Source organism: Mytilus californianus, unplaced genomic scaffold, assembly GCF_021869535.1.
Source record: "Mytilus californianus isolate M0D057914Y unplaced genomic scaffold, xbMytCali1.0.p SCAF_7, whole genome shotgun sequence".
Lineage (NCBI taxonomy): Eukaryota > Metazoa > Mollusca > Bivalvia > Mytilida > Mytilidae > Mytilus > Mytilus californianus.
Genome location: NW_026262723.1, coordinates 14,164,528 through 14,274,649, shown reverse-complemented (window position 1 = coordinate 14,274,649; position 110,122 = coordinate 14,164,528). Strand labels below are relative to the sequence as shown.

General features: G+C 32.4%; 4 protein-coding genes across 4 annotated transcripts in view; 2 read left to right on the top strand and 2 right to left on the bottom strand.

Annotated features, from left to right (window-relative positions):
* The first annotated feature begins 26,016 nt into the window (after positions 1 to 26,016).
* Positions 26,017 to 61,831, top strand: LOC127707438 (alcohol dehydrogenase class-3 chain H-like). The gene is made up of 11 exons (XM_052211966.1): positions 26,017 to 26,147; positions 36,509 to 36,610; positions 37,122 to 37,263; positions 37,842 to 37,929; positions 42,327 to 42,459; positions 43,975 to 44,061; positions 47,149 to 47,278; positions 48,685 to 48,818; positions 49,666 to 49,801; positions 60,661 to 60,799; positions 61,659 to 61,831. Exons 1-11 carry the CDS (start codon positions 26,127 to 26,129, stop codon positions 61,684 to 61,686), a joined length of 1,140 nt encoding a protein of 379 aa, XP_052067926.1. The 5' UTR covers positions 26,017 to 26,126; the 3' UTR covers positions 61,687 to 61,831.
* A 9,570-nt stretch (positions 61,832 to 71,401) lies between these two features.
* On the bottom strand, positions 71,402 to 74,106 carry LOC127707439 (uncharacterized). Its single transcript, XM_052211967.1, has 3 exons — positions 73,927 to 74,106; positions 73,069 to 73,362; positions 71,402 to 72,402 (listed from the first exon to the last, which is right to left on the bottom strand). Exons 2-3 carry the CDS (start codon positions 73,265 to 73,267, stop codon positions 71,513 to 71,515), a joined length of 1,089 nt encoding a protein of 362 aa, XP_052067927.1. The 5' UTR covers positions 73,268 to 73,362; positions 73,927 to 74,106; the 3' UTR covers positions 71,402 to 71,512.
* A 6,779-nt stretch (positions 74,107 to 80,885) lies between these two features.
* LOC127707430 (zinc finger protein 420-like) lies at positions 80,886 to 100,502 on the top strand. The gene is made up of 2 exons (XM_052211946.1): positions 80,886 to 80,992; positions 93,477 to 100,502. Exon 2 carries the CDS (start codon positions 93,524 to 93,526, stop codon positions 96,788 to 96,790), a length of 3,267 nt encoding a protein of 1,088 aa, XP_052067906.1. The 5' UTR covers positions 80,886 to 80,992; positions 93,477 to 93,523; the 3' UTR covers positions 96,791 to 100,502.
* A 5,758-nt stretch (positions 100,503 to 106,260) lies between these two features.
* The window catches only part of LOC127707431 (zinc finger protein 567-like), an 8,885-nt gene continuing 5,023 nt past the window's right edge, over positions 106,261 to 110,122 (bottom strand). Inside the window, exon 4 of the mRNA XM_052211947.1 lies at positions 106,261 to 110,122. This exon is cut by the window's right edge and continues 204 nt beyond it. Coding sequence (XP_052067907.1) covers positions 107,166 to 110,122 — 2,957 coding nt within the window. The 3' untranslated portion in view covers positions 106,261 to 107,165.

The window sequence follows — 110,122 nt, the reverse complement described above, 5'->3', positions numbered from 1 at the left end:
TGCTCTGCATCCATTTGGGGTTGTTGTGCTGTGTTAATTTTTTTGTATTCTTGGCTTTCATTTTTGCTATGTGCTTTGTCTATATGCCATTTTGTTTTTCTTTGTTGACATATTTGTTTGTTTTTATAGTAATTAAGATTATAACACAATGCTGGCTGCTGTGACCCTATTTTTTACATTTTTACCTATTATGTTTGTTCGTTTTTTTCACACATTGTTGTCAATATAATGGAATTTTATGCTACCGATAAAACCAGGTTAAATCCACCATTTTCTACATAAGGAAATGCCTGTACCAATTCAGGAATATGAAAGTTGTTTTCCATTCGTTTGGTGTGATTGAGCTTTTGATTTTTCCATTTGTTGAGGGACTTTACGTTTTCCTAGGAGTTCGGCATTTTTTTTTTTTTTTTTTTTTTTAGTGCCTTATATTTAGTCGTTGATGTCCGTTGAGAGATCAAAAATGTAGTCAGAATGGGAAAAAAATAGGTTAATCCTGGATGTTCTTACAGACAGATACGTTTAAAAGTCAAAAGTTCTGTTTACTGGAAGTCGCCTCAAAAAAAAAATTTTAAAGTTTATAATCCAAATATCCGATGAATAACAGTAAATTTAAAATTCAAAGTTTGATAAGTCCAACGGGTATAAAATATTTTACACAAGCAGATTATTCACTGATGATTAATTCCACAAGAAATGCATGTATTCAACAGATGATATTTCCAAAGTTAATATAATAAAATGATAATATATAATCTACAATATATTGTAGAATAATGTGTAAAGCTTGAATAAAATCTGTTCTCTTCGTCCGTCTATATAGGTGACCTATTCCCGAATATGACTGTTTTACTGAGTGTAACTTCGCATTGCTATTAGACGTGTCTCGGTATTTGTACATCCAACATTCATATATTTAGTTCCATTTGTAATAGTGGTTGGATGTTGTTTTATGTCTTATCGTTTGTGGTTTTTATTCTGTTTTTTTTTTCTTTATGTACGTAAAAGTAAAGATATTAATCACCCATAAAATTGAGAATGGAAATGGGGAATGTGTCAAAGAGACAACAACCCGACCATAGAGCAGACAACAGCCGAAGGCCACCAATGGGTCTTCAATGCAGCGAGAAACTCCCGCACCCAGAGGCGTCCTTCAGCTGGCCCCTAAACAAATATGTATACTAGTTCAGTGATAATGGACGTCATACTAAACTCCAAATTATACACAAGAACCTAAAATTAAAATGATACAAGACTAACAAAGGCCAGAGGCTCCTGACTTGGGACAGGCGCAAAAATGCGGCGGGGATAAACATGTTTTTTGAGGCCTCAACCCTCTCCCTATACCTCTAGCCAATGTAGAAAAAACAACAGTACGCACAGTAAAACTCAGTTCAAGAGAAGTCCGAGTCCGATGTCAGAATAGGAAACAAAAGAAAATAAACAAAATGACAATAATACATAAATAACAACAGACTACTAGCAGTAACTGACATGCCAGCTCCAGACCTCAATTAAACTGATGGAAAGATTATGTCTTCATCATATGAATATCAGGCACAATCACTCCTGTTAGGGGTTTAGTATTATACCGTCATAAAATATATGAGAAAAACATAACCCGTGTCATGCCAACAACTGGTTTTAGAATAAATATGTTTAATTCCGATGCAAAGACCCTATAAGTGAATCAATATTAAAGCCAAAATATGCAATCCTTAATGACCTGACAACAGTATCGTAACTATATCCCTTCGGAATAAGTCTGTTTAAAGGTTTTGTTAGCTTCAGAGGTGAATACTGACATTTTTGTGCTTTGTAAAGAATATTACCATAAAAGATTGGATGTGAAATACCCGAACGTATAAGATGTCTGCATGTTGAGTTATATTTACGAATGATGTCCTTATACCGATGATAAAATTTAGTAAATGTTTTGACTAGTTTATGATATCGAAAACCCTGGTGTAATAATTTTTCAGTAATACATAAATTTCTTTCGCTAAAATCAGGTCCGCAATAAGTGGTGCACAGTTAGTCCCCATTGGAATTCCGGCAACTTGACGATATACGGAATCTCCATAGCGAACAAAAATGTTATCAAGTAAAAACTCAAGGGCAGATATAGTATCAAAGCATGTCCAATTGACATACTTAGTAGCTCTTTTGTTTGTTGCTACTGAAAAATGTTCATTTATATGATTTTTAGGTTAAAAGCAACTATGTGCACAGGATTTATTTGTTTTTTCTAAGTTTGATTTAGATGGAAAACCATTGTTATAAAATACAAATAATTACACCGTTACTAACACTATTCTATATTAATATTCTTGTAATGGTAAGAACATACATCAAATAACACCATTACAAACTTAATCCCAATTGCATATTGAATTTATAGAAATTTACCTGTGACGTCACTTTTTGTTGCGTTGATACATTCGTGTGACGTACAGTTCATTATTCTATTGTGCTGTATTTGTGTTCTGTCGTAAATTAAATTTAGGTGTTCGTTGTTATTCTGTGGTTTACATGTTGAAATGCACTATTATATTATATATTTATGTATTTCTCTGTACTGAATGTTCTTGCATTTATTTGTACTTTATTCCTGTCATGTAATGTTGTCATTTTAGCGGTATTTTTTAACATTGATATATAAATGGGAGGTTTGGCTAGCCATAAAACCAGGTTCAACCCGCCATTTTTTCTTAAAATGTCCTGTACCAAGTCAGGAATATGGCAATTGTTATCACATAGTCTGTCTCTATGTATGTTGGCGTTTGTTTCTGTAGCAGTTCAGTGTTCCTGTTGTTCCGTTTTGTTTCCTCTTATAGTTGATGTGCTTCCCTCAGTTTTGGTTTGTGACCCGAATTTGTTTCAGTTTAATCGATTTATGACTATTGAACAACGGTATACTACTATTGCCTTTATATATATACCGATAAAGAAACACACTCCAGAATTTGTTTTTTTTTTAGATTAATTTTGAAAGTATCATTATAATGAAACGAATGTGCAAATATCACTACGCCATATTAAAGAATGAAAATATTTAATTTAAACAAGGAGTTTTTATTTTCCAAGATGTATAAGACTAGAGAGTAATATGACATTTTAGTCTGCTACATTCAGCTTGAAATATATCGAAATAAAGCAGTCTCACAAGATTTTAAACTTGTGTATTCAAGGCTTCAGTTTGCATGTTTTCGCCTTAAGGAAAAACACATATTTAATTCATATTTTGTCAATGCCTATGATTTGTTGTTTCTAAAATTTGTCACAAAAATATTTTATTACCAAAATAGAAAAATTTCTAGATACAAAAAACTAATTTTTACTCAAACAACAGACCAATCTGAAATGTAGCGAAATTCAAAAATAAAAAAATATCAGCTGACCAGACTCAATTAATCGTGTTCATCCATGGTCTAAATGTTTTCCATAGAAGTTTATAACGTAAAAGGACAAACGAAAATATTTTGTAATTTCTACGAATTATTTTGCCTGCATGTTATCTCATGCGAGTGTCGCAAATTGAGAGAACACAATCATTTTCGTTAAACGAAAAACAGAGGTAGACATTAATATGCTTCATGCAATGGAGTAAGGAAGACATCTACTCAAGCCTGAATTTGATGTACAAAGGTTTGTTATATATTATAAAATAATTCAACTAGTTCAAAAGGTTAGATCCCAAACTACACATTTTAATTTAATTTTTTTATAAGGTGAACAAAAATATGCATTCCGCTTTGTTTTATTATTTATTTCCAACGTGAAGGTAATTCACGGTAAGTGTTGCTAATACAGATGTCAATATGTCAGATCTGTACTTTAAAAAAACAGATGTTTTTAAACAATAAGAGTGTTTGATTTAAAAGTAGAAATTCAAACGTTTTTATTTAAAAAAAATAGAAATAAAAGACTTAAACACAATAAGTGTATCATGTATGCAACATTCATATTTAACATGCGTGGTTGATGCTAAGCATTGATTTCTATATATAACGTCAGCTTTACCATGTTTAATAACTTTCTTGTCCAACGTACGGCACAATATCGAAAATGGCGGAAGGGTGTGATTCAAAGTTTGGAATATGGAAGTCTTATTTTATAGAACCTCAAATCATAGAATGTTATCATACTTTCTGCTCACCATGCCTTCAGAAACTGGATGTGAGAGATAGTAAGATAGTGTGTCCGTTATGTAAGACAAATGTCCCTTTACTGGATAATGGAGTAAGTGGTCTTAAACCTTATCCATTTAAATTAGAATATGCGACCGAAGAAAATGCAGTTATGGATTCATGCGAGTTATGTGATGAACAAAATACTGCAATGGCAAGATGTTTGGAATGCAAAATCAATTTATGCAATAATTGTCGAAATTACCATGGAAAATTTAAAGCATCAAAGAATCATACATTTGAACCCCTGCAAAAATTTAAATCAGAGGAAGTAGATCAGTCTGGTGCAAATGATAAAAACAAATGCAAAGACCATGGGAAGGAATTTACCTTGTTCTGTAAACCATGCAATTGTTTATTGTGCATAGAGTGTTCAGAAGAATACCATCGTCACCATCAGGTTGAAAAATTATCTTTGTTACTTCAAAATAAAAAGGAAAAGTTGTTAGTCAGAATCGCTAGCTTCAAAGCCAGAATTTCGTTTCTACAAAATACTGCTGAAATGGTAAAATTAAAGGAAAATAACTATGACAAGCACTGTCTCGTACTGAAACAAGATGTGAAAGAACGTGCCAAAAGTTTGAAAGATCGGTTTTGTAGTACTGTCGATGAACTTGAAAATAAAAACTTAGATACTATCGACGATATAAAGACGACAGATAGAAAAGAACTTGAAAAATTCCTGAGTGAAATCGAAACTGAAAAAATGTCCTTATCAGGACTTGTCATGATTACAGAAAATTTCGTTAATAAATCGCCAGATTTAAAGTTCTTTGAAGATTTTTCAGTCATCGGGAAACGTCTTGATAACTTCTTGGGTAAATCTGCAAATGTCTTTCCTTCTATTCACGATATGAATTTTGAATGGAATGATGTCACTAAAGATGTCATAGAAGACATATTTGGAAAGGTTACTGCTAGAGCAAAGGAGAATGAAACAAAGCCAACGTACCCACAGTTGTCGATACCTGATCTAGGTCTTATAACAGTGCATGAAGCAAATAAATTATTCGAATTCAAACTTGAGAACAATATCGAAGACATTGTTCCAGCTGAAAATGACAATGCCTGGATATTAACATCTGACACTATTTGTATTTTTAGTTGCAAAGGAATATTAGAGATAAATGATTATAAGCTTCCTACCTCAAGATTCTCAAAACGTATTGTAAGGAAATCTGCCAATGATATATGGCTTTGGTCTGGAGGTTCGATTTTTAAGAAAGAAGAAACAAATTATAAAAAATGCTACGAAGTTCCATTTAAAAATGACGAGTTTTGTTGTGTAGATCATAATGGCAACTTGCTTGTGTATAAGGGAAAAGGTGACAGATTTAATGAGTTATCAGACAAAGACGGCGTCATCAATAACGTTGAAATTAAAGTTTCTATCAAAAAACAGTTTGGAGATATATGGTTTGCCAGAGATGTAGCTATTAAACAATCAAACAATTCAAATTTCGTAATTTCTACAGAGATATCGTTCATTTTACTGACAAAAACTTTAACGTTCTCGATACTTTTAGGAAATCTGGTGCAGAATTTAAAGCTATCGCTACGGATAATTATGAAATGTTTTTCTAGCTGACAGCAAAAATGGAATTGTCTATATGTTATCCGATACCGGCGTTTTTCAACAAACTTTGTTGAGTCGAAATGAAGATGTTTGTAAAACTACCAATATGATAGTAGATGAATGTGGACATTTGTGGCTTGTTGGATCGTCCAGAACGATACAAGTATTTTCTTACCAGTAATAAATTTGTTTACGGTTTAGGACAACATTTACTGAATACAATATTTTGTTTATCATGTCAAAGTCATGTATTAAACATATAAATTTTGATATTGATGGCGGAAAGATAAACAGAGTTGTATTTTTAGATTCGAAGAAAGATTTTCAATTGGTAATTCATTTAATATTGTTTAGTAAACTTGAATGTTATAAAGTTTTAAATGATACACTAGATTTGTTTCATTCATACTTGCAAGATCAAGAATGTATGCATATTGATATTAATGCTTCGTCTTTTTACCTAGACGATAGATTGTGTGTAGATGATTCTACTTTGCATAGTTAATGTAATGATGTACAGAAATTAAATAAAGTTTCGAATAGAAAGTATCAAAAACTGGAGTGCCGAAAATTGTATTAAGTTCAAACCCATAAAATGCAATCAACGATATTGGATTTAGACTGAAAATTTCTTCTACTGGGGTTGATTTAGATGTTTACGATTTTAATTTGGCCTTTTTTACTTTTTTCGGTCGATCGAGCGTCACTTATGAGTCTTTTGTAGACAAAACGCGCGTCTGGGGTGCTTATGAAAATCCTGGTATCTATGCTGAGTATATTTTCATGTGAAATATTGACATGTTTACATATGATTTGGATTGAATAATGAATAAGATGTCTTATGTTATACCGAAAGTCTAAGAATTAACGTTCTGCAAAATATACGACAGGTTTTACCTATGCATAAACGTATAATTTATTTGAATGTCTATATTCTTCCATTGTTTGATTATTGTTGTTCTATACATATGGGATATTTTTAATGAAAGTGGAAAGGTTAAATTTCATAAATAATAAAAGAAATCTGCAAGAGTTATAGTAAAACCTGATACTATAATTGATCAGATATTAAAAAAAATCGATATCAGAAGGCTATTTTTGTTTATAAACCATTAAATGACACGGTTCCTTAAACTAAGATTTATGATCAGCTTTTACCCAAGCCAAAAATATTATTTTAAGAAAACTCTTATGTCCATGTTTATCTATGTCATTTGGTCTCTGGTGAATAGTTTCTCGTCGGCAATCATATAACATTTCTTTATTTTATCATGTAACCGGATCTCAAATATGGAACACTTAATTTACCTTCTGAGAATAAAACTGCAAGACTCTCTATCTTTAAAAGAAAATATTCGGGTTTTTTTTTCTTCTACTATATAATTGCATAGTATAGCATAGTACAATACCGACACGTCCAATAAAAATCAATTTATGCAATAATTGTCGAAATTACCATGGAAAATTTAAAGCATCAAAGAATCATACATGTCATACATTTGAACCCCTGCAAAAATTTAAATCAGAGGAAGTAGATCAGTCTGGTGCAAATGATAAAAACAAATGCAAAGACCATGGGAAGGAATTTACCTTGTTCTGTAAACCATGCAATTGTTTATTGTGCATAGAGTGTTCAGAAGAATACCATCGTCACCATCAGGTTGAAAAATTATCTTTGTTACTTCAAAATAAAAAGGAAAAGTTGTTAGTCAGAATCGCTAGCTTCAAAGCCAGAATTTCGTTTCTACAAAATACTGCTGAAATGGTAAAATTAAAGGAAAATAACTATGACAAGCACTGTCTCGTACTGAAACAAGATGTGAAAGAACGTGCCAAAAGTTTGAAAGATCGGTTTTGTAGTACTGTCGATGAACTTGAAAATAAAATCTTAGATACTATCGACGATATAAAGACGACAGATAGAAAAGAACTTGAAAAATTCCTGAGTGAAATCGAAACTGAAAAAATGTCCTTATCAGGACTTGTCATGATTACAGAAAATTTCGTTAATAAATTGCCAGATTTAAAGTTCTTTGAAGATTTTTCAGTCATCGGGAAACGTCTTGATAACTTCTTGGGTAAATCTGCAAATGTCTTTCCTTCTATTCACGATATGAATTTTGAAAGGAATGATGTCACTAAAGATGTCATAGAAGACATATTTGGAAAGGTTACTGCTAGAGCAAAGGAGAATGAAACAAAGCCAACGTACCCACAGTTGTCGATACCTGATCTAGGTCTTATAACAGTGCATGAAGCAAATAAATTATTCGAATTCAAACTTGAGAACAATATCGAAGACATTGTTCCAGCTGAAAATGACAATGCCTGGATATTAACATCTGACACTATTTGTATTTTTAGTTGCAAAGGAATATTAGAGATAAATGATTATAAGCTTCCTACCTCAAGATTCTCAAAACGTATTGTAAGGAAATCTGCCAATGATATATGGCTTTGGTCTGGAGGTTCGATTTTTAAGAAAGAAGAAACAAATTATAAAAAATGCTACGAAGTTCCATTTAAAAATGACGAGTTTTGTTGTGTAGATCGCAATGGCAACTTGCTTGTGTATAAGGGAAAAGGTGACAGATTTAATGAGTTATCAGACAAAGACGGCGTCATCAATAACGTTGAAATTAAAGTTTCTATCAAAAAACAGTTTGGAGATATATGGTTTGCCAGAGATGTAGCTATTAAACAATCAAACAATTCAAATTTCGTAATTTCTACAGAGATATCGTTCATTTTACTGACAAAAACTTTAAAGTTCTCGATACTTTTAGGAAATCTGGTGCAGAGTTTAAAGCTATCGCTACGGATAATTATGAAATGTTTTTCTAGCTGACAGCAAAAATGGAATTGTCTATATGTTATCCGATACCGGCGTTTTTCAACAAACTTTGTTGGGTCGAAATGAAGATGTTTGTAAAACTACCAATATGATAGTAGATGAATGTGGACATTTGTGGCTTGTTGGATCGTCCAGAACGATACAAGTATTTTCTTACCAGTAATAAATTTGTTTACGGTTTAGGACCACATTTACTGAATACAATATTTTGTTTATCATGTCAAAGTCATGTATTAAACATATAAATTTTGATATTGATGGCGGAAAGATAAACAGAGTTGTATTTTTAGATTCGAAGAAAGATTTTCAATTGGTAATTCATTTAATATTGTTTAGTAAACTTGAATGTTATAAAGTTTTAAATGATACACTAGATTTGTTTCATTCATACTTGCAAGATCAAGAATGTATGCATATTGATATTAATGCTTCGTCTTTTTACCTAGACGATAGATTGTGTGTAGATGATTCTACTTTGCATAGTTAATGTAATGATGTACATAAATTAAATAAAGTTTCGAATAGAAAGTATCAAAAACTGGAGTGCCGAAAATTGTATTAAGTTCAAACCCATAAAATGAAATCAACGATATTGGATTTAGACTGAAAATTTCTTCTACTGGGGTTGATTTAGATGTTTACGATTTTAATTTGGCCTTTTTTACTTTTTTTAGTCGATCGAGCGTCACTTATGAGTCTTTTGTAGACAAAACGCGCGTCTGGGGTGCTTATGAAAATCCTGGTATCTATGCTGAGTATATTTTCATGTGAAATATTGACATGTTTACATATGATTTGGATTGAATAATGAATAAGATGTCTTATGTTATACCGAAAGTCTAAGAATTAACGTTCTGCAAAATATACGACAGGTTTTACCTATGCATAAACGTATAATTTATTTGAATGTCTATATTCTTCCATTGTTTGATTATTGTTGTTCTATACATATGGGATATTTTTAATGAAAGTGGAAAGGTTAAATTTCATAAATAATAAAAGAAATCTGCAAGAGTTATAGTAAAACCTGATACTATAATTGATCAGATATTAAAAAAAATCGATATCAGCAGGCTATTTTTGTTTATAAACCATTAAATGACACGGTTCCTTAAACTAAGATTTATGATCAGCTTTTACCCAAGCCAAAAATATTATTTTAAGAAAACTCTTATGTCCATGTTTATCTATGTCATTTGGTCTCTGGTGAATAGTTTCTCGTCGGCAATCATATAACATTTCTTTATTTTATCATGTAACCGGATCTCAAATATGGAACACTTAATTTACCTTCTGAGAATAAAACTGCAAGACTCTCTATCTTTAAAAGAAAATATTCGGTTTTTTTTTTCTTCTACTATATAATTGCATAGTATAGCATAGTACAATACCGACACGTCCAATAAAAATCAATTTATGCAATAATTGTCGAAATTACCATGGAAAATTTAAAGCATCAAAGAATCATACATTTGAACCCCTGCAAAAATTTAAATCAGAGGAAGTAGATCAGTCTGGTGCAAATGATAAAAACAAATGCAAAGACCATGGGAAGGAATTTACCTTGTTCTGTAAACCATGCAATTGTTTATTGTGCATAGAGTGTTCAGAAGAATACCATCGTCACCATCAGGTTGAAAAATTATCTTTGTTACTTCAAAATAAAAAGGAAAAGTTGTTAGTCAGAATCGCTAGCTTCAAAGCCAGAATTTCGTTTCTACAAAATACTGCTGAAATGGTAAAATTAAAGGAAAATAACTATGACAAGCACTGTCTCGTACTGAAACAAGATGTGAAAGAACGTGCCAAAAGTTTGAAAGATCGGTTTTGTAGTACTGTCGATGAACTTGAAAATAAAAACTTAGATACTATCGACGATATAAAGACGACAGATAGAAAAGAACTTGAAAAATTCCTGAGTGAAATCGAAACTGAAAAAATGTCCTTATCAGGACTTGTCATGATTACAGAAAATTTCGTTAATAAATCGCCAGATTTAAAGTTCTTTGAAGATTTTTCAGTCATCGGGAAACGTCTTGATAACTTCTTGGGTAAATCTGCAAATGTCTTTCCTTCTATTCACGATATGAATTTTGAATGGAATGATGTCACTAAAGATGTCATAGAAGACATATTTGGAAAGGTTACTGCTAGAGCAAAGGAGAATGAAACAAAGCCAACGTACCCACAGTTGTCGATACCTGATCTAGGTCTTATAACAGTGCATGAAGCAAATAAATTATTCGAATTCAAACTTGAGAACAATATCGAAGACATTGTTCCAGCTGAAAATGACAATGCCTGGATATTAACATCTGACACTATTTGTATTTTTAGTTGCAAAGGAATATTAGAGATAAATGATTATAAGCTTCCTACCTCAAGATTCTCAAAACGTATTGTAAGGAAATCTGCCAATGATATATGGCTTTGGTCTGGAGGTTCGATTTTTAAGAAAGAAGAAACAAATTATAAAAAATGCTACGAAGTTCCATTTAAAAATGACGAGTTTTGTTGTGTAGATCATAATGGCAACTTGCTTGTGTATAAGGGAAAAGGTGACAGATTTAATGAGTTATCAGACAAAGACGGCGTCATCAATAACGTTGAAATTAAAGTTTCTATCAAAAAACAGTTTGGAGATATATGGTTTGCCAGAGATGTAGCTATTAAACAATCAAACAATTCAAATTTCGTAATTTCTACAGAGATATCGTTCATTTTACTGACAAAAACTTTAACGTTCTCGATACTTTTAGGAAATCTGGTGCAGAATTTAAAGCTATCGCTACGGATAATTATGAAATGTTTTTCTAGCTGACAGCAAAAATGGAATTGTCTATATGTTATCCGATACCGGCGTTTTTCAACAAACTTTGTTGAGTCGAAATGAAGATGTTTGTAAAACTACCAATATGATAGTAGATGAATGTGGACATTTGTGGCTTGTTGGATCGTCCAGAACGATACAAGTATTTTCTTACCAGTAATAAATTTGTTTACGGTTTAGGACAACATTTACTGAAAACAATATTTTGTTTATCATGTCAAAGTCATGTATTAAACATATAAATTTTGATATTGATGGCGGAAAGATAAACAGAGTTGTATTTTTAGATTCGAAGAAAGATTTTCAATTGGTAATTCATTTAATATTGTTTAGTAAACTTGAATGTTATAAAGTTTTAAATGATACACTAGATTTGTTTCATTCATACTTGCAAGATCAAGAATGTATGCATATTGATATTAATGCTTCGTCTTTTTACCTAGACGATAGATTGTGTGTAGATGATTCTACTTTGCATAGTTAATGTAATGATGTACAGAAATTAAATAAAGTTTCGAATAGAAAGTATCAAAAACTGGAGTGCCGAAAATTGTATTAAGTTCAAACCCATAAAATGCAATCAACGATATTGGATTTAGACTGAAAATTTCTTCTACTGGGGTTGATTTAGATGTTTACGATTTTAATTTGGCCTTTTTTACTTTTTTCGGTCGATCGAGCGTCACTTATGAGTCTTTTGTAGACAAAACGCGCGTCTGGGGTGCTTATGAAAATCCTGGTATCTATGCTGAGTATATTTTCATGTGAAATATTGACATGTTTACATATGATTTGGATTGAATAATGAATAAGATGTCTTATGTTATACCGAAAGTCTAAGAATTAACGTTCTGCAAAATATACGACAGGTTTTACCTATGCATAAACGTATAATTTATTTGAATGTCTATATTCTTCCATTGTTTGATTATTGTTGTTCTATACATATGGGATATTTTTAATGAAAGTGGAAAGGTTAAATTTCATAAATAATAAAAGAAATCTGCAAGAGTTATAGTAAAACCTGATACTATAATTGATCAGATATTAAAAAAAATCGATATCAGAAGGCTATTTTTGTTTATAAACCATTAAATGACACGGTTCCTTAAACTAAGATTTATGATCAGCTTTTACCCAAGCCAAAAATATTATTTTAAGAAAACTCTTATGTCCATGTTTATCTATGTCATTTGGTCTCTGGTGAATAGTTTCTCGTCGGCAATCATATAACATTTCTTTATTTTATCATGTAACCGGATCTCAAATATGGAACACTTAATTTACCTTCTGAGAATAAAACTGCAAGACTCTCTATCTTTAAAAGAAAATATTCGGGTTTTTTTTTCTTCTACTATATAATTGCATAGTATAGCATAGTACAATACCGACACGTCCAATAAAAATCAATTTATGCAATAATTGTCGAAATTACCATGGAAAATTTAAAGCATCAAAGAATCATACATGTCATACATTTGAACCCCTGCAAAAATTTAAATCAGAGGAAGTAGATCAGTCTGGTGCAAATGATAAAAACAAATGCAAAGACCATGGGAAGGAATTTACCTTGTTCTGTAAACCATGCAATTGTTTATTGTGCATAGAGTGTTCAGAAGAATACCATCGTCACCATCAGGTTGAAAAATTATCTTTGTTACTTCAAAATAAAAAGGAAAAGTTGTTAGTCAGAATCGCTAGCTTCAAAGCCAGAATTTCGTTTCTACAAAATACTGCTGAAATGGTAAAATTAAAGGAAAATAACTATGACAAGCACTGTCTCGTACTGAAACAAGATGTGAAAGAACGTGCCAAAAGTTTGAAAGATCGGTTTTGTAGTACTGTCGATGAACTTGAAAATAAAAACTTAGATACTATCGACGATATAAAGACGACAGATAGAAAAGAACTTGAAAAATTCCTGAGTGAAATCGAAACTGAAAAAATGTCCTTATCAGGACTTGTCATGATTACAGAAAATTTCGTTAATAAATTGCCAGATTTAAAGTTCTTTGAAGATTTTTCAGTCATCGGGAAACGTCTTGATAACTTCTTGGGTAAATCTGCAAATGTCTTTCCTTCTATTCACGATATGAATTTTGAAAGGAATGATGTCACTAAAGATGTCATAGAAGACATATTTGGAAAGGTTACTGCTAGAGCAAAGGAGAATGAAACAAAGCCAACGTACCCACAGTTGTCGATACCTGATCTAGGTCTTATAACAGTGCATGAAGCAAATAAATTATTCGAATTCAAACTTGAGAACAATATCGAAGACATTGTTCCAGCTGAAAATGACAATGCCTGGATATTAACATCTGACACTATTTGTATTTTTAGTTGCAAAGGAATATTAGAGATAAATGATTATAAGCTTCCTACCTCAAGATTCTCAAAACGTATTGTAAGGAAATCTGCCAATGATATATGGCTTTGGTCTGGAGGTTCGATTTTTAAGAAAGAAGAAACAAATTATAAAAAATGCTACGAAGTTCCATTTAAAAATGACGAGTTTTGTTGTGTAGATCGCAATGGCAACTTGCTTGTGTATAAGGGAAAAGGTGACAGATTTAATGAGTTATCAGACAAAGACGGCGTCATCAATAACGTTGAAATTAAAGTTTCTATCAAAAAACAGTTTGGAGATATATGGTTTGCCAGAGATGTAGCTATTAAACAATCAAACAATTCAAATTTCGTAATTTCTACAGAGATATCGTTCATTTTACTGACAAAAACTTTAAAGTTCTCGATACTTTTAGGAAATCTGGTGCAGAGTTTAAAGCTATCGCTACGGATAATTATGAAATGTTTTTCTAGCTGACAGCAAAAATGGAATTGTCTATATGTTATCCGATACCGGCGTTTTTCAACAAACTTTGTTGGGTCGAAATGAAGATGTTTGTAAAACTACCAATATGATAGTAGATGAATGTGGACATTTGTGGCTTGTTGGATCGTCCAGAACGATACAAGTATTTTCTTACCAGTAATAAATTTGTTTACGGTTTAGGACCACATTTACTGAATACAATATTTTGTTTATCATGTCAAAGTCATGTATTAAACATATAAATTTTGATATTGATGGCGGAAAGATAAACAGAGTTGTATTTTTAGATTCGTAGAAAGATTTTCAATTGGTAATTCATTTAATATTGTTTAGTAAACTTGAATGTTATAAAGTTTTAAATGATACACTAGATTTGTTTCATTCATACTTGCAAGATCAAGAATGTATGCATATTGATATTAATGCTTCGTCTTTTTACCTAGACGATAGATTGTGTGTAGATGATTCTACTTTGCATAGTTAATGTAATGATGTACATAAATTAAATAAAGTTTCGAATAGAAAGTATCAAAAACTGGAGTGCCGAAAATTGTATTAAGTTCAAACCCATAAAATGAAATCAACGATATTGGATTTAGACTGAAAATTTCTTCTACTGGGGTTGATTTAGATGTTTACGATTTTAATTTGGCCTTTTTTACTTTTTTTAGTCGATCGAGCGTCACTTATGAGTCTTTTGTAGACAAAACGCGCGTCTGGGGTGCTTATGAAAATCCTGGTATCTATGCTGAGTATATTTTCATGTGAAATATTGACATGTTTACATATGATTTGGATTGAATAATGAATAAGATGTCTTATGTTATACCGAAAGTCTAAGAATTAACGTTCTGCAAAATATACGACAGGTTTTACCTATGCATAAACGTATAATTTATTTGAATGTCTATATTCTTCCATTGTTTGATTATTGTTGTTCTATACATATGGGATATTTTTAATGAAAGTGGAAAGGTTAAATTTCATAAATAATAAAAGAAATCTGCAAGAGTTATAGTAAAACCTGATACTATAATTGATCAGATATTAAAAAAAATCGATATCAGCAGGCTATTTTTGTTTATAAACCATTAAATGACACGGTTCCTTAAACTAAGATTTATGATCAGCTTTTACCCAAGCCAAAAATATTATTTTAAGAAAACTCTTATGTCCATGTTTATCTATGTCATTTGGTCTCTGGTGAATAGTTTCTCGTCGGCAATCATATAACATTTCTTTATTTTATCATGTAACCGGATCTCAAATATGGAACACTTAATTTACCTTCTGAGAATAAAACTGCAAGACTCTCTATCTTTAAAAGAAAATATTCGGGTTTTTTTTTCTTCTACTATATAATTGCATAGTATAGCATAGTACAATACCGACACGTCCAATAAAAATCAATTTATGCAATAATTGTCGAAATTACCATGGAAAATTTAAAGCATCAAAGAATCATACATTTGAACCCCTGCAAAAATTTAAATCAGAGGAAGTAGATCAGTCTGGTGCAAATGATAAAAACAAATGCAAAGACCATGGGAAGGAATTTACCTTGTTCTGTAAACCATGCAATTGTTTATTGTGCATAGAGTGTTCAGAAGAATACCATCGTCACCATCAGGTTGAAAAATTATCTTTGTTACTTCAAAATAAAAAGGAAAAGTTGTTAGTCAGAATCGCTAGCTTCAAAGCCAGAATTTCGTTTCTACAAAATACTGCTGAAATGGTAAAATTAAAGGAAAATAACTATGACAAGCACTGTCTCGTACTGAAACAAGATGTGAAAGAACGTGCCAAAAGTTTGAAAGATCGGTTTTGTAGTACTGTAGATGAACTTGAAAATAAAAACTTAGATACTATCGACGATATAAAGACGACAGATAGAAAAGAACTTGAAAAATTCCTGAGTGAAATCGAAACTGAAAAAATGTCCTTATCAGGACTTGTCATGATTACAGAAAATTTCGTTAATAAATTGCCAGATTTAAAGTTCTTTGAAGATTTTTCAGTCATCGGGAAACGTCTTGATAACTTCTTGGGTAAATCTGCAAATGTCTTTCCTTCTATTCACGATATGAATTTTGAAAGGAATGATGTCACTAAAGATGTCATAGAAGACATATTTGGAAAGGTTACTGCTAGAGCAAAGGAGAATGAAACAAAGCCAACGTACCCACAGTTGTCGATACCTGATCTAGGTCTTATAACAGTGCATGAAGCAAATAAATTATTCGAATTCAAACTTGAGAACAATATCGAAGACATTGTTCCAGCTGAAAATGACAATGCCTGGATATTAACATCTGACACTATTTGTATTTTTAGTTGCAAAGGAATATTAGAGATAAATGATTATAAGCTTCCTACCTCAAGATTCTCAAAACGTATTGTAAGGAAATCTGCCAATGATATATGGCTTTGGTCTGGAGGTTCGATTTTTAAGAAAGAAGAAACAAATTATAAAAAATGCTACGAAGTTCCATTTAAAAATGACGAGTTTTGTTGTGTAGATCGCAATGGCAACTTGCTTGTGTATAAGGGAAAAGGTGACAGATTTAATGAGTTATCAGACAAAATTTGGAAAGGTTACTGCTAGAGCAAAGGAGAATGAAACAAAGCCAACGTACCCACAGTTGTCGATACCTGATCTAGGTCTTATAACAGTGCATGAAGCAAATAAATTATTCGAATTCAAACTTGAGAACAATATCGAAGACATTGTTCCAGCTGAAAATGACAATGCCTGGATATTAACATCTGACACTATTTGTATTTTTAGTTGCAAAGGAATATTAGAGATAAATGATTATAAGCTTCCTACCTCAAGATTCTCAAAACGTATTGTAAGGAAATCTGCCAATGATATATGGCTTTGGTCTGGAGGTTCGATTTTTAAGAAAGAAGAAACAAATTATAAAAAATGCTACGAAGTTCCATTTAAAAATGACGAGTTTTGTTGTGTAGATCGCAATGGCAACTTGCTTGTGTATAAGGGAAAAGGTGACAGATTTAATGAGTTATCAGACAAAGACGGCGTCATCAATAACGTTGAAATTAAAGTTTCTATCAAAAAACAGTTTGGAGATATATGGTTTGCCAGAGATGTAGCTATTAAACAATCAAACAATTCAAATTTCGTAATTTCTACAGAGATATCGTTCATTTTACTGACAAAAACTTTAAAGTTCTCGATACTTTTAGGAATTCTGGTGCAGAGTTTAAAGCTATCGCTACGGATAATTATGAAATGTTTTTCTAGCTGACAGCAAAAATGGAATTGTCTATATGTTATCCGATACCGGCGTTTTTCAACAAACTTTGTTGAGTCGAAATGAAGATGTTTGTAAAACTACCAATATGATAGTAGATGAATGTGGACATTTGTGGCTTGTTGGATCGTCCAGAACGATACAAGTATTTTCTTACCAGTAATAAATTTGTTTACGGTTTAGGACCACATTTACTGAATACAATATTTTGTTTATCATGTCAAAGTCATGTATTTAACATATAAATTTTGATATTGATGGCGGAAAGATAAACAGAGTTGTATTTTTAGATTCGAAGAAAGATTTTCAATTGGTAATTCATTTAATATTGTTTAGTAAACTTGAATGTTATAAAGTTTTAAATGATACACTAGATTTGTTTCATTCATACTTGCAAGATCAAGAATGTATGCATATTGATATTAATGCTTCGTCTTTTTACCTAGACGATAGATTGTGTGTAGATGATTCTACTTTGCATAGTTAATGTAATGATGTACATAAATTAAATAAAGTTTCAAATAGAAAGTATCAAAAACTGGAGTGCCGAAAAATGTATTAAGTTCAAACCCATAAAATGAAATCAACGATATTGGATTTAGACTGAAAATTTCTTCTACTGGGGTTGATTTAGATGTTTACGATTTTAATTTGGCCTTTTTTTTCTTTTTTCAGTCGATCGAGCGTCACTTATGAGTCTTTTGTAGACAAAACGCGCGTCTGGGGTGCTTATGAAAATCCTGGTATCTATGCTGAGTATATTTTCATGTGAAGTATTGACATGTTTACATATGATTTGGATTGAATAATGAATAAGATGTCTTATGTTATACCGAAAGTCTAAGAATTAACGTTCTGCAAAATATACGACAGGTTTTACCTATGCATAAACGTATAATTTATTTGAATGTCTATATTCTTCCATTGTTTGATTATTGTTGTTCTATACATATGGGATATTTTTAATGAAAGTGGAAAGGTTAAATTTCATAAATAATAAAAGAAATCTGCAAGAGTTATAGTAAAACCTGATACTATAATTGATCAGATATTAAAAAAAATCGATATCAGCAGGCTATTTTTGTTTATAAACCATTAAATGACACGGTTCCTTAAACTAAGATTTATGATCAGCTTTTACCCAAGCCAAAAATATTATTTTAAGAAAACTCTTATGTCCATGTTTATCTATGTCATTTGGTCTCTGGTGAATAGTTTCTCGTCGGCAATCATATAACATTTCTTTATTTTATCATGTAACCGGATCTCAAATATGGAACACTTAATTTACCTTCTGAGAATAAAACTGCAAGACTCTCTATCTTTAAAAGAAAATATTCGGGTTTTTTTTTTCTTCTACTATATAATTGCATAGTATAGCATAGTACAATACCGACACGTCCAATAAAAATCAAGACTTGCACATATCTTATCATTACAAGATGCACTCACGATACTGAAATTATCAGCTTGGATAATACAAACCTTCTAGCAAAAGTGCACATACTGAAATATATCGCCTGCTGTGCTGATCATGACGGAATTTATGTTGAAAGTCTTAAAAATGAAAGTTTTATTGCAAGGATCACATAAGCTTAACATTATCAATGGTCAATTACAATAAGGTCAAGGTCAGATAAACCGTGGCAGACATACATGTACACCTTAAAATCGTTCCATACATCAAATATAGTTGACCTCTTGCTTATAGTATCAAAGAAACAAACCAAACTGTGAAAACTTATCATTGACCAATGTACCATGAAAATGATGTCAAGGTCAGGTGATACATTACAGACAGACATGTACACCTTCAAATCATTCCATGCACCAAATATAGTTGATCTTTTGCTTATAATATAGGAAAAAGCAGGCTTAACCAGGAAAATTAAATATTGACCAATGAACCATGAAAATGAAGTCAATGTCAGATGAACCCTGCCAGACAGACATGTAACCCCTGCAATCATTCCTACACCATATATAGTTGACCTATTCCTTAAAGTATCTGAGAAGAAGACCAAAACACAAAAACTTTACACTGAGCAATGAACCGTGAAAATGAGGTCAGGGGCAAATGATATCTGTCTGCCAATAGCATCTGAGATACGGACCTAATCAAGTAAATTTAACCTTGATCGCTGATCCATGAAATGAAGTCGAGGTCAGGTGAACCCAGTCTAGTGGACATGTAGACATTGCAAGTAATCCCTGTACCAAATAAAGTTATCCTTTCACTCATAGTAACTGAGAAATTATTTTACAAAAAATTTTTTTTTTCAAGAGGTCGCTGAACCACGAAATTGAGGTCTAGGACCATGGAAATATGATAGATGGAAAATTCGTAACATAAGGTATTCGCATACAAGAAATGAAGAATTTAGGTCTTCTAGCTTTTGGAATATAAAGCTTAAGCCGCCGCTGTCGCTGCCGCCGACGTCAGATAGTTATTCCTATGTCTCGCAATCTCTTCGTCGCAGGCGTGAAAAATGGAATCAAATTCTCCGGAAGGGTATGCATATTTTGCTCTGCATCTAATGAGTGCTTTAATGCCTTGTATATAGCCGTTGAGGGGTCATATATGTAGTTAGAATCAGAAAAAACTAGGGACATTTTTCTTCTTGGAAAATCTTGCTTAACACTTTCAGACAGATACGTCAAGACAAAAGTCAGAAGTTCTGGGAATCCAGTGACTTTTTAAGTTTATAATTCAAGTGTTCAATGAATAAATGTTAATATACCAGTTTGACATCGTCCACTTATGATATTAATTCATTTTGTGTAAGTATTTTTTATTGTTACTGTTTATAATTTTGCAATACAGATATATAGTATCCGCCAGGCAAGAACACGTGTCTGAAAAGAATAAATTGATATTTTAATCTCAGATTTAACAAATATTGACAAAAAACTATTCAATAACGAAATATATAAATGAGGCCAAAAAAAGAAATAAATCGACGGTTAAGTTATAATATCATAAATGTAATGTTTCCGAAATGTTCATGATTTTCATCTTACCTTCTATGTCGGTCTGGCTGACGTTGGCTCTTTACTTTTCCTCAGCTTATCTTCAACTGTAAAGTTAATCTGCGTTGAATTTGGCAAGAATCATACACATTGAAAGTAAATTATTTAATTGCATAAATTCAGTTATGTTTTAATTCACTTTGTTTCAACAAACATAAAATAGTTAATATGTGCTAAAATGCTCCAGCTACTTTGAAACCATGTGAACATAATTGAGCGCATGCAATTTTGTTCACTTTTCTTTCTAAATACAATGAAACAAACACAATGTTTGGGTACTGAATGGCGCAGTGACCAGCTCAAACTTTATTTTCAAATACAGAATATCTCCTCTGCCTCGAAGTCTAAACTTAAATATAAAAGTCCCTATAAAACACAAAAGAAAACTGCCTGGCAGAATGCTGCACGTGTTCTGTAACAAAACAATCTACAAAATAAAAACAACATGTTTAAGATACTTAAACAATATGAAAACAAAAATACATAAATATTTTTGTAAAAGAAAAATTCAGTAAAATTCTAACTATAAAACGTGTGCTGGTTTAGTCACTACCCAATCCACGATAACTTGAAACTCGTTCAGTTACCTTATTTACTGACCACCAAACCGAATAACAACAATAATTATTGTAAACAACCTAATTAACTTTCCGTTATAAAATCATTGTGCATTCTTTCAAACTCATTCCGCATAATGCACATAACTACATTATCAAAGGGGGTCTGATCAGTACAAGAGGGTAAGGGACCGACCATTTAACTTCAAAAGGGGGGGGGGGGGGGTATGTTCGTGCTTTGCGCGAAAAAAAATGTCTGACTCAGACAAAATACCCATAACCCCCCCCCCCCCCCCCTTTTTGAAGTTAAATGTTTGCTCCCTAACTCATCGGTTCCCTCCACTCAGGAAGATTATCGACAAAAATAATGAACAGTATCGAACTTATTGCTGATCTTAAATTATAATAATTTCAAAGGGTAGAGGGCAAAAACATAACTATCCTCCAACACTTTTGAAGTGGGGAGCCTCCGTTTACCCTACCCCGACTCCTATGCCAATGATCTATTTCCTACGCAACAGAGTATCTCTATCCTGAGACTACCTTAACACACATACATATAAATAAGAAAATGTGGTATGAGTGCCAATGAGACAACTATGATATCCATCCAAGTCACAATGTGTAAAAAGTAAACAATTATAGGTCAAAGTACGGCCTTCAACATGGAGCATTGGCTCACACCGAACAGCAAGCATTAACGGGCCTCAAAAAACCACAGGCACTTGTCTCAGAAAAAAATGTAATATTAAGGTATATAGGAAACAAATTTCTGAGACAAGTGCCTGTGCAAAAAACCTAGTGTAAAACAGGAAAACCAACGGTCTAACCTATATAAAAAACGAGAAACGAGAAACACTTATGAACCACACCAACAAACGACAACCACTGAACAATAGGCTCCTGACTTAGGACAGGTGCATAAAAATGAAGCGGGTTTTAACGTTTTAGCAGGCGCCAACCTTCACCCTAACCTGAAACAGCGGTATAACATTACAGCATAAAAAGACACACAATAAGATATCAATTGAAATGGCTTAACTCGATCAAAAAACAATACACAAAAACAAGTAAATATACACTGAACGAATAAGTTTGATCTATATGACACAATATAAATAAAAAAGATGTTTCAACTCTAACCTAGGACAAAAGGCGTTACGTAAATTTAAATATAATAATTTTGTTGTTAGGAGTACAGAAACATTTTTTACAAAATAATTTGTTTATTCATAGTACGAGTAGTGAAGTGAAAATGTTTTTCGTCATACTAAATACTTATCAAAGGTGGTACATATTAAAAATAGTAAGACGAGATATAACACAAAATAAGCCTAAACATTGAATAACAGAAATGAATCACAAATTGTGTCAACAGGTCAAATAAACACGAAAGTACGATTTGAGAGTACTCGCAGTTACTGAAAGCTAGTAGTAAAAGCAAAAAACAATTAATAATAAAAAATCATGCATCAGAGACTAAAATCAATTAAAACACATCCCAGGTAGGGATTTAGTGTTTTAACGCCATGGACAGTCAAAGAAGACATGACTTGTGCAATGCCAAAATAAAAATAACGACAGGCAAAAGGATAGTTAGGATTTAACCTTATAATAAATATGTATGATGTTATCTATAGATAAAACAATTTCCAAATAGAAAATAAACGTGGATGTGTATATATGCATCCAAAAAAAAACATTATAAAAGAATACAAATTTAGTTATGTTTTGATTTGTTGATGACAAAATCGATGTTATAGTGCCAATGAAAACAATATTCAAAGATCTTATTACAACATTGATAAGATAACTTTTACTAATAAATTTGTTTAAAGGTAGTTTACACGGATCACATAGTGATTTCCGCGCTTTTAGTACAATATTAACGTAATATTTAGGATGTTAAATACCATTGTCAAAAGTTTTCTACAGGTAAAGCCAAATTTACTAATTAAATCTTTGTATCTATGAAAGAATTTAGTAAATGTTTTAAGTAATTTATGGTAACGAAATCCCTGACTTAATAATTAACCAGTGATACATTGATTACGTTCGTTAAAATCTCTGTCATCACTACACACGGGCATACCGAACGAGTTGGGATATAGAAGCACCGCATGATGGAGCCAAAGGAACATCGCCGTCTAAAAAAGGAAATTAACAATAGGGAATGAAAAATTGTCTCTTTTGTCGTAAATTTTTGTATGGAGTTTCCCTTTAGAAATTGAAATGTCTAAATCTATAAAAGAACAACTACTGCTGTTTATGCATAGCCAGAAATTAGTAGTACTTTTGCTAATTAATATTCATAATATGTAAATGAGAATTGTACCACGTGATAATAGTTTGAACTGGACTGGCTTGATATCATTAAAATCTTTAAAACACGGATATTATATGACATTGCCCGTCACAGAGTCCTTGTTTATAATCACTCTGTAATGACCTTGTTAGCCAATTTTCAACACGAAGGTTGCAAATCTGACGTTTCAGCCATTTTAGCCTGTATTTTATACTGCAAGGTTAAAAGCCTCTCGCTTCGATTTTTAAAATAGCTCAGGAACCTTGATTTTTGCAACGACAGTCATAATGTTTCGTTCAAATGGTGTATATTGTTGTGGATATTTATTTTCTGTCCCCGCAACCTGTCTATCACTTAAATTAAAGTAAAAACAGACATTTTTTTTCAAAATTCCCTATCATTTCAATATAATTTCCGTGACCCGTATCCGATTTCTTTAGTATAATATTCAAATAAGCAATTAAGTGGCGTTGATTTCTGGATATGGTTAGATTTATTCAAAGTAAGTTCCTTTTGGGTAAATTTCGGTAGTATATTTAGAGAATTCTTGATTATTTAATGAAAAAATATCATCAAGATAACGGTAGGTATATATATATATATATATATATATATAGAAGTCTATAAAAAGGACCAACCAGCAAATTTACTATGTACCGGATCGTCTAGAATAGACGATACTGTGCAGATAAGGAAAAAATTATATAAGTCTAGAGATTTGCACAACGATACTAATATAAGATGGTATTATACGAAGATGTTGTTAATAAATCGTGTTGACAAATATTTCGGCTTAACAAATAGCCTATTTTTGTCAACTACGAAACTCAAAATGTCCACTACGTAACATGAGTTGTACCTTCATTTGTGAAGTACTGTCTAATCTTTATCGATAAAAAATGTTTCTCCAATTCAGAGAAAAATGAGATCTTTCCAGTATATAAAATAAAACAAACTAAATCATTAATGGAAAGCTTAATACTAAAATATATGATAAAAGAGATGATTTTTCATTTCCTATCGTTAATTATCCATTTTTAGATGGTGACGTTCCCTTGTCACCATCTTACGGTGTTTATATATCTCAACTTGTACGATTCGCTCGTGTATGTAACAATGTTTTAGATTTTAACGAGAGAAATTTATGTATTACTGAAAAATTATTACACCAGGGTTTTCGATATCACAAACTAGTTAAAACATTTACTAAATTTTATCATCGGTATAAGGACATCATTCGTAAATATAGCTCAACATGCAGACTTCTTATACGTTCAGGTATTTCACATCCAATTTTTTATGGAAATATTCTTTATAAAGCACAAAAATGTTAGTATTCACCTCTGAAGCTAACAAAACCTTTAAATAGACTTATTAAGAAGGGATATAGTTACGATACTGTTGTCAGGTCATTAAAGATTGCATATTTTGGCGTTAATATTGATTCACTTATATGGTCTTTGCATCGGCACTAAACACATTTATTTAAAAACCAGTTGTTGGCATGACACGGGTTATGTTCTTCTCATATATGTTATGATGGTATGATACTAAACCCCTAACGGGAAGGATTGTGCCTGATATTCATATGATGAAGACATAATCTTTCAATCAGTTTAATTGAAGTCTGGAGCTGGCATGTCAGTTAACTGCTAGTAGTCTGTTGTTATTTATGTATTATTGTCATTTTGTTTATTTTCTTTGGTTACATCCTCTGACATCAGACTCGGACTTCTCTTGAACTGAATTTTAATGTGCGTATTGTTATGCGTTTACTTTTCTACATTGGCTAGAGGTATAGGGGGAGGGTTGAGATCTCATAAACATGTTTAACCCCGCCGCATTTTTGCGCCTGTCCCAAGTCAGGAGCCTCTAGCCTTTGTTAGTCTTGTTAGTCTTGTATTATTTTTAATTTTAGTTTCTAAAAATGTGTACAATTTGGAGTTTAGTATGGCGTTCATTATCACTGAACTAGTATATATATTTGTTTAGGGGCCAGCTGAAGGACGCCTCCGGGTGCGGGAATTTCTCGCTGCATTGAAGACCTGTTGGTGACCTTCTGCTGTTGTCTGTTCTATGGTCGGGTTGTTGTCTCTTTGACACATTCCCCATTTCCATTCTCAATTTTAGAATGTCAACATGCAGGAGACATTAAATTGCCATAAGATGTGCGTTTAGAAGCAGTTTCTTAGTGGACAAATGTCCACTACGAAACAGAATATAAATTATAAAAAAAATCATTTTGAAGAGTATTTAAGATTGCACTTTTAATTTACAAACAGGTCTATTATTGAGGTATGCAAAATAACTCTTGAAATCAAATTTTAGACAAGTTGATTTTTCCATTTTTTTTTTTGTCTGAAAATCGCACTTTTATTGAAAAACGCCCATATAGATAAAGTAGTCTCAGCTCTAATGGATATTTCTGGATATTTACCAACTGACTTGAGTTCAACCTGAATTCACGATGACAAAAGCTGAAAAGGATTATATGTGGCAATAGCCAGTGCCAATAAAATGATCGGAATACACTATGGATTTTCCTACCCTTTGAAGAAAAGTCTAGATGGTGTACGGGAAGTGAGTGTCGTGTGCAAAGTACAGATAACATTTTGCCAGTCTGAGAAACAGTGTGCAGACGTGAAATTCAGACAAACGAATTAATTAACCATGTCTGGAACAGCAGGACAGGTAAAAATGCGCTCAAACCATTATAAAATAAGATCTTTAAATAGTTGTCAATAGGTAATTGTTTCCAGGGCACTGTAGGTGTCCGTGTCTGTCAGTATTATACAGTTATACCGGCGAGTTCAAAATTTAGCACTTGTCGACTCGGTGGTATCCTTTATCGTGACCTAGGACGATTTATTCATTTTAAATTACCTGATTTCTGTATGTTACACTAACATGAGACAACACCCACAAAAATTTCTTCACCAAAAGTAATTCCTATAGCCTGGGAGTGGGACTATTATATATATGATTATACTAACGGGACTGGATACTGATCGATCTGTTGAGATTTCATTGCCCCAATAGCGAATTATTGATTTTTTGTTTTGATTGACAGCTTATCTGTCACTAGTAAATTAGCGGATTATTGGTTTTTTGTTTTGATTGACAGCTTATCATGTCACTAGTAAATTAGCATTCCTACATGAATGTAAACAATAGATTTCAGCAAACAAGTCAGCTTATATAGAATACTGTTAAAATTGGTGGATTTGAAATAAAAAAATAATTAAATTAATTAGTTTAGATGCCAAAAAATATATATTGTTTACGAAAAAGTATTAATAAGTAGTCAATATATTACTGTTGAAAATAAATCAAATATTGTCGAAATGCCGGCACTTTACTTGACTGCTAAGAAACACGTGTCAAAGGTTAACAGATCATAATTAATCCTGATAAAAACAATAAGTGTGCAATAAAAACAATGTTTACAATTTCAGTTCATAATTAATTCATATAACAAAAATTACCCAGGTCTCATAAAAATATAGCCACATTGTTTTGATCTTTTGTGAACTTCGTGTTTTACACCAAAATTTCAATATGGCTGTATACGGGCCTACTTTTGTAGTTCTAATTGTGGAACCTAGTGTACATATTTTCACGAAGTCATATGCTAATGCCACCAGAAGACCATTACTAAGCAAAATCAACCCTGATTATAATAAAAATATTGCACACATAAAAAGGAGTAGGTAATTTTATAGGAACAGTATAGTTTATTTGAGCCGTGCATGTGGGTTCCAGTTGTAATGAGAAAGAGATTTATATTCCACTTTTTATTTTAAAAAGTGACAATAAAAATAGGCAAATCCAAAGTATAACCTATAAATATGATTTGACAACAAACCGAACTTGCGTATCTCTTTTCAATCAACAGTTTTAAGAAATTTTATGAATCATATACTTTTTCCCACATCGTCCCCACGCTATTTTCATCCTGAAAATTTCAATCTTTTATACGTCATTTTTTACACTTAAGACTGGATTTGGTGATTAATAACAACTGTCAAAGATCGAGATATCTTTTATCATTATAGTAATCATGTTTATATTAAGCATGTTAAGGATTATCATTTTGAATAACTATAAAATAAAAAAACAAATTACCGAAATTATAAGATCAAGGCACGCTGTCACAGTCAAAACAATATGGTGTATCGATAAATAGCGCAGGTAAAGTCTCGTTCTAACGACCGTGATGTTGATATTATTACACTGATTGGTTTAATGGTTTCCAGTCCTGTTAGTATAATAGTCCCAGCTATAGCTAGGATGTAGATATATCCTTTTTTTAATATATCCTGGATGATTGGAAGTTCGTTACCCTATCTCGAAACTGAAGAAAAAATTCACAACCTTGGAGCAAATATTATCCACTGTGAATGAAAATATTCTTTACTTATTTGCAAACAGTCTGATACACTTAATCAATGAATAGCTTCAGAAACATGGTCAATCTGGCAATGTTTCGTATTGTGACCCAATTCCGTAAAATAAGTAGACATACTTGTAAGCTCGTGACCTTTGTCTTGGACGGTGGCTTATGCGCATGTGCAACATTATATAGGTCAGGCCTATTGTATTACATATTTGACCATTACAGAATAAATTTGAGATAAAAAAACAAATGAATATCTCAATAAAAAAAAGAGAAATTGGGATATACTAACTTTTTTCTTCTCCCTACAATAATTATTCTAATTTTTACATGTGACTTTCAATGGTCAATTGGAAAGTCAAGAATTAAACACTTTAAACACGTTTAAGATAGCTATAACAATGTCACAGTGTTATTAATGCATCAAAGTATTTTTTCATTCAATTTGCATTCAATGGCATAGGATTGAATAACTTTTACGAGCCAACATTCTGCAGGTTTTGTTTTATCAAAATATATCAAATCATTTTCTGACCTTAAAAAAATCCACTCACATACAGACTTTAAAAAAAAATACTCTTGGCCTTAAACAAGGGAAAAGAGCGCCACATAACCTAAAAATAGATGATGACTCATTGTTAAGATGTCAATAACATTGCTGAAAGGATTTTCCCAAGAATTCAACGAAATTCTAGGAGAGGAATAAGCAGTAAAAGTGGAAATAGACGTTTAAACAAATAATATGCAAGAACATACACAACTTCTCTTTTTCAAGCCTATATTAGTAAAAATGCAATGAAAAATATCTGGTTAAGTTTTTTTGAAGTAGCACGTTGTTGATGATAAATAATTATGCATGACGTCACGATTAAAGTGGAAATCCCCAAATGTCACGAACTTGCAATCATCGACAACCTCACACAGAAAGACCACAGCTTTTTATACGACCGCAAAAAAATTTTGTGGTCGTATATTGGTATGACGTTGGCGTCGTCGTTGTCGTCGTCGTCTGGCGTCATCCGAAGACACATTGGTTTTCGCACTCTAACTTTAGTTAAAGTGAATGGTTCTCTATGAAATTTTACCACATTGTTCAATACCACAAAAGGAAGGTTGGGATTGATTTTGGGGGTTATGGTACCAACAGTAAAGGAATTAGGGGCCAAAAAGGGGCCAAAAATAAGCATTGATTTTGGGGGTAATTGCCTCAAAATTTTAGGAATTAGGGGCTAAAAAAGGGGCAAAATACAAGCATTTTTCTAGTTTCATGACAATAACTTGTGTGTAAGTGTATGGATCTTTCTGAAATTGTACTACAAGGTTCCATATCACAAAGGGAAAGCTGGAATTGAGTTTGGGGGTAATTGCCGAAACGTTTAGGAATTGGGGGCCAAAAAGGGGCAAAAAATAAGCATTTTTCTAGTTTCCAGACAATAACTTGTGTTCAAGTGTATGGATCTCTCTGAAATTGTACTGCAAGGTACCATACCACAAAGGGAAGGCTGGGATTGATGATGGGGGTAATTGCCTCAATATTTTAGGAATTAGGGGCCAAAAAGGGGCAAAAAACAAGCATTTTTCTAGATTCAGGACAATAACTTGTGTGTAAGTGTATGGATCTTTCTGAAATTGTACTACAAGGTTCCATATCACAAAGGGAAAGCTGGGTTTGAGTTATGGGGTAATTGCCCTAAACGTTTAGGAATTTGGGTCCAAAAAGGGGCCAAAAAACACATTTTTCTAGTTTCCAGACAATAACTTGTGTTCAAGTGTATGGATCTCTCTGAAATTGTACTGCAAGGTACCATACCACAAAGTGAAGGCTGGGATTGAGTTTGGGGGTGATGAATCATAAGGGGGTTCAAAAAATTGGGGGGGGTGATTTTTTTTTTTTTTCCTTTTTTTTCTTTTTTTCCTTTTTTTTTCTTTTAAAATTTTCCATTTTAAGTTGGTTATTTCTGATTTATATTTAAAAGCAAATAATAATGATATGGTAGGAGATACACACCAAACAGGATGTGTAAATTATTATATAATAAGTATTGTGCAATAGCAAGAAATTTTCAATTGCACAGTATTGCACAATAGCAAGAAATCTTCAATTGCACAGTATTGCGCAATAGCAAGAAATCTTCAATTGCACAGTATTGCGCAATAGCAAGAAATATCCAATAGCACAATATTGCGCAATAGCAAGAAATTGTCAATTGTACAGTATTGCACAATAGCAAGAAATATTTAATTGCACAGTATTGTGCAAAAGAAGATACTTCGTATAAATTGCTTATTTCTTGACCAATTTCAATAGGGTTTTATTCTTGAATTCTTGGGGTTCTTTAATATGCTGAATCTAACCGTGTATTTAGTTTTTGGATTTTGGGCCCCATTTTTAAATTGGTCCACATTGAGGTCCAAAGGGTCCAAAATTAAACTTTGTTTGATTTCATCAAAAATTGAATTATTGGGGTTCTTTGATATGCCGAATCTAACCGTGTATTTAGATCCTTAATTTTTTGTTCCGTTTTCAAATTGGTCTACATTAAGGTCCAAAGGGTCCAAAATTAAACTTAGTTTGATTTTTAACAAAAATTGAATTCTTAAGGTTCTTTGATATGCTGAATCTAAACATGTATTTAGATTTTTGATTATGGGCCCAGTTTTCAAGTTGGTCCAAATCGGGGTCCAAAATTAAACTTTGTTTGATTTCAACAAAAATTGAATATATGGGGTTCTTTGATATGCTGAATCTAACCATGTATTTAGATTTTTGATTTTTGGGCCCCGTTATCAACTTTGTCCACATTGAGGTCAAAAGGGTCCAAAATTAAACTTTGTTTGATTTCATCAAAAATTGAATTCTTGGGGTTCTTTGATATGCTGAATCTAACCATGTATTTAGATTTTGGATATTGGACCATAATAAGTGAATGTCCAATTTAAAATTTTTAAGTTCTTAGACCACATTCATTCTGTGTCAGAAACCTATGCTGTGTCAAAATTTAATCATAATCCAAATGCAAAGCTGTATCAAGCTTGAATGTTGTGTCCATACTTGCCCCAACTGTTCAGGGTTCGACCTCTGCGGTCGTATCAAGCTGCGCCCTGCGGAGCATTTTATTTTCAGATTATTAGAAAAGAGGGATTAAGTTTGTCTGTATATTGTGTAAAAATCATTAGAGAAACAGATTCCACTATCAAACCTTGTGCAATATGATATTTTTCCACTTTTGAGAGTTAATTTGAATATTTACAATGCTTGGCAAGACTTGTGGTATAAATTTCAAAATTAAACTGTCTTGAGTGTAGAAATGTTGTATCCCACTCGATGCAGTGGTAGAATCTATATAGCTTTAGCTCATATGCATGCACAATTAGCAGAAGTATATATACTCAGGGCAGGCGGTATATGAATATTAAAAGATTTTTGTTTTGTTTACATTAATGATTTTGATCTTGTTACAGCTAGACTTTCATTGACACTTTTGTGTTTCAATCATATACTCAAAGGACATATTAAAAGTAGGAGTACAACAAATGTGAAAATTATACATGTGTGTAGAAAAGAACATGTAAAATGGTTAACTGTCACAAAGACGGCATCTGATTGTCTGTATGCCTGTTAGACTGTGTAAATTTATATCAGTCTAAATAATATGCACAAGCAAAATGACAAGAATTTAATTATATCAAACAGTTACACAGGAAATTTTTATGACATCTCAAAAGGAGTTTCAAGTACCTTTTCCTGTTTTCTAACAAAATCTTACACATTTTTTTGTTGCTTTAATCAATTTTTAATAAACCATAAAAACTGAGACTAAATAAAAATAGAATTATAATTCCATTGCTTGGAAGTTGCACTTTGAGTATTTTTCATAGTGATAAAACTTTGGAATGTGATCAAGTTCAATGTGTTTTTTAATGGTTGCACTAAATTACAATATATAACATGTACGATATAAGGAGATAAGACCTACATGTAAGGACAAGGATAAAAACAACTACAGGTCAAGAATGACCTTCAACAATGAGAAAACCCATACTTGGGAGGGTACAAAGATTTGGTTGTTTTTAATTATATTAATAGGTAATTTACTAACCTGGCTAATCCAGTTTTAAAAAATATTCCTTCATTTGAGAAAGTTCAGGTAGCCAGATAAGATGCTTCAAAAAGTAAGTCATTTATCCTGGTAGTCTGTAGGAGGCCTGTTGCAAGCAAGCTAAAATTTATGTCCCATTCCAACACACATGTACCCTCATTTTCCAGTGGCAGTCCAAAATTCCTGCCTTCATCCTGGTCCACTCCTACCTTGCATAACCTTTTTATTGTATTAATTGTTAGTTTATTCTCCCTCTTAACATGCATGAAATATTTGCCACCTGAAGCAAAATTTTTGCAATTTTAAATACTATGACAACTTTTCATCGGATTTTTGTCTGTTTAATTGTCAATTTGACTAAACAACATAAATAAGTTGGCCAAAAAAAAGGAAGTATTACTTATTTTAACAATTCAAAGAGCTATTTCTTGAACACTTTTTATGCCCCCGCCGTAGCGGAGGGGGCATTAAGTTTTACCCTTGTCCGTCCATACGTCCCAAAGTTAATTTCCGGTCTCTAACTTTAATTTGCCGCAACCAAATGTTATGAAACTTATACAAAATGCTTATTACCACAAAACACAGATCAAGTTTAAATTTTGGTGGTGTCACTTTAACCGTTCTAGAGTTATGCCCCTTCACAAGTGGGAAAATTGCTGAATTTTTCTTTTCCGTTCTCTAACTTTAGTTTGCCTCAACCAAATGTTATGAAACTTATACACATTGCTTATTACCTCAAAATACAGATCAAGTTAGAAGAATTTTGGTGGTGTCACTTTAACCGTTCTAGAGTTATAAATGCCCTTCACAATCGGAAAATTGCTGAATTTTTCGTTTCCATTCTCTTACTTAAGTTAGCCTCAACTAAATGTTATGAAACTTATACACAATGCTTATTACTACAAAATACAGATCAAGTTTGAATTTTGGTGGTGTCACTTTTACTGTTCTAGAGTTATGCCCCTTTACAAAGTGAAAAATTGCTGAATTTTTCGTTTCCTTTCTCTAACTGAAGTTTGCCTCAAGTCTCAACCAAATGTTATGAAACTTATTCACAATACTTATTACCACAAAACTCAGATCAAATACAAATTATGGTAGAGTCAATTTTACCGTTTTTCAGTTATGTCTCTTTATAACTTTATATGATATGCAAGCGGGGGCATCATCTGTGTCCCATGGACACATTCCCCATTTATTTGGTAAGGCAATATAACGATATGAGGGTCTGCTATTGATATAAGTTTTAAAGGGGGCAGGAAACCGACATGTACTTTATTTTGGTCTAAGTGTTATTTTTTCATACGTCATGTACGTAAGAACTAAACAAATAAGTTAATTTTTTTTCTATCAGCATGATTATGATGATCAGAGCAATAAAATCGTTTCAGTGTAATAACTATGAGAAGACAATTATAAAGTTTATGCATTGCTTGTTTTTATGGACATTGTCAAATTACCTTTTTGAGGTAAACAAATCGGACATTAAAGATCAGATGTTTTTCAGGCTCAGCTCTGGAAAATTATAAACAGACGTTGAATGTAAATTTGTTTGGTTTTCCCACAGAGAATTAAATAAATTGTACCTTTCATTTTTTTTAACATGTTTAATAATAATAACCATGATAACAAACGATTATTTAAACTATTTTAAAGGTACATCCTTTTGAAGTTTTAAAAAAATTATATGGCAACATCCATTATATCTGACAAACCATTGATTTATAGAATTTTTGGAAAAAATATGTTTGAAAGCTGAAATATGAAGTTAGAACTAACTGAATAGTTAGTTTTCTCGTTCAAATTGTTTTACATTGTGATTTCGGGCCTTTTATAGCTGACTGTGTGGTATGGGCTTTGCTCATTGTTGAAGGCTGTACGGTGACCTATAGTTGTTAATTTCTGTGTCATTTGGTCTCTTGTGGAGAGTTGTCTCATTGGCAATCTTACCACATCTTCTTTTTTTATGAATAAAGACTTTTAAAAATTGAAATTTCAATCGATTTCAAACATTTTTTGTCAAATGATCACAACAAAAATTACAAAAAATGTAAATATTTGTATTTCAAAAGTCAATATATTTCATGTTTGTACAAATAACATATGAATTATGTACACAGTGGTTATAGTTTCAAGATTTTTAAATATATTGTCAGAATTAAGATGCATTAATTCAAGATCATCTATTTCATGTATTTAGCAGTTAACAATATTTTTCACATTAAATGTGAAAGGGTACTATTGTTTCTTTTCTAAAATGTTTGGATTTTCTCAAGCACTCCACCTTGTAACCTTTAACATGTATAAAGCCTTTTAAATACTAGAATAATTTTAAGGTTAAATCATTTATCTTTATGTGTACAATCATAACAGAGTTATCTAGAATAATCTTCACAGTGTATTAAATCTTTAATAACTAAATCAAAGTTTGAACCTTTTTGAAAAATTTTAAACCTTTTTTTCCTCAAAGTTAAATATGAAGTCACGAAAGGAACGGCATGTCTTTGTGATATAACCTTTTGTTGCTGCTGCTATGCTTTAGCCAATTTCAATCATCAGACCATCATTAAATCAAAGAGTATTTCTCAATCAATGAATCATGCTTTGAAAAATTTTAATAACTGCATATTTAACATGTTTAATATGCTTTAAGTCATTGTATTGAAAGGTGATAGGATAATATATAGGATCATACATATCAAAAGTTGAAACAGGTGTATAACAACCTTGACATTTTATTGGCCTAATATAAAATCTCATTTATATTCTAAGTAGTGCAACTCAACATTTTGACCCTATTGCATAACATTCAATTCACCTTTTGAAAAATATATCTGAAAAATAAGTTGATTGACTACACATTTCCTAAATGTTCCACAGGAAGAATGTCAAAGGTACAATGTACATTAAGTTAGGCAAAGAAAAGATAGATGTTTGTTTATAAGTTTCATTTGTAGTTATATTAGTTGTGCAAATAGGTTTATAGTTCATGTACATGAGCATGATGATGTAGTTTGATAAATTTATCTACTTTTTCCAAAAATTTTTATACAGCTTTATATTCAGGGAAGGAACTGGACCAAAATTCCAATAAGTGAATTAAAATACCCAATAGGCAGGACAACTCTGAAACAATATATTTTTCTGTTGCCTTGTGTTTTAATTATTGACCAGGGATGGAGATTTGCAGGGTCCAGTAACATGTGACCCCTAATTTTTATACGCCCGTTTACGGGACGTATTATGGTATACCGTTGACCGTCCGTCCGTCTGTCCGTCCGTCCGTCGTCAACATGTCGGACATTAATTCAAAAACTCTTCAACCAATATGCATGAAACTTTGGTGAATTGTTTATATCTATTGACGTGAGCTCCCTTTCGTTTTTTATAAATTTCGGATTTACTGTTTCTGAGTTTTGGGGTTTTATTCATTAAAAAAGGGGGGATTTTCCACTTTTCGGACAATAACTCAAAAACAATTTCATCAATTTGCATGAAACTTTTGTGAATTGTTTATATCTATTGTTGTGAGCTCCTTTTCGTTTTTTATAAATTTCGATTTTACCGTTTTCGAGTTTTGGGTTTTATTCATTATAAAAGGGGGGATTTTCCAGTTTTCAGACAATAACTCAGTAACAATATCACCAATTTGCAAGAAACTTTGATGAATTGTTTATTTCTATCAACATGAGCTCCCTTTTGATTTTTTTAAATTTTAGACTATACGTTTCAGATTTATGGGGTTTTATTCATTACAAAAAGGGGGATTTTCCAGTTTTTGGACAATAACTCAAAAAAGCTTTCAGCATTTTTTACAAAAACTTTGGTAAATTGTTTATATCTATTTTTGTAATCTCCCTTTTGATTTTTATAAGTATTCGAATTTAGGTTTCCGAGTTATAAGATTTTATTTGTTTATAGTCTGACAACAGATTTACTAAGCATTGCGCAACAGCACAGTGCATTGCACAACAGCAAGAAATCTTTAATTGAATATAAATTGAATTCATATAACCAATTTCAAGTTCTTTGACTACATTTATTCAGAAACCTATAATATGTCAAATATTTAATTACAATCCAAATATAGACCTGTGTCAAGCTTGAATATTGTGTCCATTTTTGCCCCAACTGTTCAGGGTTGGACCTCTGCGGGCGTATCCAGCTGCGCTCAGCAAAGCAGTTTATTTACATAGGATACTGTTTTTTCACTTTTTTTGCTTAATTATTTTACACTGGGCCACAAAAAAATTAGGCTTGGCTACCACATGAAAATTTTAATTTCCATCCCTGTTGGCATTTGAAATGGTCATGTCTTCATGTTATGAACACATTTTAAAACTGTTTTTCTTACATCCACTTCATTTGAACTTTGGTGAATAGTTGTCTCATTGGCAATCATATCACATCTCCTAATATTTATATTGGTAAATGACTCATTACATACGATGGCCTATAATTGTTTCATTTGAACTCTGGTGGAAAGTTGTCTCATTGGCAATCATACCACATCTCCTTATTTTTATATTAATAGTTTGTTTATTTATACTTTTTAGCCAATTCAATGTCAAGCAGCAGTGGCATGGGAGGCAAAGAAGCCACTGACCATGGAAACCATAGAAGTTATGCCACCTAGGGCCGGTGAAGTCAGAATTAAGGTACGATTATTTACTGCTATGGGTGCACTGTTTAAATCAAATACCTAATGAATAACAATACCATGTTTACATTGTCTCAAAATATAAAATTGTTTAGAAACAGGTGAATACTACAAGGTTGTATACTGTCCTCTTTATAATGCAACTCTTTCAACTGTTCCAAATGAAATATTTCAGGTATAAACCATCAATTTTGAATTTGAAGCGGACTACATAAAGATTGTGCTGAAGAAGTATTTTTGCTGTTAGATATCATTTTGTTCAACAACTGCCATGGTAACAATTTTGTTATCTTGTTTTGTTCAATCATGATTATCATTTTCACTGGCATAGTAACCAGTACATTTTGTACAGTTTTGCCAATACAATGTACCGCTTTTTGGGCTTTTGTTATAGAAATTATTCAAAATTAAGCTTGGATGACATTGAGTTATAATAGAAACCATACCATTTATTTTCACAGATGCTACACCAGTGTGCTTGAGAAAAAACTATCATATTTATTTTGTAGATTTTATACACTGGAGTATGCCATACAGATGCTTATACATTGGATGGCCATGACCCAGAGGGAAAGTTCCCATGTGTACTAGGACATGAAGGGGGTGGTGTCGTTGAAAGTGTGGGCGAAGGTGTAAAATCTGTTCAGCCAGGTAGGAATGTTGTATGGCATGGATAAAAACGATCGCAGTTGCACATTACAGTATTTCATTTGTGTGGCATGATCCAAAGTGATGTCTTGGACATTTTAAGTTTCGTGTCATAATTTTTTTTGTAATAGACTTGATTTATGTGAAATTTTACAAGAATGCTTGTTGCACAAGAATGTTAGTTTCGTATACACATGATGAAAAAGTCAAAATGGATAAAAACAATTAGTTGTCAATTTTACATGATTCTAGGCATTTACAAATAGATTTTAATACAGTATACATGTAATATATGTAGAATTGACCTGCTCCAGGGTTTTCTGGTCATTTTGTCTGCTAATAAGACCATAGAAAACATCTTGCTTGTGAGGAAAAAATAATGATATAAACAATATGTTAAAACATGTGCTCCTGAATAAATGCTTAGCCTCTAAGAACTTATTGGTCATAGAAATGATAAAGTATTTTAAAAAATTGATTGTTTTAACGTTTAATGAACAAATAGTTATAAATTGATAAAACCATATATTCTACTAGACTTAGATCAAATAACTACTACTTGTGATTTGTATTTTGTTCAGGTGACCATGTCATTCCTTTGTATACACCTCAGTGCTATGAATGTAAATTCTGTAAGAACCCAAAGACAAATCTATGTCAGAAAATCAGGTCAGTAAAAAGATGAATGTTTTTATTCAAAGAAAATATAAAAATAACATTTTCATATTTTATTTGTAAAGAAAAACAAGGAAAATAGAAAAGTCTTACACAGTCTTCTATCCTACTATGTTTCCATTTTCATATCCCCATTTTAGGAGTGGGGGGGGGGGGTATATTGTAATCACCTTGTCCTTCCATCCAGTAGTCTTAACAAATATTTTTGTCACACTTATCTTAGAAACTACTAAAAGAATGACTTCATATTTGGGCAGCAACTTGACAGTGATGACCTATAATGTGTGAGCACTTTTCAGTTCTGTCAGATACCTAACTCCTGTTTGCCAATACTTTGAACTTTTCAATATGTTGAATGAATTTATAAATTTTTGGCACACATTTCTTCAATACTTCTGAATAGATTGACTTCATATGTGGTCAGCAGCTCAACAATGATGGGGATGAGTTGTAAAGAATATGTGCTTTTCAGATCTGTCAGAAACATTCATACTTTCTATTTTCCTATACTTTGAATTACAAGTGGTAGTATGCTTTATAGCGAACAAAGTGTATATTCTTGTTATACATAAATTTTATATTTCCCCTTTTGTGGTTGATTACTTAGGGAATCACTGAAGCATGACTGGAGCGGTGCAGTCAGTGGGCTCCCCTTATGAAAATTTCTGGATCTGCCACTGAAGATGTTAATTTGTTTTTACTCAGTATGTTAAATACATGTTTACTATTTGATAATGATCTTTAAATCATATTTTTTATTAGGGAAAGATTGCATATGAAAAAGTTATCAGTTTATCAGCCTTTATCACTACTTTTGTCATAAAAACACATAATGCATTGAAAACAACATTCTATACATTCTATACATTCTATACATTCTATACATCCTATACATTCTATACATTCTATACATTCTATACATTCTATACATTCTATACATCCTATACATTCTATACATTCTATACATTCTATACATCCTATACATTCTATACATCCTATACATCCTATACATTCTATACATCCTATACATCCTATACATTCTATACATCCTATACATCCATCCTATACATCCTATACATTCTATACATTCTATACATTCTATACATCCTATACATCCTATACATCCTATACATCCATCCTATACATCCTATACATCCTATACATTCTATACATTCTATACATTCTATACATTCTATACATTCTATACATCCTATACATTCTATACATTCTATACATCCTATACATCCTATACATTCTATACATCCTATACATCCTATACATTCTATACATCCTATACATCCTATACATTCTATACATCCTATACATCCTATACATCCTATACATTCTATACATCCTATACATCCTATACATCCTATACATCCATCCTATACATCCTATACATCCTATACATCCTATACATCCTATACATCCATCCTATACATCCTATACATCCTATACATTCTATACATCCTATACATCCTATACATCCTATACATCCTATACATCCTATACATTCTATACATCCTATACATCCTATACATCCTATACATCCTATACATTCTATACATTCTATACATCCTATACATCCTATACATTCTATACATCCTATACATCCTATACATCCTATACATCCTATACATCCTATACATCCTTTACATCCTATACATTCTATACATTCTATACATTCTATACATCCTATACATCCTATACATCCTATACATTCTATACATTCTATACATCCTATACATTCTATACATTCTATACATCCTATACATCCTATACATCCTATACATCCTATACATCCATCCTATACATCCTATACATCCTATACATTCTATACATCCTATACATCCTATACATCCTATACATTCTATACATCCTATACATCCTATACATCCTATACATCCTATACATCCTATACATCCTATACATCCATCCTATACATCCTATACATTCTATACATCCTATACATTCTATACATCCTATACATCCTATACATCCTATACATCCTATACATCCATCCTATACATCCTATACATCCTATACATTCTATACATCCTATACATCCTATACATCCTATACATTCTATACATCCTATACATCCTATACATCCTATACATCCTATACATCCTATACATTCTATACATCCTATACATCCATCCTATACATCCTATACATCCTATACATCCTATACATTCTATACATCCTATACATCCTATACATCCTATACATCCTATACATCCATCCTATACATCCTATACATCCTATACATTCTATACATCCTATACATCCTATACATTCTATACATCCTATACATCCTATACATCCTATACATCCTATACATTCTATACATTCTATACATCCTATACATTCTATACATTCTATACATTCTATACATCCTATACATCCTATACATCCTATACATTCTATACATTCTATACATCCTATACATCCTATACATCCTATACATCCTATACATCCTATACATTCTATACATTCTATACATCCTATACATTCTATACATTCTATACATCCTATACATCCTATACATTCTATACATTCTATACATCCTATACATCCTATACATGAACATTTCAAGAAATTTATCAATGAAATATGCTCAGATATTCAAGTTACAAAATGATGTTTATGTGTATAACAATACTTGTTAAGAAAATTACATAAATTGTGCAAGTTGCATGAATAATGTCCTTGTTGAAGTCAAATTTTAGATGGAGTTATCTTTCTTTGTCAATAATTGAATCTATTCATAGGTTACAAGAGCTCAATTATTTGTTAAACATTTTACCGGCAAGAATAGAATCTTGTATGGCTTCTGATTGGATGATACAGGATTGGAATTACTTATAATTAAAAGGTTATCAAATTAGTTATAAATAAACCAGAAAATCAAATTCATATTTTACAATAGAAAATATATTCAATTTCTGAATGTAGGAGCCTTTAAAAATTTCCTTTTAACATGCAGTAGAAAAAAAAAATAGATGTTGTTTTTCTACTGCATGTTAAGTCAACTTTTGCCGCATGACCATGCATATTTTACTAACTGTTATGCAACGCTGACATTTTTAGTAATAGGAACTACTACCCATTTTTTTCTAGTTTTTATAGTCTTCAAGAAATGAAATATGGAACACCACTGGTACACTATGGAAAATGCATTATGAATAACTGCACTCTTGTAACCCTTAGTATTACCCTTCAACATCTTAATACAAGTGATGTTTTTATACCTGTCCAGAAGGTGACGGGGGCATTAAGTGTTACTCTTGACTGTCCATCTGTCAGTCAATCTGTCACTCCCATTTTTGTTGCAAAGCTTGAGCGGGGGCATTCATGTCATCAGACACATTCTTCTTTTATTTAGTTGTTATTTTTAATTCCCACTTCTAAAAAAAGCAATCTCTGCCATTCAGTTCTCACAAGCACTCTGATTTTTATGCCCCGCTGTAGCGGAGGGGGTATTAAGTTTTACCCTTGTCTGTCTGTACGTCTGTCTGTCAATCCGTATGTCCCGAAATTGGTTTCCGTTCTCTAACTTTAGTTTGCCTCATCCAAATGTTATGAAACTTATACACAATGATTATTACCACAAAACACAGATCAAGTTTGAATTTGGGTGGTGTCACTTTTACCTTTCTAAACTAATGTCCCTTTACATATGGAAAAATTGCTGAATTTATCGTCTCTGTTCTCTAACTTTAGTTTGCCTCAACCAAATGTTATGAAACTGATACACAATGCTTATTACTGCAAAATACAGATCAAGTTTGAATTTTGGTGGTGTCACTTTAACCGTTCTAGAGTTATGCCCCTTCACAAATGGGAAAATTGCTGAATTTTTCATTTCCGTTCTCTTAACTTTAGTTTGCCTCAACCAAATGTTATGAAACTTATACACATTGCTTATTTTAATTTGGGTAGCGTCACTCATACTTGTTCTTGAGTTATGTCCCTTTATAACGTTGTATATGTTATTTGGGCCTACTAATTACTTATAACGAAATAAATAAAGTATTTATTATTATATGCAAGTGGGGGCATCATCTGTGTCCCATGGACACATTCCCCATTTATATGGAATTCTGTGTATTTTTTTCTTGGGATACCAATTTTTGTGAATTTTGTTGTTATGAGTAAACTACAAAATTAATTGTTCAACAAATTACACATTTTCAATAAGCCTGTTTGCAGACTCTATGAAAACCATGAAATTAAATAACCAGCAAAATACAATTTTTCCGTAAATTCATGAAAATTGGTATGCACATAAATAAATGATTGCATAGTATTTAAGATTGTAAAATCTAAACTAAATTAACACCAGATTATAATGATGTTGGTTTTCTTTCTATTATATTATAATACAGGTCTACCCAGGGACAAGGTGTTATGCCTGATGGTTCAGTACGTTTCACCTGTAAGGGTAAAGATTTGTTCCATTTCATGGGATGTAGTACATTCAGTCAGTACACTGTGGTAGCTGAAATATCTGTCAGTAAGGTAAGGATAAGAGATGATTGTATTATATTTGAGGACATGCCAACATCAGTCTGGTATTTTATGGTAATTTTCCAGTGTAGTTAAATTGGAGATAAAAAAATGATTATTTGAGTACTGTAAATTTAGAAATATATGTGAAAGAGAGGCGAAAGATACAAAGGGGTAATCAAACTAAGTCAAAAAATGAACTGACAATGCCATGACAAAAAACGATAAGCAACTGAATTCAAACAGTATACACAGCTTAACATAGAAAACTATAGACTGAGCAACACAAACCCTACCAAAAACCAGGTGTGATCTCAGGTGCTCTGAAAGGGTAAGCAGACCCTGCTCCATATGTGGCACCCGTCTTGTTGCTCATGTAAGTACCAACCTGGTGATATGCAATAGTTTTATTATTGTGAAAACTGTGAAGGGATAGGCTTCACTTTGAATTTTGATGGCATTATTTGTATGCAGCATGTCTTGAAATCATGATATTTAATATTACATTTTTTTCAAATAATATATGTTGAAAATATGTTTCCTGTAGATAGTAATATTAATTATTATTAGCTACCACATAAAAAGTCCTTCAAATCTTGTCATTCTTGTACCAACCAGGAGGAGGTGGACAGGGGGATCCCTACTTCCCACTCCACCCCTACTCCCAAATCCCCCTTTTTCTCCCACTTCCCTCCCTCTTCCAGATGAAAAAAATCGGACAAAAAACTTTTCTAGCATATCCCTATTTTTTCTCTCCCTTTTCCCCTGGTTCCCTTCATGACTTCCGCTTCCCGTCCCCTCATGTTACCTTACTCCTGTCAATCCCCTCTACCAGGATTGGTCATACTTCAAAACCAAAGAAATAGTTTAAGAATTATCTCCCCTTTTGTATAGTTTTAAAAAAAAATCATTGGGAATAATGTTATATATCTTATGAAATAAAAGGAAATGCATATATTTTCATCTTTGGAAATATTCAATGGTATTGTAAGATAAACATTATACTTTGTACATGATTGTAGTCGGATATAAAAATAAGATTACAAACATATAAATGTTTTTACTAAAGCCCTAGTTAAAATCCTGGTATCTTGCTTCATTTGTGGATAACTGTTACATTCAAATTACTGTTTAAGTCATAGTTTTTGGTGTCCTGTTCACAGCACAGTCTGTGTCATAGCAACTTCAATTTCTGACTGACTGGGAATTTAAAAACACGGAACATTTGAGCATCAATGTTATTTTTGCAGGATAAAAAAAAAATATATTTATACATTGTCAGAAAATAGATTTATTTGTACATGTACTCGCTTTGAAAAAAGAAAAAAGCTCAGTGAGCCTCACTTTTCTTCCACATTCTAAAGCTAGAACAGATCAATTATATATTTTCTAACAATGTTCATGTATTGTGCATGTAGTCTTCAGTACTGGTATACAAGAGCATCCTTATTTTTCACATGTAGAGCTCTACTTGAGTTATTTTTGATCACATGGTTTATCTATTAATTTCGGATATATTGTTAACAGGTAAACCCTAAAGCTGCATTAGAGAAGGTGTGTTTACTTGGATGTGGTATATCTACTGGATATGGTGCTGCATTGAATACAGCCAAGGTAAAGCAGGGGGCACATATAAGACAATGTGTTTCTGTTGTCTTTGAATATCAACTGTATTTTCTACAATTTTTTTTCCTGAATTCCACTATGTTTATTATGTAATATTTACAAAGTGAAATCAACACAAGCTGTTGATCAGTATGCTAGAAAGAATCATCAATGCTTACGTAAAAATACAACTCTGCATGTGAAATCTTCTTCACTGTAACAGAACAATTTATTTTAACGTTAACTTACTGAAATGTTTGCTTTTTCCACCACTTTAGAATTGTCAGCATAGAAGTTCAAGGCTGATTTGGTGTGGAGTATATTCATTGTATGTTGGGTTGTAAATGTATAAAGACACCTATTTGCAGGATAAATTTGTGTGTGTGTAAAAAATAATCAGTAATACAGCAAGGCAGTTGGTGAAATAAAAATTTAGCCAATATCTGTCAGTAGAAAGCACTTTTTTTTTTCTTTTTTTTTTTGTAAATTGTTTTGTTTTAAATTAGGCCATTACCGGTAATTTTCTCAATTGAGTTGTTCCATACTTTTATGTCAGGGCCTTTAATAGCCGACAATACAGTATGAGTTTTTATACGACCGCAAAAAAATTTTTGTGGTCGTATATTGGTATGACGTTGGCGTCGTCGTCGTTGTCGTCGTCGTCGTCGTTGTCGTCGTCGTCCGAAGACACATTGGTTTTCGCACTCTAACTTTAGTTTAAGTGAATGGATCTCTATGAAATTTTACCACAAGGTTCAATACCACAAAAGGAAGGTTGGGATTGATTTTGGGATTTATGGTACCAACAGTAAAGGAATTAGGGGCCAAAAAGGGGCCAAAAATAAGCATTTTTGTAACTTCCAGACATAACTTGTGTGTTAGTGTATGGATCTCTCTGACATTGTACCACAAGGTTCCATATCACAAAAGGAATGCTGGGATTGATTTTGGGGGTAATTGCCTCAAAATTTTAGGAATTAGGGGCCAAAAAAGGGGCAAAAAACAAGCATTTTTCTAGTTTCATGACAATAACTTGTGTTCAAGTGTATGGATCTCTCTGAAATTGTACTGCAAGGTACCATACCACAAAGGGAAGGCTGGGATTGATGATGGGGGTAATTGCCTCAATATTTTAGGAATTAGGGGCCAAAAAGGGGCAAAAAACAAGCATTTTTCTAGTTTCAGGACAATAACTTGTGTGTAAGTGTATGGATCTTTCTGAAATTGTACTACAAGGTTTCATATCACAAAAGGAAAGTTGGGTTTGAATTTGGGGGTAATTGCCCTAAACGTTTAGGAATTTGGGGCCAAAAAGGGGCCAAAAAACACATTTTTCTAGTTTCCAGACAATAACTTGTGTTCAAGTGTATGGATCTCTCTGAAATTGTACTACAAGGTACCATACCACAAAGGGAAGGCTGGGATTGAGGTTGGGGGTGATTAATCATAAGGGGGTTCAAAAAATAAGGGGGGGGGGGATATTTTTTTTTTCCTTTTTTTTCTTTTTTTCCTTTTTTTTTTCTTTTAAAATTTTCCATTTTAAGTTGGTTATTTCTGATTTATATTTAAAAGCAAATAATAATGATATGGTAGGAGATACACACCAAAGAGGATGTGTAAATTATTATATAATAAGTATTGTGCAATAGCAAGAAATTTTCAATTGCACAGTATTGCGCAATAGCAAGAAATCTTCAATTGCACAGTATTGCGCAATAGCAAGAAATATCCAATAGCACAATATTGCGCAATAGCAAGAAATTGTCAATTGTACAGTATTGCGCAATAGCAAGAAATATTTAATTGCACAGTATTGTGCAAAAGAAGATACTTTGTATAAATTGCTTATTTCTTGACCAATTTCAATGGGGTTTTATTCTTGAATTCTTGGGGTTCTTTAATATGCTGAATCTAACCGTGTATTTAGTTTTTGGATTTTGGGCCCCGATTTTAAATTGGTCCACATTGAGGTCCAAAGGGTCCAAAATTAAACTTTGTTTGATTTCATCAAAAATTGAATTATTGGGGTTCTTTGATATGCCGAATCTAACCATGTATTTAGATTCTTAATTTTTGGTTCCGTTTTCAAATTGGTCTACATTAAGGTCCAAAGGGTCCAAAATTAAACTTAGTTTGATTTTAACAAAAATTGAATTCTTAGGGTTCTTTGATATGCTGAATCTAAATATGTATTTAGATTTTTGATTATGGGCCCAGTTTTCAAGTTGGTCCAAATCGGGGTCCAAAATTAAACTTTGTTTGATTTCAACAAAAATTGAATATATGGGGTTCTTTGATATGCTGAATCTAACCATGTATTTAGATTTTTGATTTTTGGGCCCCGTTATCAACTTTGTCCACATTGAGGTCAAAAGGGTCCAAAATTAAACTTTGTTTGATTTCATCAAAAATTGAATTCTTGGGGTTCTTTGATATGCTGAATCTAACCATGTATTTAGATTTTGGATATTGGACCATAATAGGTGAATGTCCAATTTAAAATTTTTAAGTTCTTAGACCACATTCATTCTGTGTCAGAAACCTATGCTGTGTCAAATATTTAATCACAATCCAAATGCAAAGCTGTATCAAGATTGAATGTTGTGTCCATACTTGCCCCAACTGTTCAGGGTTCGACCTCTGCGGTCGTATCAAGCTGCGCCCTGCGGAGCATTTTATTCTCATTGTTGAAGGCAGTACAGTTGCCTATAATTGCTTACATTCTCTCAATTTGAACTCTGGTGGATAGTTGTCTCATTAGCAATCATATCATATCTCCTTATTTTTATATAGTTAAAAAAAACTGTTCCTGGAAGAATTTCTTTTCAAGTGTTTAAAGGCTGTGATATTTCAATTTATGTTGGTGATCGTACAGTAAATACTTAAGCAATCAATGGAATTATTAAAAAAGTATGTCTGTTGAGAGTCTGAAGAAATCCCTTTTAAAAACTCTATAGTCTTTTTTTAACGGAACTTATCAAGAGTGGATGAAAAAAATATATAAATTGCCATAGGCTCAAATACTTTAGATTTTGGTGTTGATTTATTTCATGGTATTATCATAATCTAAATTTTTGGTTATTTTGTAATTACTAGGTAGAACCTGGCTCATCATGTGCTGTGTGGGGTTTGGGAGCTGTTGGACTAGCTGTCATTATGGGATGTAAGAAAGCTGGAGCTTCTCGTATTATTGGTGTTGACATTAACCCAGATAAATTTACTATAGGTATATCAATTACTTACTTACTTATCCTCTTCATCCCCAGTGGGATATAAGGCCACAATGTCTATATCAATTACTTGCTTACTTATCCTCTTCATCCCCAGTGGGATATAAGTCCACAATGTCTATATGATTGAATTTGGTCAAATATCTTAAGTTACAATTAACTTTACGTAATATAAAAGATAAGAACATTTAAGAATACAAATTTAAGTTCCATTCGTGAAAGGTGAGTTGTCCCCCATGTATGTAAGAGTTGTTGTTCTTTGGATGGATATACTGTGTATTTTTATTACCAAATCCAAATCACTTTAGAATAACCCCCAAATGTTATATTTTGAAAGAAAAGATGAACAGTAGAATATATATAAATAACAGAATACAAGTTGGGTCTATTTTACTGTAAAATTGATCTGTGGTTTATCAATAATTAATTAACAACTATCGTGGATTTGCTTTAGTCATTAAGAATGAAAATTGGCTTATCATTGATAAATTATTGAAAGTGCTTCTTGCTAAAAATGTGATGGTCACTTGCTTTCATTTTGCATTAAATTTCAAAAACACAGCATTTATTTCTAATATTTACAGAAATTCTGAAATAAAATAATATATGTGTTTACTTTTGATTCTGAAAGTATTAAATTTTTGACACAAGAATTCAGCAGAAATTGTCTAGTGAGATGAAAGCAGTATCTTTCCAGTGAAATCAATTATAACACATCATATAGCTAAAATTATTAAATTTAAAGTAGATAGCTGGTAAAATATTTATCAAATTTCGATCATTATTATACCTGTATATCAAAGGATAATGATTTATTGTTATATATCCATATTAACAAGCTAAAATGGCAACTACTTTTTTTCAAATTAATGAAATTAGTGATTTACAAATAAATGATAGTTGTTTGTATGAATACACTAACAAGGCAAACAAATTGTGTTGATTAATTTGGTAGGTTGGAGCTAATAATTCTATAATCTTGAGCTGCTTTCATGCAATTTGGGTTAAGCATAATTATGACAGAATCAAATGATTTGTCTTTTGTTGGATACTATTTTTTTGTGGATTTCATGGGTATTATGAAATAGCAAATTTAAATGTTCAACGAAGTACACATTTCATAATGGCTTATATGCAACCTTTGATAAAACCATGAAATCTTATATCCACGAAAATATGATTTTCCCTCAATCCACAAGAATTGGTACCTGTGAAAATGAATGAATCCACAGTACTTAAATACAACAGTTCAGATATAAAATTAAGAAGATTTGGAATGATTGCCAATAAGACAACTATCCCGTAGAGTTGAAACAAACAAAAAATAAAAACAGGAAAAACTATTTATCATACATTTCACAATTAACAAACATTTCTAATTCATATTTTTATGTCTTATTAGCCAAAGAGTTTGGTATGACTGAGTCTTTTAATCCTAAAGACCACCCAGACAAAACTTCACAACAGGCTCTAGTTGAATTGACTGATGGTGGACTAGACTATACATTCGAATGTATTGGAAATATTCATACAATGGTAAATAAAAGAACAGGGGCTCTTTTCACAAAAAATCTTACGAGAAGCCATGAACATTTCAGTATAACTTACGATCAATTTTAATCGTAAGATTTTTTGTGAAAAGAGTCACAGAGTTCCAATGGCCCTCTGTGTCGCAAATATTTTAACTGTTATTGGACAATTAATTAAAAAAATTGTTTTTTGGTTCTTATAAAACCATTCATAAATATCTTAGAGAATTTTAGGTTTGAGAGTGCTTGCAATGCAATTTTCCATATACTGTAAATCCAGAAATAATTGCGTGGTTTTTATTAATGTGAATAATGCGACTGGGTGGGTATCGCAATTAAAAGAACTGATATCTGAAACATATATTTGTATGCAGATTTCCTGAAATTGCAATAATTAATATTGCATTTTCGTCCATTCTTCAAAAATCTCATTAATAATTAATAAATGCATGCAATAATTTCTGCTGAATTTACAGTTAATCAATATTTCTGGCAGAACTCTTTTTGAAATAGTTCATAGGCACAAATTTTCAAAGTTGTCAGAGACATTCCTGATGTAAACATTTGATATAAATTTCATGAATATGGGGCAAGAATTGTACATGTATGAGTGCTTACTATCCAATTTTTTTATAGAATGTACATTGCTAAGGGACATAACTCCTGAAAAACATTGATCAGTGCTGATCTTAGAACTAGTCCCAGAGACCCAGACATTTAAACCTTTGATATTGATTTGACAAAATAACTGGTAAGAATTGTACACATGAGAATGCTTTCAAGGCAATTGTTTATATAATTTGACAATGAAAATGTTGAAATTGTGTTATTAATATGTCTGATTCTTATTTTAGAGAGCAGCTTTAGAAGCATGTCATAAAGGATGGGGTGTGTCCACAATAATAGGTGTGGCTGGAAGTGGACAGGAAATTTCTACCAGGCCCTTCCAACTTGTGACTGGACGAGTCTGGAAAGGAACTGCTTTTGGAGGTATTTATTTTATATATTTGATTGACTTGATGTAATGTAAAGTCTTTGTTTTTGTAACTATAGTGTCATTTCCTCTGTGAAATTTTATACATGATTACATCATGAAGTAGTACACTATAGCCTACATTATGAATGTGGATTTTGTAATCCGTGCAATAGTTAGGAAACAAGAATTACCCAGTATGCATGATATGAATTTGTCTTGTCTTGTTCAAGATTTGACACTGAGTATTGTTCTTTTCATTTCCATCACATTTTGATTCTGAAGAATAGCTTTAGACACAAACACATAAATGTGATATCCTTTGATGCTATGTATGCTTACATGGAAAATCGTTGAAGTAGTTAATACCAGTTCTTATTAATTTCATTATAAAAATAAGAAGATGTATGATTGAGACAACTCTCCACCAAAGTCGTAGAATTTAACAACTATAGGTCACCCTACAGACTTCAGCAAAGACCATATCGCATAGTAAGCTGTAAAATTCCCTGATATGACAAATGGAAAACAATTCTAACAAGAAAACAAACAGCCTTATTTATGTTCAAAACAATAAACGAAAAACAAATATCATATACAGCAACAAACAACAACCACTTTAATAAGAAAAAATTACCAGAAAGGCAAGATATACAAATAAGTCCCATGGGCTAAATTGTCAGATGACTCCTTATTTGAGTTATTGTCCTTTAATGATGATTTTTACAATTTTTTGTGCATTTTTATACGACCGCAAAAAAATTTTGTGGTCGTATATTGGTATGACGTTGGCGTCGTCGTCGTCGTCGTCGTCGTCGTCGTCGTCGTCGTCGTCCGGCGTCGTCGTCCGAATACACATTGGTTTTCGCACTCTAACTTTAGTTTAAGTGAATGGATCTCTATGAAATTTTACCATAAGGTTCAATACCACAAAAGGAAGGTGGGGATTGATTTTGGGGGTTATGGTACCAACAGTTAAGGAATTAGGGGCCAAAAAGGGGCCAAAAATAAGCATTTTTGTAACTTCCAGACATAACTTGTGTGTTAGTGTATGGATCTCTCTGACATTGTACCACAATGTTCCATATCACAAAGGGAATGCTGGGATTGATTTTGGGGGTAATTGCCTCCAAATTTTAGGAATTAGGGGCCAAAAAGGGAAAAAAAACAAGCATTTTTCTAGTTTCATGACAATAACTTTTGTGTAAGTGTATGGATCTCTCTGACATTGTACCATAAGGTTCCATATCACAAAGGGAATGCTGGGATTGATTTTGGGGGTAATTGCCTCCAAATTTTAGGAATTAGGGGCCAAAAGGGGCAAAAAACAAGCATTTTTCTAGTTTCATTACAGTAACTTGTGTGTAAGTGTATAGATCTTTATGAAATTGTACTACAAGGTTCCATATCACAAAGGGAAAACTGGAAGTGATTTTGGGGGTAATTGCCCACAACGTTTAGGAATAAGAGGCCAAAAAGGGGCAAAAAATAAGCATTTTTCTAGTTTCCAGACAATAACTTGTGTTCAAGTGTATGGATCTCTCTGAAATTGTACAGTTCATACATGTGAACCTCCCGACGGGAGTACAATAATCCCGTTTTCAGGGGTCTCCTCCCGACCTCCAGTTGAAGACAAAAAAATCCTGTGTATGAAATATTTCATGAATGAAAAATTTCAGCCCAACATATCTGGTGTAACTGACATTACTGAAGTTATATTTTACCTGTAAATCAATTAAAATGCATAATTATATGGCCTCACTTGTCACCTTGGGTGTCAAACATACTGGTAATAAACGATTTTTACCTCAGGCTAACTGCCGTTGTGTAATAAAACTTTGTTTATTTAAAATGAATGTTAGGTTACTTCCCTTGATTTATCCTGTTTTAAGTTATTTTCCTTTAAATAATGTAAATTTTTAAAAGAATATAAATAAAATATAAATTGAACAAATAATCATAAAAGGATGGAAATTAAATGATTTGAAATGTTTTAGGACAAATAAAAAAATAATAATTTGAAAATTATTTGAGGGTTCTATACTTCCTTTAAAGGCTTAAATTGAAATTTATATAGTAACTATGACCCATGACTACAGTTTGAATGTGTTACTTATCATGCATTATAAATCATTTAACTAATCGAATATTTTTAGTTAAACATGTCAGATATGGATTAATTAAAAAAATGTCGGATGAGAAAATATATTGTCCAATGTGAATATAACTGTAAATATGTTTTGTTCCGTCTGTGTTTATGTTCTTCATGCGTGTATATAAACTGTCTTGTGTGAACAACGACAATTGACGTTTAAAAAAAAAAGGCGGGAAGGAGAACCAAAGCAATTGCTGACTTAAGTATAAGCAACATATATGCACTAGCACTTATTACTCCTTTCCCCACCATACCATTCCTATTATCCTATATATGTTTAACAATCCGTTTATCACAACAATATAAAACATATAAATAAATATGAGCGTGATATACTCGAGAGCCGCCTCAGATGGCGAAGAAGGGATAAAAATAGGGAAAATGATTCCAAGGCCCTGTACCCTGACAATACAATCCCAAGATGTAACACCAAAAATTACATCGGCAGAAATGCTACACTACATAAATAGCGAGATAAATTTAGATATATCTGCCCTCATAGGCTATTTCCAGTCTACAGGCATAAATACGTTCTCGGCATCTTTTAGAGACGAGCACTCAAAGGAAATCTTCCAAGATATATTCAGAGAACAATTCGAGGTTAGGGAGGTTACCTTTAATGTAATACAAGCACAACCCCTACAATGGGAAAATAAAAAAAGAACCATTGATATTACATTGTTCGGAATACCATACGAGCTAAAGCCTGAGTATATCAGAAATAAAATGCAAAAATATGTAGACATAGGGGAAATAAAATACAACACATACAAAGATTTCCCAGACATATCTAGTGGGGTTGTTACTGTTGTTGCCAACAGTATCAAAGAAGACATACCAAAAAAAATCTATATAAAAGGGCAACAAATTTCCACTAGATATGAAGGTCAGCCGCACGGCAAAAAGTGCTTTAATTGCCAAGCATACGGACATATCTCAGTAGATTGTCCAGAGCCACCCCGTAAAGTATGGAGTTCAGCGAGAACCCATCCAACTAGAGCTAATAGTAATGAGTCTTTATCCACTCAAGACTCACAAGAGTCACAAGACTCACAAGAAAATACGATAGTAAGCACAGGGGAAATAGAGGTAGAAATCTACCAAGACAAGGAAACAATGGAAGCAGCTCAAACCAGCACTTCCGATTCTAACCCCATAGAAGAAAATCTTAATGATTCAAAGAGCAGTAACGAGTCAACTGACCATCAAATCATAATAACACAAGCTCTAGAAGTCAAATTTGATAAACCACAGTCTGAGACTGAAAAGATCAAAGAAAAACAAAAAGGCAAAAAAAAGCCAAACCAAGTAGAGTACAATGATCTAATGGAAGATTTAACAGAGATATTGGGCACAATCTCTGAGTCAGACCCAGAAAACACTGAAAAAGAAGAACAACAAATAAAAAAAAAAGGGTCGGATACCAATTCTGGAGCCTCAGTGGCTCAAGGAAATGGTAGGAGCCAAAACAAACAAACAAAAGCTCAAACAGACAAAGAAAAAAAGAGAGAGAGAATAGAAAGACAAAGAATTGAAAAAAGAAAAAATCTTAGTGATAGTGAAAATGAATTAGAAAAAAGGAAGCCAGAGGCAAAGAAACAGATAACCAAAAAATATTAAATAAAACAATAGACATTAGACAAACAAAATTTAAATTAAAATTAAAGAAAGATAAAATTTTCATATTGTATACTTTACTATTTATTTATGATAAGTATCTTCACATTACTATTATACTCTTTTTTACTAACCCACATGAGCACTCTTCATATTATATCACAAAATATAAGGAAAAATATAAACACTAAGTATAAAGATATAATCAATAGCTACCAAGATGCCAATATCATCTGTTTACAAGAAACAGGGGTACTAAAAAGATCAACCCAAATTGATATTGAAGCGACAACAAATTATAAGATCTACAGTTCAGATGGAGAAAATAGGGCAAGGGGTGTATGTATACTAATATCAAAAGATGCAAAAGAAATAGTTAAGAAACAAGTTCCGGCGACGTTAAAAGGAAATTTCATACATTTAGAATTTAAAATAGATAATAAAAAATATCAACTTCTCAATATATACAGTCCAGAAAATAATACAAGACCACAAACAGAATATTATGAACAATTAGATAAATATGCTGAATTAATAAATGTAAAAACAGATATAGTAATTTTTGGAGGAGATTTTAACCTGATAACATCAGAAAGAGACTCAAAAACAGGAAAAATTAACACAGGTAGAAGGACAATGGATATATTTAACAGTATAATATCCAAACTAAACATAAAAGATACATACAGATACAGAAATAAAAATACAAGAGTATACTCATGGACAAAATTTGACAATAGTTCCGCAACAAGAATAGACAGAATTTATTTATCCAAACATATCTGTAATAAAATAAAAGAAACATTATATACACCCTTTGCAAGATCCGACCACAAAGGTTATAAACTAAGAATATTAATTGGCCATACAAAATGGGGAACAGGATTTTGGAAACTTAATGAATCTCTGCTACAACAAAAGAAATATACAGAATTGATAAGAAATTTTTGGAAGTCATGGGGAAAGGAGAAATTAAAAATGAATATTTTAGATTGGTGGGAAAAAGGAAAAAAGTCAATAAAGGATATAACAATAAACTACAGTAAGGTTATGGCAACAAAAGAAAAGTGCAAATACAAGGGTCTGATACAACAACTAGAAGAAGAAGAAAATAAGAATAAAAATGATATATCTAATGAAAGAATAAATAAAATAAAAAAAGAAATAGCAATATTAGATGATAACAAAAAAAAAGGAGTTATAATAAGATCAAGGGAGGAATATTACAATGGAGATTTAGAAAATATAGAAATTTTTGAATTAGCTGAAGAGAAAAGGGGTATAAAAAAAGAAATAAGAGAACTTTATGACAAAAATGGGATATTAAGGGAAAACAAAGAAGAAATAATAAACATTGTCAGAGACTTTTATAAAGGATTATATAGTAGCCAAAAAATAGAAAACGAAAAAATAATGGACTATTTGGAAGGGGTCAAACTAAATAAATTGGAGGAGGCGGATTGGGTTCATTTGAACCCAATTATGACAAATGAAGAATGCTTCAAAAATACAAAAGATTTTCAAAATAATAAAACACCAGGAATAGATGGTCTAGGGAAAGCATTCTATGTTGAATTTTGGGATATCATAGGTGAAGATCTGACAGAAGTCACAAATAATATATATTTAACAGGGGAAATGACGGAATCGATGAAAACTGGAATTATAACTCTCAGCTACAAGAATAAAGGAAATTTTAGAGATTTGAAACAATGGCGACCTATAAGTTTACTATGTTTTGACTACAAAATTATAACGAAGACCCTAACAAAAAAAATGGCAAAAATAATCAATCAACTAGTCGATGTAAACCAGACAGGGGCAGGGCCAAATAAAAAAATCACGGAAAACATATATGGGATAGATTCAATCATAGAACTTATGGAAATAAATGATTGGAATGGCTATCTTGTATCTTTTGACCAAGAAAAGGCATTTGATAGAGTGGAGCATAACTATACTATTCAAGTACTGAAAAAAATGAATTTCCCCCCAGGCATAATAAGGTGGATTGAGATAATTTATAAAGACATAAAGAGTACGATACAGATTAACGGTCATCTTACAAAAGAAATAAAAATAGAACGTTCAATAAGACAAGGGTGCTCTTTATCTATGACAATTTATGCATTAATTATAGAACCTTTGGCCTCAAACATTAGAAACTCGAAAGACATAAAAGGAATAAACCTGCCAAACAGGAAAGAAAAATGCGCACTATTCCAACACGCAGATGACTGCTCCACCATAACAACAGAAATTTCAGATTACGATCAATTAGTAAAAGAATTTAAAAGATTTGGCGAGGTATCGGGGTCAAAAATAAATGAATCCAAAACAGAAATATTAGAAATAGGAAGAAAAAAAACAATCTTTAATCGACAGATAAAGGATTTAATTAAGGAAAATGTTAAAGTGCTAGGGATAAAATTTGGGGAAAATAAAATGGAAAAAAACTGGAATCCAATAGTAGAAGCAATAGCAAAAACATGTAAGGAATGGGAAAACAGAAATATAGATATATACTCAAAAGTACAAATAATAAATACATATATGTTGAGCAAAGCCTGGTTTGTAGCAAGAATAATTTTACCAACTCAAGAAATAAAAAGTAGGATAAATAGAGCATTATACAAATTCATATGGAATGGTCCAGAGCTAATAAAAAGAACAACTTTGAATAAAAAGAAAAAAGAGGGGGGAATTCAAATGCCTGATTTTGAGGAAAGGATCAATGCCATGTGGCTACAAAAAATTAGTGATATGATCATAGGAAAACCAACAATCTGGAAAACCCTATATACGTATTTTCTAGGGATAACAACAAGAGAATTAATGCCGGAATTAGCAGAAAATAAATATAGCCACTCAGAACAATTTGGGAAAAATTCAAAAAAATTAAAAGAAATATATATACAATACAGAAGTAAAATCAAATTAACAGAAAACATTACGTTAAAAGATATTTATTATGAAATCATTGGACAAAGGAAAAATTTAATAACAGTAGAAGAAAAAAATAAAGAAATAGAATTTACAAATATTTGGCAAAAAGTAGCTGACATCAAAAATGATATTCACAGAGAATTTATTTATAAAATAATACACAGAGCTGTATTAACGGGAGAAAAACAAATAGATAGAGGAATAAGAGGCATAGATCCAAAATGTAAATACTGTAATAGACAGCTTGAAACATATGAACATCTATTTATAGACTGTAAGGAACTAAAAATGTTTAGAACTTATGTGATACAAAATGGTCAGTCAGAAGACCCAAACTTTGAAATAAATAAAAAATCACTTCTACTGGTAGACATAAAAAAGGAACTAATGCCTATAATATATGGATATACACATGCAGTTTGGGCCTGTAGGCATTTTGGAGACACACTAAATCTGTACAAATTACAAATGAAGTACCATAAGGATAAAGAAATATACCGGAAATATAATTAAACAAAAATTAGAAAGAAATAATACCAAAGGATACAAGATAGCAAAGAAAGAAGATAAAGACAACATAAATAGCAAAAATAAAAAATAAAATTGGATGACGGGATTGGGAGACTACTATGTTAGAGCTTAACTTTAATAGGGTTTTATACCCGTTTAGTCTCCTAATGCCCAAAATTAAAATTTAAAGTGGAAATAACCAGTCAACCAAAAAGGGAATTAAAACGGGATGGAAAAAAACGAGTAGTCAGTGTGGGTTGCGCCGCGCTATACTACATAGATATATAACAACAACAGAATCAGTTACCTACAGGGAACTAGAAAGAAACAACAATAGGAACAATAGGAAATTTATTTAAATTTAAATTGTAATTAGTTAAACCATACTTGTTAATATATTGTTTTGTTAATGATAAGATTAAAATAATCATGTTTTTTATTGCAGAAATAAAATATCGAAAAACTTTCTCAAAATAGCACGATGATGATAAAGTGAACAAAAGCCATCTATCAATCAGTCAAAAAACTGGGCTAGATGATAGATGAGAAAATTTTTCAATTTTTCAAATTAAAATTCAGTATTATAAATAAAGTGGCTTATTTCTCCTTTTTCATTCTTCTAAGCAGTATGTAAGCACTCTTTTAGCACACTAAACCCAAATTAACATTCTCAACCACTACGGTTGTATATTGTATTAGTATTTTCAAATAAGTAAGGGACTGGCAAGTTCACACCAATCTGAGTGTTGAGAAGAAAAAAAAAAAAAAAAAAAAAAAAAAATAAATCTACTTGCATAAAGATAAAAATAAAAGATCTACTTGCAGATAGATAAGCAAATGTTCTGATTGCAACGAATAATATTAAGAAAGATATGACCTAAAAAATTTAAAGAACATACTGAAAAAGAAGAATGTTAGATTGAACAAGTTGAAAGTTTAAAAAGACAGAGAAAATTTATAAGTACAAAGGTACTTTAAACATAATACATTCGGATGGAAAGTTGAAGAAAACACACTTTAACAGACAATTTCTACAGAACACGGTTACATTTACGACAGAATTTATGTCGATTAAAAACATCCTGATCTGAGTCCTAATCTCCAAAACTCCTGATCTTAGTTTCACAGTCCATCACATGTATGTGTACTGCAAGGTACCATACCACAAAGGGAAGGCTGGGATTGAGTTTGGGGGTGATGAATCATAAGGGGGTTCAAAAAATTTGGGGGGGGGGATTTTTTTCCCTTTTTTTCTTTAAAATTTTCCATTTTAAATTGGTTATTTCTGATTTATATATAAAAGCAAATAATAATGATATGGTTTGAATAGATAAATTAAAAATTTTTAAGTTCTTAGACCACATTTATTCTGTGTCAGAAACCTATGCTGTGTCAAATATTTAATTACAATCCAAATTCAGTGCTGTATCAAGCTTCAATGTTGTGTCCATACTTGCCCCAACTGTTCAGGGTTCGACCTCTGCGGTCGTATCAAGCTGCGCCCCAGCGGAGCATTTTATTGATTAATATCTTACAAAAATCTTCTCTGAAACCACTGGCCAAATTTAACTAAACTTGGTCACAATCATCATAAGGGTATAAATTTTTTTAAATGTGTCCAATGACCCCACCTGCCAACTAGGATGCTCAACATGTCTAAAAATAGAACATAGGGGTAAAATGCAAAATTTGACTTTTATCTTGAAATTTGCTTAGAATAGAGAAAATATGAAAGGGGCAGAAATGTTCATAATGTTGAGATCAATTTGCTGTCTATTTACGTCCAAACTGTCAGACGTCTTCTTATAGGAGTTATTACCCATAAATGTCAAATTTTACCATCTTTTTCATTTTTGCTGATTATTTTGAAAATTATAATAGAGAGACAGAATCTTTGTTCTGGAAAAGTGATCAGGAAGACAAGATTGCTAAAATCTTCAGTAGTCTCGTTATTGGAATTATTTCCCTTTAAAGATGATTTTTACATTTTTTTGTTGTTGTTTGCCTGTTATCTTGAAAAGTTAGTATAATAGATTGAATTTTTAAAAAGCAAAAAACATCAGCAGGACAAAATCTACAAATATGTCTACATGACTGAAATTGTCAGTTAGCTCTTAATAAAGTCATTCCCCTATAATGATGATTTTAACTTAAAAGTGGCCAGTGTTGAAGATGCAGGTGAGCGACACAGGATCTTTAGAGCTTCTAGTTTTAACCCTCCTCCCTTACCCTAATTTGTATTGCCTACCATGAAGACTTTTTTTTTCATTCTTGAACCAACACAGTTAAGTCAAACTATTTAAACCAGTAAAAAACTTTTTAACTCACCTGGCCCAAAGGGCCAAGTGAGCTTTTCTCATCACTTGGCGTCCGTCGTCCTTCATCGTCGTCTGTCGTCGTTAACTTTTACAAAAATCTTCTTCTCTGAAACTACTGGGCCAAATTTGACCAAACTTGGCCACAATCATCATTTGAATATCTAGTTTAAAAAATTTGTCCGGTGACCCGGCCAACCGACTAAGATGGCCGCCATGGCTAAAAATAGAACATAGGGGTAAAATGTAGATTTTAGCTTATATCTCTGAAACCAAAGCATTTAGAGCAAATCTGACATGGAGTAAAATTGTTTATCATGTCAAGATCTATCTGCCCTGAAATTTTCAGATGAATCGGACAACCCGTTGTTGGGTTGCTGCCCCTGAATTGGTAATCTTAAGGAAATTTTGCTGTTTTTGGTTATTATCTTGAATATTATTATAGATAGAGATAAACTGTAATAATGTTCAGCAAAGTAAGATCTACAAATAAGTCAACTTGACCAAAATGGTCAGTTGACCCCTTAAGGAGTTATTACCCTTTATAGTCAATTTTTAACCATTTTTCGTAAATTTTTGTGTAATCTTTTACAAAAATCTTCTCCTCTGAAACTACTGAGACAAATTTAACCAAACTTGTCCACAATCATCATTAGGGTATCTAGTTTAAAAAATGTGTCTGATGACCCCGCCCGTGAACCAAGATGGCAGACATGGCTAAAAAATAGTACATAGGGTAAAATGCAATTTTTGGCTCATATCTCTGAAACCAAAGCATTTAGAGCAAATCTGATGGGATAAAATTGTTCATTAGGTCAAGATCTATCTGCCCTGAAATTTTCAGACCAATCAGGCAACACGTTGTTGGGTTCCTGCCCCTGAATTGGTAATTTTAAGAAAATTTTGCAGCTTTTGGTTATTATCTTGAATATTAATATAGATAGAGATAAACTGTAAACAGCAATAATGTACAGCAAAGTTAGATCTACAAATAAATTTTAACAAAATATTTTCCACTGTATCTACCGGGCCAAGTTCATTATAGAGATAATAGTAAGGAGCAAGAATGTTCAGTAAAGTAAGATCAACAAACACATCACCATCACCAAAACACAATTTTGTCATGAATCCATCTGTGTCCTTTGTTTAATATGCACATAGACCAAGGTGAGCGACACAGGCTCTTTAGAGCCTCTAGTTAAAAGTTAACAAAAAAACGGGTATTTTTAAGGCCTTAATTCACAGTTCCAGTTGTTGATATTCCTTTTTGTGTATTTTTAAGGCCTTATTTCACAGTTACAGTTGTTGATATTCCTTTTTGTGTATTTATTAGGTTGGAAGAGCAGGGAAAGTGTGCCAAAACTAGTGGAGGAGTACATGAACAAAGAATTGAAAGTAGATGAATTTGTTTCCCATAATGTTAAGCTTGACCAGATTAATGAAGCATTTGACTTGATGCATTCTGGGAAGAGGTAAGTAGAGTACTGTGTGTGGAAGAAGTTAGGACAATCAGCTGCTATGAAATGTGAGGAAGTATTCTAAAGCATGAAATGGTCTCAAGATTTTAACATGGTATTATATTTCATAAACAAAGTATAAACATGTATTGGTACATGTATTAGGAAACGGAAAGTGAACCCACCTAACATCTACATCATTTTATAGTCTCTGGTGGAAAGTTGCCTCATTGGAAATCATAACAAAAAATCTTATTTTAAAACAGTTTTGGATTTAAAACATTAATTTGATGGAAACAGTAATACTTAAAAAAATAGCAATTTAATTCATGATTTATTACCTGGAACAACGAAAAGTGCTCGTTTACCTTTTTAAGCTAGAGTAATCTGCTTGGATTTGAGAATCAGATTTGTAGTAGCTCTTACTCTTTCAGCATTTATAGAAGGTAGCATTAACTATATGTTTTCTGACAATAAAACCATTTTATATGAATGGCCAATTACCAAGAAAGATGAAAATCATTAATGTATTCATAAAGCTTTGATAACTTGAAAACTAGATTGGTATTTAAAATTCTTTTGTCATACTTTTTAAAGTTTTAGTAAAGGGTAATTTTATCCATTTAAAGGATTGGAAACTTAACTACAAATTTGATTGAACTTTTTATTTTTATTCTATAATTAAGGAAATATGCCTTAAAACTGAAAACAGTTGACATTCATGAGATTGCCATGTAATCAGAACTAAATGAAGAAGAAAAAAACAAGAACCTTCATAATAGATCTGTTATAAATTAGAATAAAAAAAAAGGCACTAAAATTTAAATGAAAATTAAATTCTGTACATCCAACTAAGTGTAATTTCTCTTTTCAGCATTCGAGCTGTTGTTGCTCTGTTCTGAGAAAATCTACCAGAAGTGCCTTAAAGAAAGAAATGATCCATTCCAGTGCATTTAACTAATTCTAGTGCTAAATTATTTAATTTGAAAGAACATTCTACACAAGATATATTAATAGAACATATGCAAATTAAAAGCTTCACAAATATTTTAGCTTCTTATTCTATTGAAAGCAGTTGAAAATGATATTAGAAGATCCAAACAAATAATGAAAGTACCAGTAATGGTTATTTCTTGCTATCTAGTTTTACATAAAAAGAGAGTTATTTCCCTTTGACTAATAAAAAACATTACTGTCTTTTTCGTTCATTTGGGCTTGCATGGAAACCATGGATCCTTTATAGCAATCACTTTAACCATCTGTTAGGAGTTTAAGCCTGTGATGCCCTAGTCTGTCCTTCTGTTATCTGCCATTCCATATAAACTTTACTTAATATATATTTGATCCGTTACTTTATCGTGTAGAGTTGTATTATTTACTGTGTATATCCTAAAGGCTTTGACTGTTCACAATACCTAAAATGTCTAACTTAATTGCAGTTAAAATTCATCTCTAAGCACAACAACACAAGCATTCTAATTTTTTTGATTTTTTTTTTTGGTTATACTGAATGAGCCAAGAACAAATAACGAGTGTCATATATTTAACACAAGAAGGTGTTGAAATTTTAGTTTTTGTTATGAATTGCTAAGTAACTGCACCTATTTCTGCTTTTTAGGCATATTGCAGACTAGAGAATGAGCTTTATTTTGATCTCTGTTGGTGTGTTCTTATGTTGTACTGTTACACCACTGTCCCAGGTTAGGGGAGGGTTGGGATCCCACTAACATGTTTAACCCCGCCACATTCTGTATGTATGTGCCTGTCCCAAGTCAGGAGCCTGTAATTCAGTGGTTGTCGTTTGTTTATGGGTTACATATTTGGTTTTTTTTGTTCATTTTTAGCTCACCTGGCCTGAAGGGTCGTCCGTCGTCGTTAACTTTTACAAAAATCTTCTCCTCTGAAACCACTGGGCCAATTTTAACCAAACTTGGCCACAATCATCATTAGTGTATCTAGTTTGAAAAATGTGTCCGATGACCCCGCCAACCAACCAAGATGGCCGCCATGGCTAAAAATAGAACATAGGGGTAAAATGTAGATTTTGGCTTATATCTCTGAAACCAAAGCATTAAGAGTAAATATGACTTGGGTAAAACTGATTATCAGGTCAAGATCTATCTGCCCTGAAATTTTCAGACAAATCTGACAACCAGTTGTTGGGTTGCTGCCCCTGAATTGGTAATTTTTGCCATTTTTGGTTATTATCTTGAATATTATTATAGATAGAGATACACTGTAAACAGCAATAATGTTCAGCAAAGTAAGATCTACAAATAAGTATTCATGACCAAAATTGTGAGTTGACCCCTTTAGGAGTTATTGCCCTTTATAGTCAATTTTTAATAATTTTTCGTAAATTTTTGTAATCTTTTACAAAAATCTTCTTCTCTGAAACTACTGAGACAAATTTAACAATACTTGGTCTTAATCATTATTAAAGTATCTAAGTTAAAAATTTGTCCGATGACCCCACCTTCCAACCATCATGGCCGACTTGGTTAAAAATAGAACATAGGGGTAAAATGCAGTTTTTGGTTTATATCTCTGAAACTCAAACATTTAGAGCAAATCTGACAGGTGGCAAAAATGTTTAATAGATTGAGATTTATCTGCCCTGAAATTTTCAGACGAATCCGACAACCTGTTGTTGGGTTGCTGCCCCTGAGTTAGTAATTTTACATAAATTTTGCAGTTTTTTTTGTTATTATCTTAGATATCATTATAATATCTAATATCTAATACTATTAATAATGATTTTAACCTTATTTTACATGATTTCCAAAGCATCACTAAATACAGGTGAGCGACACAGGCTCTTGAGAGCCTCTAGTTTGTACATAAATTAGGCCGTTAGTTTTCTCATTTGAATTGTTTTACATTGTCATTTTTGGGGCCTTTTATAGCTGACTGTGCGGTATGGGCTTTGCTCATTGTTGAAGGCCGTACGGTGACCTACAGATGTTAATTTCTGTGTCATTTGGTCTCTTGTGGAGAGTTGTCTCACTGGCAATCATACCACATCTTCTTTTTAGCTCACCTGACCTGAAAGGTCAAGTGAGCTTTTCTCATCACTTGGCGTCCGTCGTCCGTAAACTTTTACAAAAATCTTCTCCTCTGAAACTACTAGGCCAAATTTGACCAAACTTGGCCACAATCATCATTGGGGTAACTAGTTTAAAAAATGTGTCCGGTGACCCGGCCAACCAACCAAGATGGCCGACATGGCTAAAAATAGAACATAGGGGTAAAATGTAGATTTTGGCTTATATCTCTGAAACCAAAGCATTTAGAGCAAATCTGACATGAAGTAAAATTGTTTATCAGGTCAAGATCTATCTGCCCTGAAATTTTCAGATGAATCGGACAACCCGTTGTTGGGTTGCTGCCCCTGAATTGGTAATTTTAAGGAAATTTTGACGTTTTTGGTTATTATCTTGAACATTATTATAGATAGAGATAAACTGTAAACAGCAATAATGTTCAGCAAAGTAAGATCTACAAATAAGTCAACTTGACCAAAATGGTCATTTGACCCCTTAAGGAGTTATTGCCCTTTATAGTCAATTTTTAACCATTTTTCGTAAATTTTTGTAATCTTTTACAAAAATCTTCTCCTCTGAAACTACTAAGACATATTTAACCAAACTTGTCCACAATCATCATTAGGGTATCTAGTTTAAAAAATGTGTCCGATGACCCCGCCCGCGAACCAAGATGGCCGACATGGCTAAAAAATAGTACATAGGGTAAAATGCAAGTTTTGGCTCATATCTCTGAAACCAAAGCATTAAGAGCAAATCTGATGGGATAAAATTGTTCATTAGGGCAAGATCTATCTGCCCTGCAATTTTCAGACCAATCAGGCAACCCGTTGTTGGGTTGCTGCCCCTGAATTGGTAATTTTAAGAAAATTTTGCAGCTTTTGGTTATTATCTTGAATATTGTTATAGATAGAGATAAACTGTAAACAGCAATAATGTACAGCAAAGTTAGATCTACAAATAAGCAACATGACCAAAATTGTCAATTGACCCCTTAAGGAGTAATTGCCCTTTATAGTCAATTTTTTACAATTTTCATAAATTTTGTAAATTTTTACAAAGTATTTTCCACTGTAACTACCGGGCCAAGTTCATTATAGATAGAGATAATAGTAAGGAGCAAGAATGTTCAGTAAAGTAAGATCTACAAACACATCACCATCACCAAAACACAATTTTGTCATGAATCCATCTGTGTCCTTTGTTTAATATGCACATAGACCAAGGTGAGCGACACAGGCTCTTTAGAGCCTCTAGTTTATATTTGAAAGGCAATTAAGGCATTTTAATATAATTAGTAATATCTACTGGACTTTTATTAAGCTCACCTTAAGAAAGTTGTGAGCTATTGCCCTCACTTAATTTCTTGTCATCTCCTCTCTACTTCACTTAACATTGGAACAAAAACATACTATACAGACTAACTTCACAGTGTACTTATTCATCTCCATATCTTGGAATAGAGTGAATTTTTGTTTTTTTTATTGGAAACCATGGACAATATATTTACTATGATGAGGAAGGTTTCAACACATAACTACAGTTTTTGTCATAATTTTAAAATGGTCTTTTTCAACACGCCCACATGTACCTGTGTTAAGGTCATACACCAAATGAAAAATCTTCATTTTCATTTACATGTATATAGCAAATATAAATAAGAAGATGTGGAATGAGTGCCAATGAGACAACTATCCATCCTAGTCACAATGTGTTAAATATAAACCATTATAGGTAAAAGTATGGCCTTCAACACGGAGCCTTGGCTTACACCGACCCAACAGGAAGTTCACATTTGGCAAAAGTCAATACTGTCAATGAAGTTCACATCCTTAATGTACCTGACAATTGCGCTTTGACTGGATAGAAATCTATGAAGTTCACATCCACATTACAGTTGATTACATTTTATACATGACCATTCTACTAGAACTCATTTTTATACCACCGCAAAAAATTTTGTGGTCGTAAATTGGTATCACGTCGTCGTCGTCGTTGTCCAAGACATTTGGTTTCCAGACAATAACTTTAGTAAATGTAAATAGAAATCTATGAAATTTAAACACAAGGTTTATAACCACAAAAGGAAGGTTGGGATTGATATTGGGGGTTATAGTCCTAACAGTTAAGGAATTAGGGGCCAAAATAAGCATTTTTCTAGTTTCCAGATAATAACTTGTGGAACGGTGTATGGATCTCTCTGAAATTATACCACAAGTTTCCATACCACAAAGGGATGGTTAGGATTGGCTTTGGGAAGGGGGGGGGGGTTATGGATCAAACCTTTTAGGAATAAGGGGCAAAAAAGGGGGAAAAACAAATTTCCTGGTTAATGGACAATTAAAAAATGTACAATGTTATGTTTAGATTACCTCCCTTACACTGTTTTTAAATTAAGTATAAAGAAATGTTGTATTGTCTTGAGGTGATTAGCTGTCAATTTATTTTTAGAAGTTACTATTTAAAAATGGTGATTAAGGAATATTAATTTAAGCCATGGTTATGTATGTCATTTTCTATTTTAAGACTTTTATGATGTATTTAAATGGGTAATTATGGTTGCAAACTCCATTGGGGGCGTAATTTTTTTTTTTTTTGGTTGGGGGGGGGTCAATTTGCAACAGCATAGTGTATTGCACAAAAGCAAAAATGTGAATATAAATTCAAATCATATAACCAATTCTTAGTTCTTTGACTACAGTTATTCTGTGTCAGAAACCTATTATGTGTCAAATATTTAATTACAATCCAAATTCAGACCTGTATCAAGCGCGATTATTGTGTCCATTTTTGCCCAAACTGTTCAGGGTTGGACCTCTGCGGTCGTTTCCAGCTGCGCTCAAGGAAGCAATTTCTTTTTTCTATTTGCAATTGCCATTTCAAGTAAGCAAGATGTTCTAATTTTTTTTCTAAAGGCACAAAAGACCTTATGCAAAAGAAAATTAAGACAAGTTTTAGTGCATCCCATTAACCTTCATCAGGAACTGCTAAATCCAAAAATTTCACAGAACGGGTTGCTATCTGTTATATTTGTATTTTTCTCCGTTTGTGATAAATTGGGCCGTCGGGTTTTTGTTTGAATTGTTTCACATTTTATCATGTTTGGGCCTTTTATAGCCCATTTTATTGTTGGAGGCCACGCAGTATACTATAGTTGCCTAAAGCCTGTTGGATTGTTGTCTAATTGGCAATCATTTCAACTCACCTTATTTTATAAAGATGTATAAATACTTAAACCGAGAAAATTGATGATAAATTTAAGAATATAAGATGTCAAAAACTGACAATCAGCTCCAGGCCTCTACAATAACTTTTTTTTTCAACTTGCCCAATAGGACAAGTACACATCAAAACTTACTTGTCCGAATGAAATTGTAACTTGTCCAAAAAAAACACTTAATATTAACCTTTTTTGCATTTTAAGTTGATTCAATGAACATAAGAATAGAATTTGATTTATATCTCTTGATATCCTTTTCAAAAATATGAGTCGAGAACAACTGAATCAAGTCATGTCACAGGATTTAGGTTCTAGTTTTCATCAATGCCAAAGTCTCATCAGACTCTGCACATGAGGCACAGTCTGGTAGGCCTGTCAGTCTACACTCATTTGGTGTATCCTGGTCTTTCATGTTGTTAAAATATTGATTATTATGATTAATGCCTTACAACAAACAGCTTTGTTTTTAATATATTATGGTCAATAATTTCTTCATTTTTTATTTTTAAAAATATTTTTGTTAAATAAAATTTATCATATTTATTATAAGCAACAGAAAAAGGTAGGGAAATGAGGTACTGGTTGACTTGGTATGAAATGTCTCCTACGGTGCCATACTGTCTATTAAACATGGAAGGATTGGTTTCCGTGCCGGTGCCGAACTGTCTTGTTACCTTATCTACAAAGCGCATTCTTGATTTCATCTAAGACTGGTTTCCGAGAATATTACGCGCGTTTTATCTGTTATAAAGTATCTGTCAAAGAACCAGTGTTAAATTATCGATTGCAAGTAAACATGGTAAACATGTCAAATTAATATTTGTTTTTATCTTTTCTTGTTTTTTGTTTATTACTCAATACTTTGTTCATCAAAGTTGGATTTAATTCATTTTCTACAAAATGATTTTACTTGTCCCGTCGGACAACCTTGATCTAGCTTTTACTTGTCCGACCTTTTTTTCCTCTGGTACCGGACAATCGGACAAGCGTTATTGTCGAGCCCTGAGCTCCAAACAGTAAATACTGAGACTAACAAAACAAAAGTTATCATAGTGCTTTGGGAATCGTATTTTTTTCAACTTGTTTTAAATTTAGTTTTTGACCATGCTGAAGAATACACTGTTTGACTTTATGAAGTCTTTACCCTCAACTTTTACATGCAACATTTTCTTCTTGTATCCTTGGACTTTCCTACAATTCCACAGAAAGCTTTATACATGTAGGATACATCTTATTATTTTTCAAAATGCAGGATCCCGCCTTATCCAATAATTTTGAATACACTTCATCAGATCCAAGTGTTCTTAGAAAGTCAGGATCATTTGACAACTTATAATTTTAAATGTCTATGCATGTGTTTACAACATCAGTCCAAATGTCCAACACAATTGAGTTGCATGTTAATTTACCCATTATATTATTATAGGATAAGACGGACATATTCAAATCATTGTCAGTCCATTTATCCCACAAGAAAATATTCAAGTTAGAGAACGGAAACTAAAAATTTTGCACTTTTTATACGACCGCAAAAAAAATTTTGTGGTCGTATAGTGGTATCACCTTGGCGTCGTCCTCGTCCGAAGACACATTGGTTTTCGCACTCTAACTTTAGTTTAAGTGAATGGAACTCTATAAAATTTTACCATAAGGTTCAATACCACAAAAGGAAGGTTGGGATTGATTTTGGGGGTTATGGTACCAACAGTTAAGGAATTAGGGGCCAAAAAGGGGCAAAAAATAAGCATTTTTGTAACTTCCAGACATAACTTGTGTGTTAGTGTATGGATCTCTCTGACATTGTACCACAAGGTTCCATATCATACAGGGAATGCTGGGATTGATTTTTGGGGTAATTGCCTCAAAATATTAGGAATTAGGGGCCAAAAAAGGGGCAAAAAACCAGCATTTTTCTAGTTTCATGACAATAACTTGTGTGTAAGTGTATGGATCTTTATGAAATTGTACTACAAGGTTCCATATCACAAAGGGAAAGCTGGAATTGTGTTTGGGGGTAATTGCCCAAAATGTTTAGGAATAAGGGGCCAAAAATAAGCATTTTTCTAGTTTCCAGACAATAACTTGTGTTCAAGTGTATGGATCTCTCTGAAATTGTACTGCAAGGTACCATACCACAAAGGGAAGGCTGGAATTGATTTTGGGGGTAATTGCCTCAAAATTTTAAGAATTAGGGGCAAAAAACCAGCATTTTTCTTGTTTCAGGACAATAATTTGTGTGTAATTGTATGGATCTTTATGAAATTGTACTACAAGGTTCCATATCACAAAGGGAAAGCTAGGTTTGAGTTTGGGGGTAATTGCCCTATATGTTTAGGAATTTGGGGCCAAAAAACAAGCATTTTTCTAGTTTCCAGACAATAACTTGTGTTCAAATGTATGGATCTCTCTGAAATTGTACTGCAAGGTACAATACCTCAAAGGGAAGGCTGGGATTGAGTTTGGGGGTGATGAATCATAAGGAGGTTCAAAATATTTTGGGGGGGGGGATTTTTTTCTTTAAAATTTTCCATTTTAAATTGGTTATTTCTGATTAATATATAAAAGCAAATAATAATGATATGGTTTGAATAGGTAAATTAAATTTTTTTAAGTTCTTAGACCACATTCATTCTGTGTCAGAAACCTGTGCTGTGACAAATATTTAATCACAATCCAAAATTCAGTGCTGTATCAAGCTTGAATGTTGTGTCCATACTTGCCCCAACTGTTCATGGTTAGACCTCTGAGGTCGTATCAAGCTGCGCCCAGCGGAGCATTTTATTTCCATTTATACAGGGGCATAACTCTACTTACTCTAGAATGGTTAAAGTGACACCACCAAAATTCAAACTTGATCTGTGTTTTGTGGTAATAAGCATTGTGTATAAGTTTCATAACATTTGGTTGAGGCAAACTCCAGTTAGAGAATTGAAACCAATTTTGGGACGTACGTATGTACAGACGGACAAGGGTAAAACTTAATGCCCCCTCCCCTACAGCAGGGGCATAAAAATCCTATCTCGAACTAAACATTTTTAACATAAAAAATTCTAAATGACTATCTCTTCTTACAGTGCTGATAAACCCTTGTTTTTGGTGGGATTCGTGTTGCTTAGTATTTTTGTATGTTGTGTTTTGTATACTGAATGTCTTTTGGACTTTTTTTGCCATGGCATTGTCAGTTGATCTTCAACTTATGTGTTTGAATGTCCCTTTGATATCTTTTGCCTCTCTTTTGCTTGGAAAATTTAAAACAAAAATTCCATTCAAAATCCATCAGTTAAATTGAAACAAAGCTTGATGAGTATTTAACATGTTCAGTGGTCAGAAATTGTGTAAAATTGCAGAATTTCTTTATTGAATCAAGAACAAGAGACTGGCTTCAACAACTGCAAGCAAGTGTTTTTGTTGTCATCTTTCCATGCTGAAACAAATTTTTTAGTGAGCTCAAACAAATAATAGTGCTTTCTTTTGTTTACCATTCACGAGATAAATAAATGGAGAATGTGTCCATATGACACAGATGATGCCCCCGCTTGCATATAATGTTATAAAGGGATATAACTCAAGAACTGTAAAAGTGACGCTACCCAAATTTCTACTTGATCGGAGTTTTGTGGTAATAAGCATTGTGTATACGTTTCATAACATTTGGTCAAGGCAAACTAAAGTTAGAGAACGGAAACGAAAAATTTAACAATTTTTCCATTTTTAGAGGGGCATAACTCTAGAACAGCAAAAGTGACGCCACCAAAATTTGAACTTGATCTGTGTTTTGTGGTAATTAGCATTGTGTACAAGTTTCATAACATTTGGTTGAGGCAAACTAAAGTTAGAGAACAGAAACCAATTTTGGGACGTACAGACAGACAATGCAAGGGTAAAACTTAATGCCCCCTCTGCTACAGCTGGGGCATAAAAAGTGGAGATTGAGTGCATATTAAGATTTTTTTTTAACCCTACTCAATATCATTCACCAAGCTCTGTGGCGGTCTGTTTACACATTACATCAATGTTTTTATCCATGAAGGATCTTTGGTGTTAATGACATATGATACAATGTAATTTTGCTTCTGTTAAATTCTTTCTAAATTTGAAAACTTCCCCACTATTTACAGCTTAACCTACTGTGCAAAGACCTTGTGTTGACCTTAGATTACCATTGCTTTATTGTATTGTTAAATTAACGTTACCGTCCCTGCTTGTACCCTTGCACCTGCCTGCATCTTTTACTCGGATAACCTGTCATCCTACATTTGTACCTCAATTCATCTTTAAGAACCACATGCATGTATTATGCCCATCAGACTAAATGTATGATTTGTACAAAATACTTTTCTAAGAAAAACATAATCACAGCAGAAATAAGTTTAATCATGATCATGAAACAAAATGTACAACCTGGTGACATTCCTGTCAATGAGTATTTACAAATGAAAATAAATTACATTCCCCCTTAACTTTTTATTTAAACTGAATTTTTAAACCCCTTGCTTGACAAACTTCGGTAAGTAAATTTTTCATATAACTGATTTCATTGACCAACTGTTCCACTTTAGTTTTCAATTCTTTATTCTTATCACTAAGTACATCTTCATCAGAGTGAATTGTTCCACGCTCTTGACGCTTTTTCTCGCGATAACGTATGGCAGCATTCCTGTTTTGAATTCTTTTTCGTTCTTTTTTGTCTAGTTTTTCAACAGGTTTGTCATAGGGCTTGGTTTTACTTCTACCCTCTTTCTGGCTCTTTTTAGATTTTTTGTTTGTGCTGCCATCAGATATGTAAGGGACATAATCCGGATCTTCTTGAATACTACTTGACGGTGAAGCAGGTTCCGGACTGGATAAAATATTGTCAATATCTTCGGATGACAAAGGAGAAGCAATGAATTCATTCATAGTCACATCCATCAAACTTGAATTGCTGCTATCCAATAAAGAAACTTCATTTGAGGTAGCACCGTCACTAATAGAGGTGTCACAGTGTGAAATGTTCGAGTCATACAGCTCTTGTAATTGCTGTTGTAAAATCAAAGTGTTTATACCATCAATTTCCTCCATTGCTTCTTCAAGTATGCTGCCAGACTTTATACTATGGTCCAATTTCTGATTTAAAACTTCAGTTGGGTTGTAAACCAGTTCATTTTTAACTGAATCATTTTGAATAACTTTAACTGCGTCATATTGCATGTTCTTTGGAACAGTTGGTGATGATTTTATTTTGATAGGCTGTGTAAGTAATTCTTCCAGGAGCCGACCACTTTTGGTGGTATTTGGAATTGTCTCTTGTTCGGATAGTAGGGAATTGTCCCCGAGTAAACAGCTGAGATCAACTGTCTCCATCCAATTATTTTCTGTCAAAATAAATGATATAAAATATATTAATAATAATACAATATATTGTGTGATATGTAACATAAACATGTAATTGTGTATCAGTACAAATGTATGTATTTGAATACTCCAATGTAAATTTTGTATTCCTGTGTTGATAAAGGCACTTGCTATAATTCCTTTTTTCATTTATTATATGTTAGCTCCCTCTAGGACCAATACAATGTATGTGTTTTCACTGTGGCTTAATGCGATACATTTATAATGTCTTCAATTTTAGATTAAGTGTAAAGGTTAACCTGGTCCCTTTTAGGTTCTACATATTCTACAATTAACATGTCAAATATGTTATATTCACATCCATTAAACTTAAATTGCTGCTATCCAATAAAGAAACTTCATTTGAGGTAGCACTGTAACGAATAGAGGTGTCACAGTGTGAAATGCTTGAGTCATATATCTCTTTTTACCATATCATATTCAGCATCCCTTTTTTATGGACAAAAAAAACGTTACAGTTAAATCATCAAATTATTGTAACGATGTCAATAGAAAATTGTCTTTGTTTTTTGACTGGATTATACATGTATACTTATTATATATGTCAAGCCTCCATGGTCTTTATAAACATAATAAATAAGTTGTTTTCCAACAATCATTCGCATATACCCTAATCTAATACACACCTTCAAGTGATCCAGAGGATAAAACATCCTCAAATAATTCTCCTGGACCATATTCATCTTTGACTAGACTGTCACCAGGGATTCCAAATCCCACATCAAACTTGTCAAGGTCTTCAACTCCCGGCCCGAAGCCGTTGCTGGACGGGACAAGCCCGTCGAACAGAGTAAACTCCTCCATCTCTTGGAATAATGAACTCATTTTTATTTTCAAATGATGATGATGATGAATAACTTGTGATTTCTGCAGAATCGTAAGCCACTGATAGGGCAACAAAGAAAAATATGTTGGGTAACCTGAAAATGAAATAATAATCACATTAGTAAACTTATCTAATTAATCTAAACAGCATAATAACTATATCAAGTCTGTAATCTCAAATAAATAATGAATTAAAGTTTGTTTTTGAATAGGTGTACATAAACTATGTAAACAAATATATATATATAGTGTTTCAAATATCAATACTGACAAATTATGGCTACATTTACCATATCATGATCATCACTCCCTTTTTTGGAAAAAAAAACGTTACATGTAAATTATCAAACTATTGCAACGAAAGAAATCAATCAATCAATCAAATGTGTTTAAATGTCATTATGGTGTAGGTTTATAAATGTCCGAGGGGTCAACACCCCCCCCCCCCTTTTTTCAGGACACTCTCATCTTGAGTTAAACTGTTTTCCAATGAGGTATACGAGTGTTTAAGTCATTTACATGATTACATTTAATGTTTTGAAATCGTTTCTATATCTAACCCATTCATTGTTAATAATAAAACGTGGCGGTAAAAAATGGCTTGACGGAAAGCGACAAAGGAAATCGTTGTGTTGTTAAAAACATGTAACTGTACTTACGCCATGATTAAAAATAAAGTGTAGCTGAAAGCCTAAGCTTTCCTGTGGTTGGGGCACGTCCTCGCTAGAGATCCATCGCAAATATCGTCGTGTTGGCACACGGAATATGTGTAATCACTGTGTTGTCTATGTTAGCATGTCAGAAAATGGACGATTGTGGGCAAAGTGCGCTACTAAATTTCCTTTTCAAGGTTATCTTCTTCCGCAAAACTGTTACAAAACAAATAAGGTTGAAATAACATTATATTAGTTTATTCATTTTTTATAAATTAATATTTTATATTTCAAAAATATTGAGGTTGATGACTTTGATATCCTAATCTGCAAATAGTTTGTGTTTGAATCGTGGTTTATTTTTTTTAGCGCAAGCATGTAGTTATACGTCGTGTATTGCATCAGAAAAATATCTTGGCAGTGTGCCACAACTGGAACTTTTGATTGGACAATGCCGATCAGAATTTACTATATTTGGAGTATGACGTATATTCATTCATACTATACATACTCTCTGATTTATTCAATTTTAGGAAAAAGGACAAAAGGTAGAACTATCGTGACAAAGCAAACATATTTATAGTACAAGAACAAGAATCTATAGTACAATCGAACTAAAACCAGAATCTATGATTTGGGAAATGATAAAAATATATTTTATTCAAATTAAGAGCCCCGAATTAAGGCTGGGACTATTATACTAATAGTCCGAGATTAAGGGCATGATTTTTAATATATATTCAGTGACATTCTTTTCCCGGCTAGACTTGCTACATGTCCCTTCCTTATTATTTTTATTTAATTTTGCCCCTTTAACAATTTTACTGCTATAAGATAAGATAAGATAAGAATTTTATTAATCTAATCAAGAACCCATAAAGGGCATCATTTACAACAATATTAAGCACAATATGATTGGAAAAAAGAAAAACTATATCCTAATATAATACTATCATATATTGGACAGGATCAGAGCCTAACACATCATGTGTCTTACATAACATTAACAATAATTGCATAATAATTTTATATATTTTGTATCCACCTGGATCTTATTTCTAAACACTTAATTATATAATTGCCTAGGCACATAAGAGTTGGTAAATGCTCATTTGTGAACAGCCAGAAATATTTTAGCTAGGAGATTACCATTATACTGACATCTGCAGAGCCTTTCTCCAAGGGCAATCAGTATACTGGAAGTTAACAGTAAACATATAAATTAGTAAGAAAGAAATAAAAGAAAGGGAATTGTAGCAAGCCTATCTTTTCCCCTATTCGGACTTAATGTTTTGGGGAGGGATAGGGGATTCTCACATAAACTTTTCACTTCGACCATTAGCTAGAAAAATATTGGATTCAAATTATGTATTTTTTTTTCAGTTTCAGGCCCCCTTTATAACTGATGTCTTATTTTTTTTTCTATTTTGGCACCCCATATTCTTGTTTCTTTAATATTTCTTTTCAGTTTATATTTTATCACCCTATTATTCTCCATTCTTTATTTTCTTCGTCTTGATCATAATAAATATCTTATATTATCTTTTCTTTACTTTTTTTTTCATTTAGGGGCCGCGGCGGCCCGCGATTGATATACTAGTACTTAATTATGTAGTTTATCTAGTATTACTAGCCTGTAGAATTCGAACGGTTCACCCCGTATTCGTGGGGCCACTTCAATACTTAATTGATAGGGGGTGTGCCGCTTGGGTTCTATTACTCTATTAACCCTTTTCATATATATATATATAATTTAATTAGATTTTAAAAATGTATATGTATAAAATTGAGAATGGAAATGGGGAATGTGTCAAAGAGATAACAACCCGACCATAGAGCAGACATGCAACAGCCGAAGGCCACCAATGGGTCTTCAATGCAGCGAGAAACTCCCGCACCCGGAGGCGTCCTTCAGCTGGCCCCTAAACAAATATGTATACTAGTTCAGTGATAATGGACGTCATACTAAACTCCAAATTATACACAAGAAACTAAAATTAAAAATGATACAAGACTAACAAAGGCCAGAGGCTCCTGACTTGGACACGCACAAAAATGCGGCGGGGTTAAACATGTTTTTTGAGATCTCAACCCTCCCCCTATACATCTAGCCAATGTAGAAAAAACAAACGTACAACAGTACGCACAGTAAAACTCAGTTTAAGAGAAGTCCGAGTCCGATGTCAGAATAGGAAACAAAAGAAAATAAACAAAATGGCAATAATACATAAATAACAACAGACTACTAGCAGTTACTGACATGCCAGCTCCAGACCTCAATTAAACTGATTGAAAGATTATGTCTTCATCATATGAATATCAGGCACAATCCCTCCTGTTATAGGGGTTTAGTATTAAACCATCATAAAATATATGAGAAGAACATAATTTAACCCGTGTCATGCCTTTTCATATATTGGTTGGGTTTCGTGTGGTGTCTTGGAAAAGTGGAGTGCCAAAGTGTTAAAAGAGGGAACATTTGTGGATAAAAACACAGCCAGGAACACCAAGAAAAATGACTTTCGGCTGTGAAAAAATACAGGGCTTTTTATATAACAAGTAATGGTAACATTAAATTTATTTTGCTTATTCCGGCTCTTTTCTACATGTAAACTCTATCCATACCAGTTGCGGATACAGGATTTTGAAAAAAGGGTTTTTTGGGAGGGGAGGGGGGCACCAAGGCATCATTAGGAGATGGACTTGTAAAAAGTCTTTGAATGAATCGCATGCGTAGCTCCATTAAGACTGAGAGCTGTTGTTCAGTATAGAAGCAACAGAGAACTGTGATAAAGTTCAAGATTGGGTATGTGGTAAAAACACCATTTGCAGGATGAGAAAAAAAAAGAAACTTGTGACAGACCTTGTCAATAGGAAAACAGAGGATATGTGGTTTTCATCCAGGACACAAAATGATCTGTACATGCACAGCAATAAACAAACAAAAAGCAAAGCGCTTTTATGACTGTTCTTCATCTCAAAGTCACAGCGAGGCCTTATACAAGCTTATATAGATCATTGCCACTGACACATTTATCTTCATGTACATAATATATATGCTTCAGTTATCGATTACACAGACACTAGGAGTTCGGACCCCCTTTTTCTCGGTGTTTTAGATTTAAAATTTTTAGTAAATTTTATGTGATATTTCACCTTATTTTCACCTATCAGATATTTGCTTGTTCTTATAAAATACAATCTTACACAATAATAGCAGTTTAAGCGTGCTGTCCCAATATTTTTAACATGCACAAGCATTTAACATACTAAGTTGTGCCCAGTTGTTTAACATGTGTGTTACCACTGTTTTAGCAAGCATTTGTATACAATATACAAATCCTTGTTTTAGCCAATCTGCGTTAAATCAACCTCTGATTTGAATTTGATTTTAGAAACTTCAGTTTCAATTGAATTGCAAGTTCGTAGGATGACATTTCGATCTTCATTCGGACACCTTGTGAAATAACACGTTAAAATCCGACAAAAAATGCAGGGTTCATATTCATATCACATTTAAAAACATGATCTCGCCCTAATCATATGCATATTATAAACTAAGAAAGAATTTTATAAATTTGTCCCCTGGAATAAAATCCTGTGCATGTTCATATTTTTTATCATACCCTTAAACCCATTCTGTTATATAATTCAGAGGTATGGGGAGGTTATAATGTTTCTTGTAATAAATCACAATCCTCCTTGTGTAATCTTGAAAATATTTATAAAAATCTTCAGTGTAATAAGAAACCTCATCTCAAGTTCTCAAAATTTATACTTGGTGTACACAAAAGGAGTTTAAATTTTGCTGTATTATCAGAACTGGGGCGTTTCCTCCTACATTATGATATTGTAAAGTCAATTGTTAAATACTGGTATAGATTTGAAAATCTTCAAACTGAATTCAGTCTGTTGAAAGACGCTTATAAATGCAGCCAAGAGCTTCACAAATCTAACATAACTTCTTGGTTCTCATTTGTTAAAAAATTAGTTGGAGTTCTTGAAATTAAACAAGAAGTAAAAGTTTTGGACAATATAAATTTTTGAATATATCTAACAAATTAATTCACACTAAATATATTAACAATTGGTATGATAGCCAAACAAATGCTTCTGATGGAAAATTGTTCAATTATTTGAAATTTAAACAAAATTTTGGCAATGGAAATTATCTCCCATTGGTTAAAAACTTTGATTTTAGAAGAGCTATTTGTAAATTACGTATATCTGCTCATAAGCTTTAAATTGAATTTGGCCGTTTTTCAAATATTCCACGAAATGAAAGAATTTGCAAAAAAATGCTCCTCTGACTGTGTTGAAGATGAAATCCATTTTTTAACTTCATTTGAAAAATTTAACTCTGATAGAGATGTTCTCTTTGACTTTGTTTGCCATAAAGTTCCAAACTTTTCTTTACTGGACAATCAGCAAAAATTCATATATTTATTAAGCTGTGAAGACAATCAGGTCCTTAATGCTGTTGGAAAATTTATCATCAAGTCAATATGAGTTAGATTTATTTATTTCTCATATCAAGGATTTATAGTAAGACTATACAAATTCTTGCTCATATAAATATATTATATACTATAAATTATTAGGGCTTTTTTACAGTCTAATTGTATTGTAATTGTGTATTTAAATTCTATGTATCTATGCTAATCAATGTTCATTTTCCTTATACATGTATTCTCTATATGCCCCTTGTGGGCCCTTAATTGGTAATAAAATATATCTATGCATGTGATAAAACACCAAACTTGCGAAGAAGCCGGAGGCGCGCAATCCCCTTCCTCCACTTTTTGGTCATAATGAATTACTGAATATCATAAATTATGAAAATGATGTTAAGAGGACACTGACTAACATCTCAATAGTCTATTAAATAAACTCGTATTAAACATTTCTACGGCGCCAGATGCGCGTTTCGTCTACAAAAGACTCATCAGTGACGGGTCACGCTCGAATCAAAAAGTTTTAAAATGGCCAAATAAAATACGAAGTTGAAGAGCATTGAGCACCCAAATTTCAGAAAGGTTTTGCAAACTACAGCTAAGGTAATCTATTCCTGGGGTAGAAAATCCGGCTTAGTATTTCTAAAATTCAAAGTTTTGTTAACAGTTAATTTATGATTGTGACCATATCGATGCTAATTTATGTCAATACAGGAGGACTGACTACTTGGCTGGTGATACCGGCGGGTAGGAAACCTCCACCAGCAGTGGCATCGACCCAGTGGTTGTAAATAAACTCATCATAGATACCAAGACTTAAACATGTGTACGTCAGAGGCGTGTTTCGTCTATAAAACACTCATCAGTGACGCTCGGATCAAAACTAGTTTTTAAAGACCAATTAAAGACTTTATAGTACCAGGAACATATATACTGTTCCCAGATGATACGAAGTTAAAGATCATCAAAGTGAGAAGATCAAAAACCAAATTTCCAAAAGGTTTTGCCGAATAAGCTAAGCCTAATCTACTCATGCATGGGGTAGAAAATCCTTAGTATTTCGAAAAATCGAAAGTTTTTATGACCATATTGAAATGATAATTCATGTCAACACGGAAGTACTGACTACTGGGCTGGTGATCGATACCCTCGGGGAGAAAACCTCCACCAGCAGTGTCAACGACCCAGTGCTTTTAAATAAACTCATCATAGACATGATACTGATACCAGGATTAAAAATGTGTACGCCAGACGCGCGCGTTTCGTCTACAAAAGACTCACCAGTGACGCTCGAATCAAAAAGTATAAAAAAGGTCAAATAAAGACTCTATATGTATATGTACGAAGTTATACTGAAAGAGCATTGAAAACCCAGATTTTCGAAAGGTTTTGCCAAATACAGCTAAATAAGGCAATCTATGAAAGTAGAAATTATTGCCCTTTATCGTCAAGCGTCAAGCGTCCGTTTTTCGCTACCGCACTGTCAAATGAGCCTTAATTTCTTATCGACATTCGTCAAATTTTGTAGCTACCGTACGTTAGCGTCAAACGGAGTAAAATGTTTATCGTTAACGTTATTTTAACAAATATTTTACCGTCATATTCGTCATGTGGGGTACACCAATCCCACCCTCATCTATTCCTGGGGTAGAAATAAAATCCTTAATTAGTATTTCGAAAAAATCAAAGTTTGGTTAACAGTTAATTTATAATTATGACCATCATGCAATGATAATTCAAGCTTTATGTCAACACAGAAGTGCTGACTACTGGGCTGAATGGTGCTACACTCGAGGAGGACACCTCCATGAGGATCGTAATGGGGGTGCCTTCATGACGAATAACGGTAAAAAATCTTGCCAAATGACGCTAACGGTAATTTTTGGTGCATGACGATAAAATGTACATTTTCTTTATGACGATAAAAAAATCGACTGATTTTGACGAATCACGTTAAATTCTTTCCAACAATAACGGTAACGGTAATCATTTGAGACCTCTGACGAATCACGATAAAATTTTAACCGCGATTTGACGCTAACGGTAGCCGAAAATTACCGTTTGACGCCTCACGGTAAAGGGAATTCCTACCCTCCTCCATCAGCAGTGGCTTCGAGACGACCCAGTGATCGGTGGTTGATCAAATCAAAAAGTTTTAAAAGGCCAAATAAAAATACGACAATTTTTTTTTTATGCTTGTCACTTTCAGAAGTTTGACCCCCTCCCGCACACACACAAACACTTTTCAGTCTGCTCCTACGCCACTATTTTTTTAAAGTGTAAATTTGTTCTCAGGGACCTCTTAGACAACGTCGCGCATCGTGTTGACAACGTATATTTACTGTAATATTTATTCCAGTGGAAACAATATTCCAGAATATTGTTTTCATTTGGAACTTATATTATGAAGGAACTTCTATTCGGGCGGTATGTCAAAACATTCTGTGGTGACAGAGTAACCAAACACGGATCGGGATCACGTGATTATAGGTCCGGATTATAGCCGACCATTACCGAACGACGTCCATTTTGTGTTGTTCGATCCTGTTCTTCCCTCAGCGATTTATGCAACCAGCCAGAATAATTCTTCATTTTATACCAAGATAGTGTGTTTACTGGTAAAACATGTATTCTCTAAATTCACCTTTATTATTTAATACGCATTTATAATCTTTATCGTTCACATAAAAATGATGATCTCAGGGAAACCTTATTTTGCAAACGCGGAAGATAGAAAGCGCATGCGTTAGAAAGAGAAGATCTTTGCAAAACGAAAGTGAAAGTAGCATGAAGCCAATGTTGACAGTTTTATTTAGATTCGGTTTAGTAAACATTACATATAAGAATACAACTTCTACACAGGCACTTGTCTCGAATTTTTTTTTCCTATATACCTTAATATAACACAAGGTACTTAACTCGCATTTTTGAAAAATGTCAGCCAGTCGCGAAATTCCGTTATATGCCGATTTCTCGGTTGTCAACCCCTTTAAAATTTGTTATGTCGTAATTCTAAATTGATTTTTCTACACAATGGTGTATAACACGCCTACTTTTGTTGTTGGAATCACCCGTAGCAATCCTACCCAACAGGGGTTAAAAAATCCACTAGCCTGACGCCCGGGACTCAGCATTTAGGCCTCGGGCAACCAAAACTTGTAACCCAATATGCAATCTTGGCGTTTCCAAAATAAAAAGAGGAAAATCCACACATCACTATTCTATCTTAGAACAGATTCAACTACATGAACTACATCATCCGGGATTCCCAGAATTTGAACTGATTTTGTACAAGTTTTAAAATAGAACAAATAACTCGGGGTGGATCCCGTACTTACAGTATCGATTTGTCAGTACAGGGGGTATTGTACATTGCTTATGCAACCAGAGAAATATAATGTAACCGGACTGTACCTCCTTCTGAATAATTTATTGCAACATAAATGTGAATCCCTTTTGACAGGAGAAACCTGACTTTTGTCAGATATAAATTTGTAACATGTGCACATGTTATGGACACCATTTTGTTTTTGTTTACATACTGTGAAGAAGCCTTCAGAACCATGATTTAAACATTAACAGTCTTCAGAAAACTTAAACTCGATGCAATAATATTTCATCAATCATGATTATCTTCATTGATATTCAAATAAATTTGATTTTTAAAGAAATAAAATTTATAACAAATACAATTTCAGTTTACAGACTGTACTCAGTTTGTAATCTATTTATAGCCCACAATTAGCTTACCTGTGATAAATGAGGGTAGTAATGCCCTTTACCGTCAGGCGTCAAACGGTCATTTACGGCTACCGTTAGCGTCAAATTGGTTAAAATTTTAGCGTGATTCGTCAAAATATCCTTATCGTGACTCGTCAGAGGTCTCAAATAATTATCGTTACCGTTATTTTTGGAAAAAATTTAACGTGATTCGTCAAAATCAGTCGATTTTTTTATCCGTTGTACAGTAGATTTTTGCAAATCGGACACCGAAAACTTATGTCAGCAAAAAAATATCCCAGTAGCATGAATAGCAGATGTATTCAATTAATCGATAATTGTATATTCATTGAATATTCTGTAATAATGAGTTGACCAAATCCTGAGATGGTACAAGTCTTGACCACCGCTAAAGAAAGTGTACATTTTATCGTCATGCACCAAAAATTACCGTTAACGTCATTTGGCAAGATTTTTTACCGTTATTCGTCATGAAGGAACCCTCATTACGACCCTCATAAATGTAAATATGGATATTACTGTACCTCGTTTATAATGTATCTGATAAAAATCACTCCAATCCTTTTATATAACCATGTACAGCAGTGGTCAAGACTTGTACCATCTCAGGATTTGGTCAACTCATTATTACAGAATATTCAATGAATATACAATTATCGATTAATTGAATATATCTGCTAATGGGATATTTTTTTGCTGACATAAGTTTTGGGTATCCGATTTGCAAAAATCTACTGTACAACAGATAAAGATTGTTAAGTTTATAGAATTCATTGTATTATGCAGCAAACTCTGGATTTGTAAGGCATACTCGGGCTAGCAGGTCAGTTTTGTTGGGCTAGTAGTTCTTCCAACAGGGCTAGTAAAATCCTGCCACCAATTAGCCCTGGGCTAGTGAGCTATAACAAAATTTCTTAACCCCTGCCCAAGTATGTCAATCGTAATTATTTCGTCTACCGACGCCAGATTGGATACACAATACTCGCAGTAAATGATTAATTATAAAAATAATTTTAAAATAAAATGCTCCCCTGGGCGCAGCTTGATACGACCGCAGAGGTCGAACCCTGAACAGTTGGGGCAAGTATGGACACAACATTCAAGCTTAATACAGCACTGAATTTGGATTGTGATTAAATATTTGACACAGCACAGGTTTCTGACACAGAATGAATGTGGTCTAAGAACTTAAATTTTTTTTAATTTACCTATTCAAACCATATCATTAATATTTGCTTTTATATATAAATCAGAAATAACCAATTTAAAATGGAAAATTTTAAAGAAAAAAAATCCCCCCCAATTTTTTAAACCCCCTTATGATTCATCACCAACAAACTCAATCCCAGCCTTCCCTTTGTGGTATGGTACCTGCAGTACAATTTCAGAGAGATCCATACACTTGAACACAAGTTATTGTCTGGAAACTAGAAAAATGCTTGTTTTTTGGCCCCTTTTTTGCCCCAAATTCCTAAACATTTAGGGCAATTACCCCCAAACTCAGCTTTCCCTTTGTGATATGGAACCTTGTAGTACAATTTCATAAAGAACCATACACTTGAAAACAAGTTATTGTCCTGAAATTAGAAAAATGCTTGTTTTTTTGCCCCTTTTTTGGCCCATCATTCCTAAAATTTTGGATCAATTACCCCCAAAATCAATCCCAGCCTTCCCTTTGTGGTATGGTACCTTGCAGTACAATTTCAGAGAGATCCATACACTTGAACACAAGTTATTGTCTGGAAACTAGAAAAATGCTTATTTTTGGCCCCTTATTCCTAAACGTTTTGGGCAATTACCCCCAAACTCAATTCCAGCTTTCCCTTTGTGATATGGAACCTTGTAGTACAATTTCTGAAAGATCCATACACTTACACACAAGTTATTGTCATGAAACTAGAAAAAAGCTTGTTTTTTGCCCCTTTTTTGGCCCCTAATTCCTAATATTTTGAGGCAATTACCCCCAAAATCAATCCCAGCATTCCCTGTGTGATATGGAACCTTGTGGTACAATGTCAGAGAGATCCATACACTAACACACAAGTTTTAAATATGTCTGGAAGTTACAAAAATGCTTATTTTTGGCCCCTAATTCCTTAACTGTTGGTACCATAACCCCCAAAATCAATCCCAACCTTCCTTTTGTGGTATTGAACCTTATGGTAAAATTTCATAGAGATCCATTCACTTAAAGTTAGAGTGCGAAAACCAATGTGTCTTCGGACGACGGCGCCATTGTCATACCAATATACAGCCGCAAAAAATTCTTGCGGTCGTATAAAAACTTGTTAGTTCTTGTCTGAATAGAACTTATCACCCAGTTAGTAAAATTGTATAAGATACCGTGAAAAAAAATCTCACAAGTGTTATTTGTGGTATGTCTAATAAGTTACAAGTTTCTTTTTTTAGACACAAATTTTCCCATTACATCAATGTTATTAAGACTCTCTCTGGACTTTGCGTATGAAATGAAATAAGATAAGTTAAGTCTGAGAAATATTTAGACCTTCCCATAAAATTTGACCAATCAGAAACTGAGATATATAAAGAGAGTGGGAAGATACCTTTTACTGCGAGACGTATGTGTCCAATCTGGCGTCGGTAGATGAAATAATTACGATTGACATACTTGGGTAGGATTGCTACGGATGATTCTGACAACAAAAGTAGGCGTGTTATACACCATTGTGTAGTAAAATCAATTTAGATTTACGACATAACAAGTTTTAGTGGAGTTGACAACCGAGAAATCGGCATATAACGGAATTTCACGACTGGCTGACATTTTTAAAAAATGCAAGTTAAGTACCTTGTGTTATATTAAGGTATATAGGGAAAAAAAATTTGAGACAAATGCCTGTGAACTTTAACTGGATATAAATAACTTTAACATAACAGAGAGCATTCAGATAATCATAAAGGATTTAAGCAACATACAAAAAGGTTGTCATAACAAATGGAAAAAAGGGCAGAGTACTCAGTTTAAAAAAAAACAATAACCCTCTGCAGTTTGAAATTTTTTAATTAAGGCCTAGCATCCTAGAAACACAAAAATCTAATGTGTTTTGTGTTTCAGAGGTGTAATATCAGCATATATAGGTTAAAATGAATAGCATGAACATAACGATCTATGGGAATTCAAAAAAATTAAATAGATATGGATTCTGTCATTGTGTGGAGTGAAATAAAGGGTTATAAATCAATACAGTTAGAGTTTTTAGTTGGCTTATAAAAATAAGAAGATATGGTATGAATGTTAATGACACAATTATCCACCAGTGACTAATTAAATGACAAAGTAACAACTATAGGTCACCTAACGGCCTTCAACAATGAGCAAAACCCATACCACATAGTCAACTATAAAAGGCCCCGAAACGAAAAATGTAAAACAATTCAAACAAGAAAACTAATGGCCTGATATGTGTTCAAAACAATGAACAAAAAACAAAATCGATTTACAACAAAAAACAACCACCACTGAATTACAGGCTCCTGACTTTGGACAGGCACATACAGTATATGGCGGGGTTAATCAGTTTGCTGGCCCCAACTCCCCCTAACCTGGGACAGTGGTGTAACATTACAATTAGGGAATATATAGACAATTTATAAACCAGTCCAAAAAGTCTTATAAAAACTATAATGAAAAGTTTGACAGAATGACGTAAGTAAAACAAAACAGACATAACAAAACACAGAGCAATTAAAAATGATATAAGAATTCTTAGTAAGACCATATAAGATTTGATTTTTGGTGTTTTAACGCCACTTTTAAGCACCGCTTTTGGGCTATTTCGTGGCGGCCATTTTTTATTGGTGGAGGAAGCCGGAGTTCCCGGAGAAAACCACCAACCTTCGATAGGAAAACTTGACAATCCTAGTCAATTAAGATTAGAGTCGAGTGCACCCACATGAGAGGGGTTCGAACTCACAACATCAGTTTTGACTGGCTAGTGATTACAGTAGTAACTACTTAGACCACTCGGCCACCGAGGCCCCAAGACCATATAAGGGGCCAGGGAAAAAACAATGTAATAAATATAAAGAAATAGAAAATTGCCTGCAATTTCAAATGTTTAGTTCTAAACTATATGATCACAGCACTTTTAAGAGCTAGTTGTATTCCATTTTGGGATTCTGAGTCTGACGCCATTTTCAGATTTGACTGCCACATAATTCAAGAAGGATTTAGCTGGTTTTACCACTACGTTCTATTCAAGGGGATAACATTTGATAATCAGGGGTGGGGGAATGACAATTTTTGAAATGAATATTCTGACCTGGTAAGAAAAAAATAATTAACCTTGCCCAAGATAAGATCTATGAAAATGTCTTTGAATTACTCTTCATAAGAGTACAATTTCATGGCTAATGAATTATTCAGTTGTCTATTATTTTCAAAATTCTGCTTTTTTATTACCCTTTGGGGAATAATTTTTTAAGTCTTTGGACAGAGCTACAATATACTCAACATCCATTAGTAGTGGAGTTCTTCATTTTCTTAGTAAAGTTCATGAGATAAACGTTTGAACTCTATTTTTAAAAAATTGCACCAACTAGGCCAAAAAATTTGAGGCATGTTTTGACTTCGACAAACTTGAAAATTTCAGGGATGTATAAAAACAACTTGTATTTATTTTCAACTTTAAATTCAAGTGAAATCAAAATTAATTTGTATTTCTGATCATTTTGGTCTTCACAGTATCTGTCTGTTTATATCAGTTTTCAAAATGATGGAAAAAAACGATTTGATTTAAAATCACCATTTTACAATGTAATTACAACTTATTATACAAGTAATTTCTATATACTTATTACTATGATAAGATGTAAGACATATTTAAATTTTACTTCTATAAGTTAAATTGTCGGATTCAATTTTTTTTCAATGTTTGGATTATCTCCCCTTACATTTCTCAAAAAAGGCATTTACATTCATGACATTTCAGTTTACTTATTTTCAGAAAATAATGCTACCTTAAATATATTGGATATGAATGTGCAAAGTAATTTAAATTTAACCCCACTCTGAGGGAGGAGGTATACTGTTTTTCCTCTGTCTGTCTACCATGAAATTTCCATTGCATTTTTCTCAGGAACAACAAATTATAGATTCTTGTAATTTGATTTCAGGCTTCATGTGAGCATGCTTTACTGTGTACAATGTTTTCACATTCATCCCTCATCAACCATGCCAATTCCTTTTAACCAAATATCTATATGATTTACACATAAAAAAAATGATAATGACCTTGTAAGAAATTTTAGGCACATTATTCTCTGAAACTACAAATCCGAACTTTCTGAAATTTGGAATCGAGCTTCATACATCCCAGTCTTCACGCTGAACCACAGGACCAGCAGCCCAGGCTTGTAAAATTGCTCTCGGGTCTGCAAAAATCATCTCTACAGGCCAACAGAATCTGACTAAAATTTTCAAAAAATTGAGCTGCGGGCCTGTAGATTTAAAAGTTCATGGTGAAGACTGACATCTTATATGCAGGGTTTCCTCTAGGTCAATTTTCTTTTCGCCACCTATTTTGCCAAATAAATTTTTTTTTCACCAATTTATTTTACTATTTGCAAACAGGCTTAATTTCAATTTGCAGTGCCATCGTCTCATGTCATATTGAGTCCCAGCTCACTACAAAAGTCTAAAAGTCTGAAAAGACCAGTTTTTGTCTTAATTTGCATGAACTTTTACTCGACATTCTCCAAAAGTATGACTTGTGTCTTAATTTTTCTTGACAAATTCTCAATTTATTAAATTTGTATGAAATTTACTCGACATATTCTCGACATTCTGAATATGGTCTTAAAATTTCTTGACAAATTCTTCACATTTGAATACTGTCTTGAAATTTCTCGACATATTCTCAACATTCTTATTTTTTCTCAGTATGGCTTGACATATTCTGAACATTTTGAATCGTGTCTTAAATTTACTTGACAGTTCTGAGTTTTACAAATCATGACCAATATTCATGATATAAATTTAATCTTTATTTCTCTTTATATGATATACTGTTGTTTCAAGTTACACTTCTTTACAACAAAAATAAAAGTTGGGCATGTAAAATAATTGAAAATTTGGGTATATAAATATTTTTACAAATGCAAATATGGCTATGAAATCTAAAGTATAAAATAATTCAAATGTGGGTGTGTTGATATAAAACAATTTCAATGTGGGTTTTTAAATAATTACAAATTTTGATTCCTAAATCTTATAAATTAAATGATTCAAACCAATCATACTGTAGACATATTTCATTCTACATTCATAATATTCAATGTTGATATGGTAAATAATTATTATACCAAAATGAGGTTTATATAAATAGCAAATTATGATGATATACAAATCATTCATTTAACAGAAGAAAAATTTGTGTAATGTCATCTGTTGGAATATATTAAGTATTACACATGGACAGGATGTTCCCCATAAAATTAAGGGATTCCACACCACAGAGTACATGCAACTGTCAAATAGAAGTTATTGCTTTACCTGTAATCAGCCATACAACTTATCAGTTGACCGACCATGCCACTACAATTTAAAAAGTTTGTTGATAGATGAAAATGAAAATCATCATTTTGATGAAAAAAAATTGAATTGAAATGGATTTTCTTCATCAAAATTATGAAGTTAATTATTTTAACATAAAAACAAATTGAATAATTCCCAAAGATTAAAAGAAAATTATTATCTACTCCAGGAATAATAATAAAAATGTATTTATAATGGGTCCCATCAATGATTTCTACAGAAATCATCGGTCTTATGAAATGGTTCTCAAACAGACATGCATAATATAGATCTAAACATTTTTTTCTTTTCAGGAAGGAGTTATCACAAATATTTATTTTTGATAAAAAATTATAAAATTCAACACTCAAATTTGAATAAAAAATGTTTTTGGGTTGTTCTAAAAAATGAATAAGGTTTTTGAATCAAGATGGGAACAAATTCTTTGACCTAAACAAACCCCCCCCCCCCCTATTTTTTTACCCACACAAACCCAAAAGATGAATTGTGGGGTCCAAAAGAGATACAAGACACCTATTTTAGTAAAACAAATTTGACTGGCAGTTTTGCGAACGGCAAAAATCTAAATGCTGTTTGTCAATACCTTCGAATTATATTCCAAGTGAAAACAATTACTTAAATGTTTAATAAAAAAAAATCAAAATTAAACTACATGGGGGATTATTCAGGGTATTCCAACTTAGTTGCACCAAAAAGTCACGGACAAAAAGTCACAGGACAAAAAGTCACAATTCAGTTTTGAGATTATTTTTCTTTGAACAAGAAAAAACTAATTTAAAAAGAAATATTTTGGTTTTTTTCTTAAACTATTATTTATAAAGCAACTTTGTAATTAAAATTTATGCAATAAATATTAATAATGATCAAATAATTGCTATGAAAACAAAATGTCAAAGAGGCTTGATCCTTAAATGGCTTCATGGTGCCAAGAAATATATCCTTTGCACGATCAAATTTAATAAATTTTCATTTATCAAGGCTTATGAACAATTTCCTAAACTTAAAAATGAATATATGTAATAAAAAGAAAATATTTCAAGACCGTTCTCTTATATATTCAAACAATTGTCAACAAACTATTTGTGACTTTTTGTCCTATCAAATTTGTGACTTTATGTCCTGTCCCTTTTTGTCCTGTGACTTTCTGTCCGTTTACCCACATTTCATGTGAAATTTATACTGTTGAGATAGTGTCAAGACATATTTAAGACTGTCAAGAATGTGTCTGGACATATTCAGACATTATTTAGAATGTCAAGAATATGTCGAGACATATTCAGACATTATTAAGAATGTCAAGAATATGTCAAGACAGATCGAGACAAATTTAAGACAGTCAAGAATTGGTCGAGACTAATCCAGACTCTTATCAGATGATACAGGAAGTGTCGAGAAATTTTAAGGCAATGTTCATATTGTCAAGACACTTGTCAAGAAAAATCAAGAACCTTATTAGACAAATTCATACTATGTCAAGAATTTAAAAAAATTATTCAGACAAATTAAGAATGTCGAGTAAAAATTCATGCAAATTCAGACAAAAACTGGTCTTTTCAGACTTTTTGACTTTTGTAGTGCAGTGTAGGTAAATCCATCATCCCTATTTCATTATCAACATTTTGATAAATTAACACTGATTTAGAACAATAATTTTTGTCAAGCCTGTGACTTATCTCCGTTTTTCGGTATTTTACTTATAAATGGACTTAGTTTTTCTGCCAGGAAACATTACATTCACTCTGTGGTTAAAGTTTTTAAAATTTTAATAACTTTCTTAAACTATCCTGGATTTCTATCATACTTGGACAGAAGCTTGTTTATGATCATAAGCAAGTATGTAGAAGGAAATTTTGTAAAAATTAATTTCATGTTTTTCTATATATTACTTATAAATGGACTTAGTTTTTCTTCCAGTTAACATTACATACAGCTCTGCAGTTAAAGTTTTTTAAAACATTTATTAGATTCATAAACCATCCTGGATTTTTACCAAACTTGGATAGAAGCTTCTTACAATCAAAAGATAGTATCTAGAGGAAAATTTTGAATAATTTTTGCCCATTTTTGTCGAAACAATAGTGTCTTTAATCTATTTATCAGAACTTTTTTGTTAAGTTGATCATGAGGGGCTTCAAATATAATCAATGATTTTTTCTTAATTTTGTAGATGTTTAAATAAAACTTTCTTTTCCTGTTCATCGTTAAAAGTTAAACAGAAATATAAAATGATTGCGAAGTGCAAACTTCAAAACTTATTTTTTTTTATAAAAGTTGTAAAAACAACTCATTTAAGCAACATGTAAAGCCATTTGTCCTCACAATTTTATTAAACAATACCATTAAGACCTTGTATTGATTAGGTTATTGCCAATAGCTATAAAATGCAATCAGCTTATTGATTTTCTGTCAAGATTGAAATTTTGAAAATAAGGAAAAGTCTGAGAGGGCAGAAAAAAAATAAACAAGATGGACGATGTCAAACGGCTATTATTCTTTCGCCAAAAACTTTTGACAATAATACTTTTTTTCATGTTTCACCACAATTTTTTACTTTTTGGCAAAATGCCAAATGGCGGCTGCCAGCGGAAAACCTGCTCATATGAGTATGGTACATGTTTACCATGTGAAGCATTTTAGATTTGTTGCTCATCAACCATGTATGAACTTTAAGTCACATTCCTTTCAGTAACTACATGTATATGTATCAGAACACCTTAAAGGGTCATTAGCTGTCAAATTCATGATCAAGGTGAATCAGACACCGAATTGACTTAAATTCTCATATTTGATTCATAACATACTAAAACATAAATCAAATTACAAAAAGTCCAAAAGAAACAATTAACAATGCATGGACATTATAATCTATCAGCATTTCATGCATATATTTAGACTAAACACCATCTAATTAACCATTGAGATTACTTCCAAAGACTGCCTATAGTTATTTGACCCGATGTAAAGATAAAAAACATAGAATACCGTAAAGCACTGGAGTTGCGTAATTAAGATTTATCATGGTCTGATTTTAATAATGTTGTATATATTTTATAAAATGAAAATCATGGTCTTACCTGTATAGTATAATACATATATAGTTGATTTCTTGTGGGTCAAATCGGTCAAAGAAATGGGTTTTTTTTTTTGTTATAATGGCTCCCTTGTTTCATTTTTCAATGTTGACAGTCTTTTCTTTTGATAACTGAACAACAAGCTTATGGCATGCATAACCCATCTTCAGCTAAAGTTCAAATTAGGGTTACATGAATATTAATCTTAAGTTAGGTTGAATTATTGGCTTACAAACCAATAATACATTTGTGATTTTATTGATCTTATTTTGACCAAATTGAACCAAACTGACTGCTAATAGCCAAATATTATTTCAATATTCCGCTTTTATAAACAAAAAGAATCGTATTTCAATTTTTTGTCTAAATTGCAGCTAATACCCTTTTAATGCATTTTCTAATTCAATGCTCATCTACTCAAGAATCCCAAGGTTGCTGGACATTTGGCAAAGACCAGTATAATTGGTTTGGTCCAGTTAAGTGATATGCATTACTGGACCAAATGACTAAATCATATGTGTGAATGTCCTGTAAAAAAGAGTCTGCAGGTCCAGTTAAGAAGAATGCTTTACTGGACTAAATGTCCAGTTGATTTCTCAAAGACTTGGGAACCACTGTAGACCTCATCCTGCTTACCCATTGCTTATAGTGGGGTATTATCATGATTATGAGTGAGCAAGTGCTAACAGTTCAAATTGTTTTTGCAGGATGAGAAAGGAGTAAAAGAGGTTATGTGCCTTGCAGTACAAGTTTTACATTCCTTGTCTTGTCTACCACTGATTTAATTGATTTTGCTGCAGTTAAAAAATGATATTTGCAAACTAAACACTTATAGTTTTGTGTGTCAAATATTTGCTAATGTACAAAAAAGAGGTATACCGGGTAAAAGTAAAAAATTACAAGAAAACTAAAAATGTGTGTACTGTAAATTCAGAAATTATTGCAAGGTTTTTTTAATGCGAATATGAGTCTAGTATCGCTAAATAAGAACTCGCATTCTGATATCTGATACATATGTCTGTATATAGATTTTCCTGAAATCTCAAAAATTAAACTCGCATTTTTGTCCATTCTTCAACAATCGCAATAATAAATACATGCAAAAATTTCTGAATTTACAGTATTTATGACTGATATAACATATACTCAACAACAAAAGTAATGCACCAACTCCATTAATTTCTTTGGACTAAAAATTTGAATAGCATATTACTCTTTTAAAATTAATTGAAATGTGACAAAATTTTGACACAATGTTTCTGAAGTAAATACACCAAATTCTATGAAAATGAGAATTTTTCTTTCATTTTAATTTTTGGCATCTAAAAAAAATAAAGAAACAAGAAAACAAAATTTTGGCCAAATTTGAGAAAACTAAAATCTGTGTACCCTTACACCTGAAAACAAAGAAAATGGCTACGATTTTTAGTTTCGTAATCAATTTCTTTTCTTATTAATAATGACCAATTTGAAATTCACTTCACCAAACTTATGATTTTGACTTGAAATCTCTATTATTACCATGAAGATTGTAGATATAAACTCAGTATTAATTTCAATGTTATGCTTAACATAAACTAGATTTTTACAAATTTGTTTCAAAAATAAGAATTTGCGATACTGCTATAGATATGATAAGATGTGGTGCATTATTCAGGTTGTTAATTATATATATACTCAACAAATTATGTAGAAACACTAGACTTCATACAATGATATTTTTTCTTCTTCTAGGATGTGATTCAACAGTAGTTTAAATCATAATAAAAATACAAACAAACATGGAGACAGATGTGAATTCGGATAACACAACCTTGTCCAACAGTGCCATTCAAAATGTCTTATCCAATCCAGAAGTCCTCCAACAGCTGATGATGACACAGGCTGGTTGTCCTTCATCAGAGATACAAGGAATTAAAATCGGAGACAGAATATTGCCAGTAAGAGTATGTGACCGTGATGGTCAAAAGATCATGCAGATAGTATTACCTGAGTCGCCAAAGAAGGACTCATTTAAAGAAGAACCACAGATACTAGATGATAGTACAGTTAATTTAGAAATGCCAAACTCTGCCAGTGATTCTAGTAATCAGATAATGCAGACAATTGATACTTATATGGAAAATATGAATTTTAGTAACCCGTCATTGCAGGCTCTGCCAATGCAAACTGAATCAGTGCAGGAAAGTGGCATGGAATTTATTCAAAACACGCAAGGATTTGAAGGGATGCTTCCATCTGCATCAGGTTTTAATAATCAAAATTATTACAACACGTCAGGTTCGATTATTACTGAAGGACACATGTACACAGATATTAATGATAGTAAAATTGATCCTGAGCTGCTGAACTCCTTTCATAACTCTTTAGCACCATCTAGTGAGAGTGCATTTATTGCAGAAGGTCAGTCAGTAGATTGTCTACAAAGTCAGAATATAGGTCCAACTGGAGAAGGGCAGACAACTGAGTATCTTCCCACTCGTGATATTGTAGCTACTGCCTTTGAAGAATCAGGTCTACTTCAAGCTACAGCTAACGTTATAAATGCTGTTAAAACTCATTACCAAGAGGAGAAACCTAAAAAGAGAAGAAAAATATTTGAAAGAGAAACACAACCTTTGATTGTATCGAAAAATGCAAAGTCATCAAAGGTTTTGTATGCATGCAATTATGGCAACTGCCAACGTAAATTCACCAATAAAGTTGGTTTAGATATACATTTATACACACACACAGGTTTAAAGCCAGTTACATGTAAATTGTGTGAAAAATCATTCCTGAATAGTAAACTGTTTGATAAGCACAAATGTAAATACAGCCGACCGCTTCAAGAAATGAAAGGTATGCGTTTTGAATGCGATATCTGCCAGAAGAGTTTCGGAAACATTGGTACTTTGTTTGTACATAAGCGAGGACACAAAGGTAGCAAACCGTACACTTGCGGCCTTTGTTCAAAAACTTTCACACTAAAACCATCCATGTACAAACATGTGAAATCTCACGGGTCTGATGTCCGATATAAATGTCAGACTTGTGAAGAAATGTTTAGATCCCCTTGGCATCTGGAAGAGCATCTCATGTCACATTTGAATGAGAAAAAAGTGTACAATTGTTCACAATGCACTAAAGTCTACACAAATTATCCCAACTATTGGAGACATGTGAAATCACATTCCATTAAAGGTAAAACGCGGGAAAGAGATATGCTAAAATCAAAGATCTTAACATCACCGGAAAACATTGGTGGAGAAGGTCTGAAATGTAATGTCTGTTTGAAGTCATTCACTTCGGTTCTTGGATTTCAACAGCATATACAACTTCATGGTCCAAAAAGATTTCAGTGTACTGAATGCAAGAAACGGTTTGTTTCCAGGGATTATTTGCAAAATCACCTTCAGTGGTACATTGCTAAATTTGCTCTCGGCCAGACTGTCTCGGGACATATGAAAGTTATTGAAAAGTACAAGGAAAGTAATGATTTGGACATTGATGATTTTCTAGAAGTGATAGAAAGTGATGAGGATGTAAACTCCGACAATGAAGGAGATCCATTAGGAGAAGAGACATCTAAAACATACCTATGTGACATGTGTGGAAATTACTTTTTCACAGAAAGGGCTCTGACAAGGCATATCAAGTTCCATAATAATATTCCATACAAATGCAGCTACTGTGACAAGAAGTTTAGCTTCCGTGCAAACTTAATGAGGCATGAACTTACACATACAGATACTAAAGAATATGAATGCAACCTCTGTGACAAAACATTTACCCAGAAATCTAGATTAGAAGATCATATCAAATCTCATTCGGCAATCCGTCCATATCCCTGTAATCTTTGTAATAAGAAGTTTAGTAGGATCTCTAATCTACGAAGACACAAGCAGCTTCATTCTGTTGAGAAAAAGTATGAATGTCCAGAATGCAAGCGAAGGTTTGTCTGTCCACGATACTTAAAAGAGCACGTTATAAATGTTCATACTTCAATGGGAAGGAGGAAACGGGAATGTCCAATCTGCAAAGTTTTATTAAGTGGGAATTCTAACTTGAACCGTCACCTTAATTTACATTATGGAACCTCAGATCAAAACAAGAAATTAGAATGTGAAATTTGTCACAAGCGGTTCGAATTTAATAGTGACATGGAAATACATATGAGATCGCATACTGGTGAAAAACCTTTCTATTGCGAAACATGTTCCAAAAGTTTCATGTCAATGTCAAACCTTCGTCGTCACCAGACTACACATGTTGAATCAAAATCTCACGTTTGTGAAATATGTGGAAAAGCTTTCAAAATAGAGCGATACCTGATAGATCATAGAAAGATACACACCAATCCCGTCAAAGTGACATGTGAAATTTGTAATATGAGTTTTTCATCAAATACAAATATGAAACGGCACAAACTTATACACAGTGGAGAGAAACCTTTCATTTGTACTATCTGTAACAAAGCATTTCGTAGCAAGCCAGATGTGGAACGACATCGGGCAATTCATTTCAAAGAGAAATCTGAACAGTGCCATATCTGTTCAAAAAAATTCAAACATAAAGAACTGTTGAGGAGACATTTAGGCAAACATGAACGTGGCATTCCGACTTGTGATGTCTGTGGAAAACAGTTTCCGACAAACTACAAGCTACATCGTCATCAGCAGACCCATCAGGACAATTTCATATGCAATGTTTGTGAAACTACATTTAAAACAAGCCTCCAGTTACAAAAACATGTTGAAACACATGACATCGTAGAAATGAGAAAACTTCTGTTGAATATGGGATCAATGAAGAGTACTGGAAACAGTCCGGTAAAAGATTCTAAACCATCAACAAAAATGAAACATACAGGAACTATCAAAACTGAACCAAATGCAGCAAATAGTAAGAAGAAATTAAATGTTCAACCTGTTTCCATGACCAACTTGCCATTACTAGCTTCCAACACAGCTGGTACCCCAATAATAACTGTCTCACAGAATCTAATCTCAGGATCCTTAACTAATGTCATCAGTATCAAAGATATTAGCCAGATAAATATGAATTAAATATCAGTCTTGTTTCACTAATAATTCAGATCATCTAAAGTGTGTAAAATTTGATTATCAAGAAAAAGAGTCAATTATTATTTCATCTAATAAAGTTATTGTAAAATTAGAAATTTTTGCAATGTGTCTGTCATTGTAAAAATTGTGGCAGTATAGATTTTCACAAAAATGATAATTCATAATTTTTTATAGCACTATTTGTATTTTCTGAGATTGCATTAATTAATCTCCTATTTTTGACCATTTTTCAATAATCACAATTATAAATTCAAGAAAAAAACAAAAAACTTAAGCAGAAGTAAATCAAATAAAGCATAAAATTTGTCAAATGTCTGAATAGCAGTTGAATAATTGTGTGCAATGTTAAGGATTTGTATGTTTAAAGTTTTAAACTTGTTTTTTTTTTCATGACGGTCTAAATTTAGAAATGAACACTAAATCGGAAAAAGAAAATGAATGAATTTTCCCAGGCTTTCAAACAGTGTATTATTTATAGTCCCTAAAAAACATGAAAAACATTGTTTTTAAATGTTTTATAATATAGCTTCTAAATCATGACATCCCAAATGTTTTGTACATTCAGTAAACAGCTTTCAAAATTATCATGTATCAAGTTCTATCATGGGAATGTACTGGCAAGATAAACACCTATTTTATAATCACAGCAAGCCATATATGCTATAGATATTGAATGTGGTATCATAATTTTTCCTCAAAACTTTTTTGGACTGACAGGATATAGTAAAACGGTGTTATTTTTTCCGATGAGAAAGGAGAAAATTCCAAATACATTTTAATTATCATCATACAATGTACAATTATTTTTTAAATATCAACTTGATTTTGTATATCCAGTTTTAATGATTTTAGTTTGTCAAATGTTTCATCTCCTTCTTGCAGATAAACATTTCATGAATGAATATATATATCGCAGGGTTTTTCACTTTTTTGGTCTTTTGAAAAATGTTGTTTGTGCTGTATTTAGACCCCTCTACCAAGAAATTTGTTTTGCATGCACACGTATATAAATTGCGGTTTTTATCCAACGCAATCATAGGTTTGAACATTGTTTTCAATTTAGACTTGTTCATGTATATTATATATATGCATATTTTACTGGTCAAGTCAACTTCGTATATGATTTGATGTTCCAATGGGTAAATATTTTCCTTCCTGCTAAAAATACAAACGTATTCACATATCAAACTTTTAATTTATAATTTGTATGGAAATAATATACAACAGCCAAAATTTAATTTCAAGGTTTCCAGTTTCCTAATAAGTAAAACTTTGAACAACTTTATGCATAACGTTTTCATCTAATTTTTTACATTTTTAATGTCAATTTTAAGAGTCCTCTTTTTTTTTTTTTAGTACATATGCATGTTTTTGTTTGGATGAAGATCTACATGTACATGTATTTGTTGTATTTAAAATAATTGTTCATCCATAGGATATGCGTAATATGGAACTGGTCTTCATTTGAATCTAAAGTGATCATGGTAATAACAGGTTATTTAGAATTTGTTAATACATGTATGTGACTGTATAGAATGGCGAGTAAAGTGCTTAATGAATTTCCCGTGATCAGGCCTGGTGTAATCAAATAGTTAATTTGAGAAAAACAGATTGTTTTTTAAGATGCATTTATACCATTTTTCATATCATTGATCACATCTTTTGTTGAAGATGATACATTGAAATTTACTAACATCTACAGTTGTATGTCTTTTAGCTATATATAGGTCTCCTAAATAGTGGAAATTTATAATACAAATGTAAATACAAACAACAGTGAACCAACACCTGGTAAATCTTCAATACGATAGAATCTCTTAATTGGATACCTCGGGTATGGGGGTTGGTACGATTAAAATAAACAAAATGTGAAAGCAGAGCTATAACAACAACATTTTAGGGATTGCTGCAGTAATTTAATGAGATTGACATGTTTCTTTTTTAAATTTGGAAATCCAGAATAAACATTATGCAAACAAAGAATCATGATAAATCTATTTTTTTTTTTTGTATCTTATCAAACACATTGCTAACTATTACTGAATATATTTCACCTGCTTTGTATGACATATATATATATATACTATGTAATTCATGTAATTCAGGAAGTCTAACCGTGTCATACATGTATGTAACATTTTGTAGTATATATATTACATATATTGTTATAATTATATTCTAACACCACTAACAACTCCAATATTATTCCAGAAATTAAAAAAATATATATATATATATCAGTTCAAAACATTTTAGAAATTAATAGGATTATATAGAGGATTTATTGTTCAGCCTGCAATATTCACTAAAACAAGACATAATGGATTATTATCAGGCAGGGACATCATTAGCTATTTGTATGAACCTTTCCATTCCAGTAGGAAAAAGATTCTTGTATACAGATGCCTTATGTTCTGAAGATCTCTTCTGGCATGTATCTGTTCTCTTTGACTTTGTTTTCATGTTTCTATGACCACATATAAAACAGTTTAGGTTTTCTTATCGCTGTTTTTTTTTCCTTAGTTATTTTTCATAATTAAGGTCATCTATTTTTGGTAAATTATATTGCAAGGTTCATGTTCATTAGACAGGGTTCATCTTATATTAACCTAATTTTTATGTTACAGTGATCAACATTAAGTTTTTTGTGATAGATCAATTGGTAAGTAATAGGTCTACTATATTTAGGCTATAGAATGGTTGGATAGTGTACATGTTCATCTGACATGGTTCATATGACCTTTGACCTCATTTTCTTAGTTCAGTGGTTAGAATTAAGTTTTGGTATTAAGGTCAATATCTCAGATACCATAACTGACGTCAACTTTATTTTGTGTTGAGAACGATAGTAAGGTGTTCATGTCCATCTGTCAGGGTTCATCTGACCTTGATGTCATTTTCATGGTTCAGTGGTCTATGTTATGTTGTGAAATTTTTTCTCAGATATAAGGTCAGTCTTAGCCATATAGAATGATTGTGAAGTGTACTTTTGTCTGGCAAGGTTCATCTGAACTTGACCTCATTTTTGCAGGGTTATTTTGTCATCATTAAGTTTTCATAATTAGGTAAGTTTCTTAGATAAAATGATTATCAGTCAACTGTTATTGCTGTAAAGGATAATTGTTAGTTTACATTTCTGTGTGACCAAGTTCTTCTGACCTTTACTGCATTTCATGAATCTTCACATTGTTCTTGTGATACCAGTAGTAATAATCAGGAAAGCAGGCAAGACATGTCCGTATGTACACTGTTGTTAAACAACAGTTTCCAGTTGCACAGCTAATTATTGTACATCTTTTTTTAATAAGCATTAAACATACACTGTAGCATACATGTAATAATGTATAGGTTCATCTGTCTTTTTCTGAAATTTTTGAAGTCAGAACTAGTCAAGTGTATCAAGAATCTGAAATCTGGTGAAAGTTTGAAAATTGATAGCGTTTTTAGAAATGATACTGTAAAACTTATGTAAGTTTAAATATTGTTATACATGTGACGTGTTACATCATTCGAAGAAGATGTGTTTTAAAGGAATTGTTTAACAAATTATACAAACTGTCAATTATTGTCATTATCTGGGATTGTTTAACAAATTATACAAACTGTCAATTATTGTCATTATCTGGAGATATGTTATTCAACTGTTCTTGTTTATGTTGCTGTTATATAAAAAATATATTTTGTTTTTGGTTAATCCCTTGTCATTGTGTGCTATTGCCTTGAAAAATCTCTCAAAACTCCTGTACTGTTAAGTAACTTTACTGGCAAACTAGGTAGGAATGGCACTATTATGCCATGCCTATGATCTTAGGGGGTTTATTGTTTCTGGTTTTTGTGTCCATTCATCTGTTAGTTCATTTGTCTATCAAGTATCAGGTAAAATATTTGGTTTAAGGTAGATTACCACAAAGTCATGAAAAGTCCCAGAATGTAAGACATGGGGATAACAAAGTCTACATGTTCGTCAGACAGTGTTTTCCTGACCTCAACCTCATTGCATGGATCAGTGATCAAGGTGAAAGCTACATGAGTAGGTCTGTTCTTCAGATACTATAAGCAGTAGGTCAACTATATGTGGAATGATTGTAAATGTGAACATGTCAGTCAGCAGGTTTCATCTGATTTTAACCGCATTTTCGTGGTTCATGTTAAGTTTTTGTGTTTGTATAACAATAAGAAGATGTGGTATGATTGCCAATGAGACAATTCTCCATCAGACTCCAAATGACTTAGAAGTTTGCAACTATGGGTTACCATGTGCGCTTCAACAATGAGCAAAAAGCATACTGCATAGCTAGCTATAAAAGGCCCTAAAATGATAAATATAAACAATTCAAACAAGAAAACTATCTGCCTGTCTGATGTATGTACAAAACAAAAAACAAATATGATATACAACAAATGACAACCACTGAATTACAGGCTCCTGACTTGGGACAGGCACAAACAGAATGTGGAGGGTTAAACATGTTAGTAGGAGCCCAACCCTCCTCTTCAAATACTATAAGCAATAGGTCAACAATATTTGGTTTATGAAATGACTGTAAGGTATACATGTCTGTCTGGCAAGTATCATCTGTCCTTGACCTCATTTTCATGGTTCATTGGTCAACATGAAGTTTTCTAGTCTAGTCTGTTTCTTGGATACTATAAGCAATAGGTCAACTATGTTTGATGCATGTAATGATTGTTAGATGTATGTTTGTCTGTCATGTATTATCTAACCTTGACCTCATTTTCATAGTTCATTGGTCTGTGTGAAGTTTGCATAGTTTGGTCATCTTCTCATGACCTCATTTTCAGTTTATCTCAGTCCTTTAACAACATCTCACATCTTGTTGCCCATGACACAGTATAACCTTGGAACAAAGATCTTAATATTAAATAGAAGGTCAAAATAAAACAAAGAGAATTCCATTATCTGGTCATTATCAAGTGGGGGAAATTTCATATAGACAGAAGTTCAACAGTTACAAGAAAACCAAAAAAAAATCTGAAATAAAGGATACCACAAATTCAGTTATAGTCATCATTTACATCTAGAAATGGACAATCAGGGTCAGTTTAGAACTAGACTTTATGACAAGAGATAATTTCAATCATCCTAATGACTGTGAACTTGCTAATTCTCTGTAGCAACATTTCATCAGTACCTGCATATTATGGGGAATATTTATATGTCCAAAGTTCACACAATATACCAGGGTTTGTGTTTCCCATCATAGTTTCCTACTTACAAGGAAGCTTTTCAACCAAGAATTCCAAATGATGAAGTTTAAATCATCCTTTTAAAAAAATTTCAATTATCATCCTAGTTCCATGCCCATTCAGAATGTTGTCAAATCCTTGTAAGCAAAGCATGGACACAGGATGTGTATTTTAATCAGATTGATGATGAGTGTCACTGGTCACCCTTCCAGGACACTTGAGTTCACCAAAAGTTTTCAGTAGAGCATGTATACTCGTCCAGAGGCAAGTATGTATAATCCTCCAGAGGCAAATATGTTTAAATGTCCCGAGTCAAATTTGTATAATCGTCCAGAGGCAAATAGGTATAATCATCCAGAGGCAAATATGTTTAATCATCCTGAGGCAAATATGTTTAATCGTCCCGAGTCAAATGTGTATAATCGCCCAGAGGCAGATATGGTAATGGTACTGAGGCAAATATGTTTTATCGTCCAGAGGCAAATACGTTTTATCGTCCAGAGGCAAATATGTTATATCGTCCAGAGGCAAATATGTTTAATAGTCCTGAGGCGAACATGTTTAATTGTCCCGAGTCAAATATGTATAATCGTCCAAAGAAAATATGTTAATCATCCTGAGGCAAATATGTTTAATCATCCTGAGTCAAATATGTATAATAGCCCAGAGGCAAATATGTTAATCGTCCAGAGGCAAATATGTTTAATCATCCTGAGTCAAATATGTATAATCGTCCTGAGGCAAATATGTATAATCGTCCAGAGGCAAATATGTTTAATCATCCTGAGTCAAATATGTATAATGGTCCAGAGGCAAATATGTATAATCGTCCAGAGGCAAATATGTATATCGTCCAGAGGCAAATATGTTTAATCGTCTAAAGGCAAATATGTATAATCATCCAGAGGCAAATATGTATATCGTCCAGAAGCAAATATGTTTAATTGTCCAGAGGCAAATATGTAGAATGGTCCTGAGGCAAATATGTTAATCATCCTGAGGCAAATATGTTTCATCATCATGAGGTAAAAATGTTTAATTGTCATGAGGCAAATATGTATAATCATAATAAGATTATATATACAACTAACTGACATGAAATTGTGTGAATGTTGTAAAGAAAGTGGTGTTAACTCTAACAAACATTCATACTATCTGTCTGAATAAATCTAAAATGCTCTCACAACTATAAAGTAAACAATGGTGAAATAATTTTATTTCAAAAGAACTTTAAGGAACTGATAAAATACATTGTATCAATACATTAAAAAAAAAATTGGTCAACATGCTTAAACTTCTAAGTATTGAAAAAAAACAACAACATAACAGAATAAGACAAAACAAATATAATATCTTAATAAGGAGGTAGAGCTGCGTAAAGGAGATAACACTGAATCAGTTATGTGTTTTTCATCAATAATGTTAAAGTACTTAAGGTTACAACATACTAAATAAAGCTACATAAGCGCAGCCAATCGTGAAGGGAACATGACGAAGAGGTAAAAATAGCTGCCTATCTGTGATTGGTTGTTATATCATTTATATAAATTATTTTTCTCCTGGAAAGCATTATGAATAAAGTTTCATGCAAGCACAAATTTGTCCTTAAATGTAAAGTGATTAAGGGCTGGAGTTTTTTTTTTATTTTGATCAAAATTATTGGAAATTTTCAGCAAAATCATTAGGTATGGTACAAAACCAAAAAATACACCAAGAAAACCATGGCACCATATATATTTAAGTGCAGTAAAATCACAAATACATATTCCGCTCATATTAGACAACAGCAGTTTTTCCATAAATAATTTATTAAAAACGCCATTTAAGGAAATAACTGCTAAAACTAGCATTGCGGGCAATGGGGCAAACATTTAGTACTTAGCATTCTTAAGCTATACAAAAGTAAAGTTATCTGTGTTACCTAGAAGCTTGGAATATATTTATGAAAGAGATAGCCAAAAACACACCTAGTGATTTTTACGAGTTATGTCCCTTATGTATCTACCTCTTAAATGAGCATTGTGCATACACCACTGAAAAGTTACTATCCAATTTATATGAAATAACTAAAATGAAGGTAGTTTCTATTTGTAAATCATTGTTTTGTAATGACAACAGGTTGATTTATTCATAGAATGTATTTGCTTAATGTTCAGTTGCAAGTATTTCATGTCTATTCATGATGAACCAAATGTTGATCATCTGCTTAAGAATAACTGACAATAGAAACATATTCATTCTCACTGCATACATGTATATACCTTTATAGTGTGTATTCATTCTCACTGCATACATGTATATACCTTAGTGTGTATCTTTAAAAAGGGAAGTTAAATTAGGCAATAAAATCAGTCCTGTAAACCAACTAATTTTAAAATAAATGGTCAAACTCTTGTAAAAACAAATGTAAAATAGAAGATGTGGTATGATTGCCAAATGAGACAACTCTCCATAAGAGACCAAATGACACAGAAAATAACAACTATAGGTCACCGTACTGCCTTCAACAATGAGCAAAGCCCATACCGCACAGTCAGCTATAAAAGGCCCCGAAATGACAATGTAAAACAATTCAAAAGAGAATGTGTAGGGGACATAAAAAGAGATTTATTGATGTTCAGTCGCAAATATTTCATTAATATTCAGTACCAGAAAAAATTAACATTTATACAATAATTAGATTATGCAAGGTAGGGATAGGCCAGGAAATTTGCCAAGGTAACCCATCAACACAAATAACCAAAGGATAACTTGAGGTTCAAATTTTAGCTTTTTATATTTATTTAAGGCTTATCATGCTTATAAACAAGTAAAATTAAATTGTACAAGTACACACTTGAAATTTTCAGCTGTACATTAGATTGGAAACAATATGTTGAAAGTACCAGTACAATATTCTCTACAATCTTGAAGTAAATTTTTAAATGTGACATTGTGACTGAAGGAGGTAACCTACTGGTGCCCCAATTAAATACCTAGAGTGGAAAATAAGATACTTATCAAGTATACGAAAAATTATTAAATCAAAGTATTCATGTATGAAAAGGGAGAAAACCAAAAAAGTTCTAAACTATAATGTATAATATGGCCACATGCAAAATACAGATGAAATTCACTAAACAATGTCAAATAATCAATTTTGTAATCAAGAAAAAAACAATCCCACATATAATTCATTTCTATAATTTTATACAAAATGTGGACACATAAAAATGTCTTGCCTCTTTATCCTAGGCATATTTGCATGTAATTTATTTTGATTACCTTGAAATTAGGTAACATTAGGTAAAATATATGAATAAAGAAAATCAAATAAAAATGAACTGATTAAAAATGACAGAACCTCATCACTGTCAAGAAAGAAATCTATGAGCATGCTCAGACCATCCTTGTGACAGAAGTTTATCTGTTTATTAAATTCACTATCAGTATATACTCTGGGCTGTTTATAGCTATTTTACAAAGTGTGGTATCTTGTCCATGATTGAAGGGCTTATGGTGGTCCCTCTAGATTTTATATTTTGTGTTGCTCCTTCATTGAAGTTTGCTCTAAATATCTTGTGTCAATCTCTAATATATAAATACTGTAAATTCAGAAATTATTGTGTGAATTTATTATTGAACAATGGACACAAACCTGAGATTAATTACTGTGGATTCATTTATTTTCGTGGGTACCAATTTTCGTGGATTAAGGAAAACTTACATGTTCGTGGATACTTAATTTCGTGGTTTTGCCGAAGTCTGCATACAAGCCTAATGGAAATTTGTCATTCATTGAACATTTAATTTCGTGGTTCACCTATACCCAAGAAATCCACGAAAATTGGTATTCAACGAATAATAATGAATCCACAGTATTGCAGTTTCAGAAAATTAGGCATACAAATAATTCTATCAAAATTTTAAATGCGAGTTTTATTTTTCAAAACCTACCACATCATAATTTTAGCCATTTTATAACATTAAAACAATTAGCAGTAGTACACAATTTAAATATATAATTCCCTTTACAATGAAAATGCTTGTTATATGCTTAAAGGCTGTTTAAAATTTCAAGAAATTCAGGAATTTTGATTTTTAATTGAAATCGTAGTTTTTTAAAACATGTTAATTACATCGAAATGCTGAAATAAAAATAAAATTCCAACAATTTTGAATATAGAAATATACACTGATTTTAATATAATCTCACAAAGATATAAAAATACATAAAATAAAACGTAAAAAGAAATATACCTATATACAAATAACATAATATACTATACCAAAATGACTGTGGCTAAACAATATATTTGATGTAAAAAAAAAATTATTTGGAATGACTAGAAAAATGGAATGTATTAATTACACTGGTTTAAAAAATACAAAGGTAATGGCACAAGATAGAAATATTTGATATGACCTTTACATTTTCAGGGTCATATCTGGAACCATAAGATTTTTTTTTTTGTTGCCTGAACTAGATACTAAAAGAAGGTTTTTTTTTTTTTACATATATTTAAACAATTAAATGTAAATTAATTAATAACAAATAATACCTGTCATGCTTTTTTCATTGTTCAGACTTTAAATTCTTATTTACAAATCACCTAAGGAAAGTTAAAAGAGCTATAACTGCTTGATTTATATATATTTCACATGTAATATTGATTCAACGTTCCCTTTTCCTTTCCAGACTCATAACAAAACAATAACAGACTTTAGGATAAAATGTTTGGTCCATTCTAACTTATATAAAGTTATCATGCTTGTATACATATATGTATTGAAATTCTTAATGAACAAACTATAAAGAAAATTAAAAAAAAATCTATATGGAATGTAGTGATTTGTCTCCCCTTGACCATTTAAATAATTGCACTCATAATCATCATGATCATGACCATCAAGTTTTTAAATAAACAAAAAAAATCTCTTAAAATACCTTGGCAAATAACATGAATAAAGAGGACTAGATTAGCAATAATTTCAGTTTCTGTAACATCTTATTTAAACTGCTGCATTGATATTTTGTAACATTTTGCTATTACAATACTGTAAGTTATCTCCTTTTTATCAAAAACAAATAATTTTCAACTGTCATGATAAATTTTCAAATAAAAGATGTACTTTAAATTTAAACTTTTGAACCATTTCTTCAACTTTCTCAATCACTTATAGTGTTTTCTGCTTCCATAAGATAACTTCTACCATGTAAAATTCTCATTTTAATCTTTCTTTCTGAATTGTTTTCCTCTTCATTAACATCAATAATATCTTTTTTACTTCTTTTTCTCTTCCTTCCCTTTTCGTGCGTCACTAAGTGTCGCTTTAAGTTCCATAAGTTGATTGCTTTATAATGACATTTGTCACACGGGAAAGGCCTCTCACCAGTGTGGATTCTTGTGTGAACCATCAACTCTTTACCACCTTTAAATCTTTTTCCACAAACTTCACACTTTAGGATCTTTTTTTGAACGGATTCTCCAGTATGGAGATCCATATGACGTTGAAGACTTGTTTTTTTCGTAAATTTGGCATGGCAAATGAGACATTCTTCTTTTTCCTGTCCATTATGCATATAGGTAATGTGATGCATAAGATATCGATGATATTTAAACATTCGATTACAGAAAGGACATACATGAGATTCGTTGAGGTTTTCATCGTGCAATGAAATATGTCTTAATAAATTTGTTTTGTTAGATAAAGACTTTTTACAAATGGTACACCCCCATTGTCCAGTTTCATTGTTGTACATCATTTTATCTTTGTATTTTTCCAAATTACTCTGCTGTTTTTTAGACTCTTTGTGGCCTTTAAGATGTGAATACAGCTTGGACTGAGAATCAAAGCTGGTGTTACAGTGTGCACAAATAAATTCGGCATCAGAATTAATTTCATTTGGCTTAGAATTATGACTTGTGTCTATGTGATCTATGTATTCCTTCAGAGAATCACAAATTTTTCCACATCTTTGACAAGTCATTTCAATTCTAGGTTTGTTTATGTTTGTTTTCCCTGATTTGTTTTCTTGATTCACTGTTTTGTTTCTAATTTTGTTTTCCTCTGAAATCTTTTCTGGTTTTGGAGTTTCCTTTCCAGTTGTGACTTCCTTTAATTTCTTAACCTTTCCTGATCTAGTCATGTTCTCAATCAGTTTCTTTTCCTGTTTTTGTGTTTCATTCCAGATTCTGATCTCTACTTTGTTCTCTTCTGGTTCTTTTGGTTTTTCTGTAATGGGGTCTTCCACAGATTTCTTTTCTGTTTTCAGTTTCCTCGATTCTTGCAAATGATTGTGACACAACAGTATATGTTTCTTCAGTACCATGTCTGTCTTAAAAATTCCGTTACAATCTTGACATTTGAAATTTTCAGATTTTTTTGGTTTTGGTTTACAATTCTTTATGTGAGCAATGATATGATGTTGTTTTACAAAACTTTTCTGACATTTTGCACAATGATAAATAATTTGCTTTTCACCAGATTTCTTCAAGCCATGAGTAATGCTTTTTAACTTTCCTGTAGAAATAGAGTAAATAAATTTATCAATGACCCTGTCAAACTCATTATCCTCCTTCAATTGATTGATGAATGGTTTATGTTCTATGTCAACTCTGTTAATCGCCATTTCAAAATACATGTTCAAATGTTCTTTGACAAAATGTCGGCTAGCAAACTTCTTATTACAACATCTGCATATAAATATGGTTTTAACCTTTTCCTTGGCTTTAGTCCCGTCATCTCTTACAGCTAATTCATCTGACATGGCAGATTTGAAATGATTTACCAGTGTTTTGCTCATTCCATCATCTCTTACATCTAATTCATCTGACTTGGCGAATTTGAAATGATTTACCAGTGGCTTGTTCATTCCATTATCTCTTACAGCTAATTCATCTGACTTGGCAGATTGGAAATGATTTACCAGTGGCTTGCTCATTCCATCATCTCTTACAGCTAATTCATCCAACTTGTCAGCTTCAAATTGATTTTCCGCTATCTGATTCATACCCTCAGCTAATTCATCTGACCTGGCAGGGTTAAATTGTTTTTCCACTGTATCAATATTGTTTAAAAGGGAAGGCTGCTTGTTTCTATCGCACATTTTATTTTTTTTACTACCAACATCATTTGGTTTTTTGTATTTTCTATTAGTTCCTAATATAACATATTCTGTATTCAGTTTAACAAGTTTCCTGCTGGTTTGTTTTGTTTGTACTGCATCCCTGTCAGAAATATTCTTCCTGGTTCCCTGTATGTGTGATGAGTCTTCAGAAACTGGCTTTATCTTATTGAATCCTTGATTTTCAGGTGAAGTAGGTCTTTCTTGAGAAATTCTGTCATTTGCTTCCTGCTCTATTGTACTGTTTTTATCAAGGTATGAAGGTTGGTGTGTGTTAACATGGTGAATAAAGGAAGGAACAGCAGTGAATGATTTTCCACATAAAACACAATTAAAATCTAAGTTCTTTAAACTAGGTTCATCTGAAATTGAGGACACTGAAGTTGAGCTAGAGTATTCATCAGAGTCCTGCATATGAAAAGTGGTTGCTTCTTTTTCATCTGAATGGCTATCAAATGAATTGTCACTGATAACATAAGATTCTTTTTCTATCCATAGATCTTGAGAACTATCATTTGAACAGCCATCCTCATTTTTTGTAAAGTCTGTGGAGTTAATGATTTTGTTATTAAAAGTTTTGTCTACATCAATGTCATGGGAACTATTGTCTGAAGAAAAACCACTCTGCTGATGTATTGGTACCTCATGTAGTGCTGCATTGTCAGATTTCTGTGTAAATAAATTCAACTGTCTCTTTTCTCTATGACTTTCAATGTGTTCCTCGAGACTTTCCTGATTTCTAAATTTTTTTGAACAAGTAGTGCACTTGAAAAATTTGTTTTTTCTTGACTCTGACATGGCATTTTGTCTGTTCTGAAAAGAATTCTTTCCTTTATAAATTATGCCAATATTTTCCATCATATGAGACATTGCATGTTTCAACATTACTGACTTAAACGTAAATGATTTACGGCAAACATGACAAACATACTTCTTTCCAGTATCATGTGATCTTAGATGTATTGTAAGTGTGCATTGCTGATGAAATAGTTTACCAC

Bases quoted from the DNA above. Each gene is read 5' to 3' on its own strand.
- LOC127707438 (XM_052211966.1), top strand. From the start codon at position 26,127: ATGTCTGGAACAGCAGGACAG. The intron at 48,819-49,665 runs GTAAATAAAAGA...TTCTTATTTTAG, and splicing joins TTGGAAATATTCATACAATG to AGAGCAGCTTTAGAAGCATG. The intron at 49,802-60,660 runs GTATTTATTTTA...TGTATTTATTAG, and splicing joins GAAAGGAACTGCTTTTGGAG to GTTGGAAGAGCAGGGAAAGT.
- LOC127707439 (XM_052211967.1), bottom strand. From the start codon at position 73,267: ATGAGTTCATTATTCCAAGAGATGGAGGAGTTTACTCTGTTCGACGGG. The intron at 72,403-73,068 runs GTGTGTATTAGA...TTATTTTGACAG, and splicing joins ATCCTCTGGATCACTTGAAG to AAAATAATTGGATGGAGACA.
- LOC127707430 (XM_052211946.1), top strand. From the start codon at position 93,524: ATGGAGACAGATGTGAATTCGGATAACACAACCTTGTCCAACAGTGCC.